Genomic DNA, 142,912 nt, shown 5'->3' on the forward strand with positions numbered 1-142,912 from the left:
TTAAAAAACTACAAATAGAACTACCATATGACCCAGCAATCCCACTACTGGGCATATACCCTGAGAAAACCAAAATTCAAAAAGAGTCATGTACCAAAATGTTCATTGCAGCTCTATTTACAATAGCCCAGAGATGGAAACAACCTAAGTGCCCATCATCAGATGAATGGATAAAGAAGATGTGGCACATACATACAATGGAATATTACTCAGCCATACAAAGAAACGAAATTGAGCTATTTGTAATGAGGTGGATAGACGTAGAGTCTGTCATACAGAGTGAAGTAAGTCAGAAAGAAAAAGACAAATACCGTATGCTAACACACATATATGGAATTTAAGAAAAAAAAATGTCATGAAGAACCTAGGGGTAAGGCAGGAATAAAGACGCAGACCTCCTAGAGAACGGACTTGAGGTTATGGGGAGGGGGAAGGGTGAGCTGTAACAGGGCGAGAGAGAGTCATGGACATATACACACTAACAAATGTAGTAAGGTAGATAGCTAGTGGGAAGCAGCCGCATGGCACAGGGATATTGGCTCGGTGCTTTGTGACAGCCTGGAGGGGTGGGATAGGGAGGGTGGGAGGGAGGGAGACGCAAGAGGGAAGAGATATGGGAACATATGTATATGTATAACTGATTCACTTTGTTATAAAGCAGAAACTAACACACCATTGTAAAGCAATTATACCCCAATAAAGATGTTTAAAAAAAAAGACTAAGTAGTAGAATACTAAAAAAAAAAAAAAAAAATGATACCAACAGATGGAGTGATATACCAAGTTCTTGGATTGAAAGAATCAATATTGTGAAAATGACTATACTACCCAAAGCAATCTACAGATTCAATGCAATTCCTATCAAATTACCAATGGCATTTTTTATGGGACTAGAATAAATCATCTTAAAATTTGTATGGAGACACAAAAGAACCCGAAGAGCCAAAGCAGTCTTGAGGGACAAAAACAGAGCTGGAGGAATCAGACTCCCTGACTTCAGAGTATACTACAAAGCTACAGTAATCAAGACAATATGGTACTGGCACAAAAACAGAAACATAGATCAATGGAGCAAGATAGAAAGCCCAGAGATAAACCCATGCACCTATGGTCAGCTAATCTATGACAAAGGAAGCAAAGATATACAATGGAGAAAAGACAGTCTCTTCAATAAGTGGTGCTGGGATGGGAAAACTGGAAAGCTACATGTGAAAGAATGAAATTAGAATACTCCCTAACACCATACACAAAAATAAACTCAAAATGGATTCGAGACCTAAATGTAAGACCAGACACTATAAAACTCTTAGAGGAAAACATAGGAAGAACACTCTTTGACATAAATCACAGCAAGAACTTTTTTGATCCACCTCCTACAGTAATGGAAATAAAGACAAAAACAAATGGGACCTAATGAAACTTCAAAGTTTTCACACAGCAAAGGAAAACATAAACAAGACGAAAAGACAACCCTCAGAATAGGAGAAAATATTTGCAAACAAATCAACGGACAAAGGATTAACCTCCAAAATATACAAGGAAGCTCATGCAGCTCAATATTAAAGAAACAAACAACCCAATGCGAAAATGGGCAGAAGACCTAAATAGACATTTCTCCAAAGAAGACATACAGATGGCCCAGAGGCACATGAAAACCTACTCAACATCACTAATTATTAGAAAAATGCAAATCAAAACTACAATGAGGTATCACCTCACACCAGTTAGAATGGGCATCATCAGAAAATCTACCAACAACAAATGCTGGAGAGGGTGTGGAGAGAAGGGAACCCTCTTGCACTGTTGGTGGGAATGTAAATTGATACAGCCACCATGGAGCACAGTATGGAGGTTCCTTAAAAAACTAAAAATAGGGCTTCGCTGGTGGCGCAGTGGTTGAGAGTCCGCCTGCCGATGCAGGGAACACGGGTTCATGCCCCAGTCCGGGAAGATCCCACGTGCCGCAGAGCAGCTGGGCCCGTGAGCCATGGCCGCTGAGCCTGCGCGTCCGGAGCCTGTGCTCCGCAATGGGAGAGGCCACAACAGTGAGAGGCCCACATACCGGAAGAAAAAAAAAGAAAGAAAAAAAAAAACTAAACTAAAAATAGAATTACCATATGACCCAGCAATCCCACTACTGGGCATATAGCCAGAGAAAACAGCAATTCAAAAAGACACATGCACCCCAATGTTCGTTGCAGCACTATTTACAATAGCCAGGTCATGGAAGCAGCCTAAATACCCCTCAACAGATGAATGGATAAAGAAGATGTGGTATATATACAATGGAATATTACTCAGCCATAAAAAGGAACGAAACTGAGTCATTTATTGAGACATGGATAGACCTAAAGACTGTCATACAGAGTGAAGTCAGTCAGAAAGAGAAAAACAAATATCGTACATTAACATATATACGTGGAATCTAGAAAAATAGTACAGATGAACCGGTTTGCAAGGCAGAGACAGAGACACAGATGTAGAGAAAAAACATATTGACAGCAAGGAGGAAAAGTGGTGTTGCGGGGTGGTGGGATGAATTGGGAGATTGGGATTGACATGTATTGTCTAATATGTATGAAATAGATTAAGTAATAAGAACCTGCTATATAAAAAATAAAATTAAAGAAAAAGGAGGAATCAGTTCCTTTGTAAATGCTTCCAAGAAATAGAACACTTTTTAACTTAGTGTATGAGGCCAATATTACCCTAATACCAAAATCACACAAAGACATCACAAGAGAAGGAAACTACAAATCAATATTAATATAAGAGCAAAAATTCTCTACAAAATTATCTGGCACCATATAAAAATCACACACCGTGACCAAGTGTGATTTATTTCATGAATGCAAGCTCAGTTCAACACACACACACACACACATCGATATACAATATTGATAAAATGAAGGATAGAACTACATGATCATCTCAAATGCAGAAAAAGCACTTGAAAAATCTGACAGTCATCATAATAAAGAACACTCAACAAACAGGGATAGGGACTTCCCTGGTGGCTCAGTGGTTAAGAATCCTCCTTGCCAATGCAGGGGACATGGGTTCGAGTCCTGGTCTGGGAAGATCCCACATGCCGTGGAGCAACTAAGCCTGTGCACCACAACTACCGAGCCTGCTGCACTCTAGAGCCCGTGAGCCACAACTACTGAGCTCACGTACCACAACTACTGAAGTTCACTCACTAGAGCCTGTGCTCCAAAACAAGAGAAGCCACCACAATGAGAAGCCCGTGCACCACAACAAAGAGTAGCCCCCTGCTCGCTGCAACTAGAGAAAGCCCGCGCGCAGCAACGAAGACCCAACGCAGCCAAAAAATAAAATTAAAAAAAAATAACAGGGATAGAAGGGATATCCTTAACTTGATAAAGGGCATCTATGAACAACCCATAGCTAACATCATACTTAACAGTGTGAAAACTTTCACCCGAAAATCAGGAACAAGAGAAAGATGTTTGCTCTTGCCACTTCTATCCAAAATTTTATTGAAGGTTCTAGCCAGGACAATTACACAAGAAAAATGGAATATTACTCAGCCAGAAAAAACAATGAGATCTTGCCATTTGTGACAATATGGATAAACCTTGAGAGCATTATGCTAAGTGAGATGAGTCAGAGAAAGACGAACACTGTATGATCTCACATGTAAAATTCAAAATAAAACAAACCCACCAAGCTCATAGCTACAGAAAACAGATGGGTAGTTGCCAGAGATAGGGGTGGGAGGGGTGGGTGAAATGGATGAAGGGGATCAAGAGGTATGAATTTCAGTTATAAAATAAATAAGTCACGGGGACGTGACGTACAGCAACAACTTATAGTTAATGCTGTGTTGTACATCTGTAAGTTGCCAAGAGAGTAGATAAGGTTGCAGGATACGAGATCAATATACAGAAATCAATTGTATCGCTAGCTATTGTATACACTAGCAATAAACAATCTGAAAATGAAATTAACAATTCCATCTACAAAAGAATCAAAAATAATAAAACTATTAGGAATACATTAACCAAAGAAGTGCAAGACCTGTGCACTGGAAACTACGACACACTGCTGAAAGAATTAAAGGTGACCTAAATAAATAGACATTCATATGGAGTGGGAAACTTAACATTGTTAAACTGGCAAAACTAAATTTGTCTACAGATTCAGTGAAATCCCTATCAAAATTCCAACTGCCTTTTTTGCAGAAATGGATGCACTAGTCCTAAAATTCATATGAAAATGCAAGGGATCCAGGAGAGCCAATTCAATCTTGAAAGTGAAGACAAAGTTGGAGGTCGCACACTTCCCAATTTCAAAACTTACTGCAGGGCTACAGCAATCAAGACAGTGTGGTACTAGCATAAGGAAAGACATATGGATCCATGGAATAAAACAGAGTCCAGAAGTAAACCCTTACATCTATAATCAATTGATTTTCAACAAGGATGCCAAGATCACTCAATAGGGATAGAATAGTCTTTTTCATAAATGATTCTGGGACAACTGGATATCTACATGCAAAAGCATCAATTGGACTCACCATAAACAAAACTCAAAATGGATTAAAAACAAAACAATCTAAGACCTACAAATATAAAACTTTCAGAAGACATAGGTATAACTTCTCATGATCTTGGATTAGGCAATATTTTAGGTACGACACTAAAGGCAAAACCAAAGAAAAAAATAAGTTGGACTTTGTCAAAAAATATTTTTTTTTAGCTTTGTACTTCAAATAACACTACCAAGAAAGGGAAAAGGCAACTCACAGACTAGAGAAAGTTTTTTGCAAATTATAAATGTTATGAGGGTCTACTGTCCAGATTATATGAAGAACTCTTACAATTCAACAGTAAAGAGACAACACAATTTAAAAATGGGCAAAGGATCTGAATAGACATTTCTCCAAGGATATACAAATGGCCAGTAAGCACATGAAAAGATATTCAATATAACATTAATCATTAGGGAAATGCAAATCAAAACCTTAATGAGGGACTTCCCTGGTGGTCCAGCAGTTAAGACTCCATGCTCCCAACGCAGGGGGCCCAAGTTCGATCTGTGGTCAGGAAACTAGATCCTGCATGCTGCAACTAAAGACCCAGCACAGCCAAATAAACATTTTTAAAAAAACCATAATCACATACCACTTCAATATACTAGGATGGCTATAATGGAAAAAATAGAAAATACCCAACATTGATGAAAATGTGGAAAAACTGGAAACCTATACTGCTCGCAGGAATATAAAATGGTGCAGCCACTGTGGAAAAATAGCTCGATAGTTCCACAAAAAAGTTAAACAGAGAGTTACTATATAATTCTGCAATTCTCATTCCCAATTATATAACCAAGAAAACTAAAAACAAATACTCAAATACTTGTACACAAATGTTCTTAGCACCATTATTCATTAGTCAAAAAGTAGAAACAACTGAGATGTCCATTAACAAATGAATAGATAACCAGAGTACGGTATAGCCAAGAAATGGAAAGCTAGTTGGCAATAAAAATGAAGTATTGATACCCGCCATAAAGTGGCTGAGCCTCAAAAGCATCATGCTAAGTGGAAAAAGCAGACACAAGAGGCCACGTGTTGCATGACTCCATTTAGATGAGATGCCCGAACAGACAAGTCCATAGAAACAGAAAGGAGATTGGTAGTTGCCAGGGACCGAGGGGGGCGAGAGCAAGAGGGGTGACTGCTAGTGAGCACAGGGTTTTAACTGGGGAGTGAAAACGTTCTGAAATTAGTGATCTTTGCACAACCCTATGAATATACTAAAAACCATTGAATATTACACTCTAAAATAGTTAATTTTATGGTATTTGGATTCTCCATTTTTTATTTATTTTTATTTATTTTTTGCAGTACACAGGCCTCTCACTGCTGTGGCCTCTCCCGTTGTGGAACACAGGCTCCAGACGCGCAGGCTCAGCGGCCACGGCTCACGGGCCCAGCCGCTCTACGGCACGTGGGATCCTCCCGGACCGGGGCACGAACCCGTGTCCCCTGCAGCGGCAGGCGGACTCTCAACCATCACACCACCAGGGAAGCCCTCTCCTTTTTAAAATGTACACATCCTCTCAACATAGGGAAAAAGTGGGAAAATATTTGATCCAAAATAACAAAAATGGACAAATAATAAACATAGTTGGTGTGGCTTTTAGCTCAAAGTATTAATATGTTAAGTGAAGGGAGACTAAATGCTTGTGTGAAGTAGATATACATATATGCTCTTTACAAACATCTACAACTGAAGAGTTGAAGGTAAAGTGGAAAATATATACTGTGTAAATACTAACCAAAAACCCCAAAACAACTGGTGTAGCCGCATTAACACCAAAATATCTGTTAAAGCATGTTAGAAAAAAGCTTTACTGCGGAATGACAGCTGAGTTCTACTAAAAGACAAAACAATTCCAAGTGTGTACCTACTCATCTATCCTCAACATAGAAAGCAAAAACTGACGGTGCTTCTCCAGAAAACAGACAAGTGCCAAACCATCAACGGAGATGCTGGCACGTCTCCGCAACGGATAGCACCTGACCTTCTTGCGTCTTCAACGGGGGTGGGATATTCAGTCATGTAACTGGTTTTGTGTTTTATTTTTTCGAGTTCCCAAGTGTGAATACGGAAACTTCTAAATTTCCTCCTACTGATCGCGCCTCTGGGGACTCGCACCCTCCTCTTCCGTGGCAACTGGACCCAACGACTTTTTAAGACAAGTGGAAAACGGCAGAAGTGACAGGTTGTCGCTCCTGAGATCAGACTGTGAGATACTGGGACTTGCTCTTTCTGCCTCTCCCTGCTCACTCTGGGGCAGCCTGCTGCCGAGCTGTGGTGGCCCTGAAGAGCCACCCACGACCCAGGGAACTGAGGGTCGTTTACCACTGGAGCCAGGGAGGAGAGAGACCCTGTTTATTCTCTGCATTTTTTTTTTTTTTTGCGGTACGCGGGCCTCTCACTGCCGTGGCCTCTCCCGCCGCGGAGCACAGGCTCCGGACGCGCAGGCTCAGCGGTCATGGCTCACGGGCCCAGCCGCTCCGCAGCACGCGGGATCCTCCCGGACCAGGGCACGAACCCGCGTCCCCTGCATCGGCAGGCGCACTGTCAACCACTGCGCCACCAGGGAAACCCTATTCTCTGCATTTTAACATCACTTTGGGGAATTCCCAGGCGGTCCAGTAGTTAGGACTCGGTGCTTCCACTGCACGGGGCACAGGTTTGATCCCTGGTCGGGGAATTAAGATCCCGCAAGCCATGCTGCACGGCCAAAAAAAACCCCAAAAACAAACAAGAAAAAAAAACAAAAACAAAAAAACCACACATCACTTTATAAGGGACTGGATACAGAAATGGTTTTATGCCTGTACAACGGACATTGGTGCAACTCAATGTTATCAGTGACAGTGATATAGTGTATATTCATATAATGAGTGTTTACTACTTACCATAGGAATCATTCAGCCATCTAATTATATTAGAATCAACCTATTCCATTTTTCAGGTAAGAAAACAGACTTAGGGAGGTTACGTGATTTCCCTAAGGTCACTCCCTAGTAAGGGTTGCAGCAGGTATTTGACAGCAACCAAATCATACCCAGGAGCGTAGCTCTGCCCTGCACTGTCCCCTGGGCTCCAGACACCCCAGGGTCCTCTGCCCCACACTGTCCCCTGGGCTCCGCACACCCCAGGGGCCAGGTGCACGTAGCTGGGGAAGGAGCCAGGAGCACCTGCACTTTCACGCCCTCTGCAAACAAGCAGCTGAGAACTAGACTTGATTTTACCTGGAAACAGATGTGAACGTGACGTTGCCTCTTGAATTTTAGAAGCGTTTGTACATGTGTTACACATATGCCGTTACAGGTGTCCTTGCTCTCAAGAGCTCATGAGCCAGTCAGTTTTCAGATCTTTTGTTACATAAACTTCTGCCACTCACCGTCTTAAACTCAGGAACCAAGCTCATTTGGAATATGCACCCTCCCTCCTGACTCCAGCCTGGCATCTCACTCCCATTACCCAAACCAAGAACCAAGTCGATCTGGGGGGTGAGGGATAGTTACAAATGCACAAGGGAATTCCCCGGCGCTCCAGTGGCTAGGACTCCGTGCTTTCACTACCAAGGGCTTTGGTTCAATCCCTGGGCAGGGAACTAAGATCCCACATGCCACGCAGTGCAGCCACAAAAACCCACAACAAAAGCACAGAACATACGAACTTTTGGTTTTGCTGTCACTTGTTATCTCTCGTAGGTGCCACTGAGAAACTTACTGCTCAAATAAATTAGCGTTAAGTGGTTTCAATTTTACAGGAGTGTTTATATAACCTGTTCTTATAAAATACACCTGCTGGTGGAATGCCCCTTTTGTCCCCATCTTGAGAAACGTCACCCAGATTCCCAAAGGACACCTGCCTGAATATTTGGAAACCCATGCCCTCAGAAATACGAGTACCAGCCTCGTTCCTACTCACGGCTCCAGTGGGTCCTTCCTTAGAACGGCCTCCAGTTTGCTGGGCTAGACGTCCTCATGTTGGGGCATGAGCCACCGGCATACCACGTAACCTTTTCAGATTTCACTGTGAAGCAGACAGTTCACACCTCAGGCCCTTGGTCACCTGGAGTCCACCTCTGGGTGTTTGGGGATGGGGGGACCTTTCTAGCGTCTTGCTTGGGGGCTCAGCATTCTCCCTCCTTTTGCTCTGGGGGTGAAGCTCAGATGGTTGAGGGCTGTGCTGATGAGGCTCTGATCCTGATATGGGGACCCGTCTGCCTGCCTCTGAGCCTTTGCCAAAGGCCTGGGCCGGCTGCCTGGTAGCAACTATTAATCAACAGAAGGATGGAGAGCACAGCTCAAATAGACTGGGGCAAACCCCCCATGGCAGCAGCTCAGCCCATCAGGGACCCTCCGAAGCACTCTCCCAGACCCACACAATTTGGGTAAAATGAAAAAAAAAGTCCGTTGATTTACACTTTGCTGTAAATTTTTGTTAGGAGCAGTCTGTTAGTTGCGACAGTTACCACTTACTTCCTTTGTTACTAGAAAGCTTTATTACTCTGGAGTTTACAGCATCCTGGAGTAAGAAACTATCATATAAACAGTTTGGAGGAGAAATGACCTGTAATTCTTATTCAGTCAAAGTGTGTGGTTATCACAGCAGCACCAGCCCTCAGCTGCCCAGGGACTCAGGTGTGCTTCGTTCCATAGGGTTTTCACTCCCATCCTCCATCTCTCAATTATCCAATTTTCCCAGGAAGGAGGAAAGACCATCCCATTACCTGTGAGGAGGACGGAAATGCTGGTCGTGGGCCCTGCAGATTTTAAAGTTCAAGCCACAGGCTCCGGCGACTGCGTGCGTAGTAGCTGGAGGTGCGCGGGAGACGCGGGATTGTGTCTTTCCTACCACGTACGTCCGGCAAGGCCTCGCCTTGGCTCGGACCTTCCTGGAATCCTAACACATAAAAGCGGTGTCGGCAGGTGTCGGCAATCCCACGGAAGCTCCTGAATCAGCCTCTAGGTGTTGGTCTCTTGTGACCAGGACACTTGGAAGAACCTACAGCTCCTGTAGGGAGCAGGTTTAGGGAGAAAAGCGTGTACCCCAGTGACTGAAGTGTAACTTGAACCACTTCATTGCAAACTACCCACACCTGTGTTAGAAGGTAATTGACACGCAATAAACGGCACGTTGCAAGTGTACGACTTGATACGTTTTCACACCAGCTTTGGTTTGTTGTTTTTCTTTTAGATTCCACAAATAAGTGAGATCATACAGTATTCGTCTTTCTCTGACATATTTCCCTTAGCATGTACGCCGGGGACATCATCACCTTAATCAAGTGTGACCGTCTCCATCACCGCAAAGTTTCCTCGAGCCTCCTTGTAACCCACCCTCCTGCCCCTCCCCACCCTACCTCTCCCCCAAAAGCCACCGATGCGCTTTTTATCACAAATAAGATTTGCAACCACGTTATCATACCAGTTCCGAGCCCAGCGAGCTAATACGTACTTTCTCTTTGTAGGTTGGGCCTTGCGTGGCGTGTTTAAAATTCTCAATTCCCGGAGAGCGACAGAAACAAGAGACAGATGCAGGTGAAAGGCTGGTGCGGGGCCACCTCCCGGGAGTCTCCCCCAGAACAGCCCTACCTGCAGGCCAGCCCGACCAGCCTCTGCCCACGTGGCGGCAACCCTCCCTCCTTTCCCGGCAGGGTCCCGGCCGGATCTGGCACCCAACCAACCAACCGCAGCAAGAGGACGCCGGGAGCCGCCGCTGCAACCTGCCTCTCGCTCCTGCATCACTTAGCTGCTAACAGGACGTCCATTCCCTTCTCCCCCGGAGCTTCAATCCCGTCTGCTCTGCCCCTCCGCTTACTGGACCTTTTCCTCCATCTGCCCCCGTTACCGCACCAAGTCCGTCTGGCCCGAGGCGCAGCAAGGCAAGACGCTGAGGCGCCGAGGCCTGCAGCAAAGGGAGGATTCACTCACACAGCAGCCGAGCGAGGAGACGGCAGGACAAACCTGAGACGCGCCTCCCGAAAGGCTAGCGGCTGGGGTATTTATGGGATGCGGAATAAAGAAGCCCGGGCGGTAGAGGGCGGGGAGCGTGGGGAAAGGTGATTGGAAAAAGCTGCGGAACCGAGGTTCTGCGCAGGCGTAACTAAGCTCCAGGCCTCTGCACGTTCAAGAGGTCATCGAGCGGACACTCGCGCATGCCCACCTGGAGGGCCGGTGGTCCCATCTAGTCTTAACCAGCTGAGCTCAAACTAGACACAGGTGACTCCAAGATTCTGGAAAACAACTCAGACCAACATTTTTTTTTTAGGCTACGTGCTGCGTGGAGAACACCAAGTCTTCAAGCGACCTTGATTAGCAACGGCGGCAGGTGAAATGGGTTTGACTCGTCACCCGCGGTTTCACCCCTTTCCCATTCCACGCGGCCCCTGGAGCTCCAGGTGAGCGTAAACAGATTCTTCTCCACCCTCAATCTGTTTGCACAAGGATGTCTCTGGCTTGGCTCTGTCCGAAAGACATCACGCAAGTTCCCACCAGCGCCCCACGCTTGCAGGATGCAGGTAGGGCCGGGCTCCCGGGAGTCTCCCCCAGAACAGCCCTACCTGCAGGCCAGCCCGACCAGCCTCTGCCCACGTGGCGGCAACCCTCCCCTCCTTCCCCGGCAGGCTCCCGGCCGGTTCTGGCACCCAAACAACCAACCGCAGCAAGAGGACGCTGGGAGCCGGCCGCTGCAACCTGCCTCTCGCTCCTGCACCACTTAGCTGCTCAACAGGACGTCCATTCCCTTCTCCCCCAGAGCTTCAATCCTGTCCGCTCTGTCCTCCGCTTGCTAGACCTTTTCCTCCACCTGCCCCCGTTACTGCACCAAGTCCGTCTGGCCCGAGGCGCAGCAAGGCAAGACGCTGAGGCGCCGAGGCCTGCAGCAAAGCGAGGAGTCACTCACACAGCAGCCGAGCGAGGAGACGGCAGGACAAACCTGAGACGCGCCTCCCGAAAGGCTAGCGGCTGGGGTATTTATGGGATGCGGAATAAAGAAGCCCGGGCGGTAGAGGGCGGGGAGCGTGGGGAAAGGTGATTGGAAAAAGCTGCGGAACCGAGGTTCTGCGCAGGCGTAACTAAGCTCCAGGCCTCTGCACGTTCAAGAGGTCATCGAGCGGACACTCGCGCATGCCCACCTGGAGGGCCGGTGGTCCCATCCAGTCTTAACCAGCTGAGCTCAAACTAGACACAGGTGACTCCAAGATTCTGGAAAACAACTCAGGCCAACATCTTTTTTCTTTAGGCTACGTGCTGCGTGGAGAACACGCAAGTCTTCAAGCGACCTTGATTAGCAACGGCGGCAGGTGAAATGGGTTTGACTCGTCACCCGCGTTTCACCCCTTTCCCAGTCCACGCAGCCCCTGGAGCCCCAGGTCAGCGTAAAACAGATTCTTCTCTACCCTCAATCTGTTTGCACAAGGATGTCTCTGGCTTGGCTCTGTCCGGAGGACATCACGCCTGTTCCCACCAGCGCCCCACGCTTGCAGGATGCAGGTGGGGCCGGGAACGGGTACCGCCTGGCTCTCTCCCTGCTGTACCCAGGCCCATCCCCTCCAATGCAGGAAGCCTGTCCGGACGTGTGGTGGCCGTGGAAATGCTCCAGCATATCGTTCGTGTCCGGGTTTGGGCTAATGATGAGGAACATAGTGTTTTCCCGCAAAATAAGCAATTACACCTGTGAAAGGCCTAGTTCGCTTCTGACACAAATAAGCATCAGAGCGTTACAGCTCTTCTGGAAGATGTCAAGCAGGTTTCCTGGTCCACACTGGGAAACCCAAGGGGGAAAAAAAAAACATCAGAAAAGTAGGGTTTGACGGCTGTCACCTTCTTAGACGGACAACATTCTGCCTATGGAATGGGTATCTCTATCAATAAACCTGCTTTCACTTAGAAAAGGAAGAAACAAAGTAGGGCTTAATAGGCATGTGCAGATTTCAAAAACTCCTTAGGAGACAGGTAAGGATTTCTTCAACAGGACACAAAAAAGACTAACCCAAAAGGAAAAGATCAATAAAAATTTCTTTTTTCCCCAGTTTGCTTGAGATATGATTGAGATATAACATTGTATAAGCTTATGGTACACAGCGTAATGATTTGATATATGCATGTGTTATGAAATGATCCCCACGTTAAGTTAACATCCGTCACCACAGTTACTTTTTTTCTTGTGATGAGAATTTTAACGATCTAGTCTCTTAGCAACTTTCATATATGCAATACAGTAGTGTTAACTATACTCATCCTGCTACACATTACATCCCCAGGAGTTAGTTATTTTATACTGGAAACGTGCACCTTTTGAATCTCTTTACCCCTTTCTCCTCCCCACACACTACCCACCTCCCTCACCTCTAGCAACCACCAATCTGTTCCTTGTAGCTATGAACTTGGCTTTGCTGTTTGGTTTCTTTTTAGATTCCACGTATAAGAGAGATCATGCAGTATTTGTCTTTCTCCGTCTGACATATTTCACTTAGCATGCCCGCAGGGTCCATCCATGTTGTTACAAATGGCAGGGTTTCCTTCTTTTTATGACTGAATGATATTCCATTGTATGTTAGTTTGTTTATGACATCTTCTTTACACATTAATTCACTGATGGACACTTAGGTTGTTTCCATGTCTTGGCTATTGTAAATAATGCTGCAATGAACGTGGGGGTGCAGATATCTTTTTCAGTTAGTGTTTTTATTTCCTTAAGATAAATACTGAGAAGTAGAATTGCTAGATGATATGGTAGTTCTATTTAAATTTTTTGAGGAACCTCCATACTGTTCTCCACATTGGCTACACCAATTTACATTCCCACCAGCAGTGCGGGAGGGCTCCCTTTTCTCCACACCCTCTCCAGCACTTGTTATCTCTTGTCTTTTGATAATAGCCATTCTAACAGGTGTGAGGTGATAGTTCATTGTGGTTTTAATTTGCATTTCCTGACAATGAGTGATGTTGAGCACCCTTTCCCCTGTACCTGTTGGAAACTGTATGTTTTCTTTGAAAAAAAATGTCTATTCAGATTCTCTGCCCATTTTTTAAATGAATTATTTGTTCTTCTGCTGTTGAGTTGTATGAGTTCCTTATATATATATATTAATTAATTTATTTTTGGCTGTGTTGGGTCTTCATTGCTATTTGCAGGCTTTCTCTGGTTGTGGTGAGCGGGGGCTACTGTGTTGCGGTGTGTGGGCTTCTCTTTGCAGTGGCTTCTCTTGTTGCGGAGCACAGGCTCTAGGCACACGGGCTTCAGTAGTTGTGGCACACAGGCTCAGTAGTTGTGGCTCGTGGGGTCTAGAGCGCAGGTTCAGTAGTTGTGGCGCACGGGTTTAGTTGCTCCCCAGCATGTGGGATCTTCCTGGACCAGGGCTCGAACCCGTGTCCCCTGCATTGGCAGGCAGATTCTTAACCACTGTGCCACCAGGGAAGTCCTCCTTATATATTTTGGATATTAGTCCCTTATCAGATGTGTGTTTTGCAGGTATTTTCTCCCATTCCATAGGTTGCCTTTTCATTGGTTGATCATTTCTTTTGCTGTGCAGAAGCTTTCCAATTGTAAAATTAGGAATTCTTTTCACCCATAAGAGAGTGAAAAGGTGATTCAGAGGAAGAAGCATATTCATAATATATATAAAACAGACAAAGGACTGGTATCCAGGATATGTAAAGGATTCCTACAAATTAATAAGAAAAAGGCTGATAACCCAATTGAAAAAAGGGCATAAGAGACAAACACCTGGAAACGGATGGTGGTGATGGTTACAGCGTAATATGAATATACTAATACCACTGAACTGTACACTTAGCAGTGACAAACTTGATGTTATGTATCTGTTACCACAGTAAAGTAACATAGTCAAGTTAATTAAAGAAAGAGAAGAGCAGGGAGTTCACCAAAAAAGAAAGAAATGCAAATGGCCAAGAAACATACAAAAAATGCCCAACCTCACAAGTCATCAGACAAATTTAAACCACAGCCAGAAATCAATGCACACCTACCAGAATGGCTAAAATGAAAAAGACCGTTCATGCCAAGTGCTGGGGAGAATCTGGAGTAACCGAAACGCTCATCCACTGCTGGTGGGAATGTAAAATAGCACCACCACTTTGGAAAACTCTTTGGCAGCATCCAGTGAGGCCGGGCACACCCTCCTACCCAGAAACCCACTCCTGGGCACAGCCCCAACAGGAGTGTGTATGGACTGCCACCAATGATGTGTACTAGGACATCTACAGCAGCGCTCTTTCCAATAGCCTCAAATGTCCATCGACAGAATGGTGGATGCATACATCATAATATATCTATGAAAGGGATTCTTACAGTAATGGAAACGGATTAACAACAGCTGTGCATAGCTGATGACTCTCACCAGCATAATGTTGAGCAAAAGAAGCCAGAGTCAGAGGAATGCATATACTGCAGGATTCCATTTACAGGACATTCAAACCAGGCAAAAACGAACCTATGGTGTTAGAAGTCAGTAGAGCGATTACCTTAGCGCTCGGAGGTGGGTGCCTGGGGGGAGGGGCTGTGGTAATACTCCATCTCCTGACCTGGGGGCCGGTGATCCAGATATGCTCACTTCGTACAAGACATCAGGCTGTACTCTATCTGTGCTTTTCTGTAGTACATTACACTTCCACTTTTTTTAAGTTTAATGTAAAAACCTCCTGCTCCTATAGTGCTTCTTACTGATTAAGAAGCACTGTATGTAAAACAAACCCTCGTAATTAGCCTCACTGCTCTTCAGGCACCATATAAAATAATAAAATGCTTTCAGTACACTGGTTTCCAGGTAGTGTGTATACACACACCTTTCAAAGATATACGCTTTCTTCGTGGCTTTAAAGCAAACCCAGAGCACTATGGATTCTGGAATAAACAGTGGGTAAAATTGGGAAATACCAAGCAGAGAAAGGGGGGACATGGTTATATTTTCTTATAAATCTTTACTTTTACTCATGGAATGAGGGTGTTCATCCAGTTAAAGAGACAGCTGTAAAGCTTGCTAGAGACGATAGGAAAGAGGCTTTGTATCGTGGGAGGGTTCCTTTAGTAGAGCCAGAACTGACCCCATACGGACCCCAGTTCTGAGTTTACCCCTAAGGCCAGCCCTGGGCAGGACAAGGGCAGAATGCAGGCCCGGAGGCTGAGACAGCTGCTTTTGCTGGGCCAGTTGACCTGGTGAGATGTCCTGTTCTATTCTGCTCTGTTCTATGCAGCAACTACTTCTTATCAGGGTCAATGCTAAGCCTTGGGGATCCGAAAATAAATTAGATACGGCTCCTATTCTCAAGGCAGGAAGCTACAGCAACAGATTAGAATACAAGGTGATGATACCAACGCTCTGGACAATGCTTCAAATAGCCCTCCAGTTCCTCATCTGTGACCTGGGGGCAAAGACAGTACCCGCCTCCCAGGGTTGTAAGGATGAAATGAGACCAGTCAGTCAGCCAGGCGCCCAGCACTGAGGAACTGCTCAGTACACGGCTCTGCTGCATGACTGTAACCAGAGCGCCCAGGATGCGATGGAGGCATCAAGACCCAGTCTGGGGGCTTCCCTGGTGGCGCAGTGGTTGAGAGTCTGCCTGCCGATGCAGGGGACACGGGTTCGTGCCCCGGTCCGGGAGGATCCCACATGCCGCGGAGCGGCTGGGCCCGTGAGCCATGGCCGCTGAGCCTGCGCGTCCGGAGCCTGTGCTCCACAATGGGGGAGGCCACAACAGTGAGAGGCCTGCGTACCGCAAAAAAAAAAAAAAGGATATGACAGAAAAGCAGAAGAGCAGTCGGGACAGACAAGAGAGTCCCAGGACTGTGAGACAGTGCAGGGGGAGCGGGCAGCCCCCAGGGTCCCAGGAGGGGCTGGAGTGTGGAGCTTGGAGCTGAGGCGAAGGGACCTGCAGTGGGGTCTTGGAGGGCCTTGGCACCAAGTTAATGAGCTAGAGTTCCATCCTGTGACAGGGAAACACGGATGGGATTTGTTTTGTTTTGTTTTGTTTTTGCAGTACGCGGGCCGGAGGGAGGGAGGGAGGGAAGGAGGGAGCGAAAGGTCAGGGCCACAGGGTCACCGTGTGTGGAGCAGGCCGACTGGGTGAGAGCACTCCAGCGGAGAGACTCAGGCCCCGAGACAAGGGCCCAGAGGCCCCAGAAACACAGACCATGGTCACCCTCACTCCCGCCTCTCATGTGACCAAGAGAAAGGCTGGCGCCTGGGAGGCGCACCACAGGACTCCGTCACTGTGATTTAACAGAAATTTTGATTTTGTGCCTGAAAAGATTATCCTCTCCCTAGCCTCAAGATCTTTTCTAAATTAAAAAAAAAGTTCTTTCCACGTATATGACATTGCCAGAGCCATTAGATTCATTGAGAACAAAGTAGAAGGGTGGTGGCGGGGGGCTGGGGGAAGAGGGCGTGTGTGGTTTAATGGGGACAGAATTCCAGTTTTGCCAGAAGAAAAAAGTTCTGCACGTGGATGGTGGTGACGTGTGCACAGCAGTGTGAATGTACCTAATGCCACTGAACTGTGCACCTGAAATTGGTTAAGATGGAAAGTTTTATGTTGTGTATTTTACCACAATGAAAATAAATAAATATTTTAAAAAGACTTCTACAGAGTTTGTTTTCCTCCTTGACACGCATATTTGAATATCGGGGACAAAATGTCTCCAGCACTCTTGATTAGCAAAATGTTTCTTAAAATGCACGTGGCAGGGACTTGGTAGCGCTCCGTCTAGGAGGCGCGAGTGACCTGGCCTTCCTGAACCCTGCAGGGAGGGTGAAGGAGTTTGCAGTCAGTGAAGCCGTTCTTTCCAACAAAAAATTCAATTCAGCTGCCATTTACTGGGCACCTGTTATTGCCAGGCACGGGAGGAGGGAGGAGGTTTGTATTATTTGCATTTCTCGTGCTTTGCTTTTTCACAAATGGTACCTTGGCCCCTGGGGGGCAGCTGAGTGTCTGAGAGGCTCCACTTTGGGGTGCTGCCCTGATCTCTGATACAGTCAGGCCCTTCTCCCCCATATCCTCACCTCAGAGGTCCCAGTGCCCTTCAAGCCTGAGGAGAAAAGGCACGAACCTACTGGCGGCAGCCGCTGGAATTCCAGAAAACTCTGAATGAAAACAGCAGTTGGAAAATGGAATGGCTTTGCACACTGCGGCTGATTCTTCACGGGTGGTCTTGGGTTTGGGCAGGAAGACTCAGAAATCTGCTGCTCGGGGATCCAAAGGGAGCATCAGAAAACAATGGGGAAGCTCTGCCCCACCCCCTGAAGCCTCAGGGCCCTACTTGGCTGTGACCGAGGAAGCTCCGGCCACAGAGCAGCGAAAGCACCAGCTGGGGTAGCTCTGGCTTCGGCTGAACTTGGCTGACCGGATCCTGGGCCGGACGGGTGCTTCTGGCTCTGGGGTCCCGAGGAGTCGAGGCTTCCTCTCAGGCACTCCAGAAACGTCTGCATTATTTCTCAGGCAGGTCAGCAGACTGTGGTGAGTGCCAGGTCTCTGACGGAGTGGATTTTGGATGCAAACCAAATATTTAAATGGATGTTTTCCCTCTCTGGCTGGGCCCTCACAGCTGGGCCTGTGCCTTGTTTTTACATGAAATTCAGCCTCCTTTAAATATGCATTTCTTTCCTCCCGAAAGTGCCTGAGGCAGGAAGGTAGCTGCTTTGAAAGGCCCCAGAGAAGGGGGGTGCAGCCCCCGACCCCGCGGCTGAAAGCGAGCTCGTGCAGGAACAACTCTTGTCCTGCCGGCTTCGCTTGGGTCTAAGCTGTTGGTCACACAGGCCTTGGGTTCAGGCCAGGTGGCAACTTGCTGTCTCTAGGGAAGGAGGCAGCCGACAAATCAATCCCCTTCTGCCCCTTTGTCAGTTTCCTAGGCTAAAGGACAGCAAGGAGGTGACCACGACCTTCCCCAAGTGCTGGGAAGTCTCCATCGTGGTGAGAATAGAAACTGCTTCCTCTTGAAAAACTGCATCTTGTGAAAGAAACTTTTACCCATAAACCTACCTCAGATATTTCAGGTGTTTCAAGTGGCGCCCCTCCCGCCCTCTGCTTTACCTACAGAGGGTCGAGAAACGTGAAGCTGCTTTCCTCACAACCCGTCCTGGCATCTGGGCCTGCACCGTGAGTGTCTGTTCCGGCCAGTTGCTGCCAACACCATGGACAAGTGGTCGATGGAAGTGCATCCCCGGGCACGTGTGGATTCGTCCACTTCCCTCCCACGAATCCCAGGAGCCCGATGGCCAAAGCCCAGCCCTGAAAGAGCAGGTGGGACTCTCACCTTCTGGGATGGCGTCCAAGAAGGGCCCAGTGGTCCCCTCGCTCCCACCATCCCGGCTGCTCCCTTATTGCCCCGCTGAGGACTGGAGACCCCTCCCATGACGGGCCTGGCCAGACGACCCTTCGAGGGGCTCTGATCCCCAACACGCTCCTTTCTCCCCCATCCTCCTGCCCATTGTGCTTCCCTCGGGAGTGGGAAGCGGAGACCTGCGGCCACTGGGTCTCTGCTTCATTTATTGCCAGGGAAGTGACCCCCCCTTCTGTTTTTTTTTACCCCATCACATGGGCGTGCGTGACTGCACCGTGAGCTAAGGACCAAGCCCCGCGCTCGGCCGCTGCCAGGTTCTATCTCACTGACACCGAGGCAGGTTCCTGGGAGTCAGGAAGGCAGTGCGATGTGCCTCCGGCCCCGGTGAGGGCGAGGGCCTGGGGCCTGCGGCCTCGGGATGACAGGTAAAGAGCAGCTCAGTCGATGCACAGACTTGCTGAACCGGGACCCCATTCCTGTCTCTACGCATGGGGTCGCTGGGAACCAAGTGAGCGATGCCTGCAGGTAAACCACTGTGATTTTAATCTCCCTCACTGCAGGCACTGGTCAGAATTCGGTCCTTAGATATCACACGTGGACCCGCACGACGTACAGAAGAAAAGTCCAGGACACTCAGCAGCCCCAAGGCCAAGCCTCTCCCAGCTGGCAGAATTCCACGCTCAGCGGGTTCACCCTTTAAAACCTGAGGGGCTGTGGGAGGGGAAGGACAGCTGTTGTTCAGTGAGTACAGAGTTTCCGTTTTGCAAGATGACGACTTCCTGGAGATGTGCTGCCCAGCAATGTGAACGTAGCTAACGTAACTGAACTGTACACTTGAAAATGGTTAAGAAGGTAGATTTTATGCTGTGTTTTTTTGCCACAATTTAAAATTATTTTTTAAAAATCCGAGGGGCTGCAGCCCAGCTGGTGGACTCGGGGCTGACAGTCACTGCTCCGTCTTTCTGTCCTTGTCGGGGGGACCACAGTTCAGAGTTTGCCTCTCTCAGAAATCCATGGCCCGCCGGGTCTGCATCCAGGTTTTGGAATCACATCCTGGTCTTTTGACCGAGAGCAAGTGAACCACGCAGTAGGAGCATTTAAGAATGACCTCCACCGCTTTCCCTGAAACCACTGCTCACCAAGTGACCACCAGGTGCCTCCCCCTCGGCCCCTCTTAGGACTGAGGTCCACGGCTTTGCCGGCCCCCAAGCCTCAGGGTCCTTCCCCACTACGTTAGTCTGCGTGGACCAAAACAAAGCACCACCAGACGGCGTGGCTCAATCCACAGAATTTACGTGCTCACAGTTCTGGAGCCCAGACGTCCAAGATCAAGGTGTCACAGGGCTGGTTTCTCCGAGGCCTCTCTCCTGGGCTTGTAGACGGTCGTCTCCTGTGTCCTCACAGGGTCCTCCCTCTGTGTATGTCAGTCCTAATTTCCCTTTTTAATGAGGATGCCAGTTACACTGGCTTTAGGTCCCACCCACGTGACATCATTTTACCTTAATCACCTCTTTAAAGGCCTAATCTCCAAGCACATTCACCTTCTGAGGTGCAGGTGGTGGTAGTGGAGTTGGTGAGTTAGGACTTCAACATGTGAATTTTGGGAGACGCCATTCGGCCCATAACGACCACCTCCCTCCAGCGACCTCCTGACACCCCCGACCGTGGCTTCCTTTTCACTGACCTTGAACCCCACGGGGCACCTCTGAACTTTAGGAAGACTTCCAGAGGCAACCTGATGGGATTTTGAGGTGCCCATTCCTGACCAGCCCAGGACACCCAGATGAAGGGCACTTACCCAGCACTTCCCTTCCAAATAAAGTCTCAAAAGCCACCAATAATTCTTCTGCTCAGAAGTCTTGGAGGGCCAGGCGTTTCCATCTGGGATAATGAAAGAGTTCGCGGATCAGTGGTGGTGGTCACACAACAGTGCCCGTGTACGTAATGCCCTGAGCTGGATGCCTATCACTGGTTAAGCTGGTACATTTTATGCTGCGTATATATATATATATATATATGTATATTTTTGCTGTACGCGGGCCTCTCACTGTTGTGGCCTCTCCCGTTGCGGAGCACAGGCTCCGGACGCGCTGGCTCAGCGGCCATGGCTCACGGGCCCAGCCGCTCCGCGGCATGTGGGATCTTCCTGGACCGGGGCACGAACCCGTGTCCCCTGCATCGGCAGGCGGACTCTCAACTACTGCGCCACCAGGGAAGCCCTATGCTGCGTATATTTTATGTGTAGTTGTTCTTTTTTCAAATTTTTTTGGCCGCACTACACGGCATGTGGGATCTTAGTTCCCCGACCAGGGACTGCACCCTCGCCCCCTGCAGTGGAAGCGCGGAGTCTTAACCACTGGACCGACAGGGAAGTCCCTTTTTATATGTTGTTTTTAAAAACAGAGATGCAGAAGGGTTAAGACCAGGCCCACGAGTCTAACACATCAGCAAGAAATTAGCCAAAGGCTACAGACGTTTGCTGCCATGAGCTTCCTCCTCAACTTAACTGCGATTCACTTTTAAAAGATCTTTACTCCTCCCCGCAGCCTTCAGGCGGCCTGTGCTGTTGATTCCTCAGCTCCCCAGTGTGTGTTCAGCACGGGGCGGGGGGGGCGGGGGGGGACACAACAAGGAGCGCGGCTCTGGGGCCCAGCAGACACTCTGACCAGATCTGCTGAGAACCAGGTGTGCGACCTGGGCCAGGTGACTGCACCTCCTCACCTGTAAAGCAGAGACAATAACACCTCTTGCTAGGGTTCTGTGATTATTACACAAGCTATCAAGTGTGTTAATAAGTTAACTCTCACTAGACTCTCACTAAATTAATAAATGAATTAGCCAACCACTGGTCAGTTTAACAGCCTAAACATCACTGCTCAAAATTTCAGAACTTATATGCGAAGGGCTGTAAACGCAACATGAAATGCTAATTGGTGAGCTTTGCTATTAGCCTGAAGGGGAAAGAAGGATGCTTTCCAGGCAGAATAATAATAATAATAATATCCCGTCATGCCTGTAGTCCAGCTGTTACTGATGACCCCCACCCCAGTGAACCCCAGCTCTCAGGATCCATGTCCTTGTAAAGCTTCCCACGTTGACCCAGGGCTAGGCCACGAGACCAACTTTGGCCCATGGGCCGTTAGCAAGCGAAGTTTTCCTAAGCACTTTCACAATGGGGCTTGTCTTCTTGGAACGTTCCTTCTTAAAGCCCAGCCACCTTGCTGTGAGGAAACCCAAGCAGCCACATGAGAGGTCCATGTAGGAGAGAACTGAGGTGTCCAGCTAAGAGCGCCAGTTGGCCTCCAGCACCGACAGCCGGCCACGGGAGTGAGCCCATGTTGGACCTTCCAGCCAACTCACCATCAGGGGAGACAAGACCTCCTGGTCAACTGGCAGTGTCATGAGAAATAATAAATTACTGTTGTTATAAGCCACTAGGTTTGGGGGAGATTTGCGACCTCACAAGGGATAACTGAAGCAGTTCCTTTGTGTCCTCCCAAATCCCAAACATGAATAAGGGAGTTTGTTTAAAATCTCCAGCTACACAAACGCAATTTGCAATTTTGATTTCACTGCTTACTTAGCTACCCGGCCTAGGGAAGATTTCTCTACCCTTATCAGCAGAATGTGAGTAACACCTGCTGTAAGAGTCTTTAGTGGGCCAGACATAGAAAACAAACTATGGTTACCAAAGGGGAAAGGGCGGAGGGATAAATTAGGAGTTTGGGATTAACATATACACACTACTGTATATAAAATAGGTAACCAGCAAGGACCTACGGTACAGCACAGGGAACTATATTAAATTTTTTGTAATAACCGACAAGGGTAAAGAATCTGAAAAATATATATATATGTATAACTGAATCACTGCTGTACACCTGAAACTGACACAACATTGTAAATCCACTATACTTCAATTTTTAAAAAAGCCTTTAGCGGGCATTTGCTGATGGAACGCATACAGAATGCTTAGCCTGCCTGAACACACAATTAGTGTTTAGTGAATGTCGGCTATTATTATGAAATCAAATATACCGGCTGGTACTTTTATTCTGAGAACTTCAGAATGGATTCAAAATGAAACAGGGGCAAAGTTTACCAGCTGAGACACAGAGACAAGTTGGGGAAGCTCAGTAGGCATTATATGCCCACAACTTTCCCTCAGGAACAAAGACACTGAGGCCCGTTAGAGGCTAAAAGAAACATGACAAATTCTGGCTGCTTGTGAAGCCGGAAGATTGCCCTACATTCTCTCCAGTCTTATCTGGGTCCCTCACCCGGAAGACTGTCAGGCAGTTTGGCCTAAAAGCCGAGAGGCTCACTAAGATTTACAGAACGTGATACCTGGAGGCTGGCAATTGTGATCTGAAATAAGACCCAGATGTGAGCGCTTCATCAGTAAAAGGAAAGGGCTCCAACTTTCCTCATTAGTTGAGGGAAACAAAGAAAGTCTCCAGGAATAGTACCTTTCTCTGTGCCTGTTGTTTTCTCAGAAAGAGCTCACAGATGCTAAGACTGATAGCTCCGATTTCCAGACCCCGAATTTCTGACCGTTTATACCTTCTCACTGAGGCCGTACCTGCTAACGGGGCTCAGGTGATGGTGACGGATTTCGACAGCTTCTTGCACTCAGCCGGCTGACACAGATAGTTAAAGAGAAAGAAGGAAATCCAGTCCCACCCCAAGTCCAACCACTTTTCCCCACGAGTCTTCCCCATCCTAAACTAAGGAGAGTCAATCCATTGCAGTAATGCACCAGCCGCTGTTCACAGATGGGGCGTGGGCTATATTTACGAAAACGGTTATTTCTACAAAGCAGTGCATTCTCCTGAGAAAAGTTTACCTTTCATCACTGGAGGAAAATGGCTCGTAGCAAGATCTTTTCAAAGACAGCTGGTGTCCTGCCAGGCAGTGGCTTCACAAACTGGTCAGCTGGGGCCCAGCAGGTGAGGGGGTGAAGGAGAGTAGCCCCAAGCCCAGGAGGTCCCCTGCAGGCTTTCCTCCCCGGAAGGTCCCCGCTATCTTCAGGGTGCCCATCCAGCTACATCAGCTGTCATAGTTACCATGTCAGCTTGAGCCGAGAGCTGGTCCAGGCAGAGACCGTTGTCCTCCTGAAGTGTCTCTTCCTCAAAAGGAGAAATCTGTCATCAATCTGTTCTGCTCTCACAGCCCCCATTGTCGCCGAGTCCAAGATACGGAGAGACGAGCTGCTGAGGCGAGAGAGACTTCATCTGGAAAGCCAGCAGACTGAGAAGGTGGTGGCCGTGTGCCCCAAAGACCCATCTTCCCTGAGTTAGAACACAGGCTTCTTTTATACTAAAAGGGGGACGGAGCAAAGCCAAGCATTTCCTGGCTCCCATCAGCCTCCAGAGGGGGGGGTGTTCATATCTTCCTCCCTGCAGTCCTTCACAGGTGGGCCCGGTCAGTATATTTCCTGTGAGCTAAACAAAGGTATGTTAGCTTAATGCTCATGACCTGGGAGGCAGGGTTCCCAGAGATGGGCCATGATGCATCATCTAAGCTTATAGGCAGCAACCCCTTTGGTGATTAACTTGTAGCAAAACCAACAGACCCAATATGGAGTCAGATTTGTTCTTCCCTGTTCAGCACCAGTAACCACTGAGTGGAAACCAGGGGCTCCACAAACATGACAACAGACCAAAGTAACTCACGATGGAGTGTGACGTGCCATCATGGGGTATCCAGATATTATGGCCAAACGTGATTTCTGGGGGTGTCTGGGAAGGGGTTTCTGGATGAGATTAGCATTTGAATCAGCAGACTCAGCAAAGCAGATTAACCTCCTCAGTGTGCGTGGGCCTCCTCCGCTCCTTGAGGGCCTGAACAGAACAAAAAGGCCGAGAAAGGAACAATTCTACTCTCTCTGCCTGACCGCTGACCTAGGACATGTGTCTTCTGCCCTTGGATGGGACTCACACCATTGGCTCTCCTGGTCCCCAGGGCTTCCGACTTGGACGGAACGACCCCAGCGGTTCTCCTGGGTCTACGGCTCACAGAGGGCAGCTGTAGCAGGACTTCTTCTCCTCCACCATTGCATGAGCCAATTCATCATGATAAATGCAGATAGTCCCCCCGGGGTTCCACTTAGCATTTTTCAACTTTACGATGGTGTGAAAGTGATACACATTCAGTAGAAACCTTGATCTTTTCCAGGGCTAGCGATGTGCACACAGTAAGATGTTCTCTCATGATGCTGGGCTGCCCCCAGGTGCCACGCCACCACCAGGATGAACAACTGATACACTGGCAACCATTCTCTGCCCAGACACTCTGTTTCACTTTCAGTACAGAATTTAATAAATCACATGAGATATTCAACACTGTATTATACAATAGGCTTTGTGTTAGATAATTTTGCCTGACTGTAGGCTAATGTCAGTGTCCTGAGCATGTTTAAGGTAGGCTAGGCTAAGCTATGATGCTTGGCAGGTCAGGTGTATTAAATGCCTCTTCGACTTAAAATAATTTCCAACTGTAATGGGTTTATCAGGATGTACCAGTATCGTAAGTCAAGGAAGAGCTGTATTTACAATATCTATTAATATATATATACACAATATATTATATATAATATACAACATAATTATCTTCATTATATATAATAAATATGCAAATATTTATATTATATAATAAATACTATATATGACTATGTATTCATATATTTAAGATTGATATAAATACTGTGTGTGTGTGTGTATATATATATATATATATATATCTCCTATTAGTTCTGTCTCTGGAGAATCCAGGGAGCTTTGTGGTGAAAATAGCACATGGGTTTCGAGGCAACATACCAGAAGGAGGAAAAGAACTCTAACCTTGGGCAACAGGAAAACAAGACAAATATTTCTTCAATTATAAGAGATGAAAATAATCATCTTCGATCTCTGGTCATTTCTTTAGAAATGTGTGGGCCACACTTGGCTTCCTGCCAAGTCATTTAGTTTGATTTATTAAGATGAATATAGCAGTAACTTTGCACCCAAGGAATAGAACTTCTCCCCTAATCTGGATTCTGAAGAATATGCTTGCAGTGGTCTTTCTGGTCCCCGAGTCCCAGTAAATTACACAAACAGAATTTGAGCACAATCTTAGCTCCTTAAAAGGGAGGGTTCTGGCATAGCTTTTTTGGTCGGTTGCTGTGTTACCGTTTCCCCTGCTTCAAACTTAAGAAAACTGCCTTGGTAATTTGTAGGTCTTTCTTTTTTTCCAGAAACCTCTTGACACTTGTTCCCTAAAGATCTACAAGTCTGTTTTCCTATTCACATAAATTCCTCAACTCAGTCTTCTACAGTCTTCTCTTGTATACCAGATTTTTATTTTTTAATTTTATATGGAAAATAGTTGAACATGGTATTAACCGGAATATATAGTTTGAAAAAAAACTAGTCAACCCCGGATTACTCCAAAGGATTAACAGCAATAAATCTTATTTCCAACGTCAACTGGCACCTCCTCAATTAAGTCCCTTATTACGAAACTTCTTCGCAGTTGGCAGGCACCCTTACAGATCACAAGGGGGACACACTGAAAAACACCTCCTGACTTCCTACTTGGGCTGGGTTTACATCATGCTGAGGGACAAAGAATGGGGCGGCTGGAGGCTTTTGGTGCTGTGTTGTCAAGTTCCAAGACAGCCCTGGAGGCTACTCTAGGTCCTCTGCAGTTCTACAAAAATTTTAGAATCAGCTTGTCGACTTATGTACACACACAGAAAGTAGCCTGCTGGGACTATATTGAATCTACATTGAATCTGTATTTTGGAATGACATCTTTTTCTTTTTTTATAAATTTATTTATTTTATTTTACTTTTATTTTTGGCTGTGTTGGATCTTCGTTGCTGCGCACAGGCTTTCTCTAGTTGTGGCGAGCAAGGGCTACTCTTCTTTGTGGTGTGCGGGCTTCTCATCGCGCTGGCTTCTTTTGTTGCAGAGCACGGGCTCTAGGTGCGTGGGCTTCAGTAGTTGTGGCACAAGGGCTCATTAGTTGTGGCTCGTGAGCTCTAGAACACAGGCTCAGTAGTTGTGGCTCGCGGGTTCTAGGGCACAGGCTCAGTAGTTGCGGCACACAGGCTCTAGAGTGCAGGCTCAGCAGTTGTGGTGCATGGGCTTAGCTGCTCTGCGGCATGTGGGATCTTCCTGGACCAGGGCTCGAACCCGTGTCCCCTGCATTGGCAGGCAGATTCTTAACCCCTGCACCACCAGGGAAGTCCTGAAATGACATCTTAACAATACTGAGTCTTCTGACCCATGAACAAAGTATATACCCCAAGTTATTTAGGTCTTCTTTAATTGATCATAGCAATATTTAACAGTTTTCAGTGTATGTCTTTCACATTTTTTGTCATTTATTCCTAACTACCTAGTATTTTTATGCTATTGTAAATGATTTTTAATTTCACTTTCTAATTGTTCATATAGAAATATAATTGATTTTTGTACACTGCTTTGTATCCTGCAACCTTGATAAACTCACTTATTAGTTCTAATATCTTGTTTATAGATTCCGCTGAGTTTTCTACATAGATGATCATGTCATCTGTGAAAAAAGGACAATCTTATTTTTTTCTTTCCAATCTGGATGTTCTGTTTCTTGCCTGACTGCAGTCTAGAATCTCCAGTACAACGATGAACAGAGATATCCCTGATTTCTTCCTGATGTTAGGGGAAAAGTATTCAGCCCTTCACAATTAAGTCTGATGTTAGCTGTAGGGCTTTTGCAGATGTCTTTTAATCAGATTGGAGAAGTCCCCTTTATTCCCAGTTTGCCAGAGTTTTTAACAGGACTAGATGGTGGATTTTGTTAAATACGTTTCTAGTATTGATTGAAATGATTATGTGAATGTTAAATCAATCCTGCAATCCCAGGATAAATCCCATGGCCATATTACCTTTTTACTATATCGTAGGTTTCAATTTACTAAAACTTTTGCTTAGTTTTTGCACCTATGTTCATGAGTAATGTTTGTTTTGTAGTGTTTTCTTTCCTTGCAATGTGTTTGCCCAGCCAGGATGCCTCCGTAATTTTGCTACCAGGGTAATGCTGACCCCATAGAATGAGTGGCAGTATTTGTGTAGAATTGGTATTATTTCTTCAAATGTTCGGTAAAACTCACGACTGAAGCCATCCCATTGGGGTTATAGGAAGGTTTTACCTGTTTCTTCTTGAGTGAGCTCTGGTAATTTGTGTCTTTCAAGGAATTTGTCAATTTCACCTACACTCTTGAGTTTATTGGTATAAAGGTGTTCCTATTATTGTAACATCTGTGGGATCTTCAGTCACGTTACCTCTCCCATTCCTTATATTGGTAATTGGTCTCTTTTTTTCCCCCTCACCAATCTGGCTGGAGATTTATCAATTTTATTGATTCTCCCAAAGAACAAGCTTTTGGATTAATTTTTCTCTTTTATTTCATTGGTTACCACTTTGATCTTTATTATTCCTTTTCTTCTGCTGACTTTGGATTTAATTTGCTCTTCTTTTACTGTTTCTTAAAGTGGAAACTGAGGTCACTGATTTGAGACCTGTTTTCCTTTCTTCCTTTCCTTGCAGCATTTAATGCTGCAAGTTTCCCTCTAAGTACTGCTTTAGCAAGAACCCACAAATTCTAGTTTTTTTTAAAGTCATTTCAAATTACTTTCTAATTTCTCTTTAGATTTCTTTGACTTGTGAGTTATTTTGTTTCCAAATACTTGGGATTTTCAAGGATCTTTCTGTTACTGATTTCTAATTTAATTCCATGTGACCAAATAAATTATTTAGCTTTTGAGAATTCTTATTCTGCAGCTCATTGAAACATTTTAAAAAATGGTTCTTGATAGGTATTCCAGAAATTTAAGTCATTTTCAGTTGGTCCTTATCAGCCATATTGCTGGGAGAAAAAAAATTCTTTCAACTTTGTTTTTTACTTTTATTTTTTGGCCACGCTGTGTGGCATGTGGGATCTTAGTTCCCCAACCAGGGATCGAACCCACGCCCCCCTGCGGTGGAAGCACGAGTTCTAACCACTATACCGCCAGGTAAGTCACTTTTTTTTTAAGTATAGTTGATTTATGATGTCATGTCAGTTTCAGGTGTACAGCACAGTGATTCGGGTTTTTTTTTAAATTTATTTATTTATTTATTTTTGGCTGTGTTGGGTCTTTGTTGCTGTGCGCAGGCTTTCTCTAGTTGCGGTGAGCGGGGGCTACTCTTTGTTGCAGTGCGCGGGCCTCTCATTGCAGTGGCTTCTCTCATTGTGGAGCACGGGCTCTAGGCGCGTGGGCTTCAGTAGTTGCGGCACACGAGCTCAGTAGTTGTGGCTCACGGGCTCTAGAGCACAGGCTCAGTAGTTGTGGCACACGGGCTTAGTTGCTCCGTGGCATGTGGGATCTTCCCAGACCAGGGATCGAACCCGTGTCCTCTGCATAGGCAGGTGGATTCTCAACCACTTGTGCCACCGGGGAAGCCCCAGTGATTCGGTTTTACATATACACACACACACACACACACACACACACACACACACACACACACACACATATATATGTTTTTCAGATTCTTTTCCCTTATAGGTTACTGCAAAATTCAACTTGTTCTTTATGAATATACAGTATCCAAATATCCCTCCTGACCCAGAAGCAGGAGAGTGAGCACACACTCAGCACACACTCAGGAACCAGCTGATCTGAGATCAAGTCTTGAATCCACAAGCAGGTGACTTCAGTAGCTTATGTACACTCTGTTCCCTCACAGGACTGATGTGAGAATTAAATGAGGTAATAGATGAACAGCACTAATGCAGGAACTGGCTCTGGTAAGTATGATGTTAAGGATTTCTTGTTATTATGATGTGAGAAACTCACAATCACAGCACACATCTTACCCAGTGGTCCCATAACCCCCAGTCCCTGGCCATCGTGGCCCAAGTTACGACGCAGTAGCCCACGCCCTGGGCTCGTAGTGACAGGGAGAAATCAACTATGAGCTCCCACCTGACGGCAAGCCTGTCACAGGATGGGCCCGAGTCCAGGGCAGATGCTAACAGATGCTGATCTGAGAAATGTCCTCATCACCCAAGTCTGAGTGAACACAGTCCTTATACTGCCGAGAAATACGGAAAACGAGCATAAACGTAAACAAACACGACTTTAAACTCTGTGCTTGTCATGGTGGACAGTCATCATTTGCCCCAACAGCCAACTGAAGCCAGTAGTCCCGATTACTAAAAACCACAAAGTTGTATAAATGTTCTCCTCCTTTTCGAAAACCGTGTTCGTTTTCTCTCCAGGAAACAGGGCTGTCTGCAAAGCCTTGAACCGACAACGTCACCCACGGGGCCAACTTTGGTTCATCAAAGTAGCGACTGAAAAAGACAGACACTTCTTAACAAACAGGAAGAGTTAGGAACGGTCCCATATATTTTTTTTCACTTATTCAGGATAAGCGGTATTTCTGATGCTCCCATGAAGCTTTGACCTTAGCTTTCATTTATAAAAATTAGGAGACAGAAATTAAATTCCTGGTGCTATACTGTGAATTCAGTAAAGGCTCACCAACATGCAGCGCACACAACAAACTTCAGCGGTTCCTACCCTTATCGTGGAAGAGCATATAAGATTTAAAGAACAAAAAATTCCCCACCAAGTGTGTAAGAATCGTTTCCCTCGCCTGAACAGTGCTGCTTTCGGAGGCTCTGTAAACTGAAACACTGCAGAATAATTTATCGAATTTCTTTTTTAAAATCCATCCAATTTTTAAAACTTCGACCTTCTTACTGAGGAAAATAAAAGTACGAAGCTAATAAATGTGAAAGAGGATGTTGGATATAAAAAGGAAAACCCTCAACACTTACGTCTTAGACATTTTTCAAGCGAAGACTCAGAAGGCGTGGTGCTCATTTTCAATACGGGATTTGAGCTTCCTAACATTTTATTTACAGAACACCTCCCACAATGAAAATCCAGTACTACTCTATACAACCCGTGGCATGTTACCGGTGCCCAGTGATTCACGGATGTTAGAGCCAGGGCAGATTTTGGATATGATTTGGATTCAGAGGTGGTCAGCTCCTTTTCCCACCCATTTCAAAGTGAAGCATTTTGCAGAAATCCAGCATTTACGACAGATCATAATGTGTTCCATAGAGCACTGCCGTTTTCTTAAGTGATACTGTAACTTCAACTGCACCGAAATGGTCTGGGGGAGCAGAACAAGAACAATGAGCAGTTTGTTCCCAAGAAGTGCAGTAAAGCTCTGCTCTTTTCAAAGGACAAGGACCTGGCAATATCACCAGGGATGATTACATCATGTGAGATGGTAACGTTACTGCACGTGAGCCCAAGCAAGGGAAAAGGGGGACACGTCGTGAGAGGACCCTGGAACCTGAATCATTAGCGGAGACAAGCAAGGCACAAATGGCAAAAAAGGCTGTTCTTTTTTCTCACCACAGCTGTTCCAACAGAAGACGTATCTTCTCTGGAAGGATGAAACCAGTGATTGTACACAGGTAAGCTCTCGCCACCACTGTGCTTGGCTGGGGACAGCAGTAGGTTGATATGAAATTATCAGGCTCATTATTTCTGTAACCAAAAAAGGGAAAGAAAACGCATCTATATCCACTACACGATCAACTTTCAAAGTACTAAACCCCTGCTGAAAACGAGAAGCCAGCCCAAGCCCTCCAGGACCCGGGAACCCTCATACGCACAGCTCGGCGTTACTGAAGACGGCGCCCAGCCACTCGAAGAGCTCCTGGGCGCTGCAGGCCGCCTCCGGCTCGCCCCTGAGCTCGCCGCTCCGCAGCACGGGGCACGGCAGATCTGTCACCGTGCTCAGCGCTATTTTTGGCTGACGCTCCTGAATCCGGTAATTGGAAAAGTATGACATCACCGTTGATCCTTCCGCACCTTCAAACACACCAAATAAGGCCACTTGAATAGTGTAAACAAGTTCAGTGAATCCCTGAGTCCACCCCATTCCCACTGGAGGGTTTCAGGAAGCAGGCAGGATGAAGTAAGGCCAGAGGTTGTACAAAGCTTTACTCAAAATCATTTAAGTTGCCTTCGCCTCCTTGTGCCAAAGTTCTGTCAACGTTCATCTTCTGTCACACTTTTCCTGGAAACTCATAAGGCTTTCAGATTCAAGCCATACTAGTCTCCACATCTGCTCTGCTAAGAAACTTCTGACTTAATCAAAGCATTACTTATGTTTAGATAAAATTAGTGAACTCTACAGAGAAAGCAGCATATCTGCACACTCTCGAAGAAGGAAACAGAAGAGGAGCTGAAGACAGAATCTCAGTCCAGCTTGTCTTTAAACCCCAGTAAGATCCAGTGTATCCTGAAGGATTTTCCCTGGAAGACGGAAATAGTGGCCCTCTTGGAGCAGAGGGCAGGCCTGCTTACTGCCCAGTGTATTAGAAATAATGTCTCCCTCCACCTCCTCCCTCCCTCCAGGGCAAAGGTCAGCAGGCTCACCGCCCAATATAAAAGATCTGAATTCCTCAGGCTCCAGGCTCCCCTCCTGTAATGCAACCCCCTGCTTGCACCAGCATCACCTGCCCACCATGCATCACCCAGCAGGAACCAGGACTTGGTGAACTGGAGCAAACGCTGGTGCTCTGCCCACTGCTACTGCTGGGAATCATTAGGTTTTCTGCCTCTGACCCAGGGGTCTCATGTCTCCTGCCAGAGTGCACGAGAACGTGCTGGCTAAATTCTGAGCTTGCTAAGCGGGTGAAATCTCAGGTGCTTCACAGGTCTTGACAAGCCCTTAAAATACTTCGGAGTCTTAGGAACACAGTGGTCTCCAGAACCCACTGCATAGGAGGCCCTCAGTAAAGACTTCCTACAACTGAGATGTCAGCCCCTCTGCCCTCTGTGTCTGCACCACACACAGAAGAAGCACCCAAGTGTTACAGACCTAGGCCTCACCCAGGCAACCCTTTAGCACCCAGTGACCACGAACTTCCCAGGAGGAGCGGATGGACCTATTTCCAAAATGGACCTAGGGGCTTCCCTCTTCTCCAAGAGAGAACCACACCACTGTAATTGTGATGATTTGATTCATTTAATCTTGTTTTGGGCCAAAGATACACTTCTAAAAGGAGCGAGGTACATGGTAGTTGTGAGCCGATTAAAATGTTTGGTGAACATGAAACTCTGAACTAAATGTATTATTCTAATCAATTAAAAGGTACAACAAATTTAATCTGACATTTAATGATATGCCTGATTACTACCCTGCAATAACGAATAAGCAGTTTGTGTCTAGCAGTATAACTGGTGTTATTTTAAAACACTCCAGCCAAGGCTGTTGGAGGGAAGCTGGAGGAGGGAAAGGGAGAAATGGACAAAGGTTAGTTGCCCGAGACCCCACCCTCAGGAGCTCCTGATCGACACACAACCCAAGGAGGTGGAGACAGACGGCTGCGTGCCGAGATGACCCCGGACTACGGCTCTCAGGGATGCCAGAGGGGTCAAAGCAGTTTCCTTAACAACGTTTACAGGTTTCCCCCCATCCCAAAGTAGTGTTCCTACAAAACCTCTCATTAAGTCGAAATGGCATAAAGCGAAGAAGCAATTACCTTAGACACATCTTGCTAACAGATGCATGAAATAAACGCTCAAAGACACAGTTCAAAGCTCTGCCGGCTAGAGGCTAAGATGCTGAGTGCAGTTCTGGGGGAGGGAGCTGGGGGTGCCACTCTCGCTGCTGGGGTGCACACTGCCTCTATAGCAGCTCACTGCAAAATACACGCTGAACACTATTTTCACTTTTTGCTTTTGTAAAAAGTAAAGGAGCATAAAGTGAACTTTCAAAAAGCGGGGGACACCTGTATCCATCTACGTGCACAACATCCCTGACCACTGGGGTGAATCACCATTCTCTCCTCACTACTCCCCTTTAATTAACCATTAGATTTCAAAACCACTCCATCGTTACACATTTTATTTTTCATACCTGTTTGATGCCACGCCAAAAGAAAATCAAATTTCAATGGTTTCTTTTCTTTGAAAGCCCAAGATATTCTTTTATACTTCTTAGAGTCCAGTTTAGAGGATAAATCCATCAAATCAATGGAAACAACTTAAAAAAATGGAGAGGAATAAACAGTTCATTCATATACACACAGCTTGCACTGTGCAAAACATGCTAGATTAAAAACATCAGTTTTAGAAGTTTTATGGATAAAAAAAGTTATTTTGTATTTCTTGCCCTCCCTTTGGGTTCCCAAACCAAAACTCTGCCTCTGATGGACATTTCTGGCATTGACAGATAATTACAACAGGTGTTTTATTTTTTATTTATTTTTAAAATTTATTTATTTTTATTTATTTTTGGCTGCGTTGGGTCTTTGTTGCTGCATGTGGGCTTTCTCTAGTTGCAGTGAGCGGGGGCTACTCTTCGTTGTGGTGCACGGGCTTCTCACTGCGGTGGCTTCTCTTGTTGCAGAGCATGGGCTCTAGGCACGTGGGCTCAGTAGTTGTGGCTCATGGGCTCCAGAGTGCAGGCTCAGTAGTCATGGCGCATGGGCTTAGTTGCTCTGCGGCATGTGGGATCTTCCCGGACCAGGGCTCAAGCCTGTGTCCCCTGCACTGGCAGGCAGATTCTTAACCACTGGGCCACCAGGGAAGTCCCACAACAGGTGTTTTAAATTCACATTTTTCGTAGTCAAAGACCAAGGGCAGAGATCAACTCTAACCTAGCTGTGGAGGTGGCAGCCATAACTACTGATGTTTAAGCCAGACCATCAACAGAACTACATCTCTTCACTCATGGGTGAATTTCTACTAGTCATCATAAAACTTGGGAAAATTAAAGGAAATTCTTTACTAAGAGCAAGTTGGAACAGATGCAAACTGGTATATATAGGCTGGTTAAACAACAAGGTCCTACTGTAGGTCCTACTGCACAAAGAACTATATTCAATACCCTGTGATAAACCATAATGGAAAAGAATATGGAAAAGAATGTACATATATGTATAACTGAATCATTTTGCTGTACAGCAGTAATTAACACACTATAAATCAACTATACTTCGATTTAAAAAAAAAAAGAACAAGTGGCTTCATCACTTTGAATTTGTGACCCAAAACATATGTATCTAATGGAACATGTCCAAGTCTGTGATCTTTTCAAGATGCAGCCGACAGCTGAAGACAAACAGATGCACAGCAGTATCTATCTCATCCTATCTGATGCCCACCCGAGAGTCCCCGGAGTAAGGAGTTTTAAAGACAAGAAAAAGCCACACTTCTTCTGAACAAAGAGAACAGAGGCAATTCAAACATTTAAATTCAAATTGTTACAGGAAGACTACTACCTTGTTAGAAACTGACGGAGTGAGCGTGATACTTACTAAACTTCATGGTCTTCCTGCCAGAATACTGAGACGGACGACCTTGAAGTCCAGTTTCTTCATAAGTGTCTTTATCCAGTGATAAAATTAATTTCCCTATAAATCAAATAATTCCCATAAGAGATGTTAAAAATATCATGTGTTCGCTAAGAGAAAGCAAGACAAATTGGGCAGTTAAATACCAGTGCACACAAGGGTCTTATTTATTCATACATGTATCTTATTTATAATACATTATATGTACAAAGACATCATTTATTAGAGTGAAACTAGAAACTATCGAAGTTTTTATTAAAGAAAAAGTAAACAAATTATGGTGTACTTCTTCTTTGGAATATTTTCAAGACATTAAAAAGAGTAAATTAAAACTGTATGTACTAGGCTTCCCTGGTGGTGCAGCGGTTAAGAATCCGCTTGCCAAAGCAGGGGACACAGCTTGAGCCCTGGTTCAAGAAGATCCCACATGCTGCGGAGCAACTGGGCCTGCGTGCACCACAACTACTGAGCCTGCGCTCTAGAGCCCGCAAGCCACAACTACTGAAGCCCGCGCACCTAGAGTCCATGCTCCGCAACAAGAGAAGCCACTGCAATGAGAGGCCCGCGCACCGCAACAAAGAGTAGCCCCCGCTCGCCGCAACTAGAGAAAGCCCGCGTGCAGCAACCAGGACCCAACACAGCCAAAAATAAATAAAATAAAAAAACAACACAAACCCCCCCAAAACTGTATGTACTAATAGGGAAAGATGTCTAGGATATACAGCCTGGGAAAAAAGCAAACTGAGACAATGGACTATGACATAATATATATATGTATTTTAAAAAAAGAACCTGTATGTGTTTATAAATTCATAGAAAATGTCTAGAAGAATGAACACCTACCTGCTAACAAGAGTGCCTGCTGAGGGGCTTCCCCGGTGGCGCAGGGGTTAAGAATCCGCCTGCCAATGCAGGGGACACGGGTTCGAGCCCTGGTCCAGGAAGACCCCATGTGCTGCAGAGCAACAAAGCCCATGCGCCACACCTACTGAGCCTGCGCTCTGGAGCCCGCGAGCCACAACTACTGAGCCCGCGAGCCACAACTACTGAGCCTGCGCTCTAGAGCCCGCGAGCCACAACTACTGAGCCCGCGAGCCACAACTACTGAGCCCGTGCGCCTAGAGCCCATGCTCCACAACAAGAGAAGCCACCGCAATGAGAAGCCCGCGCACCGCAACGAAGAGTAGCCCCCCCTCGCCACAACTAGAGAAAGCCCGCGCGCAGCAATGAAGACCCAATGCAGCCAAAAATAAATGAATAAATAAAATTGATTCTTTAAAAAAAAAAGAATGCCTGCTGAGAATGGCAGTGAGTTTGGAGGGACGGGGATGAAAGGGGGGACTTTCACTTTACACACATCCAAATGACTTGACTCTTTCTTTTTTACCGTTTGTGTTTCCTCCATAATTAAGAAAGAAGAAAAAATGAGTGTGGTTACCGTTTGGTAGCAGGGCCACAGTATTATCCTCGTCAATATTTGTGTTGTACGTTAGTGCATAGCACGCACCTGTAAGAGAAAACCCAGAGGAGAAATTAAGACAAGAAAAAAATCACACCTGCAAGAAGTTAGTGGATTATTTTCACAGGATAACCTTCCGGGTCACTGCTCCAGCTCACTCAGCCAAGCTGGAGGACACGCAAGGCCAAGCACAGCTAGTTCACGCCCCTGCCTAGGGCCTATCTGTGCAAGCTGGCTACCAACGAGCAGAAAATGCACTCAGGATGGAGCACACACCTCCGGGGATGCTGGCAGAGGGGCACAAAGTGGAAAAGCGGGTGAGCGTACACACCTGAAAGGCAGAGCTCCAGATGAAGACTCAACATGTGCCACAAACTTGTGTGAAGTCAAGAAAGCGACTCAATCTCTCTGAGCCTCATTTTTCTCACCTGTAAAACGGGCGTTGCAGGCCTATTTCATAGTGTTGTTGCCAGGGTTAAGTCGGGTCAGCTACGTAAAAGTCCCTGCCGTGGCCAGGGTCCACACTGTTACCAAAATAGCCTCAGACTTCTTCTTTTTTTTTTTTTTTTTACCCCACCACACAGCTTGTGGGATCCTAGCTGCCCGAGCAGGGATCGAACCCGGGTCCTCAGCAGTGAAAGCGAGGAATCCTAACCACTGGACCGCCAGGGAATCCCCCAGCATCAAGCTTCAGAACCGAAGAAAGGAATCATGTCCGTGTGACCAAAGACAAGATGTCAGTGGCCCTTGTGCAGTGATGTATATAGTGAGGGTGGATCCCTAAAGACACACTGAAATAGTTTCAAACAAGTGGCTCCTAGGATATAACTGGGACAAGCCAATCCAGCCAGCTGACACGGATGGGAATGAGGTGCGCAGGCGAGGCTGAGAGCCACAACGTCTAAGCGGAAGATGCTGAACCCCAATCAGCACCTGACTCCAGGGCCAGCAGCTGTGGCTGCACCAGGAGACCACCCTCTCCAGACAGCTGTCATGGGGGCTGCGGGGAGAACAGCGGTCTGTCTCTGCAGCCACACACCCAATGGCAGCGCATCTGAACACAGCGGTCGAAGATTTTCCTTTCCATTAACCCTCATACGACACACTCCCACACAACACCTGTGGACCAGCGCAATCAGAAACCACCACCTAATGAGGGCACACAGGGTCGGCTGAGCTACTGCGGGACGGAGGGAGGGATGCACACACCTGACCACACAGGCGATCTCCAGCAGTCCTATTCAGAACAAGAGAAGGACCCTGGTATTGCTATGCGATCTCCCTGGACTTCCTCACCTCACCGCGTTCATAGACACTACACGGCTTTCCTTACCTTTCTTGACAAAAGTATTGATGAATTCCTGTGCGATTAACTCATGAAGCGGTAAATCCTTCACAAAGTAATAGGGTCCAGAGTCCATGACCAGGTCCTTCAGCTCTTTTGACAGTATCCCACATTCAGGAATCAGAAAGGAAACCTGTTGGAATGTGCAATAGAAACAAGTCTTATTCATTGAAGCATTGCTGACTTACAATATTACATTAGTTTCATGTGTACAGCATAGTGATTCAGTATTTTTGCAGATTATACTCCATTATAAGTTTAAACAAGTCTTATTTTCATGTAGATCAACACCCAGGTTTTTAGGGATGATACATCATGAAGGCTGCTAACCATTCCTCCACAGCTTTCAAAAAAACTCTGAAATTAACTTACCAATCTCAGAGTGGGAGATGGGGATCACATATATACACTATTGATACTATGTATAAAATAGATGACTAATGAGAACCTACTGCATAGCACAGGGAACTCTGCTCTGCTCTGTGGTGACCTAAATGGGAAGGAAATCCAAAAAAAGAGGGGCTATATGTATACGTATAGCTGACTCACTTTGCTGTACAGTAGAAACTAACACGATATTGTAAAGCAACTATGCTCCAATAAAAATTTAAAAAATAAAAATAACAAAACAAAAAAAACTTACTAATCTCAGGAAAAGAGAAATTTGACAACTCAAGTTTTCCATTTCTGTATTCGAGCTTACAGTACAGGAAAGGTGAATGAGCAAAACAATTTCCGCCCCCCCCCCCCGGTACGCGGTCCTCTCACTGTTGTGGCCTCTCCCGCTGCGGGAGCACAGGCTCCGGACGCGCAGGCTCAGCGGCCATGGCTCTCAGGCCCAGCCGCTCCGCGGCATGTGGGATCTTCCCGGACCGGGGCACGAACCCGCGTCCCCTGCATCAGCAGGCGCACTCTCAACCACTGTGCCACCAGGGAAGCCTGAGCAAAACACTTTTAATGGGAAGCTCTTGCTTGTGGTTTTTTTTTTAATCATTTTTTAAAATTAATTTTATTTATTTTTGGCTGCGTTGGGTCTTCCTTGCTGCACGCGTGCTTTCTCTAGTTGCGGTGAGCGGGGGCTACTCTTTGTTGCCGTGTGTGGCTTCTCATGCGGTGACTTCTCTTGTTGCAGAGCACGGGCTCTAGACGTGCAGGCTTCAGTAGTTGTAGCACACGGGCTCAGTAGTTGTGGCTCGCGGGCTCTAGAGCGCAGGCTCAGTAGCTGTGGCGCACGGGCTTAGCTGCTCCGCAGCACGTGGGATCTTCCTGGACCAGGGCTTGAACCTGTGTCCCCTGCACTGGCAGGTGGATTCTTAACCACTGTGCCACCAGGGAAGCCCTTGCTTGTGTTTCATCTTTTACAAATGAGCAATATATTTTATGTCCCGTTCCTATCACTACATTAATTAATTTTTAGGAAAATATAGTACAATTGAATATCCCTAGATCTGTGTATCCTAGTACCAGGCTGGAATCAAAGGAACTGTTCCTTAGGGCATAAGGAATTTAGGGACACCAATTATTAAGAGGTTACATGGAAGCAGAAGTCTGCTGGATGTTTACACTTTACAGATAGAAAAATTCTACAGATGAGACAGGAGAGATAAGGTACCCCGACTGCTGTCTGTGATGAGCTTTCCATCCAAAGCAGAGATAATCAACCTGACAGGTTTCAAACGTCGCCCAGGTGCTCCACACCTTGAAAAATCACTCTCCCGAAGCTGGGACACCAGTTTGTCCCTGAAGGTGCAGGGTCACCAGTTGTGTCTGAGAAACTAGCCAGTCAGGCCTGAGTTGAGATTAGGCTGGTCTATTTAAAGTGGAAAAGGCTTAAAGCATTTTCACTGTAAGGTTTATCCTGAAGCCCTCTCCACTTAAATGGGTTGGTGAAGCCCGCCCAGCATACACTACCTGGGAATTAGGAATGTTCTCTTCTACTCTCAGCAGATCCTGGATAAACTGATAATTAACCTCACCGATGCTTCAACCACCACATTCGCGAAAAAGGCGCCCGAGAGGGTGACATTTTCACGGAGCAACAGCGAAAATCGCTCTGAAGTTGCGCATGCGAGCAGGGAAGCCTCGGCGAATTTCTGCAAAAGCTGCCGAAATGGTGCACTCTGGCTGGACAACGCAGAAGGCAGCAGGCAAAGGGGGAGATTTCTCAGGTATCAAGCTAGCGCCCATAAGCGGTTCAGAAGGGCAAGCAGCTTCCCGGACTCCGCACGAGGCTCTGCAAAGACCCTCCGGCGCGCGGCGGGGGAAGGAAGCCGGGATGGGGAAGGGGCGGGTCCGTCCCGGGCTGCGGGGCACACCCGCCAGGGCCTAGTCCCGGCCTCGCCCCTCCCCGGGACGCACCCCACCCGCAGCGGGGCGGGGCAGGAGTAAGTGGCCAGAGGCGCGGCGAACTGTCAGGCGCACGCCAACCTGCTTCTCCCTTCGAAGGCGCAACACCGCCCCGCGCCGGTGCATCTTGGGACTTGTAGTCCTGAGGAGGGGCAAACCACAGGCCTGGAGCGGCTAGAGACTACAGTTCCCAGCATGCCCGGCGAGGGCCCCGCCCCCTCCGCGCGCCGAGGGCGGGGGAGCAGAGCGCGGCTTTCCCCAAGCCTCCACCGCCGGCGGGATGGTGTGCGGTCCGCGGGCCCGGGATGTGGACTCACCCTGTAGTTGTGATAGTGCGTCTCCACGAGGTGCCGGTGGCGCGACTTCTCGTGGCCGAAGTTGGACTTTTCGCAGACCAGCAAGTGCCGGGGCACCTCTCCCAGCCGACACAGCATGGCCATGGTCTTCCCCACGCAGGTCCTGCCAGGGTTCGGCTCGCCCCGCCCCTTCCCCGCGGGCATGCGCAGTGCAGGCACGCCGCACGTGTTGAGGCGGTCCCGGGTAGGGGCGGAGCTAGTGCTGGGAGCGGGCCTAGGCTTCTGGGGGGCCTACGCAGAAGCTCGCTGATGGTTACCTGCAAGGTACCCTACCTGAAATTAGTTCTCTTGCCAGAATCCTTCCTCTAGGCCCCAGGTTGCTCCTTCCCAAATTGTTAAGGAAGTTTGTGTCTAAAGGTAACACATAATACCTTTAACAGGGCTCCTTAAGACTCCTTCAGAACCACTTTCAAGATGCTTTTAAAAATATCCTTTTGGAACCGATTTTAATAATTTCTTGCTATTGGAGGTTATAGTGATAATGCGTTTTTCCATCTAAGTTTTCTGATCAACTCCAAGTGCCGTACTACTACATGCTTCTCAAACTGGAGTATGCACAGCCCCAATTCTATGCAGAGAGGACACAAAACAGCAGAATATTTGTAGTACAACCTTATGGAGCATCAGTTTTACTATAAGATTTGGAAGAATAGAACTTAAGTAATTTGGAAGGTATTTACAAATCTAAAACTAAGACAGACTGGGAAGTCCTCTGCCATTAATGTCAGTATCCTGTGCCTTAGATGTCATATTATCTCTGTGAATACTCTAAGGAAAACCTGTTTCCATTATTTTAAATAAGAAAAATGATAAGGCCTAGCAAGTTTATTGAAAAACTACCGATTTCCTAAATCACAATATGGCACCTAGATATACCTTATAAATATTGTATTAGAATGTAGAATGCTTAGAGCATTGCTGCTTTTTTTTTTTTTTTTTTTTTTTCGGTACGCGGGCCTCTCACTGTTGTGGCCTCTCCCGTTGCGGAGCACAGGCTCCAGACGCGCAGGCTCAGCGGCCATGGCTCACGGGACCAGCTGCTCCGCGGCATGTGGGATCTTCCCGGACCGGGGCACGAACCCGTGTCCCCTGCATCGGCAGGCGGACTCTCAACCACTGCGCCACCAGGGAAGCCGAAAATATTGTATTACGTTTTGAAGGCTTGGTGTAAATTCTATACGTATGAACTTCAGCTGGAAAATGTATGGCGAGATAAGTAGCTGCTGTGCATTTTGGGTGTTGAGAACTCAGAGGTGTTCTTACAGGGAAGCGTGACGAGGATATGATCTGCAGGGTGTTCTGTGTTATGAAATAGAAGGCCAAAATCCTATTTATTTCAAAGATGAAAGCTGCAACTTCAAGTCAGTTTGGGGCTGAGTCCTTTCTGCCTCCCTCCCCAGAGTTCTGCGTGTGTAATGTCCCTTGCCAATCACATTCTTCCCCCCCTCCCTCCCCACTGGGTGGTTTCTGTCAGCGGACAAACATGCCTTCGTGTTGTGCATTAAACAAGCAGACCTCCTTTGACCACAGGTCGCTCTGCGTTGCCGCTGTTTCTCTGCTCCATTAGGGCTGCTTCTCCTCACATTCTCTACTGAACCCGTTTCATTCCAGCTTTTCTCCACAATGCTTCACTGAAATGGCTCTGCAGCCCCTCCCCACAGTCTCCACCCTACAACCACTGCCAGTAACCTTCCTCTCTTTCTAGTCCACTGCCAGTCACAGCCTCCCAGCCATCCCGTCCTCCTACAGTCCATCCTCCACTCAGCATCCAGACTGATCTCTGGAAAATGTCAACAACATGATATATGCAAACCCCGCCCCCAGTTAAACCCTGTCACTGGCTTCTCGTTGCAGTTGAATAAAAGTTTAGTTAACCTGGCCCCTGCCAACCTCTGTGGCCTCATCTGCCCTTGCTTGTTCATACCATTGTGTCAGCTTTTCTGGTTTCTAGAGCTGAAAGCACTACCAGCATCTCTCCTCAGACCCAGGGTGGGGAGAGACGGTGTCAAGTCCAGGGAGGGAGCAGAGGGGTGCAAGCAGAAAGCTTCCGAAGCTCAACCGCTGCGTCCCAGCTGCTGCTTGGTGTGGGCCCCAGCTGCTGCTTGGTGTGGGCCCGTTCCCCCTTTCCAGACAGCAAAGGAAGGAAGATGGGGCCCCCAGAGGGTGGAGCCCAATGTCTTCAAATCTGTCCACAACCTTGACCTCCAGAGTTTAGATCTGGAGGGAACAGATTAAAGACAAACTTCTTATTTTGCAATCTGGCCTTGGGCCCTAGTGGTCAGACTCTGGTTGCCTCTTTCCTCCTGTCAGGTGGGGCACTGAGTGCATTTAAGAACCAATCACAAGCATACATGATGACAAGAATTTCTGTATAACTCAAGAGATCCAACTTTAAACAAGGGGAAAGGGAAACCAGCGCCTATTGGGTGCCTACTGTTTGCCAAGTCACTTGTGATGAACATATCATTGAATCCTGGCACCCTGTCTGCAGTGGGCGTATGTATTAGTTAGCTACTGCTGCATAACAAGCCACCCCAATACTCACCTAGCTCAGGCTGGGCTCAGCGAGACAATTCTTCTGGTCTCAGCTGGGCTCCTTCATGCATGTGTGGGCAGCTGCAGGTTGATTAGGGGGCTCTGCTTCTGGTGAGGAGCTGGCTGTTGACTGGGCACCTTGGTTCTACTCCCTGAAGTATCTCATCCTCCAGCAGGCTAACATGGGCTTGTTGTCATGGAGACGGCAGGGTTCTGAAAGCAAAAGCAGAAGCATCTAAGACCTTTTAGGCCAAGGTCCCAAGCTGGCCCACTGGCATGCCCACTGCATTCTACTGGCCAGCCCTGATGCAAGGTTTGGAGGGACAGATTCCACCTCTCAGTGGGAGCAGCTGGAAAATCACATTTCAAAGGGCTTGGATACAGGGAGGGATGAAGGATCGCTGCCGTTTGTGCACTCAGTGTAAGGATGCCTTTTCTCGAAAACGAGGTTTCTATAGCTGTTCCAAGCCCAGTAACTTGTCCAAAGCCTCACAGCTACTGAGTGGCTGGGCTGAGACTGGGAATCAAGTCCATCTGTCTTCAGAGCCCACCCACTGCCACTGGACCCACTGCTGATGCAGCCTTCCTGGTCATTCGAGGTTCTGGAGGTGGACACTTCTGCAGTAGGAACAGACTGTGCAGAGATTTCAGTGTCTAGTACTCCTCACCTTTGGGAATAATCCCCTTGAGAGAGTGGTGAAGTGTCTTGGAAAGACTTGGAATAACTTGGGGAAATGGCCAAGGGCTGAGTTGAGGAAATCAGGCCCCAGCAATACCGTTTTCATTACTAATCACAGGAGAAATTTGAAAAATACATAATGCACTCCACGTGTTAGCAAATTCTTCTCATCTTTTTTAGGTACTTGTAGGCTATTTATGATTTTCAACACAGACTAAATCAAACTACCGTGTCTAAAACCACCTCTGACTCTGACAGCAAGTGACACAGAAATAGATCTGCTAAGAAGACATTTCCTCCTGCTGCTGAGTAAGAAGTAGTCCTTTGCTTTTAACAGGGCAAAGCTGTTTCCGGAGACCCCGGAGCACACGCGGAAATCACTTGCAGCTAATGCCTCGACAGCCCTGAGTCAGTGGTTCTCACCCCTGGCTGCACAGGACCATCACCTGGGGGGCTTTTAAAATTCCTTAAACCCGAGTGCAACAGACCAATTAAATCAGAATCCCTAGAGTGAGGCCCGGGCATCGGTATTTTTTATGGCTCTCCAGGTGATTACGGGGCCTGGTCAAGGCTGAAGACCATCGCTTTAAACCCACATCTTTGGGTGAACTTGTTCCAAATGGTTCATCAAGTAAAAGCGTTCGCTGCTGGGTCGTGGTCTTCCAGCCTCACCTGCACAGCCTACTTACCACCCTCGGCATCCCTTCCACTAGTTTTATTCCTGATTCAACCCAGTTCTGCAGGTTCTGAGTGCCCACTGTGCACGGGGTGCTGTGCTAAGAGTCGTGGTCCTGATGAGCTGCTCTGGAAAAAGTATCGCATCATAAAAAATAAAAATCACGCCACCTACCAAATGGAGGGAAAAACTGGAAGACTCTAAGGGGTCACCTGAGGGTTAGGACGTGAATACTTTGGAATGTTAAAATCCATCTGATGAGACCATCAGTGAACGTGTCCCGCTTCAAAACAAGACAAAACCCTGCTGTTACTCTGAGATACTGCGTTAGGATTTTTGTGTAAATATGCAGCATTTAAATTTTATTGGCATGTAACATGCATACAGAGATGTACGCAGGAAGCATTCACGGGCACCTCGATGGGTCATTACAGAGTGGACACGCTTGTGTGGCCAAAAGCAACATCAACTTCGCTCCGGCCTCCCCGACACACCCCGCCATCACTTCTCCCTCCCTCCTCCACGAAGAAACCGACACCTCACCGGCTAACACCGTAGACCAATTTCCGTTTTTGATAAAAGCGGTTTGTTACAGAAAATTTTAAGCATTTACAGAATAGCAAAATGCTATAAGAGACCTGTCACCCAGCTTCAGTGACTCCTAATTATCTGCTATTTCTCTTTCGTCAATACCTCAAGCTACTACCCACCCTTCACTTTTTTTTCAATTGTTTTTCTTTTTCATGAGGTAAGAGGTCCATACGTTGAAAGGCACAGACATTAACTGTGAGAAATAAATGCACCCATGTATACGTCACCCCTTTCAAGAACAGAATATTTTCATCACCTCCAGAAAATTCCCTCAAGTTCCTTCCCAGGCAATTTTTTTCTCCCCGCACAAGCAAACGCTCTTGTGATTTTTTTTCACCACGGGTTCATTTTGCCTGTCATCCTACAATCACCACGGGTTCATTTTGCCTGTCATCCTACAATACTGTGTCACGGCCAGCTTGTCTCACTCAGCAGTGTGTTTATAGATTCATCCGCAGTGTGTGCCCCTGTAGTTTGCTCCTTTAACTTCTGAGTTGTATTCTCCTGTGTAAACATATCACTGTTTGTTGATACATTTTTCTATGCATGGATATTTGGGTTACTTGCTGGTTTGGGCTACTCTGGCCCAAGGGTCTATGAGCATGCTTGTACAAACACTTTTGTATTCCATTTAATTCCTTTACTAGCATTTAAGCGACACCTCTTTGCATTGTTTTAGTGGTCGTTCCAGGGGTTACAATATGCATCTTTCACATACTACAATCCACTTAGAACTAAGAGTGTACTATTTTCAGACGTGGACGTTATAAAAACCTCTCTGTATCCTTTGTGCTACTGTTGACATACATCTTACATCTGCACGTTATAAACCCCACGATACAATGTTATAATTTTTGCTTTGAACACTCATAGGTCTTTTAAAGAAAATAAGATAAAAATTTACTAATAAATATTTGGAGGAAATATCTGAGGCCAATATTCTGTGTCTCCTTTAAGTTTCCTTCGGAATGTTTGCATTCAGGACCAAATCTCGCCTATGGTCATTATTGTTGGCGTATCCGGTGACGACTGGGCCCTCTGGGTAATAATCCAATGCTGGCTCACATTGTTCCAGTTTGAGCCATTGGGAGCTCTTCCAGGTCAGCTTTTTTTTTGACATTTCCATACTTTTTTAAAAAAAGCAGTTTCTTAGTTTCTGGCATTATTAAGATGCTCCAGGCTCATCTTGTATCTTCCACCTCAGTGCCAGAATTAGCCTTTTCTCCAAGAAACCCTGACTCTTTTTATTGGAAAATGGTACAGTAGTCCCCCGCCCTTAGCTGTGGTTTCGCTTTCAGCAGTTTCAGTTACCCATGGCCAACCACGGTCCAAAAATATTAAGTGAAAAATTCCAGGAATAAAAAATTCATGTTTTAAACTGGGCACCATTCTGGGTAATGTGATGAAATCTCTCCTGTCCGGCTCTGTTCCGCCTGGGTTCCCCTGCCATGGACATCGTCTGCTCCTGGCACCCAACCACCCACATCATCATGGCTGAGAATCCAGGATCACTGGAAGCAGACGATCCTCCTTCTGACATATGGTCAGAAGGTCAGTAGTAGCCTAATGCTATGTCACAATGCCTACGCCATTCACCTCACTTCATCTCGTCACCCAGACATAAGAAGAAGGGTGAGTACAGTACGATAAGATATATTGAGAGAGAGACCACATCCACATAACATTTTTACAGTATACTGTTATAAATGTTCTATTTTATTATTGGTTATTGCTGTTAATCTCTTACCATGCCTAACTTATACATTAAACTTTGTCATAGGTGTGTAGGTATAGGAAAAAAATCATAACGTATATATAGGGTTCAGTAGTATCTGTGGTTTCAGGTCAGCGAAGAGCTGCACTGCAGTGGTGCAGACTGTGCGCTGCAAGCCCTACAGGCAGGCTTCACAATCCCCGTGATCTTTCCTGTGCGTTCTCCTCTCCAACCAACTACACAAACTATGCAGATTTCACATTAAGTAATAGAAAGAAATGGGAAATAACCGCAGCACTAGGACAGTGCCTACCAGATGAAAGGCAGTAAAGAAATGGTAGTTTCTTTTCCTTCTTTGTTTTTCTGCGGTGGGTTAGAAAGGCAGTTTCCCTAGAGAATGTTGACGGAGACGTCGCTCCAGCACAAGGAACCAGGGCTAAGGAGCAGCTACTGGCAGCTGTATTTGTGAGCTGCCTGAGCTGATTTATTATTTTATTTAAAGTTATTTATTTATTTTTGGCTGTGTTGGGTCTTCATTGCGGTCTGCGGGCTTCTCATTGCGGTGGCTTCTCTTGTTGCAGAGCACGGGCTCTAGGCACGTGGGCTTCAGTAGTTGTGGCACTCGGGCTCGGTAGTTGTGGTTCGCTGGCTCTAGAGCGCAGGCTCAGTAGCTGTGGCGCACGGGTTTAGTTGCTCCGCGGCACGTGGGATCTTCCCGGACCAGGGCTCAAACCTGTGTCCCCTGAGGCGGATTCTTAACCACAGCGCCACCAGGGAAGCCCTAATTTATTATTATCACGATTACGTTTTGACAGATCTACTCAGTACTTCATGTGTGTGAAGCCCGTAATAGATCTGTGGCTGGCTGCACCATATAGCTGAATTCGTAGACAAGTATTTGGAGTGACTTGTCAGGGGCTGGTATGTAAATCAGTGCCAAGTGCATGTAAGTAGGTCTCCAGGCCCAAATTCTGCCTCATGAAAACACAGTCCACACCACAATAACCATGTGCTCCCCAGGAGTGACTTGTCAGGGGCTGGTATGTAAATCAGTGCAAGTGTATGTAAGTAGGTCTCCAAGCCCAAATTCTGCCCCGTGACAACACAGTCCACGCCACAATAACCACACTCGCTACTCTGAGCATCTGAGGGCACTTGTGTATAGAGACACTCACATCAACAGAGCAAACAGCGTTCTTCGTGGGGCGGGACCCACTCGGGGTGTCCATGTGGCCCAGGTTCCAAAACGGAGTGGGGTGACAAGGCTGCTGTCCCTGGAACTCAAAGCTTTAACAAAGGTGGTAAAGAAGTGAGAAAAGGAGGAACCTGCTGTTTCCTCACAGCCTCAGGCCCAGCCGATCTCTAGTCCAGACAGGGTGGAGAAACGGGATTGGCCCTAGATAAGGATCTGCAGGAAGATTTCAAAGCAGCCGTTTGAGCCCTGGAGAGGGAGCCCCGTGGGTGAGCCTTCATCTGCAGAGTTGCCAGGACGGCCCTGCACAGATGTTAGTGATCTGATGGAAGGAAGTGAGAAGTGTTCCTTCTGACAACATGTCAGGGCCCCTGCTCTAGAATCTGCGATCGTTCTGTCCAGAATAAATGTCCTTTCGGTCAACAGCACAGCAACTTGGGCTTCCCCTGGGGCTAAGTGTAAGCCCTGAAGCCAGTGAGTTACAGCTCAGAGGGACCAGGCCCAGTAAGCTCCCCACTCATGGTCACGTGAAATAAATAGTGCCGTACTTAGCAATCCTGGACGAAGGTAACCGTCGTGTCAAAAAAGCATGTGCATCTTCTAAGTTGTCATAATATTTTGGAAAGCAGCCTTACAGAAATGTATCTATGGGTATTCCCACTGATAGTAAGAAGTCACATTTCCAGTTCCTTCCTGATGCTGAGTATTGTGTGTTTTTTGATCTCTGCCAATCTGATCCTTTAATATGTATGCTTTTATATTTATTTCTTATTAGTGATGTTTAAAATCTTTTCCTATTTTAATTAGAGTTTTAAATTTCTTTTTTAAGACTGCCTATTCTTGATATTTTTGTATTAGAGTACTGATTGTTCCGTTACTAATTTGTCCATCACATACATTGCGTATATCGGAAATATTTGGTCATGGTGCTTGACAATTAATAATCATTAAACACTTTTTATCACAAAGCATAAATCGTGGCATTTTCTTAAACAAGTGGACATTTTTTTTTCATGGTTAACCTGAAAACGTGTGCAAAATTGTTCTACCTGCTACTTGTTTTTTAGAACCTGTTCCTTAAGCTGTAGGAAGATCACTGCACCTTACAGTAAACCACCAGAAATGCTTGTGGTTCCTATTTTTCAGCAACAGAGTGAGTCTTGGGCTCCTGAAGCTTGGAGGGAGGACACAGCTGAACGCAGCCCCTTCCCAGGGAGGCAGGCAGAGCAGCTGGGGTCACGCGAGTCCCCGTGAGTCCCCGCCTGCCGCTGGATGGCAGAGGGGCAACACTCAGCAGACCTGTCACGTGCACTTAGCATCAAGGAGCAAAATTAAGAATGCATCACTCTGGTAATTTCATTAGCCGTAATATTCAAACTGGAAACACATTTGCTTTAAGTACTCCAGAAAGCAGTACGTCAACAATTCCTGTCCCCTTTGATGGAGGGGAAAAAAACCCCCAGATTTTGAGACACCCACCAGAGAGGGTGGCCCAGGTGGCTGAGTAGGAAGACCTTGAACTCACCTCCTCCCACAGACACATCAAAATTACAACTACTTACAGAGCAACTATCTATGAGAATGAGCTGAAGACCAGTAGAAAAGATTTCCCACAACTAAAGACATAAAGAAAGAACCATGGTGAGATGGATAGGAGGAGATGCAATATAGTCAGACACATGCCCCAGTTTTCAGAATTGCAGAGGTTCTCCCACAAGGGAGAATGGGAAGATTTTCAGAACTGCAGAGGTTCTCCCCAAGGAGAAAGGGGTCCAAGCCTGGGGTTCCTGCTTGGGGAAGATGAGCCCCCAGAACATCTGATTTTGATAACCAGTGGGGCTTATGTTCAGGAGAGCCAAAGGACTGTAGCAAACAGAGACTCCCCTCTTCAAGGGCATGTGCAAAATCTCACACACTCCAAGTCCCAGTGCAGAGGCAGTAATCGGAAAGGAGCCTGGGTCAGACCCACTTACCGATCTTGGAGAGCCTCCCCGAGAGGCAGGGGCCAACTGGGACTCCCCTGGGGAGTGAAATGTAGGGTGGTTAGAGTGTGTTTGAACTGCAAAAACACAAACGTGTGGCGTCTAAACATGCTACTAAACAACGAGTGGGTCATTGAAGAAATCAAGAAACACCTGGAGACAAAAATGGAAATACAATGACCCAAAATGTATGGGATGCAGCAAAAGCAGTTCTAAGAAGGAAGTTTATATCACTACAAGCCTACCTCTAGAAACAAGAAAAATGTGCTATAACCAACTTTCCCGTGCAGAGGCAATCATGCATTTGTTTTTGTAAAATAGAGATTACACTCTATGCTTTTATACACCCCTTTTTAAATAACCAGTGTTACTGCAATCACTTCAGAATTCTTTGAAACAATTTCAGCGGCTATATAATATTAAATCCAAAGAACATGTCATATCATAGGAAACAAACTTATGGTTACCAAAGGGGAGAAGGAGAAGGGAGGGGCAAATTAGGAGCACGGGATTAACAGTAACACACTACTATGCATAAAATAAACAACAAGGATTTACTGTAGAGCACAGGGAATTATACCCAATATCTTATAATAACCTATAATGGAATATAATCTGCAAAAAAATCACTCTGCTCTACTCCTGAAACTAACACAATATTGTAAATCAACTGTATTTCAAGAAAAATATATAAAAACATGTTATACTTTACTTCTCCATATTCACTGGACATTTAGGTCACTTTCCAATTAAATTTATATTTATTTACACAATTATTTGGTGAACATTTGTCTGACTCACCAGACTGCAAACTCTTGTGTTTGTTTCGTCACTATTACATTCTTATCCTGTAGCAGTACCTGAACTATACCAGGGAACCTATAGAATCTGGTGAACGAAGGTGCCTATGCTTCGATTCTTGGTTCAAATCACCCTCAACCACAAAACATTCCTGATCTACCTCAATTGTACATTGTGGTCTCTCTTCTGAAATTTCCTTGTGGTTCTTTTTCTGGAACTCCCTTGCAGGAAAAAGAGGGAAATGCTGTTTCATGAGCAGTGTTACGTGCTGGGCACCGTGCTGGCCATATTCAAGGAGAAAGTCCATGCCCCCAAAGGGTAGCACCTCAGCCTAGAGGGCATGCTGAAAAACCCACCACGAGGGGTTTCCCTGGTGGTGCAGTGGTTAAGAATCTGCCTGCCAATGCAGGAGACACGGGTTCGAGCCCTGGTCTGGGAAGATCCCACATGCTGCAGAGTAACTAAACCCGTGCGCCACAACTACTGAGCCTGCGCTCTCGGGCCCGCAAGCCACAACTACTGAGCCCTCATGCCACAACTACTGAGCCCGTGCGCCACAACTACTGAAACCTGTGCACCTAGAGCCCGTGCTCTGCAATACTAGAAGCCACGACAATGAGAAGCCCGTGCACCGCAATGAACAATAGCCCCCGCTCGCTGCAACTAGAGAAAGCCCGCGCACAGCAACGAAGACCCAACACAGCCAAAAATAAAAACAAATAAATTAATTTAAAAAACCAAACAAAACCCACCACAAAATCTTCAATCAAGGGACCTTCCAGAACTCTCTGGTGGCCTCACCAAGCAGTCTGACTCTGGACAAAGCTCAGGTCCACCCCGCCTGAGATCTGTCCCCTGTGCCTGGGGACGGTCTGAGAGGACAGAGGCCAAGCACACGGGGCTCAGGGGATTGGCTGTGGTGGCTGAGCCCTGGTCAGGGAGATGTGAGCTGGCATCTCAGGAGTGGATGCCAACAGTCTGACTTTATTGAAGGGGGCGTTAGAAGAACTTTGTGACAGCATCTGCAAAGAGAGGGAAAATGTGAAGGAGGAATGCATGAATGATAAGTCATTAGCTCATTTGGAGAAAGGGAGAAGAAGAAAGCGGTATTCTGAGACTTTCTTGCCTTGCTAACATACTGTGCTTATTCTCAGAGAGACCTGCCCAGAATAAAAGCATCACTCCCCAGCCCTCAAACTGCAAGCCAGAAAGAGAGGTGTGAATCATCACACGCCCAGATCAACACAGGCCTTCATTTCCTTCCCCCTTAAATGACATTTTTTTTTTTTTTTTGGCCGTGTCATGTGGCTTGTGGGATCTTAGTTCCCCGACCAGGGATCCAACCTGGGCCCACGGCAGTGCAAGCACCGAGTCCTAACCACGGGACTGCCAGGGAATTCCCAAATGACACTTTTAAAACTAGTGAGTTTCTCAGATTTTTCACCTCACACATGGGAGACACAAGGTTTCAACACTAAGAGTTAATCGAAAATAATGCAAGATTTTACTTCCCTTCACATCGTAAATTTTGAGTAGCTCTATTTTTTGGTGCAATAATGCACATCTTTAAGCAGATGAGCAAGTATTTAATTACATTTTATTAATGATTTTAGGAAAATGATATAGAACTTCCTAAGGATGAGCGTGTGAAAGACTTAGGCGGGAGAGGAAAGGTGGTGGCTGGAGGTTGCAACATCCAACCAGATTTGATTTTAGAGATAGGATAACTTTCAAAATTTAAGCAATTTACACGAGAGATTTCCACATGGATGAAGAATGATTCTGGAGTATACGTGAAATGCAGAAGACATCTACCTAATGGAGATGAAGTAGATACAACAAAGGTTAGTACAAAATTTGCTCTCTGTACATTTCCCTTTCTGAATGCTGTCACCCACCACCCCTGCACTGTCCTAACCTTGGCTCCTTCAAGGCACCGAGGCCGGGATCAATTGTGATAAGAGGGAACGATAAATAGACACAAGAACTCCACCCCAAACCCACCCCACACTCCCACCTCCATTTGCTCACAGGGTTACCTCCCTTCTGCTCAAGTCCAAGTCCTCCCCATCCTGAGAGACGTCCCTTAAAGGCGACGTCTACAAACTCAGCAAGAACACATGGAGACTGATGCACAATCCTATGTGATCTGTAAGAACCTTTTCTCATACAGGATCTTAAAAAGACATGAGCATCATGAAAACTGCAAATCACATGACATTGAAATCAATACTGACGTCAGAAGAGTAACTGGGGCAACGATGATTTTGTACAGGTGACCCAAGAACAGATGCTCTATGAAATCAGGAGAAATCTGTTCCTTTTCCTCCCTTTGAAGCCCAAGCGTGGGTCAGATCCTCCAGGAAAGATCTACACTTGCTGATAACCCTGACATTTATAATATGGATGAGAAATGACCCTTAAGTAGCTTTCACTAAAAAATTTAGCTAGTTTTCCTCTGAAAACCACCATTCTTAGAAAGCACAAATTTCTCAAGTGTCGAGGGACCAAAAGATGTACAATTACTTGCCAGTCAGTGTTTCCTATTCCAATCAAGAAGTCCTTTCTCCCAACCAACGTCCCACCTATAAAAATAGTTGTTGACTTTAATAGCCATGCCAGTCTCTGCACTGCCTTAAGAGGTCAGAAGAATGCAAAGAAACACGAGAAGAAAGGGCAGATGCTTTCCAGCCATCAGGTTGAGCTGGTACTTTGAGAGCTGAAGGGCTTTCAACGCTCAGCACACAACAGAGGAGCTGTGGGTAACACTGAAGTTGTCAACCGGTCACCTTCTTTCACTCTCCATTTGTGGGTCTTCTCATCATTAGTGCTTTGCAGCTACCTCCCTCCAGCCTGCCTCTAGCTGTGCAGATCTTGGGGAGCAGTGCATCTTCAGGGAGAATCAGAACTACGAGACCTGCCACGCAGCATCCCTGCCACTTGGGCGCCGACACGGCCATCCCCAGCGTGTACTCTGAGCACTTGCTTCTCAAGATGCTCAGGTGAAAATCTCCCCAGACCATCTGGAAAATTGAAGGCTTTACCCTCTCTAGAGATTCACAGTGGGTATTTGCATCTTCTGAACCAGTTTGACGCTGGGATCTATTTATCACGTGGCACTTGTTAACATCCAAGCACCTTGTGTCCTACAGAACATCTATGGAAAGCACTGAGTTCATGCATCTGAAATCTTCTCAGTTAATGTCTATGTTCCGGGCAACCCAGGAAGGCACGTGGACCTGCTGTGTGCCTCTGCTGGACCCCAGCAGCGCAGAACTTACCTCCACCTACCTTTCCAGGTGAACAGAATACTGTTTTCACCACGCACACAGCTCACTGCTAAATGCACTCCTGACAGGTACATTCTGCTCTGTCAGGGCCGGGTCTCCGAAGCTCCCTGCTATCCCGTCCTTCCTCAGCCAGCTCACTTCCACCCACCCACGCACTCAATCCTCACTTCCTTTAGGAAGCCTCACCTTCCCTCCACTCCCCACAACCTCCCAAACCCCCAGGCCGGGTTCAGGGCCCAGCCTCTACACTCATCTGCACCATTCACCAACTAAAAGTAAAGAGACGCTTCTTTATTACTTGCTGGGTGCTGGGCACGTAATAAATACTTGTGACTGAATCTCCCACTAATTACTGCTCCTGGAGGACAAGCACTGTATCTTATCAGCTTTCTAGCTCTAGCACCATCCAAGCACACAGTAGCTGCCCAATAAATACATTTGTTTAACAAATATTTATCATCCGTATTTACGTACCCAGCTCCTAATATTCCCTCAGGAGTCAAAATATTAACGACTTGGATAAATTAACTTGTACAAAATAGGAAAGGACTGGCCAGGGGAAAGGCGCTCTTCCACTTTAACAAGTGACTTTTAAACAGACAGCTCAGGCCGAAGGCATCACTCCGTGTCTGCCCTCCAGCTCGTAAGGAGCGGAGAGGAGCAGGGAGGCTGCCCTGAGCCACCGCCCTCCTGTTAGATCTGGATCAGGCTCCTCCTAATGCTGTGATTCCTGGGGCGCTAGTGCACCCCAGGCCTGCAGGGCACTGTCTCCTGAGCTGAACAGGGCTCCGTCACGCGCAGCGATTCCAGCACTCTGGACAGCTCCATTTTTCTTTCAGGTTTTCAGGTAGAATTTGTGCTCGGGGCCCTGCCCTGCTTGTGCAGAGAAGGACTCAGGGGACTGCACACAAGTTAATTCACAAGGAACTCTGAAAAGTGCTGCCCACCGTGGCTGGTTGTCTCATCTCTCCCACGACCGAACTGGCCACTCGAGACACAGTGTCACCAACCAGAGGCCACAGCCCTGAGCCCGGGAGGCTGTGGAGCCCGAGGTTTAGGGCACAAGCTCACAGGCCGGGGAAGGACTGCGGCTGTGAGTGGGTCGGCTGAGGGCGGGGCTTCATGGGGACGGTGCAGCCCTCCAGCTGGGGTGTCCTCTAGCCCAGGAGCGGACAGGTGGTCGTCACTTCGTCACGCTCAAGCCCATCAGTGCGTCCTGGACCGATTCCCACGTGTAGCCCAGGCACAGCACTGACTCAGTCTGCCGGGTCCTCCAGTAGTCGGGGGGTGTCTCCCTCAATGTTGTGTGTCTGAGAATGTCTATTTCCCCTTTACTTTTTTTTTTTTTCTTGCGGTACACGGGCCTCTCACTGCTGTGGCCTCTCCCGTTGCGGAGCACAGGCTCCGGGCGCACAGGCTCAGCGGCCATGGCTCACGGGCCCAGCCGCTCCGCGGCACGTGGGATCTTCCCGGACCGGGGCACAAACCCGTGTCCCCTGCATCGGCAGGCGGACTCTCAACCACTGCGCCACCAGGGAAGCCCCTCCCCTTTACTTTTGAAGGACAATTTCACTGGATACAGAATTCTAAGTTGGTGAGTTTTTTCTATTTTGCTTGCATGATTCGTGAGACAGATGGAATTTTACCTTGTCCCACTAGAGGTAAGGTCTTTATTTCCTGTTTTCTTCAAGATTTTCTTTGTCCTTGATTTTTCTGCGGTTAGAATATGTCTTAGTGTAGATCTTTTTGGTATTTGCCTGCACAGTGTTCTCTGAGTTTTCCTGAATCTGTGGTTTGGTGTTTATCACTAATTTGGGGAAATTCTCAGCCTTTATTACTTCAAATATCTCCTCTGTTCCTTTCTCTCTTCTCCTTCTGGTATTCCCATCATGTGTATGTTACACCTTTTGTAATTCTCCCACAGTTCGTGGATATTCTGTTCTGTCTCTTTCCTGCTTTTTGTAATAGGGAAGAACAACTCTGACTCCATATTAGACCTGTTTCTTTTACTTTATCCTTTGTGGTTCTATTGCTTTTGCTACAAGTTAACTACTAAAGGGATGTTGCCTATAACTTATACAGAATGGCCCATTTCCTGGAACCTGGCCTCCCGTGCCTGACTGTTTAGCTCACAGGAAGCATCCTGACCAGGCCCACCTGTGAACGCCTGCAGGAAAGAAGAAATTCCCCGCCTGCTGGCTTTCCAAACAAAGCCACTATTCGTGGTCCCAACACCTCGTCTCTCGATTGATTGGCCTTTCGTGCAGTGAGCAGTGCAAGCTTGGACACGGTGACGTTTTTTTCTCTTTGATTTTCAGTTTGGGACTTTTCTGTTGATGTATCTTCAGGCTGATTCTTTCCTCTGCCATGTCTAGGTGATAATGAACCCATCAAAGGCATTCTTCATTTCTGTTACATTGTTCTTGATTTCTAGCATTTTCTTTTGATTCTTTCTTAGAGTTTCCATCTCTCTGCTTACATTACCCACCTGTTCTCACAAGTGTCCACTATCTCCATTAGAACCCTTAGCTTATTAATCATAGTTATATTTTAATTCCTGGTCCAATAATGCCAAATTTTCCACCATATCTGAGTCTGGTTCTGATGCCTGCTCTCTCTCTTCAAGCTGCGTTTTTTGCCGTATATAGTACACTTTGCAACTTTTTGTTGAAAGATAGACATGATGTCCTGGGTAAAAGTAAATACGCTTAAATAAAAATAAAGTAAAAAAAAAAAAAAAGTAAATACGCTTTTAGTGAGAAGCTCTGTTTGTACGGCTAGAAGTTAAGCTGTGTTTGCTCTTTGCTGTAGTTGTAGGTGTTAGGGGCTAAAATTTCCTCTGTGTCCTTGTTTTTGTCTCCCCTATCATCTCTGGGGTTTCCTAGAGTCTTTTTCTTAAATATGGTTTGCAGTTCCTTCTACTGTAATCTCCTGTAATTCTACAGGAGCCCTTGGATGTGGTGGTGAGGTGTCCATCAGACCTCACCATGCAGTGAGCCTGTGCCTAGGGCTGTGACCTGCCAGAGTGCTTCTCAGCCGACCACTCCACTCCCCTGTCCCCACTCAGGGGACACAGGAGGGTAGAGGAGGCTGCAGTTGGGCATTTCCCGTCCCCCAGGACTCTGAGGCTCTGGTAATTCCCAAGGTGGTTGGGCTCTGGTGAAAGTTTCCTTGAGGAAGGGCTTATGATATGGCTTATATTAAAAAAAAAAGGTACAAGTGAACTTATTTACAAAACATGAGTCACAGATGTAGAAAACAAACTTACAGTTACTGGGGGGGAAGTGGGGGTGGGGGAGGGATAAATTGGGAGACTGGGATTGACACATGCACACCACTGTATATAAAATAGATAACTAGGGGCTTCCCCGGTAGCGCAGCGGTTAAGAATCCGCCTGCCAATGCAGGGGACACAGGTTCGAGCCCTGGTCTGGGAAAATCCCACATGCTGCGGAGCAACTAAGCCTGTGTGCCACAACTACTGAGCCTGTGCTCTAGAGCCCGCGAGCCACAACTACTGAAGCCCGGAGCCACAACTACTGAGCCTGCGCTCTAGAGCCCGTGAGCTACAACTACTGAAGCCCGCACGCCTAGAGCCTGTGCTCCGCAACAAGAGAAGCCACCGCAATGAGAAGCCCGCGCACTGCAACGAAGAGTAGCCCCTGCTCGCCGCAACTAGAGGAAGCCCGTGCGCAGCAATGAAGACCCAACACAGCCAAAAATAAATAAATAAATAAATAATTTTTAAAAATAAAATAAAAGATAATAAGGACCTACTGTATAGCACAGGGAACTCTTCTCAATATTCTGTAATGATTTACGTGGGAAAATAATCTAATAAAGAGTGGATAGGGACTTGCCTGGAGGTCCCGTGGTTAAGACTCCTCGCTTCCACTGCAGGGGGCACAGGTTCGATCCCTGGTCGGGGAACTAAGATCCCGCATGCCATGCGGCACGGCCAAGAAAATGAATAAATTAATTAATTAAAAAAAAAGAGTGGATATATGTATATGTATTACTGATACACTTGGCAGTAGAGCAGAAACTAAGGCAACATTGTAAATCAAAAATACTCCAATAAAAATTAAAAAAAAAAAGAACAGAATGCTCTGGGCTTATTTCCAAAGGGCTACCCCTCCCCTCCCCTGTGGAAACGTGGAAAGCAGGAGAGAGTTTTTCTCTAATGCTCAGCCTGAACAGCCAGTGGGGCTCCTGGAGGTGGGCTCACAAAAGTGTGGGGCGCCTTACGTAAGGCTGGCCTCTCTTAATTTTTAATTTTCCAGCTTGTGCGCACTGAGCCTCCAGCAACTTGCCAATTAACATTTTCCTTCTCCAGTACTGGCTCTGGTGCTAGCTTCCGCGCTGAGCTACGATTCCTGGTAGTCCCCTGTCCCCAGTTTTGGAGGTAGCAGTTTGCCCTGGACTTCAGTTCTCTGAGGAATCCAAGAAAAGCTATTGATTTTCAGTTTGTTCCACTTTTTTCCTGTTGTGAGGACAAGAGGGACAGGTCAGGCTGGAAACCAGGAGTCTCATTTAGTTTTTTCCCAAGTTTTTTTTCTATGACAAATGCTGCTGCATCCTTACATATGTCTTTTGAGGCACATGGGCCTGCAGTTCTGTTACACCAGGAGTGAAATACCTGGTCCTAGGAGATGCTGATTTTCAGATCTACCACACAGTGCCAAACACAGTAGACTCCCCCAGCTGTCACTGAGACCCCACTGCTCCCCAACACTTGCTGCTGCCGTCTTTCTAATCTCAGCTGTTCTAGAGGGTGTGTATAAAATTTCACTGTGATTTTAGTTTGACTTACATGATTAAAGGAAGTTGAAGACCATTTGGATAGCTTCTTTTGTAAATTACATGGTCAGGTCTTCTACCCATTTTTCTATTAAATTGTGCCTTCTGCTTATTGATTTATAGGAGTTCATTACATATTGTGGACACGAGCCCTTTGTCAGTTTTGTGTTGCCTCTATCTACTCCCACTTGGTGATTGTCTCTTCACTCTCTTAATGATATCTTTTAATAAACAAATTCTTAATTTGAGTGTAGTCCAAATTATCAGTCTAGGGGACTTCCCTGGTGGTCTAGTGGGTAAGACTCCATGCTCCCAATGCAGGGGGCCCGGGTTCCATCCCTGGTTGGGGAACTGGATCCTGCATGCACGCCACAATTAAGAGTCCACACGCTGCAAGGAAGATCCCACATGCCGCAACGAAGACCCGGTGCAGCCAAAATAAATAAATATTAAAAAAAACAAAAGAAATAAATTATCAAGCTCTTCCCATATAGCTGCTGGGTTGTTTTTTTTGTGTGTGTGATTTGTCTAAGAATTCTTTCCCTACCTCTAGATCATAAAAAAAATTGATCTTAAGAAAGTTTATTTTCTAACATTCACATTTAAAGCTACATTCTTTCCAGGGACTTCCCTGGCGGTCCAGTGGTTAAGATGCCATACTTCCAATGCAGGGGGCGCAGGTTAGATCCCTGGTTGGGGAACTAAGATCCCACAAGCTGCATGTTGTGGCCAAAAGACCCCCCAACAAACAGCTACATTTTCTGGAATTAATTTTTGTGGATGATATGAGATCGATTTCAAGACTTGCCTTTTTACATGTGGCTGTCCAAATGACCCAGCACCTTTATTTTGTTTTAATGCCTTTTTATCACTAATCTACAGTACTTCCTTTGTCATATATCATATAGGCACATGTGTGGGTTGGTTTGGGGGCTCTGGTCTTTTCTACAGGTCTATTTTTTATTCTTGTTTCATTATTACTGCCCTAATTGCTGTAGTTTTGTATTGCATTTTGCATCTATGGAGTAGTTTCTCTTATATAGTTGTTCTTCTTTAACAATGTCTTGGCTTTTTCTGGCCCTTTGCAGCTCATAGAGATTTTAGAATCAGACAGTCAACTTCTGTTTTTAAAACATTGCTGGGATTTTCATTTATTTCGTATAAATTTTTAACTGAATTTTATTTTCACAATGGTCCTTTCCTCTGTTTCTGATTTTTACTATTATAATTTTGACATTTAGTAGGTGATGACAGCAGGATTACAAGCTATCAGAAAGCAGGGACAGTATTTTGCATAATCTTTTAAGTGTTAAACATGTCCTACAAGAAGAAAGTCCTTTCAGATAACGTTTGTAACTGGTCATTACAATAGATTTGCTAGGCTAACCATCCAATCAAGGTTGGTGGGTCAGTCTGGCATTTTACGGGAATCTCCAAACCCTGGGAGGGAGAGAGGGAGCTCTTGATTATTTTCACTGAAACAATGACAGCAGGATTCTCAAACTCCCGGAGGCCTGTGGACATGTTCTCAATGAGCCCAGGTTCCTCAAAAATACTTTTAAATGTCTTATTTTAGACGATAATCTAAACAAATGGAGATGTATATATTCTGGATCTTTTAGGTGACCTTTATTTTCATAACCAAGTCACGTAATTTCTATGCCCAAAATTATAACAAGGAAATCCAGAAATCCATATGTAAAGGTTTTGATGTTTCCTTATCAAGAGTCACAGATTCACCAAAATCCTGTGAACCTCACTGCACCTGGCTGACCTGAGATAACTACTGGATGGGGCTTCAAGTCTCCCAGTGTTTTCTGTCTCAGTGAGCTGCAGAAACACCTACCAGACTTTAATAGTGGTTGACATCATCATTATTTTAAATACGAGGGTAGATTACTGCAATATAAGAGTAAAATATGGCTTCCAGTCTCACAAATGTACAAGTATGACAAATATTTTAATTTCTTCATAATAAGTGTGTTTCCTGAGACCACCACAACCGTTCTACCAGAGCAGGCGTGAAGCTGCCCACACACTGCACTTGGCCTGTGAGCCCATCAGGGTCCAAGGTTGAGCTGGACACAGGAGTGGCCTCCTGGAGACTCTGCCTGCTGGTTCACTTCCGGGGGGACAGGGGGTCAGACGCCTCTTCTCCCCATGGAGCTGCCCTGTGGCCCAATAGCCCGGGTGCCCACCCTCACTGTGGGGATCACGACCCGTCTACACTGGGAGCAGTTGGGGTGGGAGTGGGGAGGGGCTGTATCTACTAATTACACAGAGAAGCGTCAGGGGCCAAGGATGGGGGAGACGGGATGAGGAAGCAGAGTAAACAAACTGGGTCACATACAGAAGCAGAGTCGGCGACGGCTCAGAGGTGTGAATCTGCCCACTTTAAACAAAGTGATACCAATGAGTGCAATGTCTGGGCACAGGCCGAGGTTTATAAGCTCTCTCTCTGTTTTTAAAATTAATTTATTTAATTAATTTATTTTTGGCTGCGTCGGGTCTTCATTGCTGCGCGCGGGCTGTCTCTAGTTGCAGCGAGCGGGGGCTACTCTTCGTTGTGGTGCGCGGGCTTCTCATCGCGGTGGCTTCTCTTGTTGCAGAGCATGGGCTGCAGGCATGTGGGCTCAGTAGTTGTGGTGCACGGGCTTAGTTGCTCTGCGGCATGTGGGATCTTCCTGGACCAGGGCTCAAACCTGTGTCCCCTGCACTGGCAGGCGGATTCTTAACCACTGTGCCACCAGGGAAGTCCCTCACATATATATTTTTAAAGCAGCAACTCATTTATTAGATTAAGGAAAACAAATGAAAATAAGCAGAATGTTGCAGACCCTCTTATTCAGTGTTCAGTGATATCAGACGTCCTTAATGTTCATCCATAAGGAATTCTGATAAAGGACCCACTGGCGGTGCAGTTAGAGGTTGCATATATGAGATCTGTCTGTTAATCCCTGAAGGCTTCACCCAAACATTTAGAGCAGCTCAAAATAAACAAGCCAAGTAGGCAAGTCTTCTCAAAACTGGAGAGGTGATGTGCTCCAGAGACCTGGACCGCAGGGGCTTTGAAAGGACGCTCCTTGGAATGATCACCTAACCTTCCAGGTGTCAGTGCTGCCTCTGTGGCCTCAGAGAGGAGCGTCGCATGCCCACAGGCCTTCTGAGGAAGCAGCCGTGCCTTCCCACCACTCTGGCTCACAGGGGAGGTGCTGGGCCCACGGGCAGCTAACTTATAGGATGACCTCCGTATTAGGAGGTGGACTGGGGCGAGGTGTCTGCCCAGTAGGAAGGAGAGAAGCTATCTGAAGCAATCGCATCCCTTCTTTGTGGGGACCTGAATGTGAGACCTGTAGGGACCCTCGGCACTTGCCAGTCTGCAGGAGCATGAAGGAGGCAAGGAGCAGAGGGGCAGCAGTGACAGGTCAGGACGGCCCACGACCAAGCAGAGGCTGCAGGAGCCAAGTCCCCACGACAGCAGCTCCTGGAGCAGCAGACGCCCGCTCACGGGGAGACAGCCAGTCGCTGAGTCCCGGAGGCGCTGTCCAAGGCCAGAGCTGGCTGTGCACAGACAGCCTTCCTTCCTGGCCCCGACAGCTTGGTGAGGCTGTTTCTGTTCCTCCCCTTCCAGCTTCCTTAGCTCACCTGGAAGAGCCTAATTAACACAGGTGTACGTTGAGCCCTCCCTGGCTTCAATATTCCAGAGTTACACTGAGCACAGTAAAAACTCGCTAACTCAGACTGACTGCTCCAAACTTCTACTTATTCCATTTGGATTAAGCTGAAGTTTATTTTGCTCAGCAAAATTTTATTACACAGAGCTCAAACTGAAAAGAGAGGGCAGAGCAATTATTTTAAATATTTCAGAGAACAAGCCATTAATTTAATATGTTAATTTCAAACTATTTTATCTGTTTATTAAAAATTTATGACCCGGGAACTTCAATTAGGTAGAATGAATAGATATTGTTAACCTTTATGCTTTTCTTTTCAATGAATATGTACTGATCCTCTCTATGGGCCAGGCTCTGTGCTAAGAACCAGAGCACAGAAGCGTGGAATCAATCATGTATAGCATGGTAGCGTGTGTTACTTTTAAAAATAAAGTAAAAGTACACCATAAGAAATACCTTTGATTGTTGGTTTTGGCCACCCATCTCTCTCTCTCTCTCTCTCTCTCTCTCTCTCTCTCTCTCACACACACACACACACACACACACACACACACACGTATATAAAGGGCTTCGCCCTGCAGCAGCTTAGACACTGGTGGGGGAGACAAACACGGGCATGACCACCCTGCTGAGATGATGCTGAGACAAGAGGTGGACGTGGTGTGTTAACAAGCCCAGGGGAGGAGCATCTCCAGGGTGGGATCCAGAGAGAGCCCCTGGGGATGACTGGAGCTGAGCCTCCAGGGTGAGTCTAGGTGGCCTGGCGGAGAGGAGAGGGCACCAGGCAACCATAAAGAGTTCAGCGGGCCTGGAGCCCACGTGGCAGGAACAGTGAGAAGCACAGTCGGCTCTCAGTACCGCAGTCGTGTTCCGTGAACTTGCTGCCAACCCTGGAGGGTGAAGGCTGGACCTGCTGCTCCTGGGAAGTGTGGAGTCTGGTTCCTGGAGGGTGAAGGCTGGACCTGCTGCTCCTGGGAAGTGTGGCGTCTGGCTCCTGGGAGCCTCTGGTCACATTCTGTCAACCAAGACCTGGGTTGTGTTCTCCAGGCTCGTGCGCCAGGTCTTCAAACAACAAGCCTGGGGCGGCGTGGACCGCCTGCTCCTTCGCCTGGATGACACTCAGCGGGTATTTCCATCCGCAGGTGGAACGTTTCTGCCAGGTCACCTGGAAACATGAGTCAGCCACCCAGCTCCGAAGGGTGTGGCACACAGACGCCCACAGCCGTGTCCCCGTGGCCGTGGACGTCTTCGGCTTTCCTCACGATGATGCTCACGATGATTTTTTTAATCAGTTGTCACCTCACGAATCCACAGATTTAGCCGCCTTTCCACCTTTTCCGTCACTTCATCACGCGCTGCCTTTAGTGCTTTCTGGAGGAGCGTCCTTACAGGAAGCCCCTCTTCCTCTCTGTGGGTGTGCTGTGCTGTTGCCTCACCAGCCTGACCTCACAGCCAACAGCACTGCAGCTCACGCTGAACGATGCTCACCTTACACACCCATTTTCCCCATAAGGCAGGTCACAGCCTTCCTGCTCTCAGGGGCACTGGACAGGACTCCAGCCCTAGGCCTGGGGGCCATTTAAACAGCAAAATCACCCACAAAAAGCACAAAAATACAAAACACACGGCGCTGGCTAGACAGTAGAGAGGACAGCTGTTCACAGCATGAGCTGTGAGGTCTGAGGAGCTGCCCGAGGGCCATTTTGGTCCGCAGGCCCTGGCGTGGGGCTGGGCATGGGGGGCGAGGGAGGGATTGGGGGTTGAGGACCACCCCCAGGCTCCTGCGCTGGGCAAGAGAGCACGTAGGGCCGGGGGCGAGAGCTCTGGCCTTGGAGCAGAGACGTTGGGCGCACGTCCAATGCACCGCTCACTGCCGTGTTGCCTTAGATCTCTCCCTAATTTCTCTGCACTTCACTGCTTTCACCTCTCGTGTACAGCTTCTGTGTGATGGGACAACAGCACCGCTCGGAGCTGCTCTGAGGTTGAAATGACCGCAGGTGCTTTTCACTTAAATAAGGAAAGTAGGCGAAGGGGCCGCATTTGGGGTGGGGGGGGACTCCCGCTGGACACGGTAGCTGGACGTGCCTGTGGGCATCTGTGTGCCACACCCGGTTGGCCGGTGACATGACCCTGAAGCAGAGATGGCAGCGGGCAGTGGTTAAGCAGGTAGGTAGCTGCTACCGCCATGAAGACTGGGTAGCTCCAGCATCACAGGTCCAAGCCGACATTTAAGAGGAGCGCCCGACAGAGCCGGAGAAAGAGCAGCAGAAGCAGAAGAGCCAGGGGACGCTGGGCAACGGGAGGCAGGAGGGAAGAGCTCCGGGAGGAAGGGTGCTGAGTCAGGGCTCCGCGCAGGACAGCGCTTTCGAGCCGGGAGGGACCCGCGAGCTCTTGCAGTTGAATCCCCTAATCTATCCTGATGAAGAAATCGAGATCCAGAGAAGTGAAGTGAGTTGCTTGAGGTCACACTGTGATTTTGTAGCAGGAGACCCTAATTCCTAAGGAATAATAAAATACTTTTCTTTAACAAATATTCTGAATTCAAAATTGTTCCTGTTGGGCTTCCTTGGTGGCGCAGTGGTTAAGCATCCGTCTACCAATGCAGGGGACATGGGTTCGAGCCCTGGTCCAGGAAGATCCCACATGCTGTGGAGCAGCTAAGCCCGTGCGTCACAACTACTGAGCCTGCGCTCTAGACCCTGCGAGCCACAACTACTGAGCCTGCACTCTAGAGCTCATGAGCCACAACTACTGAGCCCGTGTGCCACAACTACTGAAGCCCATGCTCCTAGAGCCCGTGCTCTGCAACAAGAGAAGCCACCGCAATGAGAGGCCCGTGTACCACAATGAAGAGTAGCCCCCGCTCGCCGCAACTAGAGAAAGCACACGCGCAGCAACAAAGACCCAACACAGCCAAAAAAAAAAAAATTGTTCCTGTTAAGTCACACTGTACTTTTTCCCAATTTGACAAAATTAGTGAGATGTTATTGACATGAGAACAGCTATTGACCTCTCCATGTACTAAGGAGCCGTATAGTCAACCAAACTGTGCCTCTTAGATCTATTTACAGTGTACATTTAACAAATCACGCTCTAAAAAGTTTAAAAAAAAATTGGAGTCAGGGCTTCCCTGGTGCGCAGTGGTTGAGAGTCCACCTGCCAACGCAGGGGACACGGGTTCGTGCCCCGGTCTGGGAAGATCCCACATGCCGTGGAGCGGCTGGGCCCATGAGCCATGGCCGCTGAGTCTGTGCGTCCGGAGCCTGTGCTCCGCAACGGGAGAGGCCACAGCAGTGAGAGGCCCGTGTATCACCAAAAAAAAAAAAAAAAAAAAAAAAAAAATTTAAAGTCATAACTCATGTTAAAAATCAGACAACAGATCCAAAATGGAGTTACTTATGCCAAGCCCCACATCACCAAACAGAGACTTAATCACAGTTGCCCCCTCTCCCAGAAATGGAATTTCGACCAATCAGAAATCACCTGGCCAGCACCACTTAGGTCATCTGCCTGATAGACCCCCGCCATTCCCTAAAGGAAAGTAACCTTACAATTAGCGACCGTACTTTTGGCCTGGTATACTTTCCTGGTTCCCGCTCCCTTCTGCCTTGAAAATCTCATTTTGTGCAGCTCCTCAGAGCTCCTTTCTGTCTGCTGGACTGGATGATGCCCAATCCATGAATCATGGAATAATTCTGTTGAATTGAATTGAATTCTGTTTAATTCTGTTTTTTAACACTCAAACTGTGTATTTTAATATATGTAAATTATACCTCAATAAAACACAGTTTTAAGACAGAGCAAATGAAAAGTTTAGCTGTTTAAACAAAAAAGTAATTATTTTCTAAGGTGTTTTGTATACAGAGACCCAAGGGATAGAAATACTGAATATCTGGAACTCGGTTCTTGCAGCTTTCAGGAACCCGCTTATGCCGCATTCTGGCTTTTGCTTTCCCTCACCGTGAAGCAGGAATCTCATCTTGCTCATGGTTTATAACACACATGAAATTCCTGAATAAAAGTATTAAATACTGATTATTGTCTGGTGAATATTATCTAACCACATTTATAAATAACAGGCAAGTTGGAATAACAGATTATAGCCCATTTGAAAGTATATACAAATTTATGCATGTATCAATATATACCAGTAGGGAGAAAAAGCCACAATTATCAATGAACAAAGAGAGAAAATCTCTTTCATAGAAAATGATTGCGATAGATCAAAATAATAAAAAAATTTTGCAACTGATCTTTTTTCACTTCATTGTTTAATGTCATCTGGGCTCTACCTAACTCATATAAAATTGAACGTGATGTAAATAGTAGGAAACTGTAACAACTGCTAGCTTTTGTCTACAGAATAAGGAGAACCAAATGATGAAATTGTCCTGAAGATACGCCACGTCATTTATTCAAAAGTCACTCTGCTTCAGGAATCCAGGAGTTGCCGTGACGGAGCTTTGCATTTCTAGAGTCCACACAGCTACGAGTCAGGGCTCCTCAGTCTCAGCACTACTGAGACTCAGGGCATCTGGATCATTCTTTGCTGTGGGGCCGTCCTGTGCATTGTATGATGTTTGCAGCACCCCTGGCCTCTACTCGCTAGAAGCCAGTGGCACTCCCTACCCCAACTGGTGACAACCAAAAGCATCTCCAGACATTGCCAAATGGCCCCTAGCGAGGACCGCTCCCACGACACCGTTTCTGGGCTGGGGGCCACAGGTCCATAGACAGTAGTGAGTCTGTGCCCAAACTGGCACCTCCCAGTAGGTGGGCAGATGCAGCAGCTCCTCAGTGCTTGGACCCCCTCCCCTTCCCCAGGCAGAAGCGGAGGCACAGGTGGGGCTGTTTGCATGGCACCTGTCAGGAGCTGGGGTCATGGGCAAGTCTGGTCTGTTCAAGGCACTGTCCCTCCTCCCAGGACCCTTGACTCACCTCCCTATGCCCTGCAGCTGGAACAGCCTTTTGTTTGTCCCTCAGCTCCTCAAACTAATTATATAAAAAGTTTTCTCTATGATTAGTTAATATTATAAACATGTTGACATTTTGCTGAACAAACAAAAACCTGATAAAAGATAGCCTATCTTTGAGTTTTCTATTTTCATATGGACAGAACTTGAAAATTAGACTGAATGCACAGAGCAACAAAGGAAGTGATATCACCAAGCCGGAAGGGGGTCTCAGGGCTGAGCTTCCAACACAATCACACACATTTCAGTCTCGGAGGCTGCACCTGGGGCGATTGGTGTCACACTGGAGGCGCAGACATGGAGAATCCCTGTCACCATAGCAAGCCGTCAGATGTACTGTCTCAGAGAATAGCTAGGTCACGGGCGTTATTTTATTTTATAGCTGAGCCACTAGGTCCTAGAGGATGTATAAAATAATCTACCTAAAGAGAAGCCGTGAGCTCAGGGCAGAACCAACACTGGCGACCAGACCAGTGAAATTCACTCCTGGGCCCTTTCCCGCGTGCCGCCTCACCGTAGGTCCAGACCCGGAATGCCTCATGAGGTTTTGGTCTTGTGGCTTAAAAACTGGGGTCAGTGGGGAAAACAATCGCAAACAGTTAAGAGGATGGACCAACGCTAAAGTTTTACTCCAGTTCAATAACCACATGCCTGTCTGCCTGCCATGTACTAGGAACCCTGTCCCAGCGGGGGACACAGACTGAAACCCACTCAGCATCAGTACCAAGTAGTCAGAACATAGGTAAATGTAAGCACAGGGCCCTGCCTGGGATGGGAGGGGCAGGGAAGAGTGGTTAGGATGGAGGTGGCATCAGAGCAGAGAAGGTGGGAAGGTGCTCAGGATGGAGGGAGCTGCGTGCCTAAGACACGGAGGACCAGACAGCATGGTGGGCTGGGCTGTTTCCGTGACAGCGCCCACATCTACATCTCAGGACAGACTGCTGCCTCTGTCCGCTGGCCCCCCCCCCCCCCCCCCCGTGGAAGTCCCACCTCAAGGCAGCCCTCCCTGCACAGACACCCCCTCTCACCCCACGGCTCCCACTCAATCTGCTTCTCATCTTCTGTACTCGCCCTGCTCAGTGGCACTCCCGTCCACGCAGGCTAACACTTCTGGAGCCTAAGAACCAGACTCCTCTCTCTCTCATGCCTGAGATCCAACCTGTCACTAATTTCTATTCCTTTTCTTTGAGAGCTCTAGAATCAAAAGGGTAGTGGCAGTAATGCCCCTCAGGCAACAGAGGGTATCTCCCCCCACCCACAGGGAAGTTGCTGGCTATAATGCCCTATGGGTCAATGGTGGCCTCCGTGTTTTGGGATAAACACCCCAAGGGCATTCCCTTCCTGTTCATATACAAAAAGGAAAGAGGGAATCTGATCAATGTGTTGCCCAAGGGCAGGTGGGTTCATCAAACTCTCCTTTAAGGCCTGAGAGCCTATGTCGTCCTATTCTTCCCATAAAATTAGGTCAGGCTTGTTATTCTTTAGTAAAACGTACAGAAGTTTGGCCATAAAAGAGAAATTTGGAATCCAATTAGAGCAATAACCAACTAGCCCAAGAAAACCTCACAGTTGGCACTTAGTTTTGGGAAACTTAGGACATGATGAAGTCTATCTGGACCTTGGTTCAGCCCTTGTTCTGATATCAGATGCCCCAAATATGGAATCTGGTTTTGAAACTGCAGTTTTCCTTGTCGACGTTATGTCCCTTTAAGGCTAAAAGCTTTAGCAAGTGGATGCAGTCATCCTGTGAGGAGGCTTGAGGAAAGTGAAGAAGCAAATCATTCCACGTACGGCAACAAAGCAGAACCTCTGGGGAACTCTGTATCATTCAGATCAACCTTTAGGATTTGCAAAAAGTAAGAAGGGCTCTCAGTAAGATCCTGAGGGATTACTGTCCAGCTGAGTTGTTTTTCTTCCCAAGTGAAGGCAAAAAAGTGTTGGGTAGCTTCCTCAGCTGGGATACTGAAGAAGGCACTGCATAAGCCAGTTACAGTGAAGAATGCCTCCCGGTGGGAATGGACCTTAGTAAGTGTGAGGGTTAGGGACCACAGGGTGTCGAAGGATAACAACGTTGTTTATTGTTCTGAGGGCCTCGACTAGCCTCCACCCTCGGCCCTTAGGTTTTCTCACCAGTAAAATGGGAAAGTTACAGGGACTAATAGAGGGGACACTGAGCCTTGCAGTCTTCCATTATGGGCTGTATGACTTGAAGGGCTTCTTTACTTACAAGTATTGAGTAATTCCAGGAAGAAGTTCTGAGGGATATATTTGAATCTTGATGGGAGGTGCGCTGTGAATTTTGCCAATATCAGTTTGAGATTTTGCCCACAAGGAGGGTGGTAGCTGATTCAAAGGGGACAAACGATCAGTGTTTCCAGAATCAGCTCTAGCACCAACAGAGGTGGAGCAAATAAAAGATGTCAAAGGGTCATTTAATTCACCTGGTTGGCTGCTTTGATGACTGCCGTCAAGTTCTAGAGTTATTTCCCCCTTTTGGAGAAAGAAATTCTGCCGTGACACTTCTCTAAGGAATCTCAGGCTCATAAATGGGTAGGGGCAGAGGAACTAAGCAGAAGGCGTGTCTATCTCTCAAAGGGCCTAAACAAAAGGGAACAGGTTCAGAGACAGGAACCTTTTGAGGTGCATCACAGATCCCCACTATTGGAACGGTTTCAGCACTCTGAGGCAGGGGCTGTTTCGTAGTAGTGGGGTTGAGCACTCTGGCTCCAGTGTCAGTTAGGACTGGAAGAGATTCAACCCCAATCTGGAGAACTGTTTCTCCAAGCCAATTAAGAGGGAAGATTGGGAAGAGCCCCTGTAGTTCCTTGGGTCATTCAGAATCAGGAGGATGTTGGAAAGGCACCTTAGAAGGCTGAAGGCGCCTGAAGCACTTACATTTGTAAGTCTCTTTCCCAATGTCCTGGCTCTTTGCAATAACAGCAGAAACTAGGAGGGTTTTGGTTTTGTTTAGGGGCCTTTGTTTGCTTCAGTTGAAGATTAAGACTTTTGGCGGCCTTTCTTTGAGGAGACGCATCCAGCATGAGACAGCTGGTTGGCCAGATTTACTAAATCTGCAGTGGAGGGTTTCCCACTCCATCCTGGTGCTTTTTACTAGAAGGGAAAGGTCCTGTTTCAGCCCATTAAGAAGCAGAGTTAAAAGCTACCCAGGTGGAATCAACATCTAAAGAAGACCAGAATTTTCTTTTAAAATAATCTGAAGTTGATTGTAATAGTCATGAACAGATTCATCAGATTTTTGTGTGCAAGCCTGAATTTTGTTCCCATCAACAGTCTTTGGAAAAGTCCTAGGAATGGCCTGATAAAGTCACTGAGTGATTGCCTGAGTCTGATCATATAAGTAAATGGCCAGGTCTCCCAGTTGTAATTCTAGAGATCCTTCAGGACTCTGCCAATTAGCGGCAAACTGAATGCTGGGCCTGGCTTCCCTGACAAGCATATGAACTAGCTGAGATAAGCTGGAGAATCCAGGTTGCTAGGTTTGAATGACTGTGTGAAATCCCTCAGCAAATGTGTGAGGATCCTTGGTTACTTTAGGAATATCTGTGACTGTGGCTCACGGTTCAGCTTTAGTCCAGGGAGTATAAGAAATTAAGGGTTTCAAAGAAATAAACATTTGTTGCACCAGGCAGTGACTCCCATTGAGTATCTCTCAAGATAGGAGACAACTACAGAAACGCCACCTGCATTCCATAAAAATTCAACCTATAACGTTTGTTGGGAATGCCCAGACACGGTAACTCTTTCTGTAATTCATTACGGTTTAGTGTACATGCATTCACACTCATGCAGTAACTCCGAAGAGTTCCTGTTATTTGAGTATGGGCAAAAAACCCTTTAATATTCTCTGAGCCTAAGTTTCTTCACCAGTAAAATGAGTATTAAAAATCCTGCTTTACTGCGAGAAAATAAAAGAAATTAAGGGTTTAGCCTCTGAATTCTCAAAAGGCTGAATTTTAAAGGGACAGGTTCTGACCAGTTTAGAGGAAAAGGGAGTGGAAAGAATTTCAGAGAAAAAGGGAAGTTGGGCAAGAGAATTAGTCTGGGGGGAGCTGAGGGTGTAGAGGAGGGGCGGGCGGCAGAGAAGGGCAGAAGGAAGACAGTGCTGGGGGGCCGCGCCTGAGGCAAAGACGCCGAGGAAGAGCCTGCACTTCAGGAACCACTTTAGCTTTAATTGTCTGTTGGCCTCGGTTAATCTTAGCATCTTATTTTGCAGAGAGGCAACTTCAGGCTCCTAACAACATGTGGAAGCCTCAAAATACCAACAGAAGTAGGTGTTCCATTCGGTTCTGGAAATTTGAAAACTGCGGTTGTCCAATTCAGTTTTAAGAAAAGAAAGTTCGGGGATTTCAGAAGTTCCGCATAACGGCTGCTGAGAGTCTAAATTGCCTTTGGTCAGGTGAGTCCGTTTAGTTAGAAAAGTGAATGAGGAAGGACCACGATTTTAAAACATAACATCAGACAGATATCAGGAGGCTGTTAGTAGCGCAGAGGAGCACCCTCAAAATATTTGAATAACTGGGATCCTGTTTCTCAGAGGTGATTTTTTGTTTGTTTGGCAGGAGTAAGTGACTTTTCTTTTTTTGGCCGCGTGGCTCGCGGGATCTCAGTTCCCCGACCAGGGGTTGAACCCGGGCTCTCGGCAGTGAGAGCGCCAAATCCTAACCACTAGACCACCAGGGAACTCCCAAGACTAATTTTCAAACAGCCAAAACAGCTCAAACAGCCCACAGGCCTAACACCAGCCAGTTCTAAGGCGACAGTCTGGTCCCAGAGGAGCCTGGGCAAAGGCTCCTCAGCCTGGCTCCCTAGAACAGACCGCGTTCCATGAATCCACCCAAAAGGCAAGCCTATGCCAGTTGGAACAGGAAGTGCCGAATGAGTACGTGCACACAGAACAAGGCCTGGACCAGAAAGGACCAGACTTTAACATCCATCCTGAATAGAACCTGCAGAGCTTCCAAACGCAAAGAAGCTGGACCCAGGAGAAAGATGTACCTTCAAAATCCAGGGTCGGTGAGAAAAGCAGTGACAACGAGCTCCAGGTGGGCACCGCACCTGTTTGCTCAGCAGCCCAGGAGCTGTCAGGGGTCTTCTCTGGTTCCCAGATGGGTCGCCAAAATGTTGACCTAAAGTGAAAAGACCGCCAGCTATTCCCCAGCAAGGACGGGTTTACTCGGGATCAGCAGAGAACTGCAACTCGAGGTTTCAACCGTGGCGGCCACATGCAAACCCCTGTGAGGCGAGGGAAGGAGCCGCTTTTATAGAGGGGAGAGGATGGTGGGCGGGCTTAGTAAACAGAGCCCCTGTTTCTTATTGGCTGAGTCTTGGCCAGAAAGAAGGGGAATCTTTCTTCTTTCCCCCTTGGGCTCTGCTGTCCATGCAGGGGTGAGACCTCCCCCGGATGGTCTCCCGACTCTATTTAACTGAGGTTTCCATTCATTAATTTTTACCGTATGGATACCCCATATTTTGTTTATCCATTGGGCAGCTGGTGGCCATTAGGGTTGTTTCCACTTTTGAGCTACTATGAATAGTGCTGCTTGAACATTGCTGTGCAGGCTTTTGTGTAGACATGAGGTTCCCTTCTCCTGGGTATCCTGTCATCTCTCAGTAAGACTAATGAATAAACTAAAACGTTTGCAGTTTTTCCTGCTATCAGGCTTATCCTCAAAATCCACTTTCCAACCTAATACTAGAGTTTTTTAAGCATGTAAATCTTTTAAGTGTGTAAATCAGATCTTGCTGAGCCTGTATTTAAAAGCTTTCAACAACTTTCCACTGTACTGAAAAAAAAGTGCAAAAACCTCCACGTGGCCTACCTCTTCAACCGCCCAGGGTGGGCCAGGGTGCTTGCAAATGCCCATCCGTTTCCCCAACTGGATTTTAGGTAAAGTGAGGCTAGAGGCTGCGGGGCCACTAGCACGAGCAGTTGTCATCGGGGCTTTCTTGTCCCCGAGCACTTAGATGGGAGGGGCCAGGCTGCCCCACTGCAGACCCCTCTCCTCTCCTGGGGTCCTGCCTGAAAACTCCAGCCCCAAGATCCCAGCCTGTTAGAGCTGAAAGGAGCCTTGGGGAGAGTCCAGTCTGGTGATCTCCGAGCTGTGCTCTGCGGAGCCCCAGGGGAGAGGGGTCAGCCGGGGACAGAGGGCGTGAAGCTGAGTGGACAGGGCTCTGCAGGATGTGCTTCCTGCTAGTTTTTGTTTGAATAAAACCGCTGAAAGAAAAAAGGAATTTGAGAACAAATTGATTGAACCCAACCCTCTTCATTGACAGATGAGGAAACCAAGGCAAAAGAAAACTCAGCTCTCCTCCCAGCCAGAGTGGGGAACCTGCTCTCACCCGTGGGGGGCCGGTGTGTTCCAGTGTCCCTGCTTCCCGAGAAGGACGCCTGGAGCCCTGCCGGACAGTGAGCACACTTCGGAACTCAGAGGCAGCAAAGGGAGCAGTTAAGGACAGACGGACAAATGCTCGAGAGAAAATAAGACGCAAGTTTTCCATCCGAGGTACGAGCAGACGAGGGCTGCCTAGGGCCAGAGGGACAGAAGAGGAACCTCTCACTAAGGACTTACCAGCCCGGCAGCACAGGCAGGAAGTGCTGCCTCCAGCAGCGTCAGCGCAGAGGATGAGCAGAGGCCTGGTCACGTGACCAGGCTCGGAAAGAGCGTTGGGGGAGGGGCGCCAGAAATGAACAACACGGAGAAGGAACGGAAAGGCGGTGCGTGAGGGTAAGCCGAGGCGGGGCTCTGCAGGCTGCCGCGGAGCTGGCGTCCTCCTCCCTCCCCCGCCGCAGCCAGAGAGCAGCAGCTGTTGGGATCCAGCTGCCATTTTTCAAACCAATTAAGGAGCCCTGTTACTGCCCCCGGGAGGGAGTGTGTCTGTGTCTTCTGAGTCAGCAGCTCGGACCGGGGCCTCTGGGGACAAGCTCGCAAGGCCCTAATCGTTCCCTCAGAGTTAAAAATAACAAGTAGCAAGCCACTACTCTTGACTTTACACTGCCGCAGGGGGCGGAGGTCGGGGGTGTCTCTTGCCACAGAGGTTTACCATCCGAGGCGCCAGAGAGCGGCAGCCCGCCGGCAGCACGTTTTTCTTCCCGTTCGCGCTCTCCTGCTTCAGGTCCCCGTCCTGAAGTCATCCATCAGCTGTCCCACTTGCCAGAAGTAAGTGACACTGGGCGTGACATTACTGCTTTCCAAAACAAAGAAGCCCAGATCTCTCTGGCTGAGAAAAGTTGCAGAGCCCTGGTTCCCCTGCTTAAACCTGAAACAGTCACTCGGATAAGACCGTTGAGGGAAGGGAAAACTGTGAAATAAACCATAGACCGTGAGCCGAACCACCCCTTCTGACCGCTCTGCAATCCGGAGACCAAACCGCTGTCTGTTAACTGTTTACTTTTCCTCCAGTTTGTCTGGCATTGCGTAGACGCTCCCTCAGAAAACAGACCCACTTTACCTCCGAGCCTGAGATCAGAATAGGGCGCTTGGGAAGGGAGATGAAATCAGAGCATCTGTGGGCCTTAGGGCCCACACCCAGGCTTCTCTCTCTCCCAAAACATGCAAGCCAGGGATGCTTTTTCTGCTTTTCTATAAAAATCGGACAGCAGCAAAATCATCCCTGGATGTAGCTGATGAAAACACACATCTCAATTCAAGGTAACCCACATAAACGTGGGACCTCCACGTGGCCCAGTCCCGGCATGGTGTCACCTTCCAGGAAATAACAGCCTGACATAAAAGCAGGACTGAAAGCCGTGCAAATCTGGAGAAAAATTTAAAGAGGAAACATTCTTTTTTCTTAAAACCCAGGAAGACATCTATAAAAGATTATATTTCTTCTTTTTTTTTTTCGGTCGTGCCTGCACGCGGGATCTTAGTTCCTGGACCAGGGATGGAACCCGTGCCCCCTGCCGTGGGAGCACGGAGTCCTAACCACTGGACCACCGGGAAGTCCCAGGAAGTTATATTTCTTCATCTCCCTCTTGCCCCTCAACCCCACAGCCTTCATCACAGCCCCCGGAGACCTTACCTCTGCTTTGATCGACCACCTGATAGCCAGTCCACAGGGTCCGCCCGCCCCACCTCCTCTCCTCTCTGTCTGTTTACTCCATCAACTCAGCCTTTCTGGATTCTGTAAGTTTCTAACGTTCTTATCTTAGCACCTGGATTCTGCGCAGAGCTGACCCTAGGGACCAGGAACTGATCTAACCAGGAGGTGGGAGGTGGCAGGAGCCGGAGGAAAGGTCCAGAGGTGAACACAGACGACTGTGCTTTTCCCTTGCCTCATCTTTGTGGGCCTCTGATGGGAAGGAAAGTGTACCACCGTGCTTCCCAGAGGTGCTGCCTCAGCCCTCAGCCCCCCTCCGTCCTTCCTCCTCACGTGGATCAGGATACACTCCTCCCCAACCAGCCTGCTGAAGACACTCCCTGGGGATTCCCAGCATTTCTCTTTGCAAACCAGGAGCAATGACGCTGGTTTAAGGACTTAATTCCTCCCTCCTCTGGGTCACTGTGTCCAGCAAGAGGAAGGAAAGTTCACTCATTTTGTTATTTCTTTCACAGGGGCCTTTGGCCACGAAACAACCCAGGTGGCTACAACCAGAGCCAACATGGGGGCAGCTCCAAACCCTGAAGGTCTGAGGAGGCGGGAAGTGTCCCTGGCTTGTTGTCATGGAAACCACAATAGAGGCTTGCCTCCTGACCAACCCTGGTGCTTCCCCGTGTGCCCCCCCCCCATGGCATGGCACGCCCCCTCCTCTCGGGAGCTGTGATTATAAAACATCTTTTCAATAGCCATTGTCTCCTGATCTGTTGGCCTTAGTATAACCCAAATTTTCTATTAATACACTATTTTTTTTAAAAATTTTAAATTTTTTTTATTTTTGCGGTACGCGGGCCTCTCACTGTTGTGGCCTCTCCCGTTGCGGAGCACAGGCTCCAGACGGGCAGGCTCAGCGGCCATGGCTCACGGGCCCAGCCGCTCCGTGGCATGTGGGATCCTCCCGGACCGGGGCACGAACCCGCGTCCCCTGCATCGGCAGGCGGACTCTCAACCACTGCGCCACCAGGGAAGCCCTAATACACTATTTTTAAAAACAGCTGGGGAACCTCTCATTCCCCACTACCAACGTCAAGAGGGTGAGGCTCACCTCCTCAGAGCAGGATCCCCAGGTGCTCCCTGGTGCCTGGAGCTGACCTCCACTGGACTTGCTCCAGGAAGGTGGCCGTGGTTCCTTCCTTTCCTTTGTCAGCCTTGGTGAACTTTGACAGTGACAGTCCATCCCATCAGGTCTGTGATGAAATCCAAGGTTGAGGGAGTTCCCGGGTGGCCTAGCGGTTAGGATTCCAGGCTTTCACTGCCGTGGCCCAAGTTCAATCCTTGATCTGGGAACTGAGATCCCGCAAGCCGTGCAGCGCAGCCCCCCGCACCCCCCACAGAAAAAGAAGAGAGAAAGCCAAGGTTGATTTAATTCTTGGTTCTCAACTCCCCAGCACTGGCCTGACCAAATCACCTCTGATTTTCCACACTTGGCTCTAGTATCGTCCTGGTGGAGGGGACATGTTAGCAGCCGGTCCAGCCTGAATACAGACAGAGTAGTCTCTCCTCCTTATTGACGACTGTCATGAATCCTTTTATAAACTGCTGCTGTTCAGTAACCTGCTTCATCCTCTCTACCGAACAGCCAGGGAAGTGAGAGCTTCCACCGCCTAAGCGGAGGACCTGGTGGCACCCAGTCAGCGACCAGTCTCTAAAGCTGGACCCCATGCTCTGACACAGACAATGCGCTTCTCTGCTTCAGCAACCATCATTCTCCCACCATTTCAGCTGGTGAGGTCTAATCACAGCTCAACGTGCTGGTTGTCTACTGCTATGTGATGAAGCACCTCAGAATTCTGTAGCTTGGATCAAAAGCAGGATCTCAGAGAGAGATCTGCCCACCCATGTTCACAGCAGCGTTATTCACAGTAGCCAAAAGGTGGAAGCAGCCCTAGTGTCCATCAGTGGATGAATGGATATACAAACTTTGGCATGAACACACGATGGAATATTATTCAGCCTTTAAAAGGAAGGAAATTCTTTTCTTCTTTTAATTTATTTTATTTTGGGCTGCGTTGGGTCTTCATTGCTGCGCGCAGGCTTTTCTCTAGCTGCAGCGAGCGGGGGCTGCTCTTTGTTGCTGTGCGCGGGCTTCTCATTGCGGTGGCTTCTCTTGCATGCAGAACACGGGCTCTAGGCGCGCGGGCTTCAGTTGTTGCAGCACGCAGGCTCAGTAGTTGTGGCTCGCGGGCTCTAGAGCGCAGGTTCAGTAGTTGTGGCGCACGGGCTTAGTTGCTGTACGGCATGTGGGATCTTCCCGGACCAGGGCTTCAACCCGTGTCCCCTGCATTAGCAGGCGGATTCTTAACCACTGCGCCACCAGGGAAGCCCAAGGAAGGAAATTCTGACATGAGCTACAGCAGGGATGAACCTTGAAGATATTATGCTGAGTGAAATAAGCCAGTCATAGTATGAGTCCACTCACAGGAAGTACATAGAGTCATCAAATTCATAGATGCAGAAAGGAGAATGGTGGTTGTCAGCGGCTGGGTTGCAGGGGGAATGAGGAATTATTGTTTAATGAGTGAAGAGTTTCAGTTTGGGAAGAAGAAAAGAGTTCTAGTGGTGATGGTTGCACAACAATGTGAATGTACTTAACGCCACTGAAGTGCACGCTTTAAAAAGGTTAGGATGGTAAATTTAATGTGTCTTATTTTATCACAATTTTTTTAAACAAAAAAATTTCGACACATCTATATAATGTTATAAACCATTGCTACCTCAATAAAAAATTCTTAAACAAAAAAATAGTAATAAAATTAAAAAGGAAAAAACTGGTAGTTGAAAACCACACTCTGTGACCACTTCTCATAGTTGTTAAGTTTGGTCAATTTCAGCTCTTATCACAGTAGCACTCCGTATCCTCCAGCCCCCACCCCCAACCCTGGCAAGCAGCTGAGCACAATTTCTGAGAACAGGTTGCATGCAGCTTGCAGGAGCTGGGGTAGGCAAGAAGGACCCCGTGCTCCAATAACAGGGATCTGTGCTATGGTCACTGATTGCTGCTCTGATCACAGAGGTGCAGACACAGAGATGGGCAGCGTTGCTGCAGCCTTCACTGTTTTTGCTACAAACCCTGCAGCCTCCAGCTGAAACAACTTCTAGAGAATTTAAAGAACTGGTGCTTGTTTTTACGTTCTGGTTTTTTTCCCCTTTGGGAGTCAGACATTAAAGGACTAAAACGTTCAAAAGAAACCACATATACAGAGAAATCTAGAAAATCCCAGCACATACCTTAGGAAGGGTGCAGGCTCAGAAAAGCCCTGGGAAGACCTTAAGTTTATTCCTCTCGTTGATCTCCAGCACAGAGATGCCCTATAACGATAATTAAATTTTTTTTTTCCACCATTTTAAAAATTGAAGTATAGTTAATTTACAATGCTGTGTTAGTTTCAAGGTTACAGCAAGGTGACTCAGATATATATATATCTCCTTTTTCAGATTCTTTTCCAGTATAGGTTATTACAAGATATTGAATATAGTTCCCTGTGCTCTACAGTAGATCCTTGTTGTTCATCTATTTTATATACAGTGGCCCACACGCCATTCTGTAACATCATACATTGCCTGTTTGGAAAATACTGATTTACTGAGAAATGCAGATCTTCCAAACATCACCATCTTTCATCAGCCACTATCAAAAATCACATTTGTGGGCTTCCCTGGTGGCGCAGTGGTTAAGAATCTGTCTGCCAATGCAGGGGACACGGGTTCGAGCCCTGGTCCAGGAAGATCCCACACACCGTGGAGCAATTAAGCCCGTGTGCCACAACAACTAAGCCTGAGCCCTAGAGCCTATGAGCCACAACTACTGAGCCCACATGCCACAACTACTGAAGCCCACGTGCCTAGAGCCCATGCTCCACAAGAGAAGCTGCTGCTATGAGAAGCCCGCGCACCGCAATGAAGAGTAGCCCCCACTCGCTGCAGCTAGAGAAAGCCCGCGTGCAGCAACGAAAACCCAATACAGCCAAAAATGAATAAATAAAATAAATAAATTTTAAAAAATCACATTTGTTTCACTGCTGATCTCATCAGAGAAGCCTGCAAGTGCTGGGAAGCTGTCAATCCCGTGGTAGATGCAAGTATTTCAAATTACAATTTTTCCTTCAAAGTTCAGATTTCAGAATTGGCAACACATTCTTTCTGTTGTTTTCCTTGAAGTCAGAGACTCGCTTCAGTGATTTTTGAGGAAGTGTCTTCTACATGCCCAAATGTGAATGTCCGTGGTTTATCCGTCATTCTTTTAAGAAAAAATGGTGTTTCACGAAAAAAAGCAGCTGGTTCAACTTACAACAATTTCCCAGTGCTCTTCCTCTGGGCAGTCATCACATGTCAGTAGTAGAAGTGCTCTGTGCGTATTTCCCATTTCGTCACATAGAATATTGAAAGTCAGGTACTAGTGTTGAGATTTAATACAATTTATAATTTTCACTGGTTTATCTAGGATATTCTTAAAGGAGGCTGGCACGGTTTTACCCACCACTGCTTTTGCACAGTGCAGATGTCTGCAAAGTGCAAAAGGCAAGTAATGTCTTAATATTGCTACGAAAGTATTTTGACATCACACGCCCTGCTCCAGATGCGCAGTGACCCTGCTGCCCAGCCCGGCAGCAACTGAGAGCCTGGCACATGCTTGAACCTAAAGCGGGGGCTCAAGGCCTCCCCAGTCTCCCCCCCACCTCCCCTGTCCATCCTCTGTCCCAACCTTGGGACCAAAGAGGTCCATGGGGGAGACCCAGGGGCTCTAGCTGTCGAGCTCCAAGTTCTCTCACTCTGGATGACACACCTACTTGTCTTCGTTCAGTGGTTCGGGGGACTCACCCCTCTACCTTAGGCTCCAGTGCAGTTACCTCTCCTTTATTATTGTTCCAATTCCCCAAGGTCCATTATGATGGCTGAGGAATTTCAACCATCATAATAATGGAATCATAATTATTAAATATTAATACATAGTATGAAGGTTTAAAATTTATGTGAACTAATATGTTAATGCTTGGTTATGGGCATTATGGCAGGAATAATCTAACTTTCACACATTTAATCCAAGAACCCGACATTGTCACAGTGTAAGGATACCCCCTAGGTTTTATATTTCCCTTTGAAAAGGATCCCAGGTCTCCACACTCCCATCTGCTTTAGGCTTTTGGGCTCATACATTTTGACCCCGGGCCTTCGGTCTTCTGCTATTGACGAGCAGGTGTTTGCCCTACAGTGGTGTTGTCTGTTGGCCCTGACACAGTGGGAGGTCCAAGCTGGGCTCCTGGACGCCAGGGTCAGGAGGGAGCAGAGGAAAGGTAAACACGTGGCGGTTCGTGCAGCAGAAACACGAGGCCAGGCGACACCCCTGGAGACAGGCACACAGGGTCATACACACTGTGCAGCCAGCGCCTCCCGACCTCTCACCCTGCGCGGTGCGCAGTCCGCTGTTTACTGTCCTGACTTCACAGAACAGCGACCATCGATCGCCGAGGAGTGCAAACTTGGGAGTACAACAGTGTGATCACCCAGAGGAAAATGCACGTCAAGACACCTGCTGGCGTCTCCCGATGTCACAGGTACGGATGTCGTGTGACCTCTGGGCTTCGTTCTTGGGTGCTGCAGCCCTTTCCAGGCATACGCCCAGGGCCATGTCTGCAACTGTCCGTCTCGAGAGTTTAGGCCTCATGTTATGTAACCACATTGGAAACGGGATCTCGGGACCGAGAGAAGATGTGGGACGGGAGGGTAGGGAAAAGAAATCAACTCAACCAACATGTCTAATGAGTAACTACTACATGCAAAGATTTATATTGCGTAGCAGGTATCATTATCAGGGATGATGTATATTTCACGTACTTGTGTGTTGTTTGTCTCCGATCCCAGCATTAAAATGTGATGGGACTTGCCTGGTGGTGCAGTGGTTAAGAATTCGCCTGCCAATGCAGGGGACACGGGTTCGAGCCCTGGTCCGGGGAGATCCCACATGCCACGGAGCAACTAAGTCCACGCACCACAACTACTGAGCCTGTGCTCTAGAGCCCGCGAACCACAACTACCAAGCCCACGCGCCACAACTACTGAAGCCTGCGCACCTAGAGCCCATGCTCCACAACAAGAGAAGCCACCGCAATGAGAAGCCCGCGCACTGCAACAAAGAGTAGTTCCACCTCGCAGCAACTAGAGAAAGCCCACGTGCAGCAAGGAAGACCCACTGCAGCCAAAAATAAATAAATAAAATAAATAAATGTATAAAATGTGAGCTCACGGGAGGCAGAGCCTCGCATTTTGTTGACTGTTGTGTCCCCGGCACCGAGAAGTGTGTGGCACAGAGCAGGCATGCAATAAATACATGGTGAATTAATGAATGAAGACGTTGTGCTAGCAGGTAATAACGGAAAACAATTACTGTGCATCAGCACGGTGGGCTCTGTGCAAAGCATTCTGCGAGGGTTTTTCCTCTTTCCTCTGCACGGGCAGTCACCTGGTCCCATTTATAGATGAGGAGACTGCAGCTCAGAGAGGTCACATAACTTGCAGAAATGATGGTGCTGAGGTTTGAACTCAGCTATTCTGTCTCTTGGGTCTTTAGGTCTGACCAAGCCTCCCATTCTACACTCTGGAAAGTAACAAAGACCAGTTAGACACAGTCCCTGTTCTGCAAGCAAAGATGTGCTAATTGGGGCTTCCCTGGTGGCGCAGTGGTTGAGAGTCTGCCTGCCGATGCAGGGGACGCGGGTTCGTGCCCCGGTCCGGGAGGATCCCACATGCCCCGGAGTGGCTGGGCCCGCGAGCCATGGCCGCTGAGCCTGCGTGTCCGGAGCCTGTGCTCCGCAACGGGAGAGGCCACAACAGTGAGAGGCCCGTGTACTGCAAAAAAAAAAAAAAAAAAAAAAAAAAGATGTGCTAATTGGAGATAAAATTTGGAAACAAGTCAGAACCAGCCAAAGCAGTAAGTGGTAAGAAGCATCCCAGCGAAGCAGGCAGTGATGCTATGGGTTTGCAGAAGCGAATGGGGCAGATAGGAAAAGATATTAACTAACAGGATTCTTGTTGAGTGATGGGATTATGAATGGTTATGCTTTCTGTTTCCTACTTTATCTGTATTGCCTAATTTCCCCATAGTGAATACGTACTGCTTTTGTAATAAGAAAAAAAATATTTATCTTAAGAAATTTTTCCCTTAAAAATTTAAAAATACACGTTCTAAGGCAAGTCTCCAAAGCAAGCTCCCTCCCTGTCATTTCCTTTGCCCTCCCACAAAGCACGCTGTGTAACTGTTTTTAAAATAACTTTTCAGGGCTTCCCTGGTGGTACAGTGGTTGAGAATCCGCCTACCAGTGCAGGAGACACAGGTTCGAGCCCTGGTCCGGGAAGATCCCACATGCCACGGAGCAACTAAGCCCGTGCGCTGCAACTACTGAGCCTGTGCTCTAGAGCCCGTGCGCCACAATTACTGAGCCTGCACTCTAGAGCCCGCGAGCCACAACTGCTGAAGCCCCTGCGCCTAGAGCCCGTGCTCCGCAACAAGAGAAGCCACCGCGATGAGAAGCCCGCGCAGAGCAATGAAGAGTAGCCCCCGCTCGCCGCAACTTGAGAAAGCCTGCGCGCAGCAATGAAGACACGACAGCCAAAAATAAATAAATAAATAAATTAAAATAACTTTTCAAATATACTCTGTGCATGTACAGGCATATGCTCTATATACTTAAAAAAACATTTTTTTCAGGACCACATTAAATTAAACCTTAAGCCGGGAGTTCCCTGGTGGTCTAATGGTTAGGATTCAGTGCTATCACTGCTGTGGCCCAGGTTCAATCCCCCCTCGGGGAATTGAGATCCTGCAAGCCACGCAGTGTGGCCAACACAAAACTAAAACCTTAACCCAAGGAGCCAGGATGGGCTGCTGAGGAAGAAAACGTATCTCAGCTTTTGCTTCACCTACCTCCAAGAAACAGGGCCAGGACTCAGGTGGGGCAAGATGGGCACCTGCTTTGGGCACAGAATTTAAGGGGCACCAAAACCTCAGCAATCAAGATAAATAATATTTTAATTCAATATTTAAAAAATCCAAATTAGTGCAAAAAAATCCACCAGAAACAATACATCTAAATCGTATTTTTGTTTTCTTGGCTGTGCCGTGTGTCTTGTGGAATCTTAGTTCCCCGCCCAGGGATTGAACCCCGGGCCCTCGGCAGTGAGAGTGTGGAGTTCTAACCACTGGACCGCCAGGGAAGTCCCTGAAATTTTAAATAAAAACAGAACTAGGAAAAAAAAAAAAAAGGGCAGATCCCGGTTATATGGAGGCTGGAACATATAATTGTGGACAGGGGAGAAGGGAGGCTTCTTTAAGAAAAAGATTACAAAATCACAAGTAAAAATTAGGTAAGTATGAATATTTAGAACGAGGAAATAAGTAACAACGAAGTATAAATTATTAAAAACCTAACCTATACCACAAACATCACAAAATCCAGAAAACATAATTTTTTAACTGCCTAAAGTGCTTCTATCATATGTTTTCCCCCTATAGTTTTGTAGGAACATTTTGGAAAATCCCCTTCAAGTTTCCTTCATATATCAGCTGTAAAAGTTGTATTATAGGTTTGTGCCCCTGAACACAGGACTCTGATCAACTTTTTAATTTTTTTTAGATTTTTTTTTTTGATGTGGACCATTTTTAAAGTTTTTATTGAATTTGTTACAATATTACTTCTGTTTTGCTTTTTTTTTTTTTTTTTTTTTTTGCGGTATGTGGGCCTCTCACTGCCGCGGCCTCTCCCGTTGCGGAGCACAGGCTCCGGACGCGCAGGCTCAGCGGCCATGGCTCACGGGCCCAGCCGCTCTGCGGTATGTGGGATCTTCCCGGACCGGGGCACGAACCCGCGTCCCCCACATCGGCAGGCGGACTCCCAACCACTGTGCCACCAGGGAAGCCCCTATTGCTTCTGTTCTATGTTTTAGTTTTATGGCTGCGAGGCGTCTGGGATCTTAGCTCCCCGACCAGGGATTGAACCCGCACCCCCTGCATTGGAAGTCGAAGTCTCAACCACTGGACCGCCAGGGAAGTCCCCAGAGCTCTGATCAATTCTATTTCACATGATAACCATCAAAAAATGTTCCTTTCCCCACGAGTCTCCCCAGAGCATCTCACAACACGGCAGCTGGCTTCTTCAGTGCCAGCAAGAGACCTTATCACAGAAGCGACACCCCATCACTGTTGAGCAGGAAGGCATCTCTAGGCCCTGCCCATGCTAAAGGACAAGGCATCACACCGAACACTGGAGGGCATCAGAACAGGCCACCGCTTTGGCATAAGGATTGTTTTGAGCTGAAGAAAATCAAGACACAACGTTGAGAAAATCAGGAAAAAACCCCTCTCTGCCCTCCCCGAATCTGGCTAAAAGCTGGACGTAATTTCCATTTGCGAAGCTGTCTCCCTCCCTCGTACCAGGAGGAAGAGAACTCATAGACTCATTGATTCCAGGCTCTTTATCAGCCCAGAGACAGCACCAGACGAATCCACACAACAACCCTTATCCTCCACGAGCTTCTCTCATGTATTTATCTTCCTGGGTTTGCCACTCCTAAAACTGTAAACCCCCCTTCCTTGTCTCTTCTCTACATATATATGGTTGTTTGTTAAGATGGTATTGTCGATGAAAAAAACTATGTTGAGGAAAAAAACGGTTAGTTGATCTAATAAAGAAATGGAAAATGTTATTCAAGCCAACCTGACGATTTTAATTGGGGAGACAATCTTTCAGAAAGCTCTGAGGACTGTCAAAGCACAGTCCTATAAGTTTTTGAGACAAACGGTTAAACGTCAAATGATGTATTATTTACAGTTTACACAATCCTGATCTGCATATACAAAGCAAGTAGTGGATTTGTGAGATTAAGAGGCATGGTATGTCCTAAGGAGGTCTGGTTACCGCAGGGGCGAAATACACTCTAAGGGGTAGTGAGGAGGCCCACATGAGCAGAGAAAAAAAATGCATGTTTAAACTTTTCTTATCTTGCCATAAAATATGTATTTTATTTCATTGCATGACTACGTGAACACATCAGAAGGGGCCCGAGAATACTCAAGCTTCTGTAGTTTCATCATAAATCTGCCTCTGAGCGGAAGTCATCATTACTAACTGGGCTGCTCCCGAAAAACGTCCCAAAGGAGGCAAACATTTGGAAATTGCCTTAAAGACCAGGCAAGTTCAGTAAGTGGAGGTGGGGGGCAGGACACTCCAGGCAACGAGGAGAGCACCGGTGCTTTCAAGGGAAGAGCGTCCTCTAGAGTGCTGGTTTAATATGATGGTGAGGATGGTGATGGTGACATTGTGGTTCTGCTGTGGAATGCTTTGCCCAAACCAAAGCTTGGCGAAGCCCAGTGTGTAAACCAGGTAGGATTGCCCTGTCTCAGGCAGGCCTGGGGCCCTGCTGCCTCGGCTCACATCAGCCCAGGGGGTTCCTAGGGGAGCTGTGCAGAAAATGTCATCTGAAGGGGACTAGACAGGAGGATGTGAAAGCAGATGGAGTTACATGTTGTCGGGTGAGGGGTCTGGAGCATACGTAGCAGATGTGCACAGTGGTGTCACAGCAGGCTACGATTCCTCCATTGGGGCTGCGCACAAGACATCTGCACGAGACAAAGAATTCCATGAAAAGCGAGTTTCCCTCCCACCTCTTGCCCCCAGTCCCTTGGTATGACTCCCCAGAGCCATTCCTCTGTCGACAAGATCTTTCCAGAGATACGCCAGGCATACACAGAGATGTGTTCTGTATATATCAGTTTTTGTCCATATAAATATCCTTTGTTTTTTTGCTCGTTCATTCTTTTTCCCCCCAACCAAACAAATCAACCAGTTTTGTTCTTTTGGGGGAAGTTGGTGGGAAGGAGAAAACTCAGAACAGGAAAGTTCAAAGAAAGTTCCACGTGGCTGGAGGGCAAGCAGACAGCGAGGAAACGGCCAAGCTCTGGCGTTACACCTGGAGCCAGATCCCGCTCTATCCCCTATGAGTTGAGAGCACATCCCTTGACCTCTGTGAGGCTCCATTTACTCTTTCTTTCAAGATTCTGATAATAATGCCTTCCTGTTCGGACACTGGTCTGCAAGCAGCAGAAAGTCCAGTCACGCTGACTGAACCAGAAGGTTGTATTTATTTATTTATTTTTAAAACCTCACGTGGTGGGAGGTCCAAAGACCAAGCTCCTTGGTTCTCAGTGACAGAGGGGCCGTGCCACCCCCCAAGCTGGCGTGTTTGCAAACAGGGGTACGGATTTCTCCGTTGTCGCGATTCCTGGGGCTGCTGGTGGCGCTCTGAGGGTAGGGCTCATGGAGTTTGGGCTCAGACTGTTTGCAGCGGACGGTCACAACAAAGAACTGTCCTGCTCACAATGCCAGCAGCGTTCACACTGAGAAACCCGAGCGCCTCAAGGACCCTGTGTTTCCCACGCTCAGGAATCGCAACACTCTGACGGTTGGCAAGGTGGCCTCGACTGTCGTGGGCGCTATAGCGCCCCCTCTTGGCAAAAGGATGGAAGCTTCCCCTTGGACGTCCCGCCCTCCCCCCGTCTTACTGGCTGGGTCACTTGCTCATTCCTGAACGCCTCCTAGGGTCGGACGCCTCCTAGGGTCGGATGAGACAGGAGCTCTTCTGGAGGAGGGGGCCGGCCGCGTGGGGGAGGGGTGGGACACCTGCGAGCAAGGTGGGTACCAGCCCCAGGCCGGCTACAATAGAGGCTGCCTTAAGGATCTTGGAAGGAGGTGCCGCCTGCAGCCACGCTTGCGCATTCCCCTCCCCTTCCCCCAGGGCCTCTGTAGGGCTGAAAGGTGCCCCCTGCAGCCTTGCTGCTGCCCCCAGTCTCCTCCCTCACAGAGGCTCCCTGGCCTCCCTGACCAGGTCGGATCCCACCTTCTTAGCATCTGCTGCAGGGGCTGACTCTCTCTGTACCCGTGTGGCTTTCTGGTTAACCTTGGTCTCCTCCGATAGATATATGGAGAGGGCCCCGAGGGTGGGACCTCCGACGTTCCCACCAAACAAGAGTGGGACAGGGCTGCGACCACGGCCCGAGGGCCCTGAGAGGGGGGGCCTCCTTAAGTAAGTTCGGCTCCCTCCTGTCCCCACCCTGGAGCAGCTCCAGCCGCAATGAGGTTGGAGCCCAAGAGGCTCACCACAACCTCACAGTCTCTGTGAAGTCCTATTTCATCCTTAAGATAGTTGGCAAATTTTGTACTTCACTCCATAATACATCAATGTTTACGTTAATGTAAAAACAGTGATCTTTCCCAAATCTTTTTTTTCCCCCCACACCTCCCGGCTTACCTCCGCAGGGAGAGCGCGGAGTCCTAACCACTGGACCGCCAGGGAGTTGCCATCTTCTTCCCCAAATCTTGATGTTGTTCCAACAGGCAGACAAGCCAGGTGTATCTGGGGCCTCTTGTAAGTCCCCAAGTTGAGATGCCGTCACGGCATTCCACGCCGGGCACGGGCGGGCCCGAAAGATCCCAGCAAGGGGGCGTTCTTGCTAGAAATACTTTGGGGCCCATCCCGGGCCTACTGACTCCGAAGCCCTAGGGTAGGGCCCAGCCGTGAGCTCGCACACCCCCGCCAGATGACGCTGACGCGCGCCAGAGTTTGAGAAGCCCCTACTTAGCGGCAGGTGGAGTCAGCCCTAGAAACGAAGCAAAGCAAAACCAACAGCGAGAAAACACTTCGGGCAGTCTCCTCCCCCGCCCCCGGGTTCGCGTCCCTGGGAGGCCGGCGGCGAGCGGCGGGCCCCTCTGCTCGGGCACGAGCTCGGAGCGCGGCGGGCGGGACGAGGGGAGGAGCGGGGACGTGCCCCCGGGCCCCGCGCGAATGGCCTCCGGTCGCTCTCGGCTGGCGGCGGCCACCCTCCCCCCCGGCCCCGGCCCCGCGCGTCCCCGCACCGCCTCCGCCCCACAACTTGTCGGAGTGCCCCCCGCGCTGGGCCGGGCCGGGCCCGCTTCCGAGAGCCCAGAACTTGGGGAGGAAGGAAGAGACCGTCCCCGCAGGCGATTTTCCGCAGTTGTGCGTCTGCCCCGGGGACCTCCTGGGCCGATGCGACCGCCGGGAGGAGACCCTCTGCGACCCTCCAGAGGGCAGGCCCGTCGGGACCCGCGGGGCCAACTTTGCGGACTGGAAGACGACGGAAGCTGAGCGCGAGTTCACCCCGGAGCTCCGGAGGCAGGGCGGGCGCGGGCCCGTTGGGCAGGAGGGGGTGAAAGGGAGCCCCGACTTCCGCGCCGTCCCCCCTCTCCGCGGAGCCCTCGGACCCCGCCCGCCCGGGCCCAGCGGCCGCGCCTCCGGGCGCCGGGCCCTCCCGCGCCGCGGGCAGGCGCATCACCGAGCGGCAGCGTCCGGCCCCGGTCCGGCCCGCATCCTCCTCCCGCTCCGGCCTGAGCACCCCGGCTGAAACCCGGAGCCTGCCGACTGGGACTGCCTTCTCCGCTCGGGCCGGGGCGGGCGCTGCGCGCTCTTTCCACCACCCCAGGCATCAAGTCTCCAGAGAACAAGTCCCGGGGTCAGACGGCGTCATGGAACTCCCGGGGCCGCAGCTGCTAAGTTTGGAGGCGCCGGGACCTGCGCCTTTTGAAGACCCCCCGCCTGCCGAGGAGCCGCCCGCCCCGGGAGTCCTCTGCACCGAGGGTGGTGGGGACGGCGGCGGCACGTCGGCGGCCCCGAGCTCCGACGCCGAGGGCCCGTCCCCGCAGGAAGAGACTGCCCCCTGGGAGCAGGAGGAGCTGCTGGAAAGCCGTCGCCGCCGCCGCTGCGGCGCGCGCTCCTTCCCTCTGCCCGCCGACCCGATCCTACAGGCGGCCAAGTTCCTGCAGCGGCAGCGGCCGCCTGCCCTGGGGCCGGGCGCGGAGGGCGGCGAGAGGGTCGAGGACGCGCCGCACAGCCCGGGCTGCTGCGCCAAGTGCCAGAAGCGGGTGCAGTTCGCGGACGCGCTGGGGCTGAGCCTGGCCAGCGTGAAGCACTTCAGCGTGGCCGAGGAGCCGCAGGTGCCGCCCGCCGTGCTCTCTCGCCTGCGCAGCCTCCCGGCGCGCGCCGAGAACCTGGAGCAGCTCCCGGGCCTGCTGGCCGCGGCGGCGGCGGCGGCCGCGCCCCTCCGCGAACAGCCTCCCCGACTGCAGCCTCTCTTCGAGCTCCCCGGGCCGAGCGCCGCAGACGAGCGCCTGCGGCGACAGCGCGTGTGCCTGGAGCGCGTGCAGTGCTCGGCACCCTGGGGCGCGGAGGTGACAGGCTCCGGCCGGGTGCTGGGCTGCCCGGGGCCGCGCGTCGTGGCCGTGCGCTACACCTTCACCGAGTGGCGCTCCTTCCTGGACGTGCCGGCTGAGCTGCGGCCCGAGCCAGGGAAGCCTCCGCCGCCAGAGGCGCCGTCCTGGGGGCCGGGGGAGGCCGAGGAGGAGCCGAGCGCCGAGCGCTTCCACTTCGCGCTGTGCCTGCCCCCGGGCCTGCAGCTCAAGGAGGGGGAGGACGCGGACGCTCCGGACGTCGCCGTCCACTTCGCCGTCTGCTACCGCTGCGCCCAGGGCGAGTATTGGGACAACAACTCGGGGGCCAACTACACGCTGCGCTACGTGCGCCCTGCCGACGCGCGCTGAGCCCGCAGTCCTCGGCACCGCAGCGCTCGCAGGGACGCGGGAAGGGGCCGACAGCGCGCGGAGCCCAGGCAGCCGCGACGCTTTGCGGAGCGTCATCTTTCTGGAGAGAAGAAGCCGCTCCCCGCAAGCTCGCGCCCCAGACAGAACCCGCCTGCAAGCACGGAGCCCTACCCGGCGAAGCGCCCTACCTTCCCGGCCTCTTTCCCGTCGCTTTGGCCTCTGGAGTTCTCGCCGCGCGTCGAATGGGAAGAAATCCTCAAGATTCCGAGCAGTGGCTTTCTCCACGAAAAAGACTCCTGACTCCTGAGCGAGGCTGCAAACCCTTGGGATTTGTCTTTAACTGTGGACGTCCCCTCCGGTCTCAGGGAGCGGTCGAAGCATCCCTCCGCCTCGCGCCGAGGGACGGCGTGAACTGCGGGCCCGCGGGAGCCCGCGGCCTGTTTCTCGAGAAAACCAGGTGGGGCCTTGGCCGGGCAGTCCTTTTCTCTTACCTGGGATCTGGGAAATGTTTGCTGACTCGTGCGCTTGCGTACAAATGTCCTTTTGAAAAGTAAAGGTCCCGTGCACGTCTGTTACTTGATATTTCAGCTCCCGGAAGTTTGGGAGACCTTGGCAGTCGGGCCGTCTTCTTCAGCGGATGATGCTACATTTTAAAGTGGTCAAACAACAATATTTTCAAATTTCCCTTCTTTCATCCCTCCTGTCTGATGTGGAAAGGCCCAGATTTCCCATAATGGGCTAGAGTGTTCTTAAAAGTGTTTTGTAGAAGTCGTTCTTTCCCCGGGCAAAATAAGATGCTTGGTGAGTTGAAATGCCGGCGGCAGGCCTTGGCGGTGAGCCGTCAGAGCCGGTCTTTGGCCTCCAGCCGCGATGTGTAGGCAAAGCACATCGTAGCTGCTAGACTCCTGGGCCATTAGCAGTCAGAGACGCCGGACTCTCGGTGGCTGGACTCCAAGCCGGGGAGATGAGGGATGGAAGGGTGGCTTTCTGTCCCTCCTGGAGCCACAGCAGGGAGCAGTGGCTTGAATGATGAAGCATGCCCAGCAAGAAAATCCTGCTCCGAATCCGGTGGGCACCAGCCTGGCTGGCCTCCTTCATTCACTGCTGATGGCTGTGGATGCCAAGATCAGGGCTGGTGAGCCTCCTGAGGACTGGATTTCTTCATACCTTGGTCCTGCCTTGGTAACTTGTCTGCCTTTTGTTCTCATACGTTCGAGCACGTGGCTAGTACAATCAGCCCATGGGCCACATTCAGCCTTAATCCTGTGCTTGTAGGGCCTGAGAGCTAAGAATGTTTTTTACATTTTTTAAAGATTTGGAAAAATTCAAAAGAAGAATACTATTTTTGTGACACATGAGAATTGTATGAAATTCAAATTTCAGTGTCCATAAATAAAGTTTTATAGGAACACAGCCATGCACATTCGTTCACATACTATCCATGATTGCTTTCCTGCTACAAGAGTAGAGTTGAGCAGATGCAACAGAGACCATATGGCAAAGTCTAAAATATTTACTATCTGGCTCTTCATAGAAAGTCTGCCAACCCCTGCTCTAGAGAAGTAGTATTTTTTTAAAACTATATGTTGAGAGTCATACTTAATAAATCAGTTAAACTTTTAGTAAAATTTGTCACTTGAAGTAAACCTCCTCTGAGTAAAGGTAAAACTGGTTACATTACTCTCAGGAATCTTGGTTGGTTACAGTAAACACTAAGACACCAAATGTACAGTTATTACTGTACTGGGGAGGGGCATCTACCTGCTTCTTACTTCTAAGAAATAACAGAAAGTCAAGGTAGCTAAAATATAGCACCATCCGAATTCACATCAGGCTACAGAAAACTGCCAGGTATGTCGATGCTTCAAAATGGGATGTCTCTCAAGCTATAGGAATATTTAGATTGAGCTCCGGTTTGTGGACATCCTTTTTGACTACAGCAGTGTTTGCCAGGGGTAACTGATCATGGGAAAAAAATTTAAGTACTAATTTCTTAGTGGAAAGCCATCAAGTTAATGAATTACAATTTACTCTTGGAGTAAAAGCAGACTCAACAATGGTCACGTGGATGAAACAATACCTAATTCACATGTGCTTATAAAAATCAATAAGCATTTATTAGAATTACATAATTTTTCTGCTACTAAATACAAACGCAATCAAGCCTTTTCATTCTATGTCTGGTATGGGGTCTGGTATATCACTTCCTTTTTAAAAGCACATTGTTGCATAATAAAAACACCTAAATACATTTTGTATTTTTCTTATGTACTTAGGAATACATTTTAGTTGAAAAGTACTGATAGTGTATATGGCCTATAACACAGTTTGAAATGCTAGTTTATATGGTAGTAATGCACTCTTTTGAATTGTTTTAGATTATTTAAAATTAAATTAGGAACACAGTATAATGATCAAAATAGAGAGCCTCTTGTCTGGTATCTTTTAAAATGGTAACCCATTAAATCTAGAATAAAATACATAAGAAATGGATTTTTAAGAGGTATTTACAGCAAAAATTTTATTCTTATAAAAACCATTACTGATTTTCAAAAGTATATTTTGGAATTCAAACAATTTTAAGAGTACTTATTTAATAATGTAAGAACTTCAAACGTGGCTGTTAGGAAAGGAAATCTAGTTTTGCTCTCCCATAAATCTTGGAGAAAAGCTCTTCTAAGGTTCAGAAATTTGTAAAATATTTTCAACAGCCCAGTCTTTCTGCATGTGGTTATAGCCTTTCAAAGTCCTAGAATCGGCAGTCTCCTAAGTGTCAGTTTCATTTTATGAAGTACCAACTTTTTATTGTAGACTTCACTTTGTGAAGAAATGTAGGGACGTTAAAATAGGTCTTTTTGTTTGTTTTTGAAAAGTTTCAAAGGAAGAGGCAATACTAAGGAAGTATTTACGACTGTATTTCCTGAATGGAATGAACACACACACACTTATCTCCAAAGCAAAATTCCCACAATGCAGCTTGGCTTTTTTGTGGTAATATTTATCAACTTGATAAGTGAGAGTCATCCTACTTGGAAATGTAATAGCTTCAACATCTCACCCGGCTCTAGTGATCAAAAACTAAGTTCTGCTTAGCTCAGCTAATGGTCCTGACCTCCACCAGACAGACTCCAGTTTCTTCTCTATAAGCAAGGGGGTCCATGGATCACTGGGTCAGGGGATGTTGAATGAAGTAAGTGTCCCAATCTAAACAGTGTCAGAAGAGAATTCCCTGCGGTCCAGTGGTTAGGACTCTGCGCTTTCACTGCTGAGGGCGCGGGTTCAATCCCTGGTGTGGGAACTAAGATCCTGCAAGCTGCGTGGTGTGGAAACACAAAAAAACAAACCAAACACGTGTCAGAAGCAGTGGCTGGAAATGTGGCCTCTGTACAGAACAAACATCCCCTGATACGCCCCAGGTTTATGAAGCAAGGTGACCAGTCGCTTCCAAGACCTAACTGGGGAGGACGGGACCCCGCTCCAGGGTGTGGGCAGTGGAGCCTGGGACCTGGTCGAGCTCTGGGGCCACCAAGTGTCTCTGTCCAGGCAGCAGGGCCACAGCTCAGGCAGCTCTCCTGAGGCACCAGGGAGTGGGCATTTGTCATCCAGAGCCTGGGCTGTAGGGACGGGAACCTTCTGACGGGTGCGCAGTGCATTTTCCACCTGGCCACGCCCTCACCTCCCGGGCCCTCCTTCTGCCCTGAGTCGGGGAGGGCTTCCCCGGTGATGCTGTGGGTTTTGGGCCACGCAGAACCTGCTCATTTCGTTTTTGGAGATTTGTGTTGGACTCTGGCTATATCATTTTACGAGTTGTCCATATTTCTGCTTTCTGGTCCAACGGTTTCTGCACATTTTAGTATGCTAAGTTTTCTCATTCCCCGACTCATTTGCTTGTTTCGTAGGAGCATGTGGCTTGGAGCACTTGGGGAATTGTGGTCTGTGTCACGTGTACTGTGTCAGGAGTGCAAGGAACAGCCTTCAGGAGGAAATGGCAGGCTTTGCCTTCGTGTGACATCATGGAACTGACAGACGTGCCTTTTCGGCTCATGCAATGGACACGGGTTTATAGGTTAAAAGAGGGCACCATGGCATGTGGTAACTTAACCGGCAGCCCTGGCAAACGGTGAGCTGTTTGCTCTCCAGCTTTGCCCGGTCAGTCCCCGCGATGCCAGGCCTGGACGGTCTTCAGGATGGGGGTTGTGTTTTGTACGGTCACAGCGGCAAGGGGCTGGGAGCAGGGCAGAAATTGACAACCTGGGCCCAGCCCCGTGACCCCACCTGTCCTCCTACAGGGCCATCCTGGCCTTATTGTCGATAAGCGGGCCGGTGCCTGGAAACCCCCGGAAGAGGCTGACCCTGGCTTCTCCTCGGGACTAGTGATGGACACTTTCCACTAGGTGACCTGCTGTGTTTCCTTGTTCCCCTCTGGACTCCCTCTGATCGGGGAGGCTGTCAGGACGCAGCCCTAAATGGTCCGTTAACCCTCCAAGGGCTGGTTGCTAGAGAGCTAACACTGTAACTTTTGGTTCATTAGGACCTAAACTCCTTTAAATCTTTTTGGGACACGTTGTATTTGCATCTTGTAGAGTTTAGTTCTTTGGCTTTGCCCTCTGTGAGCAGACACATTTTGGCAAGGAAAGAAGTGAGTGACATTTGGGCTGAATGGAGAGTTTCTGAGATGGCGAAGATCAAGGGCTTGCTTCTGAGATGCGCTAGTGCGATGCGCCTCGTGGATCTAATAGGAGAGCAGAAGTCTATTTAGGTCGTGAGTTCAGAGCCACTTCAACCCGGAAAATCTTCAGATACACAAACACCTCTGGTAAAGCAAAGGCATTTTAGAGACACTTACAGACACTTAAAAACATTAGAGCAGTGTGACTACTCATCCCGTTCATATCGTTGGCACAGCTCAGGTTCTCTGAAACTCGTTGGCTCGAGTCACTGCCCCAGGAGAACCGACAGCACCCTGAAGTATCCCAGAACGGGAAACTCATTCTGAAAATGTGAACTGAATAAAGATTGAAAGCAGGTGGGTTTTGTGAACTAAGCTTGGAACATTTAATCTCCAAGTTGAAAAATTCATGAGCACATCCCACAGAAGGCCTTTCTACAAATAGCTACATGTGTTATGTCAAGGAAGCATCCACTCCAAAAGATAAGAAGTTTATGGTTATGGGAAACTCATGGTCTTTATAGGGGCCCCTGGCAGGGCTCTCTAGTGTTTGTGGGTCCAGCGCCTCTCTGGACAGCTTTGGGTGAAGAACCCGTTATCAGGAGGCTGTTCTGGGGCAGCTGAAGCAGGACCTTGTATACCCTAAGTAGGCGGAAGAGGTTACTCTTTCTCGGAGGGAGTTAGGCTTTGCCTAATTTTTACATTATATAAGAGGAAATGTGTGTTTATATTCAGAACCACTTTAAATGGCCTAGAGGATTCCATTTGTATGTCCTTTTCAGTCTGGTTAAGAAGTTGTGTTTTTATGCACAGACTTAAGGCATGTTGTTTATAAAATTATATTTTTCGGCCAGAAAACCCCTAAGCCTGTGTGTTGCCCATGTCACAGTGAAGCGCCAACCCTGGAATTAGTGAGTCTGTTTGTTGTATTAGGATTGGAAATATAAATCGATTCGGTTTGAAGGTCCCTGGGATATCTAAAAACCGATAGTGTGGGTAAGTACAGATATAAATGGATACGAAATTGCAGGCAAGTCCTTAACAATGAAATACACAATATGTTCTTTTGGAAAAAAAAATAGTCCACATTTAGAAAAATCTGTGAGTCCCCTGCTTAGCTCCCAACCTCCCCGCCCCCTGACCCCCAAATCTGAACTAGAGGTTGCTTTTGTTACCAGATCCTGAGTGATTTTGGACTTTGCTGTTGACCAGATAGTCATTAAAATGAATTTCTCTATTGGTGTGACTGCCCTGAAAGAGTAGATTTTCTGGCCAAGGAAACACCTTCAAAACGGCTGTAAGGTGTTGAGTTCTGAAGCTGGGGGCGGCCCTGCCCTGCACGGCCCACCAGAAGGGAGCCAGGAGAAGGTGCAGGGGAGGAAGCGCTGCTTTGGGCCTGGGCCTGCCTGAGGCAGCCTCCCCTGCCCCGAGGCCCTGACCTGGGCTGCCGTGAAGGCCAAGGCATAGCATCTTGGGCCTTTGCTTTCGACTCTGCCACATCCAGGTGGTTCAGGAGACCTCACCAGATGAATTTGTTAGAGCCAAGGGTTTCTGAAGCCATCGGCATGGCACCATCCTCTGTGGGTACAGGCATGAGGGGCCCTGGCAGACACCTGTGACGTGTTACCTGCATGTGACAGCGGAGGCTGGGCATCGTCTGGCAGCAAGTTCCAGCTCCTGTGAAGGCCCTCCCTTTGTGAGCGATGGTCTGACTTCTGCGGGTGAGCCCAGAGCCCGGCGTGGTTGAGGTCCACGGCCATTGCAACATCACCAAACACCCACGTCACTCCTCCAGGGTCTGAAAGTGCAATGTAGCTCACCCAGGTGTGTCTGGGATCCCCGAGCTCTCTCAGCGGACTGCCTGTGACAGCTCTGACTCGACAGAGGCTCCCAGCCCTGTGTCGGGTAGGGGCGGATCTCAGGGTCCAAGATGACCATGGCTGTTGGGGGCACAGAGCCTGCCCTCGCGAGCCGGAACCAGGGGGCCCAAGTGGTCCTTTATCAGCCAGGCAGCAGTGGCAAGAGTGGGCACTCTTCCAGACAGGATATTTTAATGCGATTATGTGGAATTTTGTACAGTTCCTTCTAACAATGTGAGAGAAAATAACCTCATTACCCTCCCTTTTGAGATCTGCCTGAGAAATGTGCCCCGTGGAATGTCTGGGGTGAGTAACAGATTTCTGTGAATGTGATTTTTGATACTGTTTATTTAAACTGAGAACTACTGTAGTCCAAACACAGCCCTTGTGTTTCTCCTTGGTTTTTAAAAGGATGATTATATTTTTGTGGTTTGAAAATGTCTTTTCAATTCTAAGGATTTTTTGGGAAATTTTGCTTGCTGCTCTGCTGTATGGTGATATTTCTGTATGTGTTGCACCTAAAAAAATGCTGAACCCAAAGTCCTGATTTGAATAAAGAATGTAAAGCAATTTGGGACTTTGAAAGCTGTCACTGAGTCTGCGGACGTATCTGGTGGTCACACTGGGATGGGGGCGGGGGGGTCGAGGTGGCCACCGGCACCTAGTGGGCAGAGGCTGGGGACGCTGCCAGCACCCTACAAGGCACAGGACGGCCCCCAGCAAAGGGGTCCTGAAATCTCAGCGCTGAGGCTGGAGAACCCTGAGCTGATAATATTGTCCCAGCTTTGATTTCCTGGTTTTGATAATGTACTAAGGTTACAGAAGACACTATCACTGTGGAAAGCTATGTGAAGTATATAGGGGAATTCTCTGCTTTTTCTGCAAATTCCTGTGAGCTTCAAACCATTTCAAATAAAAAGTTAACAACAACAACGTCCAATTAAACTTTTTTTTAAAAAAGAAAACCTGCCATTGCGAAGCGTGTACAGCGTCGTGAGGCGCTGTGCTAGTGGGGAAGCGCGCTTAGCCACCGGGGAGGTGGCCTGACGTGGGACAGATGCACCTGCTCCAGGTGAGCCAGGCTGGCAGCGGACACAGCTCGGCCCCGGCTGGCCGTGTGCTCTCAGATACGTCCCTTCCCTAGGGAGCAGGAGTTTTCATGTCTGCCAAATGGGGGCAGTAATTCTTGCCTTACCACATAGCTGTGAGCGTGAAGGGAAGTTATTTGTGGAGTGCCAAGCACACACCTTGTTCTCAGCATCTTCCTCTTTCTCTCTGGCCTCTGCCGGCTGGTTTCTACTGGCTCCGTTCTGAGGATGAAAACCGTCTGACTTCATCTGAATAGAGGAAGAGTGAATGAATCTTCTAACTTGGGGAACAAATTGTAGGGGCTCCCACTGTGCGAACCTGACAGACTGTTCTTGGTACCTGGGCAGACGGCCATTTGTTTCTGCTGTTCCCAGGACGGGATGTATATTACATGTATATTACACATATATACGTACAATGTACATACCTTCATCTGACTTCTATCTTTGCACTTCCTTGCAACAGCTTCTTCAGAGATCATCTGCCCTGTGTTAAGCAGCTACGTTTGGGGGCCTCCTGTTTGTCGACTGCTGTCTGACATTGTTGAACACCCGTTCTCTGTGGCCTGTTTTGGTTCTGTGGCCGCCCACTCCTGACTCACCCCCTTCCCCTCAAGCTGCTCCTTTTCAGTCTCTGTTGGGGCTGATTCTCCTGTCACCCTGTCCTCCAAACATTTTTCAACATTCTGTTCTCTTATAAAGAGGCTACGAATTCCACGGGGTGTGTGTGTGTGGGAACTGTGTCTAGTTCTTTTTGTGCCCCCGGCAGTGGCCAGCATGCCCTGAGTCAGCTTGTCAGAATCCATTCACTGTCTCTGCAAGTGTCGACGGGGCACTGCCCACGTGGCAGGCACAGCCGTGGCCCTGGGACATGTGGGGATTAAGACATGCGGGGCATGGCCGTCATGAAGCTCGCATCCGGGATGGTTGGGGCTGTGTGTGGACAACTCCCAAGCTGCGTCTACGCTCACACTTCCACCTTCCTTTCCTCTCCGAGCCCCAGCGAGCTAGCTCCACGCACGTTAAGGAAATGCCATTTCCCCCCATAACTCTGGCACTCAGCATCCCCGGGTGGGTGCTGTGAGAATCTCTATTAGGGGAGGGCTGGGAGGCCACGTGGCCCTGCCTGCTTCCCTCAGGTGGGTCTTCCTCGTGGTGGAGGGTGCGGGTGGTCTTTGGACAAAGGCTGCTGCCTTCTACCACAGGGAGCTGCTTCTCAGCCTACAGCCTGGTCTGTCCATCCACCCTTTACATCAAACCCGTTTCACGAGCAAATATGTCCAGACATCCAGGGAGTGAGACTGTCACGGTGAAAACCTGTTTGGCGGCATCTACTGAAGCTGACCATACACATAACCCCCTGGTCAGAAACTCCACACTCGAACATCAGTGTGTACACGTGGGCACCAAGAGACACGTGCAGGAGGTTTACAGCAGTGTTGTTTGTAACAGTCAAAAGCAGGAAACGTGTGCTACAGCCCTGACCGGCACCTGGAGATCTTCACGCAGCGTCTGAGACGGCGTGGACGGCACAGAGGAGGGAGACCCAGGTCCACACGCCCCACGTCACAGCTCCCTGAGATGCAGGAAACATGTGCTACAGCCCTGACCGGCACCTGGAGATCTTCACGCAGCGTCTGAGACGGCGTGGATGGCACAGAGGAGGGAGACCCAGGTCCACACACCCAGAGCCCGTTAGTGCAGTGGTGCGCAAACCCGCCGTGTCCTAGCTCCGCAGTTATGTCTCCCTCTTGCTGTGGGGGAATGGCTGATTGAGATTTGGTTAGATCCCCCCAGGATGTGGTGCTGTTGGCTGGGAAGATTTCACCCAGTTCTAACAGCCATCAGTCAGGGATGGATGCTGAGGGATTCCTCCCGCCCGCCCCTCACTGCTGCCCACAGTGACCTGCTCGACGGATCCTGGTTGCGTGTGTGAGCTCATCCGTCACCCATCCGTCTGAGGGTGGGAGGCCACAGCTAGGGCGTGTGTACTCTCCTGCTGGGAGGGTCTCCTTGGGAAAACGGATTTATTTAACCCATGCTGACTCTCACACTCGGCAGTATTGTTCCCTGTGGCCCACACCAGTAAGAAAGACGACATTCTGTCTCTACTGACCTTGTTTTCCTTGTTTCTTAGATGGCGCAAGACTTGGGTTGGGAGGCTGGGTGCCATTTACAGGGAACCTCAGAGACTCCAACACAACTCTAGGAGATGGGCATTACTCCCATGTTACAGCTGGAGAAGCTGAGCTCGGAGGGGTTGGATAATGTGCCCAGCGAGTAAGAGGCTGGGCTTCTACATCCAGATGACGGACTATTCCTCAGCCACAAAAAAGAATGAAATGGTGCCGTTTGCAGCAACATGGATGGACCTAGAGATGACCGTACTAAGTCAGAGTATGACGTCACTTACATGTGGACTCTAAAAAAATGATACAAATGAACTTATTTACAAAATAGAAACAGACTCACAGAAAACAAACCAAAGGTTACCAAAGGGGAAAGGCGGGGGGCGGGGGGGAGGGATAAATTAGGAGTTTGGGATTGACATGTACACACTACTATATATAAAATAGATAATCAACAAGGACCTACTGTGTACTACAGGGAACTCTACTCAATACTCTGTAATAACCTATATGGGAAAAGAATCTGGAAAAGAATCGATATATATATATGCATAACTGAATCACTTTGCTGCACACCTGAAACTAACACAACACTGTACATTAACTATACTCCAATATAAAACAAAAATTCAATAAGGGGCTGAGTTTGGATTTGAACCCAGGAGACTGACCCAGACCCACTGTTGCTGCAACAGACACAGACACAGAAGAGACTGCGTCTCCGCAGCTCGGCCACAGCAGAGGGAGGAGGGTGCCCTTGCTCCTCCTTTCCTCCTTGGGCCTCTCAGTGGTGCGGCCCTACACAGCTAGACTTCATATCTGGACAAGAGGGCAACCTCCCTCTGCCTCCTACCTCGGTCCTGTCATCAGAGTTCCTGTTCCCTGCTTCTTCTGGGGGACTGACACTGGGACCAAGTTCCCTTTTTACTGGGGAAATTACCTACTAAAAAATGTGAACTAACTTCTTGCAGGCCCCATATTTCAATAAAACACAGCATTAGTCAGTGTTCCAAACTGCAAGTTACAGAAACGTCAAGCCATCTTGAGCAAGTGGGGCATTGGTGTGCTGGATCCCGAGCTCTCCTGTGGCATCTAAAGGCGGCTGGGGGGCTTCCCTGGTGGTTAAGAATCCACCTGCTAATGCAGGGGACACAGGTTCGAGCCCTGGTCCGGGAAGATCCGGAAGGAATCTTCCTGGAAGGAAGGCCACGGAGCAACTAGGCCCGTGCGCCACAACTACTGAGCCTGCGAACCACGACTACTGAGCCCCGCGTGCCTAGAGCCTGTGCTCCGCAACACGAGAAGCCACCGCAATGAGAAGCCCGCGCACCACAACGAAGAGTAGCCCCCGCTCGCTGCAACTAGAGAAAGCCCGTGCACAGCAACGAAGACCTAACGCAGCAAAAAATCAACCAACCAACCAACCAACCAACCAAAAGGCAGCTGGGCCTCTCCGGGCCTGGAGGCCCATGCGACGCTCCTGGAACCTGGAGGGTCTCTGCCTCACTGTCTCTGCTCTGTGTGCTGCCGTCTTCTCTCCCTGCAGACTGGATTTCTCCTTGCCTCTGTCTCCAGGAGAGATCGAAGTCTGCTCTGTCCCTCCCGAGTCTGTCACTTGAGTCCCAGCACACAGCTCAGGTAGAAACAGAACTCTCACTCCCAGTGCTGAGTTTCTAAGGGAAAAAATTTGGTCTACTGTGGGTGAGGGGTCCATCCCTGTTCCATGAGCTGTGGCTGGAAGTGGGGGAAGGATCACGATGCAGAATGGTTGCTGGGAGCCCCTGATTCCTGCTGTGAGGGGGCAGGCAGGGCTCTCGTGAGACAGCGGATACCCCAGTGTCCCCACTGCAAATAAAACACACACACGATGATGTGAAATGTCGACGTCCAGCCGTGCAGTGTGTGCGTGTGGACGTGCGTTTGCCTTAAGGGGCTGCAACGCTGCCCTGAATCTCAGCATCGCAGCGAGGGGCAGCCACCCTGCCGGCGTCTCAGGATTGAAGCACTGGAGTTCCTTCACTCCCTTCTTTCTTCTGTGTCTCCAGTCTCTCATCAAGCCTGTCACTTGGATTCATTCTTTCCCCTGTATCCCGTCCACACCACCACTGTCCTCAGCCAGGCTGCAGCCCCCTCAGATCTACGTTATGGCATCAGTTTCCTGGCCAGCTCTTCACTCACGGGCGTTCTCTGCATTGCCGTCCAGTCAATCTGCTGCAGACGCCATTCCCTGCTTAAATGCTCCCTCTCCCACTGAGTAAGGCTCAGACTGCTCAGCCAGAACCTGTGGCTCAGAAGGAAGCAATTTCTCCTTTTGTATCTCACCCCCTCCCCGCTTCCAGCACTACCTGATCTCTGACTCTCCCAGGTAACTTATCCCCTTAGCCATTTACACACATCTTCACTACGGTGCTAAATGTACTGTAGTTAAGGGAAGGCTCCACATCTGGTCCATCTCTACATCCCCTAGGGCGTCTGACACAGTTTCTAAATGAACGATAAAGCGGCTACCAGTTTCTGCTGGCTTACTCGGTAGCAAACACAGGAGGAGAACTTTACGTGCCTTATGTGTTTACAATCCTAACAGCAACCCTGTACGTCCAGGATGTGACCAGCTCCATTTCATAGATGAGGAAACAGAAGTTTAGAGATGCCATGAGGAAGAGGCAGAGCTGGAGGATGAAGGAAGGGACGACTTTCTGGGGTGTCTGTAGCTCGGGCGACCTTGAGGCCCTGTCCCTACTTTCTCCATAGGAAGCCCACGAGGAACCAGGATTTGCCCCGTCCCAGTGAACACTCACTGGCGTGCTGCCTGCCTTTTTCTTTCCTTTTTTTGGCCACGCCATGAGGCTTGTGGGATCTCGGTTCCCTGGCCAGGGATTGAACCTGGGCCCTGCAGTGAAAGCACAGAGCCCTAACCACTGGACCGCCAGGGAAGTCCCCCTGCCCGCTAACTGATACGCTCTCCACCCACTGGCACCGACTCTCCACTCTCCCCCGAGGCTTATTCCAGCCCCAGGATCTCTGTGAGTTCTGTCTGGCCCATGTGCTGCTCTCTTGCTCTTGCGGCCTGGCCAGCACTTGGTCGTTTTCTGGTTGTTGTCCACGTGTTGGGCCCCCCAACAATGAAGTCAGAGTCTCGGGGGCAGGGACCCCTGGCCCACATGTGCCTCCACCCCAAACTGCTTGCTCTGCCTTGAGTGCATTCAGAGCTTTCTTTTTAAGCCTGTGCCTGTTGGGAAGACACGTGAGGGAACAGTTGTTGCTGGGTGAGCAGGAGCCGGACGCCCCTTTCTTTCTCAGCTGGGTCCAAATTCTGCTTTAGGAATCGCAGAAGCCAGCAGCAGCCAGGGAGAAAAAGTTTTTAGTTCAGAAGAAGCTGGAAACACACTTGTTGGGTCAGACACTGGCCTGGTGGCTGGTGAGGATTCCGAGGGGCCAAGGGCCCCCCTCCCCCCGGCCCCCCAGCCCATCCATGAGTTCCCTGTGCCTTTGCAGAGGGCCAGCTGGCTTCACTGTCCAGTTAATCCCAAATTCATATTCTTATGGACCATGGGCTGGGCTGAATGTTCTGGCCAACCCCAGGCAGCACCAAAGTTCCACATGAAGCTGGGGATGGATCCTGAAGATTTCTTGCTGAACTGTGCCAAAAACTAGCACTCAGGGACTTCCCTGGTGGTCCAGTGGTGGGGACTCAGCGCGTTCACTGCCGGGGCCCGGGTTTGATCCCTGGTCAGGGAACTAAGATCCCGCAAGTCCGGCGGTGTGGCCAAAGGAAAAACAAAAACCAAACCAAACCAAACCCCTAGCTTTCAGATGGTCTCGAGGATGGTTTCTTTCGTTTTGATTAATTGCAAGCTTTTAGAGCTAGAAAGGTCATTAGGGGTCTGGCCAGTGCTGACCCCCTCGAACACAAACGCAACAGCATCCCCAGGTCTTGGGCTGTCCCACCCAGTGGCTTTTTTTTTTTTTTCCTCCCACCACCTGCATTCCTCCCATCACACCATATTCCTGTCTTCCAAATTTTTTTTTTAAAGAATTGTTTTATTTATTTTTGCAGTCTGAGTTACGGATATATTGTTTCACCTCTTTGAATCAGCTTCTGTTTGTAGAGTCCCATTAGGAAGTGTAAGGCTGTGGGTTTTTTTTTTTTTTTTTTTTTTGCGGTACGCGGGCCTCTCACTGTTGTGGCCTCTCCCGTTGCGGAGCACAGGCTCCGGACGCGCAGGCTCAGCGGCCATGGCTCACGGGCCCAGCCACTCCGCGGCACGTGGGATCTTCCCGGACCGGGGCACGAACCCGCGTCCCCTGCATCGGCAGGCGGACTCTCAACCACTGCGCCACCAGGGAAGCCCTCAAGGCTGTGTTTTTAAAGTGAAAATACATGTTAAAATTTGGCAAATTAATAATCCTAAATATGTCACCTGTTTGAAGTGTGAGTGGAAGAGTCTATCTGGCAAATCCTGGTAAGACTCTTAGCGTTAATACTGGAGTCCTTCATCATATAGCCTATATGTGCCTCGTATACCACACATATGCACCTAAATGAAATACTCCTTTAAGAATTAAGAACCAGTTATACTGTTATTGAACTGTCTCTGTATTCCAGACAGATGAAGCCACATGAATTCACTTAGTAACTGATGGGAAGTTCTACTGAAATATTTTAACAATGTTTAGTTGACATTTAGGTGATACCCTCCGTAACTTTCTGGCTGATGAGAGGGAAGCGTTTCTATTTTGTACCACTGAACTTCCTTTGAAAGCTCATCACTTTAGTAGGAAAAGGATGCAAGTCATTTGTTTTCCTGCCGAGACTAGACCCCTGGAAGTCCAGCTCCTCTGGAAGGGGCATCCAGCATGTCCAATGACTGACACGGCCCTTGGGTCAGCACAGGGATGTGGAGTCTGAGAACAAGCTCAATTCCAGCTCCACTGATGTCACCGCTTGCTCATGGTCTAATTTCGAGACAATAAGGCACCGACTTTCTTTGCTGTCGCTCTTACGGTGCAGTGGTCCCTCCAGGTAGAGACACAGACAGATTCATCTCAGAGTTCTCCTCTGGGTTCTCTCTTGAGGGTCTTTGGACTTAAAGCTTTGCCCTTGAGCAAAAGCACGAGCATCTATCTTACCCCCCAAACAGATTTCAGCACGAGAAGCCGTTTTCGTGAAAGGGTCCCTGAAGGACTAATAAGGGCTGCAGACAGACTGGAAAGGGAAAATCCTATTTGTTCTCGGGGTGAGGTGAACCTTTGTCCATAGAGATCCTGGGCAAATGCTCAGAGGAAAAGCACGCTTTCTCCACCAAGTTCCGGCTTTCTTGTAACAAAGCAAACATGCGACGAGCTCCTGGGACGCGCGGAGCACGAGTCCTTGCGGGCTGTTCCCTTTGTAAGAATGAGCATCAGCACAGGGTTCCGCCTTTGTCTGCCGACCTCACTAGCTGTGTCCGTGCCCATGACCCAGATGGCGTGGCTGCTTCCCGTGGCTTCTGAGTCACGCGATGACCACCGTCATGAGGCCACTGCACAATTTAGAAGGCAGAACTTTTAAAATGTTCTCCAAACCGTCCCCGTGGTTGTCTGCAATCAAGATTTGGTCATCTGGGTTCTGACCATATTTATCAAGGCACTTTGTGTCCATACCGTGGTGGGTTCAGAAGACACCGTCCCAAGCTCAGAGGACATGATCCTCGGTGTAGGAAACGCTTTCTCCTTCTGCCTTCTGAGTGCTTGTCATTTCTTCAGCTGTTGCTACAAGTGTAGCCTGGCCTCAATACCTGAGCAATCCTTTCATCTAAAAAGTGGGCAACAGTTTGCAGGAAGTGCCTCATGAGAAAGCAGCCCCTTCTGTTCTAAAATGTACTTGCGCACTTTCTGTATGTACCTGCTGAGGTTTTACTGTGCCTTTTAGTTTCATTCTTGGAAGCACATTCTCAGAATATGTCGACCAACTTTCCTCAGCCCTTTGTTTTTTTAATCTCGTGTCACCTTTTGCTAAATATGGAAAAATTTCCCCTACTCGTCCTGTTCCCAATGATGATATACATCTATAGGCTTTAACCTATAGAAGGAGAATATCTGTTCTTCAGAGAGCTAAGGGGAAGTCTCTTTATAAGGGTCTTTCAAGCTGCTTTATTCCAGTGGATTTTTTTAAAAAAATAAAACGAATCTACAGAAATGATATTTTCAACATTTGGAGGTAAAAGACACATTTGTAGGCGCTAGACTTTCTGTTTGAACTTGAAGTTGATTGGACCTAGCAGGGGGAGAAAGCGCAGACAGTGTCCCCTCCTGTTCTGTCTCAGGTGGTGGCCTACGTCTGCTTAGCCACCGTGGCCCCAAACCTGGCGCTCCAGGTGCCCCTTACGCCCCGTACACCTCACACCCACCCAGTCGGTAGTCCTGTTGACCCTATTTTCTTTTCTTTCTTTTTTTCGTCCTGTTTTGTTCCTAATGTGCCCCCCAGTGGGGTCCAGTAGTTAGCAAGCCCTTCTGTCTGTAAGACACGTGACGCCTGTGCCCTGAAGATACTCGTGGAAACGGCCCTGCACAGGAGACCCACAGTTTGGGCTGAGGTTGCCTGCCTACTCTTCAAAGTTTGCTCTGTGGCCCTGAGTAAGTAATCAATTAAGGTTTTCTACTAGTTCTCTGTATTAGTTTGTCACTGCTTCATAACAAACCACCCCAAAGCTCAGCGCCTTAGACAGCAGTTGATTACTGGCCACAGAGCTGAGGGGTGGCTGAAGCCAGCTCACCTGAGCTGGGCTGGCCTGGGGGGCCTGCAGGGCGTCCCTGCCCCACGCGTCTCCTGCCCGCCGGGAGGAGAGCCCTGGCCGAGGCAAGTTCTTCTCAGGGTGATGCTGACTGTTTCCAACATCACTGGCCTCGGTGAAGTCACCACCATCTCTTGCCTGGATTACAAGTGTTCAGTCTGACCCCCCCATTTCTCCCACCAAAAGCTGGTCGCCCTGCATCCTATTCCCGCTATAGCAATGTGACCTTTTAAAAATACAGACAAGATCCTGCTTAAAAACCCCACTAGCTTCTTGCAGTCCTCGGGTCCCCACCTCCTGACCCAGCCTCGCCACCAGCCATCCTGGGCTTCCTTTAGTTCCTTGGGTTGCACTGTTTTTCCCGATTCAGGGCTTCGCATGCGCTGCCGCTCCTGCCTGGAGAGCTCCTCTCCCTGCCCTCTGCCCAGCCCACCCGCCTCTCATTTCATCTGAAAGCCCCCTTCCTGGGGAGGCCTCCCCGACCCTCACCGTCCCCTCCTGCAGCACCTGTTTGCCCATCTGTCGCACTCGGCAGACCCACCGTTTTCTCACGTAACCCTCTTGCGAGGCTGCGGGCTCTGAAGTCAGGGCCGGGGCTTGGTCGCTGGTATGTCCCCGGCTTCGGGCTCCCAGCCAACACTGAACGGATGAGATGAGCGACGGGGGGTGGGAGGGGGCTGGGCCTGCGCATGACCGACTGGAGACGCTGCTCAGGGTCTCAGTTTTCATACCTGTGGGCTCGGGGGTTGAGCTCGCTGAGCTCCAGTGTCTGCTGGTCCGAGGTTTGTCATCTTTGTGGCTCCTTCCAGCCTGTCGCCTTTGCTCCTGGATGTTGGGTGGCACGTTTGCTGTGCCCAGGGACTTGAGATGTTGGGTGAGGCTGGGGATGGAGGGACGGAGGTGACAGCTGCTTGGTGGCAGCAGGCAGAGGTAAAGCGAGCTACGCCAGCTCCACCTGGAGAACGGAAGCCATGTGCTTGGTCTCCCAGCATCGAAGCGTTACAGCCAGACCAAGCACGTGTTACCTCTGAAGGTCTAGAAACCAGCACGCTTGGTTCCTGTCTCAGGACAAGTTGGCTTACACTGTGGTATTTCTTATTTTCTCAGCGCTGACACTGGAAAGCATCCTCAGCTGGGATCCCGCCTCTAGGACAGCCTCACATTCTGGAGGCTGGAGGCGGCGGGGACGGAGGGAGCGTCCTCACCCCAAGGCCTCAGGTGGGGCCTCGTCGAGCAAATGGAGTGCTTTACACAAGCGGCCCTCCCACAGGGACATCCCCTTGGGTCCTCTGAACCGGGGGACACCCAGTGCAAGGTGCTGCCTGCCGTACCTGCACCGCCAAGTTGAGGGATCCGTTTGTGGCTTTTTTTTTTCTCTTTTTGCGGTACGCGGGCTTCTCACTGTTGTGGCCTCTCCCGTTGCAGAGCACAGGCTCCGGACGCGCAGGCTCAGCGGCCATGGCTCACGGGCCCAGCCGCTCCGCGGCATGTGGGATCTTCCCGGACCGGGGCACGAACCTGTGTCCCCTGCATCGGCATGCGGACTCTCAACCGCTGCGCCACCACGGAAGCCCTGGCAGGTGGATTCTTAACCGCTGCGCCACCAGGGAAGCCCCCGTTTGTGGCTTTTGTCACAGAATTCTCCTTCATGCCTTTCCAAATTCCAAATGCATAGTTAATTTTATCTGAGCTGCAAAAGTTAGCTCTGTTTATTAAGGCTTGGGGCATGTTCAGACCCATCCGTGCGCTTTAATTAACATAAGAGCCACCCGCTGTTGAAGGCCTGCAGGACAGAGTTCCGTTTGCTTGCTCCACTTTCTCTGTGAGTAAAACCTGGGGGGAATCTCCCGTGGAGCTGCTATCCTGCTGGCAATTCCAGCAGAATTTCTGGGGAGAGGTTCAACTCTGGACTTAGGTTTCCAAGTAGCAGCTGCTTTAATTAAGTGTAAATCAGAGGTGACTTCCGCTGGCTGGCACAGTGGTCGGATGTAGTTGTTTCTGAGTGACCACATGCCTGCCTGGTGCAGAAGGGAACGTGCCCCAGAGCCACACCCCTGGCTGAGATGCTGCCCCGTGACAGTCAGCTGAGGGGGGCGCACACTCCCATTCCCTTCACTGTCTGCCTTCATTCTCACACCTCGGCCCTAAGATGTGCAAGGATCTGGGTTTATAGGGGTAACAGATCTGGGACCAACCAAGGGTTGGTCTCACAGGCACACAAGACTTTAACCACGGGTCAAAGCATCCTGAAATCACACGTTATATTGCCAAACAGAATGACTACACGTTTAACCTATTTGGAAGGCACCATCACAACAATATCTACGATCCATAGATAAGGTGGGCACTCACAGTCTTTAACACGGGAGGGAGGACATGGACCCAGGCCACTCGCGCTTGGCTCACATGACTGTGAGAATTAAGATGCAGGGAGCGGTTCAGTGGCAGGTCAGTGTAGTTAAACCTATTTTAGGACCTGTAACTATTTATATGAGCCTGTTCCAAACCCAAACACGCGAGTAATGAATTCACTCAGTACTGTTTATGGAGGTAAGCCAAGAAATCTCCCAGTGTCCAGGTCCCTCACAAAATTCCCAGAAGTCAAGTAAGTTATTTACTACCTTATTTCCCTGTTTTTAACTGATGTGTTTCCAAGGACAAATGCATACAAATACTGTTTTCACCTGTAACATCCTCAAAGGGCAGTTTCCCGAACTGGCTCAACATTAGAAAGACCAGGAGAGCTTTAAAATGTATTTATAAATCATTGTGCCTCACCTCTCACTTATCAAGTCAGAGTATGAAGCACTGAGAAATTCCTTTTTAAAAACTCTCTGGGGCTTCCCTGGTGGCGCAGTGGTTGAGAGTCCGCCTGCCGATGCAGGGGACACGGGTTCGTGCCCCGGTCCGGGGAGATCCCACATGCCGCGGAGCGGCTGGTCCCGTGAGCCATGGCTGCTGAGCCTGCGCGTCCGGAGCCTGTGCTCCGCAACGGGAGAGGCCACAACAGTGAGAGGCCCGCGTACCTCAAAACAAAACAAAACAAAACAAAACAAAAAAACTCTCTGTCTCTCCAGGTGATTCTGACTCAGTAAGTGAGATCTGGGATGCATGTCTCAAACCTCGGTGTATACTGGAGTCTCCTGGGGTGTGTCAGACTGAAGATTCTGATTCAAAAGGTTTGGGGGTGGGGCTTGAGATTCTGCGCTTCCAGCAAGCTCCCCGGTGGGGCTGACGTCGCCAATCCCGAGACCACAGTCTGACAGCAGGTTGTACGTACCTGTCCCCAGGTGTGCATCCACACACAGACCACCTCTGCCGTTGCACTGGGCCCAGGTCTGAATTGCAGGGCGCACCCTTTACCGTTTCAGCTCTGCCCTACTCCACGCTGCCCCCAAATCTCTACTTGTGCTTGGACTTGCCTTTGCAAAGGGGGGACTCAGCTCAGGGCTGGACCCTCCCTGTTGGTCTCCCCACTGACCGGCCAACCAGCAGGAAACAGAAGGGCATTAACCATGATGGGCGCGTCCGGTATAGAGGCCTAGGGACCTTCTTTTTATTGTCAAGGACCAAGAAACAAACTCTGGGAATGCTGTATACAAGTGCTGAGGAGCTACCAGGAGGGCTGGGCTGGAGGAGACGCAGTAATACACGGCATTCTCCTGAGGAGCTCCAGCTCTTCATTCTAACACTTGAACCAGGGAGAGACAGCCACCCCTTGTCGCTAAGGCTGCAGGAGAACGGGAACCTTGCTTAGTTCATCAGGCAGAGTGAGAAGCTGTTTAAAGCTGATGTGGGAGGCCACTTGTGGTCTGCTGGGAGTGCCCTTGCCAAGCAGGATGGATGCTGAAAGTGGTCCACGGCTGCTGGTGGTGGCTGGTCCCGGCTCCCTAGGTCCTGGGCTTCTCTTGATTCTCAATGATGAGCTTGTCAGTCGAATACATTTGGCCAATGTGTACCTGGAGGCAAAGAGAAGACACAGATCAAGAACCACGGGCTCCGTTAGCCGTGAAGCTCAGAAGTGCGTTTCTACATTTAGGTGCAGATGTGCACCGTCACAGGACGTCGTTCTGGAAACGGCACTGTGGGGCGGAGTGCAGTCACCAGCTTCGCTTCTGCTAATTCCCGGCACTGTCCCACCCCACTTCCCGCACTGTGGGAACCGTGGGAGATTCCCACTTGTTCCTGCTCGCCCATGGGATGGTCCCGACCGCGGGCTGTCCTGAGCCAGGTGAGACCCAGCCAGACCTGTGCACAGCAGCTCCTCACCCAACAGGATTTCTGGCCTTTAGGACTGTTTCTTCCACAAGGATGGACTTTCACCGTAAGGCACTAGTGAGCTCTGTCTACGCTGGGGCAGAGGAAGCACAGCTGTACCCCTGCTCTGCCACTCACCTGTCACGCTGGCCACCTCCTCCCTCTGGTCTCAGCATCCTCACCTGTGGGATGAGGGCTACAGGGCTGCTCCCAGCTGATCTTCACGTCCTTTGCTGCTCCAACAGCCTTTGGACCCTCAACACAGTTGGCACCTACGTGGTACAAGAGCCCTGGGGGCAGCTGGGGAACCTGCCAGGGGACGTCACTGTGGACACAGAGGCGAGGATGCTTGTGCTGCAGCGGTGGAAGGTGTAACGGGCTTCCTGTCACCTCCTGAGGGGCCGGCTCTCTGCCTCCTAACGTGTCTTACAGCCGGCAGCAGCCGTGAGGGAGGCTGTGAAGCCTGCTGTCCCTACCTTGCAGCCTGCCTGGACCACCTGGGTGGTCTGTGCCCAGGGCCTGTGTGAGGTCATGTGCTCATTCAGGTCTGCCTGGGAGCCCCTCAAAGGCAGGGCAGGTGACCCAGGCATGCTGTGGCCCTGGGTCCTGCAGTCCTGCGACCACTGACAAAGGAATGAGAAAAGGAAGCGGAGAGCAGAGGGCTCTGCAGCAGAGACAATGCACGGGCATTTGTTGAATGAAAGCCCCGGCAAGTCCTGGAGGAGGTGTGAAGGGCAGCCCAGCCCCGGCTGGGCCACAGATGAATGGCAGGCACCTCCCGTACTGGGACTGTGCTTGGGTGAGGCTGGAGACCCATCCCTGCCCTCAGGAAGCTCAGAGTCCAGGAGGGAGACAGACAAGGAGGGAGGCAACTGTAACCTGACGGCTGGAACATCAGCAGCCGTCTAGCACTATGAGGTAAGTGGGATATGGGGCCACACGCGGAAGATGAGAGGCAGGAGGGAGGTGCCTGGGTTCTTGATGGCCAGGGAGCCATCACACCAGCCAACTTACCGGCTTAATGCCAACTTTTCTTTTACACGAGAGAAAAATAAACCGCCACATTTTTAAAGCTACTGTTATTTGGGTTTCTTGTTATATACAACTAAACCAAACCGTAACTGATGTGAATGTATATTGTGAATTTTAAGTGTAGACTATATGACTATCGATAAAAAGGTCACTGCAGACAAGAAGGTGTGCTGTGCCCTAGGATAAGTGGAAACAATGTCTCTGTCACCTGGGAAGGCACCATTAACAGACAGTCTGTGAATTTCTGAAGTTTAAAGAAAACCACACTGGGACTTATAAAGGTCTTCTTTTGTCCCACAATATTTGGTTTAGAGTATGTGGCTATTAATATTTTAGCATTTTTTCTGTCTGGTCTTTTAATTCACTTATACATTTAAACTGTATGTGTGTATATATAAACAGAATATTTAAATTTGTAATCATAACTCGCTTTTCAAAGCTTTATATCCTTATGTCATTAAATAGTCTTTGAAAGGCTATCTTCAGTAACTGATAAAGTGCATTGTAGAGATGCATGGTAATTTATGTGATCATTCTCACGTGATGAGCACTTGCAGAGTTCCTGCTTAGTCCTGGGATTACCATTCTCATGTATGAACCTTTCACAGCATCTCCGATTCTCTTTTCTTACAAAAGGTTTCTAGAAGTGGAATTAGTGGGTAAACAGGTACAAATATTTTTATGGTTCCTGATGGATCTAGCAAAACAACTTCCCAAAAGTGTGCATTTGCTCGGCAACTGACACTCCCTTTGGTGGACTGTTTGAAGGTTCGGCAGTGTGTTGATCGCGTCCCAGAACAAACACGTGTCTTCCCACCCAACTCACTGTGGACACCATGAGCGCCCACGGCCGCCGTCTCGATGGCTCTCCTGTGCGGCCCCCCAACAGAGGCCCCACCAGCACAGTCAACGCAGCATTTGTTTCTCATGGTCGGCAATCTAAAGGGTGGAACCTTTGGTGGGTAGGTGCACTCGCAAGAAACACAGCTGTATGAGGTGACCTGGTCCCAGTCAGCTCCACGAAAAGCTCCAGAGAAAGCTGCACTGGGGCGATTCAAAGAGCTCAAGTTTTAGGAAACTTTTAGGTCAAAACAAACCTTCAAACGTAGAGTCCACTTTGACCAAAGTATGAATAAGATTTTAAAAATTCCACTCAGAAACAACACTTCTATGGCCTTTGGGGGAAAAAACTGAATGAAAACAGATCTTAATGGTTTTAAGAGAGCACGAAGATGAACATGTTTCTATCTGTGCAGGCCCCCTGGTCTGCTATGCACACTCCTCGCATGGCCGGCACCCTCTCGTGATCATGAGCTTCTCACTGGCGCCAGGAGACCTTGGTCCCATCTGTCTGTCCCTCAGGCTCATGTGGACCCACGCCCACCATGCAGAAGCCCACCCACCCTTTGAGTCGACCGCTGAAACTCCCCTGGGTCCCCTCTGCAGAAGGGGCTCTCTCTCTCCTGGGAACACTTATTGCAATGTCTGCGCCACCCGGGGGGCACTCACGCAGCCTTGTCCTATCACGACTTGTGTGCCTGTGTCAGCTCCTCGGCATGGAGACTGGCGGAGTGGGAGGAGGCAGGGGCTCGCGCTCCGCTTGGCTCTGCTGCCTTCCCAGCAGAGTCCAGGGCAGCGCCAGGCCCGCCGGCCTGCTCAGTAAGGATGTGGTAACTAACAACACCGGGGTCTGGTACCCCTGGTTATAAGGCTCTACGTGTCCACTCGCTCTAAAATCTGGTCAGTAAGTGATTATGACGTGCGTTGGTGGAAGAGCTACTAGTGGAAATACAGAATTGATACAGGCGCGTCAATAAAAATAGCGACGGGCCGTTTACTGTAACGAGAATGCTCTCTCACCATTAAGCAAAACCACACGATTTAAACGTGGCTCAGCAGGGGTTTAAAGCTGTAATCCAGGGCTACAGGGATTAACCCAGAGCAGTAACAGGAGGGGTAAGGGAAAGACTCAGTTCACACAGGGAGTAAGCATTAAAGTCATCTCCACAAGGGCTGTCGAGATGAGGCAATAAACGTTGGTGTAACAGTTCTGTCACACTTGTTTGGGCTGTAAACTGTGTCAGCTCACATTGAGGGGGGGGCGGGCAGCCTGCAGTGCTAATGATGGAGCAAGTCGCTCCAGCAGCGGGTGAGGGGAAGTGGTCAGGAGGCGAGCAAGTGCAATTACAGCTGCAATCTACAGCCCCTCCAGGACCAAGCTGACTTCCACCCAACGTCAGACTATCACCACGCACAAATGGGTCATTAGAGCCAATCACACTTTTGCTCTATAAACTCTGGGAGATGGCATTAGACTTCATTAGAGAAACAGACAAATGACTCAACCGCAAGTAGATGGGATGACTGGATGGTCCTGAAACACGTATGAGCTCTGGGACTCATCAGACCAATAACCTGCTGGGGAGGGAGGAGCACGATCCAGGGAACGAAACGTAGTCCAGGGTCTCAGGTCCTCACTGCTTTCTCCTCTGAAGCCAGGAGCGTCTCCCGTGCAACACATCTCAACCTGTTAGACTCGGAGCGGCGGGGCTCAGTGTGGGCGTCTGATGCTCACTGCCTATGTCACGGGGCTGTTGTGAGAATCACACGACTGGACTTGAAGAAAAGGTATCGACGGCCCCAGACACTTCCTAGGCCCAAATCTATCAGATGCCTTTATGCTGTTGGGAGGATTAAATAAGAACAGCATGCGGGGGGCTTCCCTGGTGGTCCAGTGGTTAAGAGTCCGCCTGCCAATGCAGGGGACACGGGTTCGAGCCCTGGTCCGGGAAGATCCCACACGCCACGGAGCAACTAAGCCATGATCACTGAGCCTGCGCTCTAGGGCCCGTGTGCCACAACTACTGAGCCCGTGTGCCATAACTACTGAAGCCCGCACGCCTGGAGCCTGTGCTCAGCAACAAGAGAAGCCACCGCAGTGAGAAGCCCGCGCACCGCAAGGAAGAGTAGCCCCCGCTCACCGCAACTAGAGAAAGCCCGCGTGCAGTAACGAAGACCCGATACAGCCAAAAAAAAAAAAAAGTATTTGATTCTTTTGCTCTCAGGACAAACTTACTAGGACAATATAACACTATCATCATCGATTTAAAGGCTTTTATAGGCAAACTCTACCTTTGGTGTTTAATTTCTGTACTTGGAAGGCCTGTAATTGCTCAAATGGACATGCCCTTCTTCCATTTCGCAGTGGATCACACTGAAAACATAATGAGAAAAGGCAGCAGCAACCGTCCCACAAAAAAACCCAACACGCCTGGATACAACCTTAGTAAGAAATGTGTGTGGTTTACTGCACACCTTAGAAATACAAAATAAGTTTGAATAAAATGACACACTATGTTCATGGAGAGACTGAGTCATACAAAAATGTCAATCTTTTGCCAAATTACATTTAACACAATGATAATAAAAATCCCAACAGGATTTTTTTTTTGAATTACTTGAGAAAATGAAATGTTTATTTGACTGAATATGAAGTCAAGAATAAAAAAGAACATTTTGAAAGGGAAGACATTAAAGCATTTTGGGGATTCAGTTAAAAGAGAGAAATGAACAGAACAGGAGAGAGTTAGAAAACAGACCCTGTCATCCAGAAGTAGCATTTTGTTCACAAAATCGTACTCATGGGGGTTCGGGGCTTACTGAAGCGGCTGCAGCAACTGGAGCATTCCTTGGAAAGTCTCCTGGTGATTTTCACGTAACTGGTGTATTCTGCTCTACGCTGTGTTTATGCTCATTTTAATATAAAAATGTTTCCCACGTTGTCCAGCAGCTCAGGCTCTTCACGAAGATGCACTGTATCTGTCCTGTGCCTTTGAGTGCCTCCTGACACACCCAGATTGTGAGGCGTGTTTTAATGGTATCACACCTTCCTGGGGCAGCTGCACTTGATCGGGGCTTTGGAAGCCTCCCCCCGCAACCTTTAAGCCACCAAGATAATGAATCTTTGTCAGCCTGCAGGTTCTGCCGACTGCCTGCCCGTGCCGTGAAGGTGAGCAGGTCGTCTGTCTGTGGCCCCTATAGCCCCCTCTGTTTCATAACAACGTCAGACAGCTTTCCACGCTGCCTGCAATTCACACAGTAATTCTCTCCAGTGAGATCCCAGTGCAGAGAGTCACTGTCACAGCCTTAGTCAAGTCACGTGCCCTAACAAACATTTTTCAAATAACCCATTTTTATCATACTTCGTGCTTCCTAATAATTTTTAAAGAGCAAAATGAAAGAGATTCCTGAACCTTATATATAATTTTTCCCAGTCTTTTCTGTTTAGGAACAAGAGATATTATGAAACCAAAACTTAAGAATATAGGTTGCATGGTCTTCCTCTAAAAATGCTCACATATAGTAACATAACTTTGCTACTTGTAATTTTGCTATGGTCTTGTGCAATGGGAGAACACGTGAAGCACTCAAACTAGATGTGTGAAAATTCAGCCGACAACTAGAAAGGAGGTCCGTTCAAAGAACCCAGGGAAGGGTCTCTGTGCTCCCCCCAACCCCCTTCCACTCTGCTCTGTGGGCCTTGAAGTTCAGATACTGGCTATGCCTATTGTAGAGGGCGGTGGTGAGCAGCTGAACTCTTATTTCCTCTGTGATGCTCCTGGCAGAGTGATGAACAAATTCATATCTCTTCCCTAAATCCCATGTTCCGTTTAATAGCTACTGTGTTTCGTCGTTGCTTGTTGGGACAAGAGAGAACACAGGTGCAGGTGTGTGCACTCTCACTGGCGTGGCCACACGTCCGGTTCACACAGAGGATCCCAGCCTGATTGCTAACGGGGTCTCTTTCGCCTCAAGGGGCCCAGTCTGGATGATGAATTACATGGTTGCCCTCTTATCAACTGTTGTCAGATTTCTGGGCCATTCTGTTGCTTTTCTGCACGGCTGATGTTCAGTTAGAAGAAAAAAGCAGGCTATAATGTGATGGCTTCTTTCGTTTTCCAGGCCACGAGAGTAAAGGCAATCAGACCATTTTAACGGGTCTCAGAGGACTGTGGCCACAAAGGAGCCTGAAGGCAGGGCAGCCGGCAGGGGTCCCCTCTGCAGGAACAGACACGCACGTGAGGCAGCGGGTCCCAACAAGGACGAGGCCCCGAACCGCAGGGCCAGCTTTCCAGGACACACGCGGCCTGGGCCACTCTTGAGTTTCTCAGGAGGGACACGGGGTGACGGTGCGGTCACCTCTCTCTTGCTACTGACTCGCTCCCCTGAGCGAGCAGGACTGCTGATCTAAGGGCTTCATCGTTATTATTCTAAAATTACGGTCAGATTTTTTCCCCCAGTGAGTGAATACGACCCCCAAAACCAAACAAAACCCAGGGTTGATACTTCCCCGCCAGGTGCACTTTGGGCCCAGCCCTTCCAGAAGGTGGAGCAGAGGCTGTGAGACCAGGTGGGGGAGGAAGCGTCCCCGCAGCCCACAGTGTCGCTCTAAACGCCACACTGTCAGCGAGGGCCGGGGCTGTGTCCTCCGTCCCCCTCCGCACCTGCTCTCTGCAGCTGCCGGGCACTGCTCGGGGTGAAGCAGGAGACGGGTGCTGGCCGTCCCCCTCCACACTCACACTCGCTGGCCACGAGGGGACACCAGAGACACTCTGCTGGCCAGTGGCCTGCAGTCCCCCGGTGTGGGTGGGGAAGCTCTGCAGGCGAAAGCCACCCAGCGGCAGGTCAGCACCAGCAACTCGGTCACCAAGCCCTTCTTGGAAGCGGGCAGAGCCCAGGGCCCGAGCGTCATGTCAGAGTGAAAGCGGCACTTCCCCGGGACGGCGACAACGAGAGCCCCGGCAAACTGCCAGAGACAAGTCCGTCAGAGGTCGCGCTGCTGCCTGGCTCGGTGCCCCTCAGCCCTGCACGCGGGCCTCAGGCCACCACAGCCAGCGGCCAGGCCAGGACCCTCACGCGCGAAGTGGGAAGCAAACAACAGAAACAAACAAATGAGGAATCACAGTCCGTGCGTTCTCCCGCAACCTACTTTTCAAGCTCAGCATCCTTCCGTGTCCGGACGCACAGACCTCCTTCTTTCTTTCGAACAGCTGCCTTGTCTTCCTTTGCTCCCAGCCCTGCTGGGACCTGCTGGGTAATACGCAGGGACACTGGAACAGACGGTGAGCAACGCCCTCACTTTCCCAGGGCTTGGGAGCTTCCTTAAACAACACTGGGGCCGACATACCCCAGCACATCTGATTAACTGGGCTCCCTTCTGTCTTCCTCACTCCGAAGTTAGGTTGAAAGAGCAGCCCAGTGGACACCGAGAGACAAACACCATCACGAACCAAAGTGCCCGGCAGACTCACAGAGGGAGCAGTGGGCCCAGATGCTAAGAAGCGATGCCAGACCAGGCCCCAACCTAGCACACACGCCCCCATCCATCCCCAGCCCTGAGAAGCCCACGAGCTCCTGGAAGCCCCTGAGGAGCTGGTCCTGGACAGTGGGAGGGAGTTGGGACAAGGGCCGCCAACAGTGCCGGGCAGTGAAGTTGTGCCCCTGCTCGACGTGACTCAGACCCAGAGAGCCGCTGTCTTCCACAGGCCCCAACTTGGCAGGGTCTAGGAGACACTTCAGCGTATGTGAAAGGACACTTGGGGATTCTCAGGGATGTCTGGAGGAAGGAGACCCCTCGAAGCACAGGGTCCCTGCTGGCCGGGAGACAGGGCAAGGCTGACTTTCAGCTGGTAAGGGCCACACTTGTGAAAACGCTGAACTACTTCCACACCCGGCACCTGACTGCTGCTCCGACCCCCCCTCTGCCACCCGGTCTCCCCCTTCCAGGAGGCCTGGGCCTCATGCTGGGGTCCCCGTCTGGCCTGGTGGACTACTTTCCAGATCCAGCTTGGCCAGCTTTCATTCTGATGGGCCAATGCCTGTGCTGCCCTGGTGGGTAAACATCTGACCATCAGCTCTGGGGCCGGGACTCTGGGGTATAGGTTTGGGCTGTTACTGAAAAGGGATGCAGAGTTTTCAGCGACAGGCTACTGACCGTGAGGCCCATGTCTGCTTTCCTCCCAGTATTCCGCAGAGGGGATGTGAAGACAGCTGGACAGAACGGCCAGATTTCGGGCCATCAGGAAGTTATTCTGGATGAGAGAGAAAGGGAAGGCCAGAGCCAGAGCCTGAAATGATGCCACGGGTCTGACGGGACAGTAAGCTGGGCCTTCCCTTTCAGTGCCAGCCCAGGGCGGCGGCCCCTGGGTATCCTCAGTGCTCACAGGGTCAAGGAGAGGGCGGGGGGCTTTCTCTTAACAATCTCACCTCCCAGGCCCTTGTAGGACATGAGGACTCACCGTACACAGCCTTAGCTCTGTCCCTGGAGCCCGGCTACTGAACACACTCTCCAATTAGACACCCAGGAAGCAAAGAATTGATACCAGAGGGACCCTACTGATGCCCAAACGGAAGCATCAACTTCAACGTCAGGACTGTGGGCTGCTGTGCCCACTACTGGTCTCCACTACGTAACCGACAGTACAGACCTTGGAGACCTACTGCGAGGTGGATGCTGTCCCGGTGGATGAAATAACTGGTCCCCGAATAACCTGCTGTGGGCAGCGGCATCAAGAAGCCAACTGCCAGTCTGACTCCACAACAGGGGAAAGAACCAGGCCTCTGAATCACAAGCTGCAGACGCCCGGCCAGCACTCAGCAGTGGCCAGGCCATGCGGCTCTCCTCCCCTGGGCCGGCTTTCACTTGCCCCAGAGCAGGACAGGCTGCAGCAGCGGGCGACACGGTGCACAGGCCAGATTGCCCGGGCGAGCCTGCACAGGGCCACCTCCACCTACCTCCTTCCGTGCCCCCCTGGCTCCCCGGGGAGAAGGAAGCCCAGAGGAGCTTCTCGCCACTGCGGCAGCCTCCTCCCACCACCTCGGGGAGATGGCCTCGGTGCACACGGCTTTTCTCTGAAGCACACAGACTGTCTCTTAAACGTGCTCACCTTGAACTGCGAAGGGGAAAGTGCGCGGAAATGAATCTTCCTGCCCCAACTTTTTGCCACGGCTGATTTTAAAAAGAGCCTGGGACCGTTCTGTTCTGTTAAGGCACCTGCAATCCAGCAGACAGGCCTTCTTCACTGCCACTGCTTTGGAGAACTTGGACTACGGTCATTTTGCTAGGAATAGGACAGCTTCATACTTCTGTGTGTGACACAGTAATAGCTAAACTCTCTCTAGCACTTGATGGTTTACATGGTTGTATGCGCTCTATCGGCTCACCTGATTCTTACAAGGTGTGTAGAGCAGGTGGGTGTCGTCCTCATGTCTCTTTTACAGTTAAAGAGATGAGGGTCTACGAGGTAAAGTTACTTTACCCAACATCACAGGGTTCATATGTAGTACTTTGACCTGAAGCAAGTCTCTAAATTCTAATCCTTTCAGTCTCAGTTCATTCTATGAATACATGGTGGTTTATAAACCCAGCATGAAAAGCAATAAAAAAAAAAACCAGCCGTAACCCCACCAGCCCAGATCAACTTGATTTTTATTTCTGCATACCAATTTCGTCACGTTTACATTTGAAAAGCTGGAAGACACTGTTCACAAATGATCACGTGCACGTACAGTCTGTGTTCCTAACCTAGAACCCTCATACCACACACGTGTCCCCACGTGTCCACGCAGCCTGCACAACTGTAAACGGCCAACAGCGTGTTTCCATAGCTCTAGGTTCGGTCTCATTTCCAGTAGCTCAGCTGAAAACACGATCAATTCCAGGGTAGGGTTCGTCTACCCGCCCACCCCTTTTCAAGATTTTGGAAAATAGTGTTTTTCCTGGAAGATATATTACTTTAATGAGTTCACATGTTTTTTGCCTTTTTTCTCTTTTCCACTTGTTCCTCCCCCCCTTTACTTACACATCCAATTGGACTAAAAGTATGACCTCAGAAATGTCCATCTCTCACAGATGGGCTGAGATAATGACCCCACTGAGTAACCAGCACGACTGCAGGAAAGAGCAGCTGGCGGACTTTGTCCTGAGATCAGTGTCCTGGCCTAGGAAGTGCCCCCTGCCCCGCGTCCCAGCCCGGCTCTGCCAGTAGGCTCACAGCCTGGCTCTGCAGGCGTTGCTCAAGCCCAGCGAGGTCCCGGCGGGGCTCTCCCACAGGCACAAAGGAGCAGACCTGGGATGCGGCCTGAGGTTTCTGGAGAACCCTGCGGTGGGCGTGGCCTTCTGCAGGTCCCAGCCCTGCTCCCAGCCACACCCACACCACGCTGCCTTTATTCGGGATGGGTTTATGCATCTGTCTCCACACGAGGCTGAGAGCTCCTGGAAAGCAGGGGCTGTGTCCTCTTCGTCCTCACCTAGCACCTAGGAGTGTGGAGTCAGCTTCCTTACCACCCTCCAGTGAGAGGCTGGGGGCCGGTCCTCATAACGCGGCCCGGGGGATACCTTTTGCGACCCCACCGCGCCCCACGGCGAGGAGGAGACAGGGCCTTGCCCCGCCCAGCCCACTCCCGCTCAGCTGCTAGAATCATCCCTCTCTGGTCACATGTGGTTTTTCTGCTCGCTCACACCGAATCCTCAGCCCCGCCTCGTGCCTAGGAGCGTGACTCGGTCAATCCCTGCTGAACAACGAATGATGCCAAGAGAAGGAGGTGCCTGCCCAAGGCGCGGGCCCTGCTGAAGGGAAGCGGGAGGCCAGCACTCTGGGAGGTGGTGCTGACTAGCTAGGTTCCTGGCTCCCACCACAAAACCAGCTGAGTCTGCATTCTGTCTACTGAGAGCACGGAGGGAGGGGCTCGGGGCACCTGGAGACCCGAGTACGCCACGCTCCCCTCCCCTCCCGGCCCTGCCTCCCCGCCCCTGAGACAGTCATGAGTCTTGGAGGCGAGTGGGGCAGCTGGGGTGTGGCAGGGTGAGCTTGTGAGAACCTCCCCCCGAAAAGGACCTGCAGGGGACCATGCAGGGCCTGGAGGCCAGCCCTGGGGACTCTGGTAGGGGTGTGGCCAGACGAGGTCCACCTGGCTGACACTGGCCTCTTGTCAGTGAGCTCTGTCAGTCAAGGAGGGGCTGGAGAACGAGGCTGACGCTCTCTGCTCGCGAGTTGGGATTGCACTAGGGGACCTGGGACGTGAAGACAGGCAGCTGCGGCCACCACTACGGCACCAGTCCTTGGGAGGGGGGAACACTTCCCTTTTGTCACATATGGAACTGCAGCCATGCAGCGTAGGCTAACGACCAGAACTGAAGCCCAGTGAGATGACAAAGGAAAATAACAGAACACCTAAGGGAATCTAGGAGCCAGACGGACGAAACCTGACCCAAATGGCCGCCTATAACATAAAGCTGCTGGGAGAGGCGGAGGACCAGCAGTGCACAGTTCGCGCACTTGGACTCAGGAAGAAACAACTGGGAAGAATGGACTTGCTTATGAAATTTACACATGTAGGGAGACAGGATGTCTTGATGGAAAAACCAGGTATCCTTTTTCAAGTAACAGTAAAAAACGTATGCTTCTAATTATCAGCATCAGGCTACAGAAGACAATCATTAACGACATGGAAAAGTAGGATAGAATTCCCAAACTAGTAAAAGAGGGGAAAACGACATGAGTAGCTACTTGATAAAACCAACACAAATAAAGAAGCGAAGAAGAGAAAACCAGTCATGATAAATAACAGAACGAGATGAAAGGAACAAAGTCAACTCCATCAGCTGTTACACGAAATGTGAAAGGACTAGCTGGGATTGGCAACAAAACAAGACAAAACTCCTAAAACACAAGCAATAAAGACTGAAAATCGAGGGATGAATAAAGATACACTAGGCATATTCTGGGGAAAAAAACTACCAGTTTATATTAACAGTAGACAAGGTAGAGATGAGTCTAAAAAGCACTAAATTGAATAATGAGCAACATTTACAAAAAAGATGTAGCAGCAGTTTACAAGATGTAAACTTGTATGCTCTAAATAGACAGTAGCTGAGCGTATAAAGCCAAAACTATTAGAAATGAAAGGAGAAATTCATAAAAATAAGATTCTAGGGGGGAACTCTGATATTCTCCCTCCAAAACAGAGCAAAGCCAGTACATTCAAGCACTTGGCCAAAGAAAATCTTAAAAGAGTTTTCATTTCTCAGGTTAATTTACTTTTTATTAGATTTTTGATTTAGCTGCCAGAGAGGTGACCATAACTTTCTCTTAAAGCATATCCTTAATATGTAGTCATTAAAAATGATATTGTACTTTGAGAAGATAAACAAAATTGATAAACTATTAGCCAGACTCATCAAGAAAAAAAGGGAAAAGACTCAAATCAACAGAATTAGAAATGAAAAAGGAGAACAAATGACACTGCAGAAATACAAACGATCATGAGAGACTACTACAAGCAACTATATGCCAATAGAATGGACAACCTGGAAGAAATGGATAAATTCTTAGAAAAGCACAACCTTCCGAGACTGAACCAGGAAGAAATAGAAATCATAAACACACCAATCACAAGCACTGAAATTGAAAGTGTGATTAAAAATCTTCCAACAAACAAAAGCCCCGGACCAGATGGCTTCACAGGCGAATTCTGTCAAACATTTAGAGAAGAGCTAACACCTATCCTTCTCAAACTCTTCCAAAATATAGCAGAGGGAGGAACACTCCCGAACTCATTCTACAAGGCCACCATCACCCTGATACCAAAACCAGACAAGGATGTCACAAAGAAAGAAAACTACAGGCCAATATCACTGATGAACATAGATGCAAAAATCCTCAACAAAATACTAGCAAACAGAATCCAACAGCACATTAAAAGGATCATACACCATGATCAAGTGGGGTTTACTCCAGGAATGCAAGGATTCTACAACATATGCAAATCAATCAACGTGATACACCATATTAAGAAATTGAAGGAAAAAAACGCAAGGTTGCCCATTATCACCACTATTATTCAACATAGTTTTGGAATTTTTAGCCATAGCAATCAGAGAAGAAAACGAAATAAAAGGAATCCAAATCAGAAAAGAAGTAAAACTGTCACTGTTTGCAGATGACATGATACCATACATAGAGAATCCTAAAGATGCTACCAGAAAGGTACTAGAGCTAATCAATGAATCTGGTAAAGTAGCAGGATACAAAATTAATGCACAGAAATTTCTTGCATTCCTATACACTACTGATGAAAAACCTGAAAGAGAAATTAAGGAAACACTCCCATTTACCACTGCAACAAAAAGAATAAAATACCTAGGAATAAACCTACCCAAGGGGCTTCCCTGGTGGCACAGTGCTTAAGAATCCACCTGCCAATGCAGGGTACACGGGTTCGAGCCCTGGTCTGGGAAGATCCCACATGCCGCGGAGCAACTAAGCCCATGTGCCACAACTACTGAGCCTGTGCTCTAGAGCCTACATGCCACAACTACTGAAGCCTGCAAACCTAGAGCCCATGCTCGGCAACAAGAGACATCACTGCAATGAGAAGCCCGCATACTGCAACGAAGAGTAGCCCCTACTCACCGCAACTAGAGAAAGCCTGCGTGCAGCGACGAAGAACCAACGCAACCAGAAATAAATAAATAAAAAAAATAAATTTATATGTATATTAAAAAAACCTACCTAAGGACACAAAAGACCTGTATGCAGAAAACTATAAGACACTGATGAAAGAAATTAAAGCCGATACAAACAGATGGAGAGATATACCATGTTCTTGGATTGGAAGAATCAACATTGTGAAAATGACTCTACTACCCAAAGCAATCTACAGATGCAGTGCAATCCCTATCAAACTACCAATGGCATTTTTCACAGAACTAGAACAAAAAATTTCACAAGTTGTATGGAAACACAAAAGACCCAGAACAGCCAAAGCAATCTTGAGAAAGAAAAAAGGAGCTGCAGCAATCAGGCTCCCTGACTTCAGACTATACTACAAAGCTACAGTAATCAAGACAGTACGGAACTGGCACAAAAACAGAAATATAGATCAATGGAACACGATAGAAAAGCCCAGAGATAAGCCCACGCACATATGGTCACCTTATCTTTGATAAGGGAGGCAAGAGTATACAACGGAGAGAAGACAGCCTCTTCAATAAGTGGTGCTGGGAAAACTGGACAGCTACATGTAAAAGAATGAAATTAGAACACTCCCTAACACCATACACAAAAATAAACTCAAAATGGATTAAAGACCTAAATGTAAGACCAGACACTATAAAACTCTCAGAGGAAAACATAGGCAGAACACTCTATGACCTAAGTCACAGCAAAATCCTTTTTGACCCACCTCCTAGAGAAAGGGAAATAAAAACAAAAATAAATAAATGGGACCTAATGAAACTTAAAAGCTTTTGCACAGCAAAGGAAACCATAAACAAGACGAAAAGACAACCCTCAGAATGGGAGAAAATATTTCCAAATGAAGCAACTGACAAAGGATTAATCTCCAAAATATACAAGAAGCTCATGCAGCTCAATATCAAGAAAACAAACAACCCAATCCACAAATGGGCAGAAGACCTAAATAGACATTTCTCCAAAGAAGGTATACAGATTGCCAACAAACACATGAAAGGATGCTCAACATCACTGATCATTAGAGAAATGCAAATCAAAACTACAATGAGATATCATCTCACGCCAGTCAGAATGGCCATCATCAAAAACTCTACAAACAATAAATGCTGGAGAGGGTGTGGAGAAAAGGGAACCCTCTTGCACTGTTGGTGGGAATGTAAATTGATACAGCCACTATGGAGAGCAGTATGGAGGTTCCTTAAAAAACTAAAAATAGAACTACCATATGACCCAGCAATCCCACTACTGGGCATATACCCTGAGAAAACCATAATTCAAAAAGCAACATGTACCACAATGTTCACTGCAGCACTATTTACAATAGCCAGGACATGGAACAACCCAAGTGTTTATCGATAGATGAACTCAGCCATAAAAAGAAACGAAATCACGTTATTTGTAGTGAGGTGGATGGACCTAGAGTCTGTCATACAGAGTGAAGTAAGTCAGAAAGAGAAAAACAAATACCATATGCTAACACATATATATGGAATCTAAAAAAAAAAAAAAAAAGGTTCTAATGAACCTAGGGGCAGGATAGGAATAAAGATGCAGACGTAGAGAATGGACTTGAGGACACGGGGAGGGGGAAGGGTAAGCTGGGATGAAGTGAGAGAGTGGCATGGACATATATACACTACCAAATTGAAAACAGCTAGTGGGAAGCAGCTGCATAGCACAGGGAGATCAGCTCCATGCTTTGTGACCATCTAGAGTGGTGGGGTAGGGAGGGTGGGAGGGAGAGGCAAGAGGGAGGGGATATGGGGATATATGTATATGTATAGCTGATTCATTTTCTTATACAGCAGAAACTAACAACATTGTAAAGCAATGATACTCCAATAAAGTTGTTAAAAAAATAAAAAATCAATAAATGAAAAAAAAGCCTTAATTGTACAGTATAAGTTCACAACATCTCAGATGTATCTGTACTCTTAGAAAGTATATATCTTTTTCAGAATTCTGCAATGTCAACTTCTCATGACCAATTCTTATTAAACTCTAAACTAGTAGTCCAGGTTTTCCAGGTTTTAATTGTTTTATTTATTTTCTTTGGTATGTATTAAACTTAAAAGACCACTTAAACATTCCCTGTAGTAATGTTCTAAGATGTTTTTGAGGGTAACTTAAAATTTTCCATAGTATTAAAAATAGAAAATTGAAAATGTGTTGTGGTAAGAGGTACTGTTAAACACCACGGAAGTGGTTTAATTGGCGTGTACATTTCCACTTTAAAAATGACTGTTATAAAAAAAAAAAAAAAAGAATCTATCTTTTCAAATAGGTACTAAAATAGTTTCATAAAAAATATAAATTTTGGGCTTCCCTGGTGGCGCAGTGGTTGAGAGTCTGCCTGCCGATGCAGGGGACACGGGTTCGTGCCCTGGTCCGGGAAGATCCCACATGCTGCAGAGCAGCTGGCCCGTGAGCCATGGCCGCTGAGCCTGCGTGTCCAGAGCCTGCGCTCCACAACGGGGGAGGCCACAACAGTGAGAGGCCCGCGTACAGCCAAAAAAAAAAGAAAAAAAAATATGAATTTTCTCAGATAATGTGGGCGGGCATGGGTGGGCATACAGATAGAATGCCACTGGCCGTGAGTATGTAATCACAAAAGGATGAGACTCATTATACTGTTCTCTCGACTTTTCTATTTGTTCACATTTTTCCATAATAAAAAGTTAAGCAATAAATTGGTATAGGTATCATGAAAATCAGTATGGAGGTTCGAAGAGATTAAAAACAGAACTATCGTATGATCTAGCATTCCCATTTCTGGGTATATATGCCCAAAGGAAATGAAACCAGTATCTTGAAGAGATCTCTGCACCCTCATGTTCGATGCAGCATTACTCTTGACAGCCAAGATACAGAAACAACTTACGTGTCTGTCAACAGACGAACGGATAAAGAAAACGTTATGTATATATACATGCACGCATGTGCACGCAAACAGAGACACACACACACAGGAATATTATTCACCCATAAAAAGAAGAAAATCCCTCCAATTGTGAAAACATGAATGAACCTGTAGGACATCGGGGTAAGTGAAATGAGACAGACACAAAAGACAAATATTGCATGATCTCACGTGTATGTAGAAATATAAAGAAAAAAAGTCAGACTCACAGTAAAGAAGAGTACTAGAATGAATGGTGTTTACCAGATGGGGGAGGGGAGGTGGATATTTCTCCAAGGGTACAAACTTTGACTTATCAAATAAGAAAGTTCTGGAGACCCAGGGGTCCCCATCTAATGGTGACTACAGTTCATATCCATGTACTGTATATGTGAAATTTGCTAAGAAAGTAAATCTCAAGTATTCTCACCACACATACAAAAGGTGACAGTAAGGGGATAGATGTTTTAATCAGCTCAACTGTGATAATCATTCCACAGTGTATATGTGTCATACACTTAAATATACACAGTTTTTATTGCAAATCATACCTCAATAAGGCTAGAAGGGAAAAAAGTTAAAAAACAAACAAGAAGTCCAGCCATTGCAAACTAACATTGACGGAAGACGGAAGCAAACGTTTATTTGTTTAAGAAACCTCATCTCTGCTCACTCCCCTCCGCTGCTGGCTAACTGCCCTCCCTGGGACTGTGACCACAGTGCACATTCCCGCCAGATGTGCTTTCATGGTAATGGAATTAGCTCCCTAGGCAGGGATGCCAAGGGCCTTGTCTCCTCCAAAGACAAGGGTTTTCTTTGAAGTTTTCCTGCTGAATCCATTCAACAAGTCTTCCCGGCTCTAGAATTTGAAACAAACCCAATATGGTTTTTTATGGTGGTAAAATATACACAACGTAAGATTTGCCATTTTAGCCACTTTAAAGCATACAGTTCTGCAGCATTAAGCACATTCACATTTCTGTGTAGCCATCACCACCACCCACCTTAGCGTTCTCATCCTCCCAGACTGAAACTGTCTCCATTAGCACTAGCTTCCCCCTCCCCCAGTCCCTGGTAACCACCATTCTACTTTCTGTCTCTATGAATCTGACACTCTAGGGACCTATTCATATAAGTGGAGTCATACTGTACTTGCCCCTTTGTGACGGGCTTACTTTACTGAGCATAATGCCTTCAAGGGTCATCCATGTTGTGACCTGTATCAGAATTTCCCTCCTTTTCAAGGGTGAATAATATTCCATTGCACGTATATACTGCATTTTGTTTATCCAGTCATCTGTCAATGGACACTTGAGTTGCTTCTACCATTTGGCTATTGTGAATAATGCAATGAACACTGTATACAAATATCTGTTTGAGTCCCTGCTTTCAATTCTTTTGGGCATACACCCAGAAGTGGATCATACAGCAATTCTATTCAATACTTTTAAAACCAAGTCAATATTCTAAATAACCTGTCCAGTTTCCTGCTGTTTTTCAGAATGGGCTGGGCTGGGAGTGGAAAAGTGGGCAGGCAGGATAATCTACAGTTCAGATCCTGGGCTTTGTCCTCAGACAGACCTGGTATACAACCTCGCTCTGCCATTCATCAGCTCTGAAACCTTGGGTATACTACCTAAACTTGAATCCTGTTTCCTCACCTAGAGCATGGGAGAATGCCAATCTTATATAACTTAGACAGTGTTGATAATGTGTTAGTACAGTGCTTGGCGCACAGCATTCCACGAACGGCTTCTCTTAACTAGAGCACTTCCGTCTCCACGGCCCCAGGTGGTGGCTAGGGAAGGGCACCTGCACCAAGGCGAGGCCCACAGGTTCTAATCACAGCCTCTGCTCATGGCGCGCTGAGCTGCCCTAGGAGTTGACACCGCGGGAAGACTGTTAGACTTTCTTCATTTCTTACTGAGCAGAGCTGTGCATAGAAAGAACTCTGCTCTCTTCCTGGTGCCTCCTCTTCTTCTTAACAGCCTTATGGAGATATAGTTTACGTACTGTAAAACCTATCCACTTAAAGTGTACAACTGGGCTTCCCTGGTGGCGCAGTGGTTGAGAGTCCACCTGCCGATGCAGGGGACATGGGTTCGTGCCCCAGTCCGGGAAGATCCCACATGCCACGTGAGCCATGGCCACTGAGCCTGCGCGTCCGGAGCCTGTGCTCCGCAACGGGAGAGGCCACAACAGTGAGAGGCCTGCGTACCGCAAAAAAAAAAAAAAAAAAAAAAAAGTGTACAATTCAATGGTTTCATACTTGTGTGCCCATCATCACAATCAATTTTCATCACCCCCAAAGGAAGCTCTGTACCTATGAACTGTTACCCACTCCGAGCCGCCCATCCTTCCCAGCCTATGGCAACTCTCATCTACTTTCTGTCTCTGTGGCTTTGCCTACTCTGGTCATTTCATAAAAATGGAACCATACAAAATACATCCTTTTGTGTCTGGCTTCTTTTCCTTAATATAATGTTTTCAAGGGTCATCCACATTGGAGCAGGTATCAGTACTTCATTCCTTATTAGGGCTGAATAACCTTCCATCATGTGGATGGACCATGTTTGGTTTATCCATTCATCACTTAATGGCCACTGGGTTGTTTCCACTTTTTGGCTAGAGTGAACAGGGCTTCTGCGAACATTCTTGTACACTGTTTTGCGTGGACATATGTCTTCATTTCTCTTGAGTCTGTACCTAGGGGTGGAATTCTTGGATTGTACAGCTTCTTCTTTTGAGGACCAGTATAGAACTGTTGCTTCCAGAATCTGTCAGGAGGGTACCAGACCAGCAGAAACCAAACTCCTGGGGTTGGCTCCACTCAGAGAGCGCCTTAAAAAGCTGCTGAAGTTTGTAATCTCACTGCGTTGATACCGAGCATCTTCTTTGAGTCTCTTCTTATAAGAACTCCAGTGTCCTTTAAATATTGACTTTGCTACCTGGCTGGCGAATATATTTCTCTGTATGTCCAACCTGTATTTAAAATCACTTTCCCTGGATGATGGACATTTTAGTATTCCGCACTTAATGTCCTATTACTCTAATTAAAACTACTTACTATTTTGTTGACCCACTCTCCAAAAAGACAGAATTCCTGCTTTTTTCTAGATAGCTCCAGTCACAAAGCAGAGGCAGAGTTGATAGGCTCTTCCTTGCAAGTTACCTGGAAACCACCAATGAAGTTATCCTCATCAGAATATAGTTTAAGGGGGGATATGGCGCATGTCTCCTGCAGTTCTGCAAATCCCCATTTCTGGTCTGCTTCTCCTTCCAGCATCAACCTGCAAAAGAGGCTCTGAGCTCACATGAGCTGCAGAAAAAGTCACGCCTTCTGTCCAGTATCTGACCTCTCCCAACCATGTTACATATAGTTGATGTGCTGCAAACTCACTTCTGCCCTTGGTCAAAATGTATTGGGCATTGTAGAGCTCTACAACTCACAAAGACAAAAACGATTGTGCTGTCTTCCAGGAGCTGAAAAAGGGTTCCAGACTAATGGTAGAGAAGGGGCTCTGAGAGGCTATTATCAAATTAAGTTTCATGATGACAAAAGAAAAAAATGTCTGCCAAAGTTTTATATACAGAAAAATGATACTAAGTAGTTTCCCTTAGTTAAAGAATTTTGAATAAGTAGCCAATAAGGACAATGAGTGTTCTTATGAGTGATTTCCAGAGTATGTCACAAAAAACCTTACATATTATGACTTTTGAGCATTACATAAGGAACCCTAATACACCCCCTGCTCAAAACCCAAGAAAACACAAAGATGCAACAGAAAACAAACCTGGTGACAGAAATGACTTTGGACTTAAGACTGGGGGGTAAGAAAGAGAAAAAAGTAAAAGAAACTGAAGGGTTAGGGTTAATAGAAAGGAAAAGTTCTTTCGGATTTTAAATAGAAGCAAGTGCTAGAGATCTTTAAGAAAAGTTAAAAGGTAAAAATGAGCTTAATCCTTTAGACAGAGAAGTTTTGCTCTCCACAAACACGTTAATACTTTAAAGCCTTAAAAACAAATAGTCTTTCTTAAAATCAGAGGACTTCTAAGTGGTTGCTGCAGATAAAGTTAATCCCCACAGAAGCGTCATATTAATGTTCACTGAACACCTACTAAGTTCCAGGCACTTATGCTGGGCACTTTATACACAGAACCGAATGTCACCCTTGTTAACACCCCTAGGAAACAGCTATTAAAGTCTCTGTTGTAGGGGCGAGAAGACAGAGGTCTGGAGAGGGCAGGCAGCCTATTCTAAATGACAGGAGCTGGTGGGTTGAGAGCTGTGACTCGTCCAGGCTCCTAGCCCAAGGCCCCTGGAGAAACAGTCAAAGTTCACACCATCTCATCAGCGCGACTCTATCAACATGGCTAATGCATCACAACTCTGATCGACAATACACTTCAAAGTCAGGCAAGAGAATATCAAGCTCAATTCACAACACAGGCCACGCTGTATTTACTGCAGCTGGGGTTAAGCGGATGCGGAGTATTATGTAAAAGTAAATGTTTTGTTTTATTATAAAACAGTACCTCTTTACTAGTTTTTGACACTTTTGATGTCATTGTGTCTAATATTATGCAAGATGTTTTTAAAAAATAAAGTTTAACTAAACTTTGACCAATTTTTTTTTTTTTTTTTTTGCAGTACGCGGGCCTCTCACTGTCATGGCCTCTCCCGTTGCGGAGCACAGGCTCCGGACGCGCAGGCTCAGCAGCCATGGCTCACGGGCCCAGCCGCTCCGTGGCATGTGGGATCCTCCCGGGCCGGGGCACGAACCTGCGTCCCCGGCATCGGCAGGCGGACTCTCAACCACTGTGCCACCAGAGAAGCCCAAGTTTGACAAAATTTTAAAAATTTGTGGAAGAAGGGGAATTTATAAGCACATAATGAGTACATCCAAACTCACAGGGCTTTAGCCTTGAAGGAGACCCACATGCAGGTTTAGTCAAACTAAGCATTTTACTTAGAGCAGAAGTGTTCCAGGCTGTTACAGGTATTTATGGGTTTGTGGCTGACGCCCTTTTCTGCAGCTTGGATTTAGGCTTAGGAATGGCACCTGGTGCTTCAACTGGCTTTGCACCTGTAAGCATGTGAGGCCTGGCATTTCCTTGCTGGTCATTTCTTAGGTTCTTACTCAATAAGAGCCTGTTAAAAAAATCTAACAAGTGTACTTAAAAATAGTTAAAATGGTAAACTTTATTATGTGTATCTTACCAGAGTTCTATTTTGAACTTTCAGAAGCTTTTTTTTTTTTTTTTTTTTTTTTTTTTTTTTGCGGTACGTGGGCTCAGTGGCCATGGCTCACGGGCCCCACCGCTCCATGGCATGTGGGATCTTCCTGGACCGGGGCACGAACCCGTGTCCCTTGCATTGGCAGGCGGACTCTCAACCACTGTGCCACCAGGGAAGCCCGAACTTTCAGTTTTTTAATCTAGAGTTTTCATGACTGAAAAATCTATACTTTTTTTTTGTTTAATTAATTTATTTTTGGCTGTGTTGGGTCTTCGTTGCTGCGCGCGGGCTTTCTCTAGTTGCAGAGAGAGGGGGCTACTCTTCATTACGGTGCGCAGGCTTCTCATTGCGGTGGCTTCTCTTGTTACAGAGCACGGGCTCTAGAGTGCAGGCTCAGTAGTTGTGGCACACGGGCTCAGTAGTTGTGGCTCATGGGCTCTAGAGCACAGGCTCAGTAGTTGTGGCACGCGGGCCTAGCTGTTCCGCGGCATGTGGGATCTTCCCGGACCAGGGCTCGAACCCGTGTCCCCTGCATTGGCAGGTGGACTCTTAACCACTGTGCCACCAGGGAAGCCCCAAATCTATACTTTATAAAAAGTAACTGAACATTTGTCACATTTGTGGAATTGAAAAGAAGATGGCACTGTCTAGGGCACAGGCCCTTCATGGGAAGGGTGGAGATGGGGATATGGGTGGTGCTGTGACCCCGGGTTCACACAGCTCCGTATTTTCTATGAAAAGGACGATTCTCACTTCTGTTCTACCTACCACCCCACTCTCCTTTCTGCAGGTTATGTTAAGGTGAAAGACAACCTGCTTTTTAGTTTTTCCCTCTAACTTTGAAACATGATTTTTTTCATCCATGACCTAACTTTTCTTTAAGGAGATAATGTCAGTAGACAGCATCTTTTTGGGGCTTACAGCCTTGCCCAGATGTGAAGAGCCCAGTATGCTTTAGCGACTCTGCCTCTTAATTTCGGTTTTTGGATAACTGTTGCCTAACAAGAGCACTGTCACCTGCAGTCGTAGCCCCTGAGCTTGCCCGCATCATGCTGCGGTGTCCCCAGGCCTGTCGGCACCGTTGTGTCCCTGCCCCACACCCCGAGTCACCAAGTGGCTGCACTCTGGATATCCTCCATCCAGCCCTTTGTGAAACTTCAGAGAGCTGAGATGCTAGATGCATTGTCTCAGAGCAGGTGCAACCTCAGTCATGCCACTGCAGGTCCCGAACGGCTCACGGATGTTGCTGAAGACTCACCTGAGAAGGGCAAGTGACATCTGTCAGTGCTTCAAGACCCAGGGCTGCTCTGAAGATCTTCAGCCTGGTGCTTGGGTTGGTGCACCTCGGTCATTCAGGATACAACAGCTGTTTTGAACTGATGTCAAAAAGTTACCCAGTAATTTTCAGCCATGTCTTATGCAGGTGATGAACTGTCTCCTCTGGGGTAAGGTTTCTCAACCGGGAATCATGTGAGCTCTTGCTGACTTACGGGCAGGTTTCACTGGTGATACTAATAATTCCTATTTCTCTGATGTAATATGTTGGGGACTGTGACAGACAGTGAGAAGCAGACAGCCATGACAACAGGACCCTGTTATTCTGAGGACGACTGAGCACTGAGTCCTCGACCCGGAGATGCAGGCTGGCTTCTGGCCGCCTGGATATGCACAGAGACCCGGCTAAAAGCCAAGAGAAAAAAATGGCTTTATTATCTGTCTGCCCTGTTCTCTCTGTCCCAGCAGGATTCTAAAGGTGCCGCTGTTCTCTTCTGCAGTCCTCAGACACACAAGGCATTTTGCTTTTGTGGAGGCAGATGTCACCCTCGGGAAACTCGAGTGCAGGAGGATACGAAGAGGCTTGGGAGAACTAAAAACAGAGCAAGACTTAACAGCGTAATAAGACGTTCCACCAGCAGATGGCAACAGAGGACTTTGTGAGCTATTCTGGCAGCCGGTCTGAAACGCGGGAAGGGAGCTTTTAGCGGCTATTGTATAAGTGATTTATGTGTTTGGATTCTGCTCAATGTTATACATGCATTACTGAATAAAACATTCACAGTGTATTTTCCACCAGCAGCTGAGCTCCAGTCCCCAAGGCTCTGAGTCCTAATTCCCAAGGCTCCAAAGAGCCCCTGACATCAAATTGCTTTCCTCCCAGAAAAGCCGTTTCATACCCCAGAAAAAGAAATGCTTAGAGGGGGGGTGAGAGAGGTCTGGGGTGACCGCCCCACCGGGACGGCCGACTTCTGTCAGCTTTCCTGGGGGCAACCCGTCCAGGGCCCCCTGTGCTCCCACCGGGTGCCTGCATCTCCTCCATCCCTGGCCGCCTGCTGGGCGGGGCGCGGGTGCAGCCTCGGCTCAGGCCGGGAGGAGCGGCTTATTCGTAAGGAATATGTCAAGAACATAAGAAAGAAGAAATCCTCCCACAGGGTATTAAGTGATGGGGTTTCCCGCCCGCTTTCCCAGAGACCCCGCACCCCCGAGGGCTGCCGGGCCGTTTGGGGCCGAGCGGCTGCCCTCCCTGCTCTCGTGGTTTCTCGGCCCAGGCTGCCCGCTGCCTCCCGAGGCCCCCGGGGCCAAGGCGCCGTGGGGGGCGTTGCCGGACGGGCCGCGAGAGGAGGGCGCGAGCCGCGGAGCTGCCGGCACGGCCGAGGGGTGGCCGGGCCTGGCGGGGCGGCCCGGGCCGGAAGCGCCCATCGTGGAGGGCGTGCGGCGGGGCGGAGGGCGGAGCCGAGGGACGGGCCGAGCCCGGCGGGCAGCACCGCCTGCCGTGTCAGGCGCGAAGCTGGGCCGTCCTGCGGCCTTGCCCGCCGCCCGGCATGCCAGCCGCCGCGCCAGGCAAGCCCTTCCCGCCCCTCCTCAGGCTGCCTCCCCTCTACCTAACGCGCTCAGTTCCCCACGGCTTAGGTGTGCGGCGCCAGGGCGAAGAGTCAGGCTGCCCGCGGCCCCCGAGCTGCGATGGTGAGGGCTTGGGTGACGCAAAGCCGCGCGACCCTCGTCGCTGCGGGGGGAGACGCACACGGGACGTGGCTGCCACGGAGCAGAAGAGTAACGCTTCACCCCTCATTCCTCGCACACGCAGATGTGACACGGCATGAACGTCAGGAAGGCCCGCAGTGTGTCTGTAACAGACGCGTGCTCCCAGGCCCTCGGCACCGGTGCTGCGGTCCTACTGACTGCTCACCCCGCATCGCTAGCCCAGACTTCTCCCCTGGCCCCCCCACCCCCACCCCGAGCAGCACGGTGGCTCCCTCCGTGACCTCCAGGCTCCTCCGTTCCTTCCTGTCCCTGCCGCCTCTCCCGCACCCTCCACGAGCTCGCGGCCTGGACACGATGCCTCCACCAGCAGCGCTCCACAACCGATTAAGCTTTTCATTTACTGCAGCCCCTCGGCGCACACACGCCATGCTGTCCCTTGACTGCTTACATTCTCTAATACGCTCTCCGCGCATGCGGTGCTCGTCACCCACGTTCACACCTGCTTCCCGGTGAGACAGCAAGCTGCTGGGGCACCGAGCGTGCCTCGTCACCCGCCTGCCGCCGGCCCGGAAGCCCGAAGCATGCTTCCCTGCAAGGCCCCACTGAACAGTGTCTGGGAAGGACCTGAACCGTGTACATTTACAAAGTACCTTTAAAATGTACTTCCAACTATAAAATAAAGTGTGAGTTTTGGATTTTTTTCAGAGCTTAAGTTTCATTTTTTTAATCATCTAGAACAGCTCCTTTAACAAAATTTTATTTTTTGACATGCTTGGTACAACAAAACTGTACTTTAAAATTGAAATTTTGTACTAATTATTACACTTTTTAGGCTGGCAGGATGACACCATAAGACAGACAATCAGCTGAGTAATATTTAGCCGATTTAGCTTTCTGTTGGATGTACAGTCCTGAGTGCTCAGCAACAACTCAGTGAAACTTCATTAATATGCGTGATATTTTCAGGTTTTCAAAAATATAAGAGAAACAGGTATTCATGGGGTGATATTAAGCAATATTATAAGCATATATAAAACGAGGATAACAAAACGAGGACCTAAAGGAAACCATGCTCACAAAAAAAGCACTCGACCGTAAGCTTTCCTACGAGAGGCCCTGCAGCCCAAGACTCTCAGAGCATCTTACGGCCACCAGCTCATTAGTTCTCAGAGGCTCTGAGGACACAGGTAGCAGGGATGCTGTGTGGTTCATTATTTCAGACACTGAAATGGAGGTGAGGGAAACATCAGATGCTTAACCGAGGCCACACAGCGTGTCACAACAGCTCTCTTACATGCTGGGTTTCAAAGTCACAGCTCAAACCACTGGTGGATCCTTATGGCTTTTCTGGACATCCTCCAAGTGTTCTTGGTGGGGGCAGGGAGGAAAGAACCAGAAACTGCACAGTAACCCTCAGCTGCCCGATTTACCTAATCTCTTTGGCTACTGAATACTCTAGGATTAGAAGATGATGCACTAAAGTCGGTGGGAAAAGTAATCTAAAAATCTTGGCATGTCTTACGGGAAACAAAACAGCCCCGAAGTCTTCCATTGCTGTGATCAGGATATCAAAGGGCTTCTTGTATCTTAAAATACGTCTGGGTGAGTGGTCAGAGCTTCAGATAAGCTCCCCCCTGAGCTATGAGTGGAATAGTGAAACTATGAGATAATCGCAAATTTGAAGCCAATGTTCCCCTAAAGTTAAATATGAATATTTGTAAATGTAAATATCAGATAAATCATACATGTGCAGGTACATACGTACGTACACAAACACACACACACACACGGTGTATGAGCCATTTCAAGGATATGCCATCCTACTAGCTCATCACAGTACTAGTTGGTGTGATGGTCACTAGTTGGTCACTAGTTGGTCACTCCAGTAAGTGATTTCCTACGAGTAAAACATCACTTAAAAATATGTCAACAACTCTAGGATGGGTATAAAAAAGCCATCCAACCTTCATGCACAGAAGCCTCCCTGAGCCCTTGCTAACTTTCAGACACTCTTCTCTCAGGCAGAGTAGGACAGGGCACTGAGAGGCAGCTCTGTGCTGTGGCCTGTCTGTCCCTGAGTCTGGACAATCCCAGCACGTCAGCAAAAGAATCCAAGCACGCACGCTTTGCGGGTGATGCACACGCTTTGCGGGTGATGTCAGTGGGGGTGGACGTGCCACCACTCCACTCTCCACGTTACTCTCCAAGGCGCTAATGGCAAACGACACAGAGGAATCAACCTCATCTGCCCTCCTTGCAATTCTTTCTTTGAGCCTGATTTTCCCTGATGACAGCACTTTTTTCTCCTCTCTGTTTAACCAAGTCTGGGGACCAGCTTTGCCATTTCCTAGTCAGTTGCTGCGTCACCTTGTCTCAGCTGGCTCCTGGGTGAGGTGGAGATAACGATGCTGCCCGCCTCACAGACCTGTGAGCGCAGAGGGATGTGAGACCTGAGCACAGTGCCTGGCCGCAGCCGGCACTTAGTAACTGTTAGCCAGAAGCAGAGGGATCCCTGCTCTGCGGCCTCTCCTTTGGCCACATGGCCAACAGCGTGGGAGACGCCAAATGCACGCGCGCTCTGTAAACTGGAGAGGACCAGACCCTCACTGGTCCACCTTGACTCCCACACCTCCGGGCTCCCCTCCTCCTTCAGGATCAGGCTCTGACGGCTTCCCGAGTCCCGGGACTTCAGCTGAAGGAATCACGTGCATCTCAGGTTCACCAAAATCCGCGTCCTCGTTGTGTCTCTCAGGATTGCTCCCGAGCTTGGTTTGGTTTCCCAGTGACAGGACCCCTGTGAGCAGCCACAGCCATCTCTGCATATCCCCTCCCCTCATTTTGACCTTATATTGGAGCCCCTATCAGCTCCTTCCTGCATTCTTGCTCCCCAGCCAGACCAGAGGGCTCCCCTCCCATCCCCGTCCACGGGGTGCCCTACAGACATGGCTCGAGGTGACCTCTGCTCACTTAACCTCCTACCCGCATCTGGAGCGGCTCCAAAATGCCTTTTCAATAACTCAGCCTGGCCCACCCACCTTTCTAGCCTGGCTCCTTGCTGGAGACATCCTCCCCAGGTCACACGTGCCAATTCCACCCATTTTAAGTCCTTGAGCCAATGACTCCTCTACTAGAAAGTGCTTGTCTTGCCCCCAATAGCATACCCGATCTCCTGTTATCAGTTCTAGCATTTTATCAGGAGGCAACATGATTTCATAGGAGAAGCACGGGCTTCGAAAACACAAAACATTGCTTCTAAATCCTGGCACAATATTCTAGCTGCACGACCGCTGATCTCTTATTTATAAAATGGGATAATAACACCTAGCTCACAGGATTATCATGATGATTAAAATAAAATGTACATAATGTACAAAGTGGAGTCCCTACGGCACACAGAGAGGCTAACTAAATGTAAGTTTAGTTTCCCTTGTCCTTCTCAACTGCTATTTTTCACTTTTACTTCCTTTCACTTGCGTGGCTGTTTCCCCTCCTTGGCTGGATGGGGGCCCAGGAGGGCAGGGCCTTTGGGTGACTCACTGCTGGAGTCACCACAGCAGATAGCACAGCCCCTTGGACACAGAGGGTGATACACACATGCTGAATGAATGAATGAAAGTATGATGATAATATTCTTGCTAACATGAATCACTGGAATCACTGAGTATGAGAACTGGAAAGGACCTCAGAAATAAACCACCAACTCAACTTCATATTATAGATAAGGGCACCATAAGCCAGAGAAGGCAAGTGACTTGCCTGAGGTTGGCACACAAGTCAACATGCACACACTCAGCTCCGAGCTCCATCACCCACCATGCTGTTCCCTGATCAACGCGACAAGGCTGGGAGGTATGTGATGCCCAAAGTATTTCTTAGGAGGATGTTACCACCCATATAACTTATGCCACTCGGGGAAATATCCATAGGAAATAAACAACTTGTAATCTAGCAACACATCTGTAGTAAGTATCTCAGTGCCTGGCATGACAGACTAAACAAGGGACCAGAGCTGGCTTTTAATAATCTTTCATCCTTCTAATCTAAACAAAGTACATCCCACTGTGTCTTCTTTGGTAGAAAGAAATCCAGAAAGATACAAAAGGAAGATCCTGATAATTCCAAAAGAGAAAACAGAGCTTGCTCCTTAGAAGTAGAACATCCCAGATAAAAAGACTTAATTGCAGCAATTAAGCCTGAGAACACCCTATACAGGGACACACAGAATGCTCTGATTCTAAATTACTGGCTCTCCTTTAAATTCAGCACAGAAAATTACCTGATATATGTTATCATAAATGATGCGCTACAATTTTTGCCTAAGTCATAGAATAACCTGTGAAAAAAATCCTGTAAATTAGATACTCTAAGTCTTTGAGCCACTAATTTTAATCAATATCAGTCTGGAAGTTTTCAATGGCTTTCTGCTGAACTTCCCCACCCCCATCAAGTAATTATCAGAAATACTCATCTCACTCCATACATTCAGTCTTATAAGTTCATAAAACATTAGCCTATTAACATAAAAAATGCAACTGAGCGGAATTAGACGGCAGAGGGAATTTCCTGTAACACCTGCAAACTGGGTCTATGTAAGGAAGAGTTTTAATATATTCTGACACCCCACTCCCAGTCCCCAAGCCCTGGCCTGGATGGGAAAGGAGTTACAAAGTGGGTGACGTAGTAGAGAGAGTGGAGTGGAGGACCTAAGGTCATGCAGCATGTACACGAAACACTGGGAAACAAAACTCCGGTACCTCATTCTACAGATTTAAAAATCTGATTCACAAATTCACAGTAACCAAACCCAACTACATACTAAGTGCCGGTGGAGGGGCATCACAATTCAAGTCCCTTCACCCCAGGTCTGGGAATTTTTACAAACGATGTCACTCTAAGAGGGTGGCTGGCAGGAAGAAGAGGGATACAGAAACCCTCTTCTGTTCAAAATCACGGAGCCCCCTGCACTGCCTATTGCTAGACTAATGGCTCAACAATACTAGAGAAACACAGGACAGGTTTTCAGACTCCATCTTCACTAGGCTAATAATTCTCAGCTACCATAACCACAAACAGAAGAAATGATTGATGCTGGTAAATTCTGTCATTTTCCAATAACTGAGTCTACACAGGTGTGTATGCATGTGTGTGCGTGCGTGTGTGTCTGTGTTGGGGGAACCATGCACACACATATTTAGTGATCAGACACATTCGTATCAGGATGTCTTGGAACCTACCAGAAAATGGGGATTCTAATACTGGTTCTGCCATTAAGCTTGTCGTGCAGTGTTAGGTCTGTTTTCTCAGCAGCAGCAGGTGAATACAGCCTCTCCCAGCCACTCTGAAGGTTAAAATGATAATGCATGGGGAGCACTTAAAAAAAAAGTAAAACAGCAAAGATCTTTGGTTTGGTGCAGCTCTCAGGTTGTGTGTATTCCAGGCATCACACACGCTCCCTAAGAAACAACTACCAGCTGATTTCTATGGTTAAGAGGAAAGGGCAGAGAGGAAAGTCTTGAGATGTCTTTGGAAGCAGGCTGGGCAGACCGGACATCTTCCAGAGGCGCCCATAGATTTATAACCTGGTCACTCAACATCAAATTCTTCTATAGGACTGTATCATCTATCTTGTACAGTGTTTGCCAAAACAGGTGGCAAAGGTAAACAATGAATAACCCCTTATCAAACCCCAGATAACAAGGCGCATTGCCACTAGCTCTGTAGAGGGAGGCTGTCCTAGAGGCGCAGCCTCTTCTCAAGACGAAAGGCAGCCGTCCACAAGCCGAGGCCCCCAGCCGGTCTCTACAGTGGCCCAAGAGGCCCCGGCGGCAGCGGAGCACCTGGGGGACGTGTTGGGAGCCCAGGCGCCTGCTAAGGGCCAGGCCTGTAAGGGGCCAGGGGCAGGGACTCTGCCCGTAAGGGTGGGGCGTCCAATCTGAAAGGATCCAAGCAATTGTTTGAAACAGAGTCAGCCCACTGGTAGCAGAAAGTATAAGCAGGGAGACAGCAAGGAGATGGGAAAGGGGAATGGTGGGAGCTGCTGCCACATCCTTGCAGGGCTTCTAGTCTTGGTGAGGCAGGATGGGTGATCTGCGGGGGCTCGTGGCCGAGAGGCCTTGTTTCCCTAGGTGTCCTTAGAATAAATCCCATCCCAGATCTGTTCCATGCAACCAAACCTCTGAACCTCTTCCTATCTGTTTCATGCCAACAGAAAGGGCTCAACACAAGGAGACGTTCGGGTCCCCTCGGGGAGAGAAATCGTGACCACCGGAGCTGGCCCTGACTTCCCCGAAGCAGCCTGCAAACCCGTTAGGGTCTCCAATCACAGCAAACATCACAGTATTATTCCAAGACTTTCCCCTATCCTCCCATCCAGACTGATTCCATCTTTTCGAGAGAAAGAAAGAAAGAAAAAAGCACCTCTTCCAGCGTTTTGAATTTTGCCTGATGAATAAGGGTAAAGCAATGCTAAGTCCACCTTCTAGAACTTTCCCCTTAAACTCAGATAAACGGCACAGAACGGCAGGTTCAGAGGTTTGTGAGCCTTACAAAATAGAGAAAGCGTTCTTCCACCCCTTAAAATCATACGGATATTCGCTCACTTATAAATCGATACTGAATGAAAGCCTACAATATGGAAAACTATTTTCTCATGAATCATCAAGAATAAACTAGTATGGCAAGAGTTTCCACTTAATGCCTACATTTTATTTTATGACTGATAATTTCACTTAAAAGCAAACGTTTATATGAATAAGGACTAGCTGCCTGCCGAGGACTAAGAGGCAGTACTCTGGTAACCGGTACCTTATTACCAGACTCAGGCTGCCACTTCCTTCACTTGTGAAGGTAGACACACTCGCACAATTAGACGTTCATGGCCAGTTAACACTGCAGAGTTCTTGGTATGAGGCAACTAAGTAGTGTCTGGTGTTTCAAAAAGAATGCTGAGACTGTACACTTACAACAGTCTGCTTTAGCTAAAGGAGGAATCCTGCGGGGTACTGTAAAACAGAAGCAACACAGCAAAATTCCCAGAGGTGGCATTTAGCAATGAGTTCCGCGTT

The 142,912-nt window shown here is 48.5% G+C and overlaps 3 protein-coding genes, 3 long non-coding RNA genes and 1 other non-coding gene across 12 annotated transcripts in view; 3 read left to right on the forward strand and 4 right to left on the reverse strand.

The window, feature by feature from the left end:
• Positions 1-12,268: 12,268 nt before the first annotated feature.
• On the forward strand, positions 12,269-12,330 carry LOC113631874 (U7 small nuclear RNA). Its single transcript, XR_003437590.1, has one exon. It is a non-coding gene; the product is annotated as a U7 small nuclear RNA (small nuclear RNA).
• A 7,073-nt stretch (positions 12,331-19,403) lies between these two features.
• On the reverse strand, positions 19,404-25,338 carry LOC113631701 (uncharacterized). The gene is made up of 3 exons (XR_003437521.1): positions 23,918-25,338; positions 23,434-23,491; positions 19,404-20,732 (listed from the first exon to the last, which is right to left on the reverse strand). It is a non-coding gene; the product is annotated as an uncharacterized LOC113631701 (long non-coding RNA).
• A 4,340-nt stretch (positions 25,339-29,678) lies between these two features.
• Positions 29,679-73,965, reverse strand: RPP40 (ribonuclease P/MRP subunit p40). 4 transcript variants are annotated; one of them, XM_027128270.1, is made up of 10 exons: positions 72,687-73,965; positions 43,309-43,511; positions 40,725-41,020; positions 38,050-38,194; positions 36,696-36,764; positions 35,222-35,317; positions 33,820-33,945; positions 31,565-31,763; positions 31,302-31,436; positions 29,916-30,220 (listed from the first exon to the last, which is right to left on the reverse strand). In XM_027128270.1, the coding sequence occupies exons 3-10, from the start codon at positions 40,905-40,907 to the stop codon at positions 30,022-30,024; spliced, it is 1,152 nt and encodes a 383-aa protein (XP_026984071.1). In that variant the 5' UTR covers positions 40,908-41,020; positions 43,309-43,511; positions 72,687-73,965; the 3' UTR covers positions 29,916-30,021. The 4 variants fall into 4 exon arrangements, with proteins under 4 accessions (XP_026984074.1, XP_026984071.1, XP_026984075.1 ...); XM_027128274.1 differs by lacking the exon at positions 40,725-41,020; XM_027128271.1 differs by lacking the exon at positions 35,222-35,317 and having other exon boundaries at positions 40,725-41,114.
• A 457-nt stretch (positions 73,966-74,422) lies between these two features.
• Positions 74,423-76,605, forward strand: LOC113631703 (uncharacterized). Its single transcript, XR_003437522.1, has 3 exons — positions 74,423-74,848; positions 75,686-75,817; positions 76,247-76,605. It is a non-coding gene; the product is annotated as an uncharacterized LOC113631703 (long non-coding RNA).
• An 8,854-nt stretch (positions 76,606-85,459) lies between these two features.
• LOC113631705 (uncharacterized) lies at positions 85,460-90,919 on the reverse strand. 2 transcript variants are annotated; one of them, XR_003437524.1, is made up of 3 exons: positions 90,577-90,919; positions 88,086-88,434; positions 85,460-86,397 (listed from the first exon to the last, which is right to left on the reverse strand). It is a non-coding gene; the product is annotated as an uncharacterized LOC113631705 (long non-coding RNA). The 2 variants fall into 2 exon arrangements; XR_003437523.1 differs by lacking the exon at positions 90,577-90,919 and having other exon boundaries at positions 88,086-89,120.
• Positions 89,131-92,639, forward strand: PPP1R3G (protein phosphatase 1 regulatory subunit 3G). The gene has a single exon (XM_027128275.1). It carries the CDS (start codon positions 89,318-89,320, stop codon positions 90,386-90,388), a length of 1,071 nt encoding a protein of 356 aa, XP_026984076.1. The 5' UTR covers positions 89,131-89,317; the 3' UTR covers positions 90,389-92,639.
• Positions 92,640-110,427: 17,788 nt separating this feature from the next.
• Positions 110,428-142,912, reverse strand: part of LYRM4 (LYR motif containing 4) — a 116,152-nt gene continuing 83,667 nt past the window's right edge. For both annotated transcript variants that reach the window (XM_027128283.1, XM_027128282.1), the window contains one exon: positions 110,428-110,865. In XM_027128283.1, coding sequence (XP_026984084.1) covers positions 110,837-110,865 — 29 coding nt within the window. In that variant the 3' untranslated portion in view covers positions 110,428-110,836. The remainder of the gene's footprint in view (positions 110,866-142,912) is intronic.

The sequence above is a fragment of the Aethalodelphis obliquidens genome, unplaced genomic scaffold, assembly GCF_003676395.1.
Source record: "Aethalodelphis obliquidens isolate GAN/ISIS:26980383/991018 unplaced genomic scaffold, ASM367639v1 scaffold34, whole genome shotgun sequence".
Classification (NCBI taxonomy): domain Eukaryota; kingdom Metazoa; phylum Chordata; class Mammalia; order Artiodactyla; family Delphinidae; genus Aethalodelphis; species Aethalodelphis obliquidens.

Excerpts from the sequence above, each read along its gene's own strand:
- RPP40 (XM_027128270.1), bottom strand. The coding sequence starts at position 40,907 with ATGCCCGCGGGGAAGGGGCGGGGCGAGCCGAACCCTGGCAGGACCTGC. Across the intron at positions 36,765-38,049 it reads CAATACTTTTGTCAAGAAAG|GTGCGTGCTATGCACTAACG; the intron begins GTAAGGAAAGCC and ends TTTCTCTTACAG. Across the intron at positions 31,437-31,564 it reads GTCTTCAGTAACGCCGAGCT|AAATAATGAGCCTGATAATT; the intron begins GTGCGTATGAGG and ends TTTTGGTTACAG.
- PPP1R3G (XM_027128275.1), top strand. The coding sequence starts at position 89,318 with ATGGAACTCCCGGGGCCGCAGCTGCTAAGTTTGGAGGCGCCGGGACCT.